This window comes from Artibeus jamaicensis, unplaced genomic scaffold, assembly GCF_021234435.1.
Source record: "Artibeus jamaicensis isolate MK-2021 breed Jamaican fruit bat unplaced genomic scaffold, CSHL_Jam_final contig_444, whole genome shotgun sequence".
NCBI lineage: Eukaryota > Metazoa > Chordata > Mammalia > Chiroptera > Phyllostomidae > Artibeus > Artibeus jamaicensis.
Genome location: NW_026521831.1, coordinates 6,610,558 through 6,746,910, shown reverse-complemented (window position 1 = coordinate 6,746,910; position 136,353 = coordinate 6,610,558). Strand labels below are relative to the sequence as shown.

General features: G+C 55.3%; 2 protein-coding genes and 1 non-coding gene across 6 annotated transcripts; 1 reads left to right on the top strand and 2 right to left on the bottom strand.

Annotated features, from left to right (window-relative positions):
* Positions 1-37,703: 37,703 nt before the first annotated feature.
* Positions 37,704-109,000, bottom strand: SYNE3 (spectrin repeat containing nuclear envelope family member 3). Of its 4 annotated transcripts, XM_053666015.1 has the most exons (19): positions 108,129-108,213; positions 89,967-90,097; positions 78,808-78,965; positions 73,255-73,427; positions 71,705-72,014; positions 66,453-66,614; positions 64,520-64,867; positions 62,053-62,189; positions 61,416-61,590; positions 56,896-57,078; positions 55,810-55,953; positions 54,863-54,997; positions 53,565-53,726; positions 53,254-53,426; positions 52,723-52,858; positions 51,157-51,318; positions 49,512-49,661; positions 48,483-48,521; positions 37,704-38,118 (listed from the first exon to the last, which is right to left on the bottom strand). In XM_053666015.1, exons 3-19 carry the CDS (start codon positions 78,949-78,951, stop codon positions 37,918-37,920), a joined length of 2,934 nt encoding a protein of 977 aa, XP_053521990.1. In that variant the 5' UTR covers positions 78,952-78,965; positions 89,967-90,097; positions 108,129-108,213; the 3' UTR covers positions 37,704-37,917. The 4 variants fall into 4 exon arrangements, with proteins under 4 accessions (XP_053521990.1, XP_053521993.1, XP_036986092.2 ...); XM_053666018.1 differs by lacking the exons at positions 89,967-90,097; positions 108,129-108,213 and adding an exon at positions 108,974-109,000; XM_037130197.2 differs by lacking the exon at positions 89,967-90,097 and having other exon boundaries at positions 108,129-108,211.
* Positions 109,001-122,299: 13,299 nt separating this feature from the next.
* On the bottom strand, positions 122,300-122,571 carry LOC119038015 (small Cajal body-specific RNA 13). Its single transcript, XR_005080342.2, has one exon. It is a non-coding gene; the product is annotated as a small Cajal body-specific RNA 13 (non-coding RNA).
* Positions 122,572-123,762: 1,191 nt separating this feature from the next.
* Positions 123,763-131,130, top strand: GLRX5 (glutaredoxin 5). The gene is made up of 2 exons (XM_053665954.1): positions 123,763-124,092; positions 130,541-131,130. The coding sequence occupies exons 1-2, from the start codon at positions 123,798-123,800 to the stop codon at positions 130,717-130,719; spliced, it is 474 nt and encodes a 157-aa protein (XP_053521929.1). The 5' UTR covers positions 123,763-123,797; the 3' UTR covers positions 130,720-131,130.
* The last annotated feature ends 5,223 nt before the right edge of the window (positions 131,131-136,353 follow it).

The window sequence follows — 136,353 nt, the reverse complement described above, 5'->3', positions numbered from 1 at the left end:
TGAAACTGGATTCCTGGTTTGTTGGGCTTTAAACCAACCCTAGAAGAGGCCCCCTTGAGTCCCCCATAGCTGTTGGCCAAGACAATTACTGTCTTCATTGTTTAAGCCACTGTTGATTAGGTATCTTTTCGCTTGCAGCCAAAAGCATCTTAATACCAGGCCATTCTATTGTTCCCTCTGGGGATGATGCATCGGACCCCATTAACAGCTGGTTTATCGCTGAGACAGCAGTATATGTGTTTCTTAAGGACACTGAAAGTGGGGACCCCTCTCAGGTCACCGAGCAGCTGATAGCCTTGTGCCTTTCATTAACAGCAATAATAGTTTCATGACTCAGTTCACGATTCTTATGTCAGTATTATTTTCCTCACTCTTCAGATGTGGGATCTGAGGCTCAGAGAGGTTAAGTAGCTTGCTGAAGGTCACACAGCTCATAAGCATTGCAGGCAGAGTTCAGATGTGTGATGTGCCATGGCTGGGACAATGGTGGCCTTTCTACGACATCCAGTCTCTCTGGAAGGAACAAGCTGCTCCTCCACCATCCCATCTCCTCGTCCCTGGTCCCTGCTGGAATTCTGATATGTTGCTCTGGGGGTCCCTCCCTGGCTGCCCATCTTCCTCAGAACCCTCTCCCCAAAGTCATTGCCAGGACAAAAAGGCAGTGAGTGGGCATCATACAGCAGCGGGGCCCTATAGCTCTGCTCAGAGTCCTGCGCCCTGTCGAGGTCCCGCATGCTTTGTTCTCAGGCCCGACATGAGGGCTTCCTCTGGCAGGGCATGCACAGCCGTGCCCTCCGGGCAGGAGCGGAGGGCAGAGGGCTGATGCCCACCTCCCTGCCGAGGCCCAACTGTGCCCAATACCAGTCAGAGCCCTGACCCACTGTATTTCTCTTGATGGTCACTAGCATTCAGTCCCTCTCCCCACGTATATTTCCAGGCCCCCCACTTCCTGTTTGGCCGAGAGCACCCCAGACTCTCTCTCCTTCGCTGGTCCCCAGGCCAGTCAGAGTTGTGGTAGTGGAAACCCTTGGAGTCCTCTGCCCCCACGCCCGTCCTGCAGGGGGGACCACTGTCAGAAACGCGCCTCACAGCCCTTTGGAGGAAGCCAGGCTGCCCTGCTTGGTAATGGCCACAACTGCAGCCAATTTTCGGTAATTGGTGGCATTTGCCAGGGAATTCCTGCCTGTCGCAGCAGCTCCTTCAGGCTGCCTTTGATCTCCGCCAGTCTCCCTGAGACACAAAATACCGTTGTCATCTTCAATTACTCCAAAGGGCAGCATGGCCTTGACCTTGCCACCAGACGTCCCAAGCCTGCCTGAGGCAGCATCAGCCATGGAGGGAGGCCGGGCAGAGGGTGCGGGGAGTCCCCAGGCCCATTCCTGGAAATCTGACTATGTACAAAAACGAGGCTCCAGCGCTGCAGGCCAGCGTGACTGTGTCAGCCAATGACACCAAGTGCAGGTGGCTGAGCACCTGGGCATGTGAATCTAACTCTCTGAGCATCTCCTCTGCCAGGGTGTAGAATCTCCCCCATTTCACAGAAGAGGAAACTGAGGCCCAGAGACACAGTCATCCAGCTGGAAAGGCGTGGCTGACGGGTAGTGGTGGGAGACATGTGGTGGGGGAGGAAGGTCCGGCCCAGGTTCGCTGGGCTCGAGGTCAGAGTCCTCCCGTGTTGCCCAGCTCCTAGGCTCTGGGGAGAGCTCAGGCTTGGAGCCGCCTGAGGACGACCCTGCCAGCGCTCCCAGGGTGGAACTGGGCACAGTGCACACTCAGCCCCGTGGGACTGAGCCCTGGGGACTAGTGCCTTGGTCTGCCTTTCCCTTCGCACTCACCCCCCCAACTGTAGTCTTCCAGACCTACTATTTGGGTACTCTGACCTTACTGAGCACATCCTGCCCATTTTGCCTAAAAAAAAAAAAGGAAAAAATCCATTATTCATCTATTTTACCCACCTTCACTGCTGTCTTCATCTCTTGCTGAGATTATTACAGCTGCTTCCTGACCAGCCTCCCCGTGTCTGTCCTCATTCCTGGCTGCAGTCCAGGTACAGCCAGCAGCTGGGTGGCCTCTGTCAATCCTTAATTCAGATGTCATTGTCTTTCTGCTGTAACAAATCTGTGGCTCTTCACTCCCCCTCAGGGAGATCCTCTGAGGTCACTGATGCTGCCCCTGGCATCTGTGAAAGGGGACAATCAGGGGAATGATCGAGGCCCATATCCTGGGACCATGAAGGCAGGGGCAGGGAGATAAGAAGGCTTCCAGGAGGAGGTGTCCTTTGTGCTAAGCCCTGAACCCTGACTCTGTCTCCGGTGGCATCGGAAGCTTGAGACTGCAAATGGCAATGCCTGCAGGGCTGCAGGCTGGCAGACATGTCCACCGAGGGTCGACCCCACTGCTGACCTGGCTTCTGGGTGGACACCTGTCCACGCCCAGACCTTTCCTGAGCTCCTCCTGTGGGCCCACTCTGGGCAGGTTCTCGAGACTCAGCCCAGGACCCGGCCTTCTCACTGGCGCCATTCTGAAGCATGCGTTCCGGTGGGGCAGACAATGAACAGCTATGCCAAAGGGAAGGCCCTCTGGGAGCGGCAGGGGATTATCATTATTTGGTATGCAATAAAAATGCCCATGCCAGCTTCTTCCTCACCCACTGGTGCAACTCAACATGCAAATAATTTTAATATTACATTGAAGTAAGGAAGGTGTGCATACAACCACGAGAGTCCAAATCAACAGGCATTTACTTCTCAAGCTCTAGGTTCCCTCCAGTTCCATGGAATACCCCATTTCTTCCTCCCACACCACGGATACTATCCTCTGCGCTTTCCAGACCCAGTGAGGCAGAACCACTTGCTCAGGGTCACAGCCAGTTAAGGGCAAAGCCAAGATTTGAACCAAGCCTGTCACCGAATAGCCTGCTCTCAGCCACCAGCCTGGGAGGCTGGCGGAGCTACAAACACAGCACAAGCGGATTTCCAATTTCAGGGCTGATTCAAGATCCCCTGCCCCTCAACTTCCAGGCTGGTGAGCACTGACCTGAACCGCTTGTTCCTAACTGTGTGTCCCCCCGCTGTCCACTGCTACCCTCCCTCTGGCTGAGGGGCACTGGGCACACACCCAGAAACCTTTGCACTGCAGTTGAGCAAGTTCTTTAATGAGAAGTTTTTGTATCTTTCTTTTCCTCTTGCCAGAGGCTTCTGTGTACATAACTCTGCAAACTGCTGTGCTAGAAGCCAAGGTGGTTTTTATTGTCCCTTTTCCTTCTTTGTCAGTTCCCTCTAAATAGGCCTATCACCACTTCCTCCTCTCCTTTTTTTACAATTATATAGCTTTACAACTATGTCTACACCTATATTTATAGTTGTATGCGGGGTGCTATTCGCTGCCTCTATTTAAGTATTTCAAGAGGAGGCTGGGCTCTGAAGCTCAAGTGAGAATTGTCTGTTTAGCCACCTAAGACCTCACAAATAATTCACAGCTTCCATGTGACGCTTCCACCAAATTGAATTCCAGCTCCAGGAACATAGAGTGAGAATGGAAGTGCTGACCCTAAGACTGTGGGGGCTCAGGGCCAGCCCTGGGGCTCCCAGAGAGCAGTCCCCTCTCTCCTGCTCTAGGCTGGAAACCACATCAGCAGGACTGATTAGGGGTTTAAATCTTGCTCCACCAGTTGCCTTGGGCAAGTTTCTTAGGGCTCTTTAACCACCCTGTTTCCTCGGTAAATAGTGACGACGATGATGATGATGTTGTTTACCTGGCAAGGTCTGCAGAGGACTGATGTCATAAAGCCCACAAAGGGCCAACCCAGAGCCGGCGAGCTGGCACTCACTCCCTTGTGCACCGTGGTGAGTTTCTGGAAAGCTCAGGCGTGTGGGTGGAGGTTGGCACACCCACGACTCCTCACAGACAGGCTGCTGCCTGGGGGGGCGTGTTCTCTGTCTGCAGTGAGGCCCCAGGAAGGGCTGGGGGCGGGTGGGGGGCAGACCGGGAAAGTGTGCTTTTATGGGCACACATTGCTTCACACCGATCACTGTCACGATGGAGCCATTTTCCTAAGAGCTGCTGTGACAGGATCTTGCAGCTTCTTTGCCTCGTTTCTTTCCTTCCAATAACTATTAATGACTATACTTTTATTTGTTTATCATTTTAGTGTTGATAGACATTTGGGTAGCTTCCGGGTTGGGGTTATTAATAATAATCCCACTAGTAATAGTTTCATGCTTGTCTCTCCCTCACATGTATGGAAGCGTTTCTGTTAGATACATACTGAGGACCATGGCTGTGCATGTCTATAGGATATGCATATGGTCAGCTCTAGTGGACATGGCCCAAAAATGTGAGTGTTGTCCATACATACAGATAACTATCATCGTCTCCCACTTTGTGGCTTGCCTTCTGAGTATCTCAAATGTGTCTTTCGGTGAACAGATATTCTGGATTTTAATGTAATTCAATTTATCCATCTTTTTCTTTATAGTTAGCATTTTTATATAAATTTGCATGGGATGGCGACTCCAATGAAAAGTAAGGAAAACAACCGTTGTCACTCAAAGTCCGGGTTCTAATGGCCTCATGACTTTGGGATCTGGAGAGTCCGGGTGCCCGACGCTCTGCTGCAAAGACCTGAAATGAACCACACTCCTAATCCCACTCACCGCTTTATATTTTCGGCTGAATGGGCTAGAAAAGTCTAGATACATTTTTTTATGCAGAGAAGATCCTGAAATTAATTTTATTTTATCTCTTTATTTTTGTGGGTGTGGGTTTTTTTTAATTTCATTTTTCTATTATAGTTGACATACAATATTATATTGGTTTCTGGCGTACCGCAGACACTTGTGTAATTTACAAAGTGAGTACCCCAGTTAGTCTGGTACCCACCTGACACCATACGTAGTTGTTACGGTATTATTGAGTAGATTCCCTGTGCTGTAATTTAGCCTTTGAAATCTCATCGAAATGCTCAGCTGAGGTGGTAACTTGGGGCAAGACTCATTGAGGAGGATTTCACGTCTTTTTCTAGCACATTGACTGATTTGTCAATTCCCTGTTGCGTCCATTCCCTCATTCATTCGACCATTTTTGCTGAATACAGGAACACTGGGGCTGTGTAAAAGTATAAGACCAAGTTCAAGGTTGTGTGTGTGCACACACAGGGCTCATGACAGCAGGTGAGGCCATACGGGAGTGGGTTAGTGCCAGAATGAAGGGGGGATGGATTAGATGCTGCGGGAGCATCCGAATCGAAGAGGGGTCAGCTTCACCTGGGGAGGCTGAACAGCCTGCTGGTGTGGCCACGGGTTGGCTAATGGGGTGCAAAGGGATCGGTGAAATCCTTCAGACTGGGATGGGAAGGTGTCCTAGGCAGGTGAAACAGCATGGACAAAGCCAGGAAAAGCATCTGGAGAGTTTCGACTGTAAACAGAAAGCAGACCTTCGAGACATGGACGGTAACGATGGTTCTTAGTGGCAATGGTACCAGCACTGGCTGGCATGTTTGTTCAGGAAGTTGAATACTGACGTTTACTGCATAGCTGCTGTGTGCTGGGCTCTTTTAGATGAAGGGACCATTCTGTCCTGTAGTATTTATGCAGCATTATTTTACTCTCTGTTTTACGCTCAAGAATAGGCTCCCATATTCTGGAGAGGATACCAGGTCACCAGATGGAACTTGCAAAGTAGGTGTCTGACAACCGATTTTATGAGCTCTGTCTGCTCATCCAGCAGAACACTAAGGAGAGGCCGGGGACTAGAGTTCATGGTCCCTGCGTGCTGAGCCCCTCCCCATACCCCTGTCCCCAACCCCTCCTCCAATCAGAGGGAGGGGGGTAGTGCTTCTCTCTCACCCGGCCCTAGTCGGGGGAGGCTCTGGGGGAACCTCGGGTGTGACCTGACTCAGTGCAACAGTCCTGGGGGGGTGGCCTGGGCATTTAGACCTTGCACTTGGAATGGAGGTACCAATAGGAATTCGGGGAATAGTAAAGGTCAGCAACATACCTCAGGGTGGGGCTGGGGAAAGAGATTGCAGGAAGACACCCAGGTTTTGGCTTTGGCTTCAGGAAGGAAGCAAGTGTCCTGCTTGCTTTAACCCCATTCAGAGTTAAATGGGGAGCCCAAGCCAAACACCCACATGTCAGAAAGCCCCAAAGAAACAGAGGGGGGACAAGGCATCTAGAAACATGAGCCAGAGGAGCTGGGGCAGGAGGTGGGGGAGACAGCGCACAGTGGGAGCACCTTGGCCCCAGCCGTGGCTCAGCACCCGGCTCCCACGGTACACGCTGCCGTCCAGGGCCTCCTTTGTCTAGCCGAGTCACCCTGGGAAACACATCTCCGCCTTTGGACGCCCTCCAGATGTTTACACAGGTTTGCGGTGGACACCAGAGGCCCACCCCCAAACTCGCGCCACTCCCAGGTGGGTGCTGTGGGCTCCTCTACAGCAGGAGGGGCCGCCCCTCCCCAGCGTCTCGCCTGCTTGGCCTGGACTCCAGGAAACGACCTGTCGAAACGACCTGTCTAAAAGATAGTCCCTGTTTGTTTAACATCTCACCGGCCCTACCTGGCTCCGGGACTGTTTACAAACGTCCATTACACAGCCAGAGAACCCCCACTAAACCTCCAGCACCCACAGTTGTGTACGTCGGCCTCTCCAACCGGAAAGAATGGAATCGATTTATTTATTTATTTTAAGATTTGTATTTATTTTGGGGGAGAGGAGAAGGGAGAGAAACATTGATGTGAGGGAATCACATTGATCGACTGTCTCTCATATGCGCCCCGACCGGGGACTGAACCCAAAGCCCAGGAATGTGCCCTGATGGGGTGCCAAACCCCTGACCTTTCGTTTCATAGGACGACGCCCGACCCACTGAGCCACATCGGTCAGGGCCACTGCCAGTTCTTTTAAGACCCTGGCCACCTTTTAAGTCTGACTACCTTTTAGAATCATTAATTTTAAAATGCTGTCTAAATTGTATCACACATGTCTCTATGGCCTAAATAGAATACAGACAATGATAAACTCGATTCCCAGTACAAAGATACTGCATAGAAATAACACCAACCAAATCTGAGTTCTCCATAGAAAGAACGTCATGGCGAGAGACTATGTCCCTCACCCAGAATCCAAGGCCCAATCGTCAATAATAATACACATAAATGATCAGATTTCATTACCCATTAATTAGTGTAATGAGCTGTTATAGCTCTAATATCTACCCAATACAGTGCCTGACACCTACTAGGTGCTTAATAAACCTTTGCTGAGTGAATGAGGGAACAAATCTATTCTAGGCGACATAAATCTATAAAATAAAATACAGTGATCAGAAAAAAGGTCTGTTTACTCGATCTGCCAGGAGAGGGGCTGGGCGCCAGGGAACCCCAAGATACAAGCAGTGCCGGGTCTGGAGCCGAGGGACGGGGCACTGCGTGACGGAGCAGGACTCACTCATTTCAGGGCTTTCATTCTTCCTGAGTCAGTTTCCACAGACAGTGCTCTTCGATCAAGTGGCCCATGTCATCTAAATGGTCAAATGTATCGGCGTGAAATTATTTGTTATCATGCATTTAATGTTTGTGGCCTCCGTAGCGACACTCCCTGTGGGTTTTCTCTCTCCCGCTTTTCTTCCTCAGTCTAATTAGGATTCATACATTCTGTTAATCTTTTCAAAGTAACACCTTTTGATCTTGTTCATTGGAGCTATTGTTTGCTATTTCGACAATCTCTACTCATCTTTATAACTAACTTTGTGTTAGTGAAAGTTTAATTTGCTCTTTTTTCCTTGCTTTTGAACATGAAAGTTTAGATCATTGATTTTAAAACTATTTTTTAAAGTAAGGGAAGCATCAAAATGTATACATTTTCTCAGAGGTGTCTTAGCTGCCTCCCAAAATATTACTATGTTGTATATTCATTATCATTCCGTTTAAAATGTTTTCTAATTCCCCTGGTGATGTTTTTAGTGACTCATGGGCAGACGTGCTGGAGGCAATATAAATTGTTAAATAAAAAGGGGGTCAGTTGTAGGGCCCTTCTCATCCATACTGTAGCCCGAGGCAGATGGGAAAACCGGGAATGCTGATCTTGTCATTATTGAAAACATTGATGTTTTGTTCCGGATGGATTTTTTGGCATTAATGTTGATTTTGAAAAACATTGCTTTAAACATTATTAATCTGGATTATGGAGTGTCTTGGTGCCCCCTTAGATGGTGCCCCCGAGCGCCTCGCCCCAGTCCTGGGCCTGGTTCTGTTGGTGATTGACAGAGTAATTGCCAAAGATCTCCAACCGCGGCTGTGGGTTGCCTTCCCCTCCCTCTAATTCCGTGAATGTTCACATCATTGTTTCGAAGCTCTTTCATTGATACCCCACACATTTAGGGTTATTAGGGTTTCTGTTTATGAACCGATCCTTTAAACATTCTGGAATGTTCCTCCTCCCCTCTGCTAATATCCCTCGTCTTGAACTCTACCTGCTATTAGCATGTTCTCCCTGTTAGAGATTTTCTGTCACTCGACGGCCTCTCGGGCCTGGTCTCGTCACAGAGAAAGCTCTCTGTGGTTGATAGCACAGCTGTGTATCTGGCTTTCACTGTGTTGTGTTTGCTCTTCTGTCCAGTCCGACCACTGCCACCTTGTGATTGGAGGGCTTCCTTTGTAATTACTGACATGGCCGGACACAAGCCTCCACTGTCTCCTTGTCTTCTTTCTCTCTCTTTTCCTCTCTGCTTCTTTATTCCTTCTTTGGGGCTTTCCTTCGGGGTAACAGAGTCATCTTTGAGCTCCATTTTCTCTTCTCCGTGGACATTGTAGCATTGCTATTATTTTTAGGGGTTACTTTTAGCTTGAAACCACCAAACTGTTTTCCAGGATGGTTGTACTACTTTACATTCCCACCGAGAGTGCTGGAGGATTCTAATCGTTCCATGTCCATGGCAACACTTGACATAATGAGTCTTTTTAAATGAATGAAGAGCGCTGGAAATGATAACAATGTGGGTACCTATAAAATATGTTTTTTCTTTGAAAAAATCCCTTTAGAAAATAATGAGATATTTAAAGTGGAAAGAGGAACACTGTACTGTGGGATTTATAACATATACAAAAGTAAAAGTCTTTGACAAGTTAGGAAGAAGGACAGCAAAGCAGAAATGGAAGCACAGTGCTGCCGGGTTCTAACCCAGCGTGTGAAGTGTGTGAGTTTCCGGATCGCTGCAGGGACAAGAGGGCCTGATGTGGTGACCGTGCCTCTTACAGCCTCGGCGAGGAGCAGCTGCTCGGCACAAGTGGCCTCCCCTGGCCTGCGAGCCCTTCCCCTCCTGTCTGGGGAGCCTTGGCTACTGCAGGCACTTCCAGATCGGCAAGTTGGAATGCTTCCCGCTCTTAGTACCTACTGACACAGCCTGCTTTTAATTTTTTTCCTGTTGTCTACGTTCTAACATGCTGTAGAGGCATCGGGGGTTCTAGTTAATATTGCAAACACTTACCCTGTGCATCCACTTCTTGTTGCACAGCTGGGAGTGGTGTCCAACAGCAGAGCTCCCAACAAAACCGCGGTGGTATCTTGTTGAAGCTGTTGGTGAAGTCCACCCGTTTACTTTCAGGAGACCATGTAAAACACCCAAGGTCTGATGTTCTTTGTGGGAAGACGGGTGTAGACTCACCTGCCTTAGGTGAAGTGCAGCCTCCAGCTGCCCAGGCACCCTCCAGCTGCCCTCTGCTAAACAGCTGACCCTGCCAACACCAGGGCATCCAACCCCTGAGGGACTCTTCCTCCCTTCTGGCTCCTTCACCACCCTGTCCCCAAAACTTAGCACCAAGTAGGGCTAGGGAGTTGCTGCTTCTGGAGTGCTTTTAGGAATTATCACAGATTTCGTTCAGAGCGTATGATGTTCTCAAACTGACAGGATCAGGGGATTAAAATCCTACACATTCTAGAATCCAGGCTTGCAAACTCTCTTGAGAAGAGAAAAGCCTGGCTGGGTGGCGGGGAGTTCAAGTGCACTAACATCCAGCAGGTGTTTCCAAAGGCCAGTACTCTGCCCATCTAGTCACTCGCCCGTGTTCATTCATCCATTCATTCATTCATGCACACTTGTGCCTTTGTGCTCATTTGTTAAACAAATATTTCCTGAGGCCCTATTATGTGCCCGACACGGAGCCAGGTCCTGGGGCCGCTAAGGTGAATGGGGTAACCCAGCTGTGTCTGCCCGGTGCCCGCTCCCCCTTCTTGTGATGCCACTGTGATTTGGTTCAGGGCGCAGCCCCACCCGATGGATGCACTGTCATTGGTGGCACTGTTGTCCAGGTGGACCTGTGTTTCTGTGGCCCGAGCCCACCCCCCGGCTTATTCCCAGCTGTTCCCGGTGCCTTGAGCTGTGTCTGACCCATACAACAGTGGCCGGTGAGTGTTCATTAGATGATTAAACAAACACACAAATGTTGTAAGTGAATGATTTTGGAAAGTAAGACTGTTGTTCCCGTTCAGTGAAAGATGAACATTTAGCTTCAGCTTAGAGTTCACTCCTCCTTGGCTTCCCAGACCATTTCAGTTCAGGGGTCTGTTGGGGAACGTGGGGCTTTGCCTGCGTGGGCCTGATGTCCGAAGACTGGTAGCCAAATGACGATGCCTTTACCCAGGGCAGAGAGACACTGGGGAAGGCTTTCTTTCGGGGAGCCCCTGTGGCCTCGGACCCGGGACAAACCCAGAGGTGCCGAGGCCCCTGCAGAGTCAGCCTGCGTGCCGTGCACACACCGCCCACCCTGGACATGACATTCCCGAGGGGCCACGCTGGCCTCACACAATACACAATGGTGAGCGCCAGGGGTGCCACAAGCCCTCAGTTGAGCCAGAGGTGGCCCCTGGAGGAGGGGAGAGGGAAACCCTCTGAGGACTCTTTGTTCAGGCGCACACACAGGCAGTTCTTAGCTGCCCACACAAGTATGTGAAGCCTCCCTAACCCTGGCCGTGGAAAAAGCCACTAGGTCCCCTCAGAACCACCACGGGAGCGGCCCTATGAAGGAGAGCTCTGGGGTTAGGAGACAGGCTCCCCAGGCTAATCCTCTGATGGGGGTGGGCCCGTGCCCATGTGATCTCTTTTCATACCTGCGTACAACTAGCTCAGCCTTGAGTTTCTGTTCTCGAGGTGGGAAATGGGGGCTCAGAATGGCCAGAGTGCTCGGCCGAGACCACAGGTGTGTGGCAACCCTGGGAAGCACCAGAAAGCCCCATGCCAATGAGAGCGCAAGGAGGACGCTGGTGCCAGAGATCACAGGAGGATACTTCTGTTTGTTTTGGCAACAAGGTTGCCTGTGTTTCTGATGGGAGGGCAGCCAGAGGAGGCCAGGAATGAACAGAAAATGGGCTGTGGATTTCCACAGTCGCAGGCTCACATCTCGGCTCGCTGTGGCCCTGGGCAGGTTGTCTCCGCTCCTGTGCTTTGTTGTAATAGCCCCTCCCTCACAAGCCGCCTGTGAGGATTAAATAAGATCATGCATGTTCAGCCCAAACACAGAACCAGCGCCCCACCCCCCTCTCGGTCATTGCTCTCGCCCACGTCACAGGGAACTCACACAGGGGCCCTCAGAACTGTGACATATGGGGGCCTCAACACAGCAGGGTCAGGCAACCTTCCCCCTCCCTGCTGGGCTCCAGTTTCCCCATCTGTCAAATGTTAGGAGACAGAAGAGCTGGACTCAGACAGGCTTCTCACCGCAGCGTGACTGACATTGGGGGTCAGGCAGTTTTCTGCGGTGGGGACTACCTCGTGTGCTGCGGGGTGTCGGCAGCATCCCTGGCCTGGCCTCATGAGGTGCCAGGAGCATCCCCAACCAGCTGTGACCAGCAGAAATGTGTCCGGACATTGCCACGTGTTCCCTGGAGCAGGTGACGCTCTGGCCTTGGCCTGTCGGAGCAGATGGAGAGAAGGCAGCATCCACCTGTTTGCGGGGCTCTGCTGGGGACCGCAGGTGGCTGGTCCTGCTCATCAGAACCTCGTCTTCAGACCAGAGGCTTTCAGTGAGTGTTCACACAAGAAACACACTCTGCAAGCCCTCGCAGAGGGCCCTCTGCACGCCAGACCCCACGGGCCCTGAGGTCCACCTTGAAGCACCTCTGCCTCCAGGAAGCCACTCGGATTCTCGCAGGCTAGGTGAAGGGAATGACTTGCCCAAGGTCATGCTGTGACTTAGAACCAAGTCTTTTTCCCACTGGGGCCCAGAGTCTGGACGACTCCTTTTGGGGGTGCTGTTGATGGCGTGTGAGCTGCACTAGGCAGTCAAGGAAGCCTCGGACCCCGGCGGGCAGGCAGAACTGCTGGAAAGACAGGATCTAGGCTGTGCGGTGCGGTGGAAGGAGCCGGGACCTGGGCTACATAGGACCCCACTCTGATGTTTATTGACTATGTGGCCTCTGAGCCTTGCCTTTCATGTCTGTGAAATGGGGGCATTTACACCTTACCCAGAGCACTCCTGTGATGTTAAAGCACCTGGCACCTAGTAGGTGCTCAGTAAAAGCAAATGTGATAATAATCGTGGCTGACATCCCTAAGGAGGCAGGAAGTAGGTGTCACACAGGGTTGCCAGGTGGGCCCGGCCTGGTGGCCTGCAAACATCAGTTTCCTGAGCCTGCATGGGGCTAAAAACTGGCCTGCTGAGACATGCCTAGGGCAGGGGCCACAGTAGGCGTGGCAGATGCTAGAGCTCTGCCAGTGTGCGGGCGGCAGTGCCCTCCCTGGACAGTCTGAGTAGGTGGGACAGAGGCAGCCACCTTGGCACCACCTGTGTCCCTGCAGGAATGGCCCAAGTCCTGCTGGCACCTCCCTGGCTAGCTTGACAGAGCCTTCCGGCTGAGGAGCCACTCACAAAAGCTGCCCTGAGCTGGCCCCTTTCCCAGGTGAATCCCTCGTGGTGGCCAGAGGAGCCACGTCCTGCCAAGGGCTGCCTTGCTTGGTTCACCCAGGTTCTTTCTTCCGTTTTTCTGACTTAACCCTGGAGCCCTCCTCTCCAGGAACAAGAGTAGAGACCACTCCGCAAAAATCAGCCGGGTCTTTATGGGAAACATGCCTACTCGCTTTCTGGCCCAGGGGAGTTGAAGGGGGCTCCATGCAGCCAATACGGTGATGGCAATGGCAAGGACCCCCATAGCCGCCAGCCTCCCGGCAGTGCTGGGGCGCTTGGGGGATGGGGGGCTGTGCACGTGGGTGGGTTTCCCAGCTGAGCAGCTCTTCCCTCTCGGAGAAGGGCAGTTCTTATCTCTCCCTGAGTCCCTTCCAGCCAGCATTAAATACGCTCGCCATAAAGCAGGCATGAGCCTGGGTGTCCGGCACACAGAGAAGCTTCTAGAAGGGCAAACATCCACCTGGGTAGAATGTCCCCTAGAAACAATGAAGCTTTCTCGTCCCCTGGGCATTTCCACAGAATACAAGGGCTCATGGGGGTGGGGTTAGGGTTTACACTGGTGTCTCTCTCTCCCTGCCCTCTTCCTCTCTCTACAGATCAATAAACATACTATTGAGTGTGGGTTTAAAAAATAAAAATGAAAAATGCACTAGATGTAGAACGTTTCCCAGGAACTAGAAACCGCACTCATTTAGTCAACCCAACATTCTGAAATGGGGTGGGGGGTCTGCCCCCAGGAGACACTCACTGTTGTCACAGTGGAGGGGTGCCGCCAGCATCTGGTGGACAGAGGCTGGGCAGACTGCCACGTGAGCCGCAGGGCACAGAACACCCTTCCAGCAACAAAGAATGGTCTGGCCTCATGTGTCAACAGTGTCGGAGTGAGAAACCCCGGTCTAAACCCCAACCATTCACTTCTGGGGTGATCTGGGGGAGAAGGGCTTGTATCTGCCCAGTCTGAGACAGAGAGGCCCTTTGCCTGCTGAGACCATTTGCAAAGGAAAACAAGTCTCTGTGTTAGAAGGTGCAAACCAGTTTTTTTCACTACCTTCCGCAGGAGGTCTATGTCTGTGGTGAGCCCCGAAGGACGGAGCTGCAGAAAGTACTCACACACCATTTGCATTTTCTCCTCTCTCTGCGAGGCCTGCAGGTGAATTTGCAAATTAAATGCATTCAGGTCACAGGTGCACCTTGTAGGCAAACAACCATTCTCTTACAAAGAGGCTGAGCACCTGGCGGGAGAACGTTTGAGGACTATCATACCAAATAATAAATATAATATATTATAATAATATAAATATCAATATAATTAACAAAATGCAATTAATATAAATATGTTTTGGCTCATTACCAAAGACCTCTTCCCTACTCTCAGACATCTGTATCACTCTAAGTTTGGACACTCATGCACACACAGGGTCACCAAATAAGATGCAGGGCATACACCATTACAGTTTCAGACCAACGATGAACAGTTTGGGTCTAAGTGTGTCCCTTGCAATATTCTGAGATATTTACGCCAAACGAGTTTTGTTTTCGTCTAAAATTTGAATGCAGCTGGACATCCTACACATTGACCGGCCGCGTTCACACCCGTCTTGCACGTGCCTCCATACACACAGATACCCGTGCACTCAAACGTGTGCTCATGCACACGAAGGACTGGCTTACCCCGCCGGTGGATTCAGATACCTGCACGTGCACACGCGTGTGCACACACACACGCCCTTTCCCCCTCTGTTGTTGCAGAGCACACCTGGGTCCCCGAGGGCCTCAGCGTTGCATTCACAGCCACAGGGTCTGTGGTCGTTTCCTGAGGCCGGCTCCTCACAAGCACCTCCAGGAACCTGCAGTGGCTGGCAGCCATGATTCTTTCCTGCAGGGCCCATGCCTTTCACAGCCCTGGCCTGGTTGGGGAGCAGAGGCCTGGGCCGGCGCTTCCCCTCCCACTCAGCCAGCCTCGGCCTCCCTTTCCCTGGGGCCTCCCTTACCCTAACGGCGTCTCTATTACTCTCTGGCCTGCTGGCCGGCTGGCTGGTGGCCTTTCTCTGGAGCAGGCCTCTTCCCTCCCCGCTCTCCAGCGGCTCATATCCTGGTTTATGGCCCCAGGGCAGAGCCGAGGGGCCTGCAGGCTGGATGTTCTGAGATTTTTATTGGCACCTCCATCAAGACGAGGGCCGTGGGGGTCCTTCAGGCCTTCCGGAGCTGGTTTATTGGAGCCGGCCTTCCAGACGGCCCAGGAGCAGCCATTTCCAGGGGAATCTGGTTTCTCCACTGGGCCCGCGCCGGCTCCTCTGTGTTTGGCTTGGCAGCGCCTCCCTGGCCTGTTTCGCTCCTCACCTCTCGCTGGGCGTTAGTGGCCTGTGGGAGGATGAGGTGGCAGGGAAGCCATGCCCCGCAGCTGAGGGGACACAAACAGAGCTTTGTGTCTGCAGGCAGCAGGTGGAGAGGAAAGAGCGCAGGCCCCTCCGGTGCTCAGGGGAAATGCTCTGGAGTTTGAAGACGTTAAAACACAAATAAAAAACCGCTCCAGATCGGCTGCACCTTGAGAACCCAGGCTCGCTGGTTTGCTCACAAGGAGAATGAGTGGCTGGGTCTCCATTACCACCAATTCCTTTGGTATTGGTATAGGAAAGAGGCAGGTGGGGTTAATACTCTGCAAGGGGATTTCAATGTAAAAATCTCAGTGAGGGTTGAGTTCATGCTCAACTCTGAGCCACAGGTGGCAGCGAGGAAGTGGCAGCCCCTGAGTGTCCCTCGGGCATGTGTGGCCCTCTCCCCACTGGGCCGGCCCCAAAATCAAATGAACATCCAGCCTGTTCCTAATAAAAGATTCAAGGTTAGTATTATGGACTGGACTGTGCTCCTCAAATTCATATCGTGAAGCCCCGGCCTCCCCCACTACTTCGGAATGTGACAGCATTTGGGGACAGGGTCTTTGAAGAGGTGATAGGGCAGGCCCTCATCCAGTGCCACTGGTGTCCTTGTAAGGAGAGGGGGTTCGGACAGCCACAGGCCCAGAAGGCAGACCCGGTGAGGAAACGAGGGAGGCGGCCTCCGGAGAAACCAGCCCTGCCGACACCCCAATTTTGAACTTCCAGCCTCCAGAGCTGCGAGGAAAATAAATTTCTGTTGTCTACGCCCCCTGGTCCATGGTACTTTGTATTAGCCCCCACAGACTAATATTGTTAACAAGAAGGACATTTCCAGGTAGAACTTAAATTTTATTTTGTATGATTGGCAGATTTGAGGGGCAGCCTGATGATAGAGGGTGAGGGTGGATTCTGGTCCATCCGGTGCTCAGGTTGTTATTTTCCCACAGTTTCACCATTCATCCTAGCTGCCCTTTGCTTTAGTCTTTCATCCACTCATAGTCTGGGTTCCCCGAGAAGTGGGTCCGAGACTTGGGTCTAAGTGGCTTCATGGGAGGTGGTTCAGGGGGCAGGGAGTGGACGGGGAAGGGAGAAAGGACTGCGTCATTGTTGTGGCTTATGGCAGCTCAGTCCTGTTGAGGACCTCCTGAGAGACGGTTTGGAGCACCCCTCAGACTCGTTCCAACACAGAGCAGGAAGCCGGAGTGTTTTTCCAGACACCCCACTCCTCGTTGTTGAAGGTCACCCCTGTGTGTTTACCCCAGGGTTACTCTAGCCGCTGGAGCAGGTGGCTGGGCCAGAGACACCGGAGAGAGCCCATGGGGGCAGGAAATGACTTCCTAGGGTGGCCCGAGGACCGGGGTGGGGCGCCCAGGCCTCTGCTCAGCCACTCAACTGGCTCCGCCTCCCACTGTTATCACCAACCCCGGGGGCTTCGGTCCAGGCCGGTCAGAACCAAGTCCCGGCCCCACTGGGTTCCTTTCTCCTCACTGTGGACCTGCTGCTGCTCCTCCCCCCACCAACCTTCCCCTTGACCTTGGTTCCACACTGAACTTTCAGATCCATGGACAAACAGTTTCTCCAGCCCTCACCCTGTGCTCTCCCCCGTGGATTGCATTCCTCTCTCATGCGAGGGCCTTTCCACCCCTGGATGCCCTGTGTTACACCTGGCATCACGCTGGAGGCTGTGAGGTTGTCCCAGGACCAGCCGGCTCAAGGGGGTAAAGCTTTATCCTCCGTATTTGCAGAGCACTTAGTAGGGAATGAACACTGAGTGCCTGCTCTGTGCCCAGGGATATGCCAGGGGATACGAAGGTGGGTAACTCGGGGTCTCTGCCCTTGAGGAGCTCCAGCTTTGCCCCCGCTGCTCCGCAAACCACCCCTGTCTTCAGAAAGCCTACCGCTGCACTGTCGCACATGCGGAGGAAGAGCCTGTGGTTAAATGTCCCTGCTTGGCTTCTTTCAGGCAGAGCTCCGTGGGGCACCCCACGTGAGTGCCCCTCAGAAGGTCCCATGGAATCGGGCCCCAGCCTGCGGCAGGAAACCCCATCGGGCTCCCTCCTGCTGCCCAGCAGCACCTCCCAGATACGCCGCCTTCGCTGCAGCCCGTGCCGCAGGCTCCGCTTCCGCAGAATCCGGTGCCAGCCCCATGCCCATGCCCTGTGCTGGCTGTGACCAGCATGTGGCCCGACCTGGAGTGCACCTGCTGCGCCAGCTTTGGTGGGGGAGGGGGAGTACCGGGGACCCCAGCTGTGGTCACGGGGCTCAGCTGCGTTCTTTAATCTGGCTATTTCAGTGATAAACCTGATTTTGAGAAAAATCTCCTTCTCTCTGGACCCTGGGCCTGCTTCTCAGCGGCTTCCAAACACAAAAAGAGAGGAGGCGTGAGGACTCGGCCTTCTCCAAAACCCCAATATTTGCACTAATGCACCCACAACAGTCTTTGTACTTTATTATTTGTAATCCACCATGTTAATGCGTCCCTTCCATGGGGTTTGATGAATTTTCACCTGAGTTACGTGAGAATATTTCCAGTCCAACACACACACCAACCCCAGTCAGGCAGTTCCTGGCTCGGCGCGTTCCTATGGGTGACTGTCTGTTCTGGAGCCCAGACCTGCTGGGCCTGACTTGTCAGGGTGACGTAGGGACTCCGGTGCCTCGAGACTCTCTAGTGGCTGACAATGATCATGGTCACAGCTTAACCGCCCCCCCCCCTCAGGCAGATGCTGGGTGAGCACCCGGTCTGGGCAGGCCCTGCACTAAGGCCCAGGGACAGACAAGATAGACAGTGCCTCCTTGGGGGAATTCCAGCCCTCTTCTCCTGCTCAAAACACTGGAACTTTCCGCACATCCGTAAAATATTGCCAAGCCTCTGAAGTCAAAATATTTGCCGTTGGGAACAATGGCTCAGTGTGTTTAACCTTGTTGAAAGTAGAACCCTAGCAAAAAGACATTTGCCTTTCTCCCCTTTAACATGTGCATACACAAAAACAAACAAATCAGACCTAAGTATCGTATGTGCGTCTCAGTTTCTGGTTTTAATTTTCTCTGTGGGGGCCCAAATCAGATTTGAGTTTCTAAGGCAGCTTATCGGTGGTGGAGGTGGAGTGGGGATTTGATTTTGCACGGAGGGCTCCCGTTTGAAGGCCTTCTCTTCAGTGGGCATTGTCTTCTGCTTTTGAGCAGACGTTTCTGTGATCTGCAGCCTGGCCCATCGGCCCGGCTCTGTCAAAGGGCCCCTTGATTGTTCAAGGGGATACTAAAGCTTCACAAGAGAAACATCGATTATCTGAGAACTTGCTGGAAGGACTGACGGCCCCTTGGGGAAGATGAGAGGGTCATTGAAGTTCAATATCTTGGTTTCCCTACAATTAGAAAAGCAGAAGGCTCCAAAATAGGATCAATTTATCAAATGGTGTCCTCCGGGTGGTTTGCATCCCAAGCCCATTGGAACCGCTCTCTGTCAGGCAGTGACTGTTCTCCTGAGCCAAGGCCATCCCTGTGTTAAAATGCAGCCTGAGGAGATGAACGTTTTTTGATGGGCGGGGGGGGCTTCAGTGGGTTGCCGCCGCCCAAAAGGCAGTCACAGGTGAGGGCGAGGGGGTGGCTCCCAGGGCTTGTGCAAGGCAAAGGCAGGACTCAGGTCAGGTCTGTCTGAGTCCATGGCTCCCAACCAGAAAGGCCTGGGCAGGGGAGACCAGTGGCGTCATCTTCGGCCTCAGCTGTCTATGAAAGTGCCGGGGGGAAATGGTAGTCTCACTGCAGACCATCCATTTGTCTCTGGTTGGAGGAGTCTAAAGGTTTTCCTATGATTAAAATAACCTAAAGGCTGGGGGGACATGGAGCATGAACTGCTTTGTAGCAAAAGCTGAAGAGAGGCCTGCTGCTTGTGAAGTGCCCGGAGTAGGACTCAGTTTCCCTCCTGAAAACCCGGGTCTCTCTTCACAGCCTTTGTGCCCAGAACCGGGATTTTGGGGACCCCACCCTCTGCTCTCACAGCTTCCTTGGCCTCACCTTGAACCCCAACCCCCATTTCCCCTCCACCTGGATTTCGGGCTCTTGGCAACTCAGAGTCTGAGGCAAAGAATGGAGCTGACCACGTGGTGTCCTGCCCAAGCCCCTCCAGTGCTCAGGCCTAAGTGTGGGGCAAGCCCACCCTGGCCCCTCCCTTCCCCCTCTCCTGGTGCCCTGGGGCTGATCTCTCCAGGGAGGTCTTCCTATTGCCCCCTGCATGTCCCCCAACCCTCCTGGGTGGGGCAGGGCTTTCTCACCGTGGATGGCAGAATAATTCAACCTGGGTAAAGCAAAAATGGGGATTTATTGGCTTGTGTAACCAGAAGTCCATGAATGGGCTGGCTCGGGACTAAGATAATGCGATCAGGCCTCTGTCTCCCCCTCTCTCTCTCTCTCTCTCTCTCTCTCTCTGCTTCCCTCTGTAAACCAAGCTTTTCCTACTATAGGTACAGAGAGCTTCGAGTGTTATGTCATCCCAGCTGAGACCCCCTGAAGATAAGAAAGGCCTTCCTCCCACCCTCAGCCTCTCGGTGGAAAATCCCAGCTAGGGACTGGTCACTGGGTCACCTGCATTTCCTGTATGGTTACCTTAGGATGGCCAGAGGGATGAGGCTCTGATTGCCCGGGCCTGGGTCACCTGTGCACCCATTCGGCCAAGGCACTAAATGGACAGCTGTACTGGATTCAGAAGGATGCCGGGCAGAGCGGTTCAAAGAAGGAAGTAGCCATTGTAAGAAGACGGGGAGGGGTGCTGGGCAAACGCAAGCAGCGCTGACCTCCTCACTGCCTGGTCTGGGGGGGGGGGTAGGTCGGCGGGAGTCCTCAGTTTCTGAGATACTTATATGGCTGCCTCATGATTCTGTTCGCTCTGCATTTTCTCTGTCTGGTTCTCTTTCCATCTCATTGTCCGGTGTCCCATCTCATTGAGCGTTCTAGTGCCTCGCCCGCCTCCAAGACAGGCCAGGTATAGACACACACAGGGACACAAAAGGAGCCTTTGCTGAGCGACCTCTCGCATGGGGTCCACATCGCCACCCGCCAGGTTGGGCTGGGATTACAGGTGCCTCCCCACCTCTGTTTTGTTTTTTCTGAGGTTGGTTGGGGTTCACATTCCATTAATATCCTTTCGGCACCTACTGGGTGCCAGGCACCCTCGTCTCTCTTGCCTCCCCTGTCCCCTGCATTACTGCTGAGGAACCAAAACCCGAGACAGGTGCACACTCATTGTCCTTGTTTCCTAGGCTACTGTCACAAATCACCCCATACTCAGTGGCTGAGAACAAATGGCAATATATTCTCGTGACATTTAGAAGGCCAGAAGTCCAAAGTCGAGGCCTTGGCAGGGCCGGTTTCCCCTGAGGGTGTGAGGGAGGACCATCATTCTGCGCCTCCCTCCAGGCTGCAGGTCGGTGCCAGACGTCTCTGGCACCCCTCGGCTCGCAGCTGGGTGGCCCCCACCTGCGCCTCCAGCGTCACATGGCCATCTTCTCCTGTGTCCTTCCGTCATCTTCTTACAAGAACCCCAAGCATACTGGGGTGAAGTGGGTCCAGAAGGATGGGTCAGATCCGGTTGTTCAGAAATGGCAGAAAAAGGCGTTTGGGGCAAGGCACTGATCAGAAGGGAGATTGCAAGTCGGAGAAGTATTTGGGGGAACAAAGGGGTACTACTGTTGGCTAGCTGAGAGCCCAGACATTCCCAAAGGAAGAGGCTTGTGTTAACTGGGGACCCACACGAAATACCCATATTTACCCTCCAGATCCGCCTGTTCTCGCGGAAATCCAGTTCTGAAGCTGCTCACCACCCAGGGGCCGTGGAAGCCCTCACCCACGGGCCCAGGCGAGGGCAGCCCACTGCCCTCCCCAGTGTCCGCAGCCAGCCCCGCCCGGGCCCAGGAGCCAAGAGAGCAGGGACTCGGTGCTCTGTGCCTCCAGAGGCCCTGCTGGGATCCGCCCTAATCCACTGCGCAGAAAGGCTTCCAGGGTGTTTGCTGGTTGCCATGGGTTTGCTTTCTGCGTCAGTCGCTCTGTCAGACCCGACAATTGGGTAACATTTTTATTTTTAGGCATGGGTCACCAGATCTTTTCATCCTCCTGCCGGGTTCGCCCCCGCGCCAGGGCTCCGGGGAACGGGGCCTCTGCTCGCCCAGGAAATGAATGGCGGCAGCAGGAAGCGGGGCGGGTGGTGTTCTGAGCAGGACACCGTGTCCTGGAGCGAGAAGCCTTGTTCTAGCGGGGGTCGGTTTGTGTCTTGGCAGAGCGTGGGGACGGCAGTGGGGGTTGGCCAAGACCGGGCACGGCCACGCCCATGTGAGGGGGTGAGTGGGCGGGGCAGACCCACGGCAGGTGGTGGCAGGATGTGAGCATGACAGTGAGGGTGGCGGTGAGGGTGACAGGGAGCAGGTGGCCACTGGGGCAAGAAGTCAGGGTCCGTGGAGAAGTACAGGATGCCCAAAGGGGGGTGGCAGATGTTAAGTGGAGGTAGGAATGAGCACTCATAGGTCTAACCAGAGAGGGGGTTCAGAAACAGGACCCTCCTATTAGGGGTGAGACACAAGTCAGGCAGGAATGAAGCTGGACCCCAGGCTTAGAGCAGAGCCCCCCTGCCCCCCAATACTGTTTGCATTTGGAGCTGGACAGCCCTCTATCGTGGGGGCTGCCCTGGGCCTCGGTGGGTGTTCAGCTTTGCTCCCCCCACGAGATGCCAATAATGCTCCCTCCCCAGTGGTGACAACTAAAAACCATCTCTAGACATTACCCAATGTCCCCAGGTGAGGAGGGCGAAACTGTCCTCGTCTGAGGCTGAGAGGAAGCTGGAGGCTGAATAGGTGTGGGATTTGGGTGGCAGGCTCAGGTGCCGCAGATAAACAAAGGGCCAATTACTGGTACAGACAGACAGTGGCTCCTCGGCTTGCCCCACACTGCGCAGGGCCTCCGGAGGCAAACCACAGACGTCAGTTCTGGCCAACATTTCCAAAAGGAAGGTATGGGAAGGGTACAGTAAAGGAAGGGGGACACTCCTCAAAAATATCAGGTGGCTGGAAGATCTGCCTTAGACATGGGCAGGGCCGAGGCAGCCTCAGTTGCCCGGTCTGTGTGATGGGAATAGCAACAGCGCCTGCTGCCTAGAGGTGTTGCAGCGTTCGACGAGGTGAGTTGCTACTCAGACCTGACATGTGGGAAGCACAGCGCAAGAGTGAGCTGTTACAACTATGACTGTCATTGTGTTATTTTTGTGACGTCCCTATTTGTGACCTGGCTGCTGTCATTCTTTCCCTTTCCACCTCTGTCACCTCTCCCCTGCCCCCGAGCTCCAGCCATCGTAAGGCCACTTCTGGGCTCTCCAGGGCCAGGCCATTGCACGTTCCCACCCAGCCGAAGAGACTCCCGTGGAATTTGTTTTGGGTTCTGTCTGCTGTCTCTCGGGTGTTTAGATGGAGGATTCGCCTAGTGCCGGAGTAGCAGGTCCCCCAGAATATTTCTCAGAGGAGGTTGGGAAGCGTTAAACATGAGAGGGCTTTCCTGAGAAGGGAGTCACTGCCACCGAAGATTTGACGGACACCAGGACCCCACCCTCAGAAGGGGGCAGGCGGAAGGGAGCCCAGGTCAGGTGGGTGTGGCCCTAATGCAAGCCGGTTGTCGCCTTGAGCTTAGAAGAGGGAAATGCAGGGGAAGGGGTAAGCTGTGGAGAGACCAGTTGGAAGTGTCCCCTGAAACCTGCCATCTGGGGAGTGACAGGAGGCAACAGCGTCAGTGCCACATCTCACCCCAGGCCATGGGGCCTGACTCGAAGGGCCTTTCGGAGCAAAGAGGTGAGATTTTTAATGTCGGAGCCGTGAGTGGCGTGGGAAGGCTGTGGATAGGTGGCTGGCACTTCTTCCTCATCACCTGCAGACACGGCGGTGGGGACAAACTGAAAGGCTTCTTCAGGACAGGTGTGCCAAGGCAGCCTCAGAGTGACAGCCACCGCCACTGGGAGGCGCGGGCCCTGTACCTGGCTGTTGTGTCTATTTTAAGCTTGCTTAGTACTGAACCTGGACTCAAAATAGTCATGTGAAGAGTAGTCAGGGTGCCCGTTAAATATTTAAGGTCTTATTTAACAACAATTTCCGTTCTCTTAGAGACTGACTCTGTCAATCTCCGGACAGTTCTCACCTCTGCCTGGGACAGGCCAGCATTGGGGGGCCCAGAACACTTGGCGCTTGTCACCAGGGTGGCCCCCAGAATGTAGGGCAGGATTTGAGCCTGCCCTTGACCACAGCTCCTTTCATGCTCACGTGAGACTGTGTGTTAGGCTTCCACTGGCTGCTGTGACAAACTACCACCTGATTGCTGAGTTAAAATAACATGGATTTGTTATCTTACAGCTTTGGAGGTCTGAAGTCCAAAAATGGGGCTAACGTCAAGATGTTAGTACAGCTGTGTTCCCTCTGAGGGATTTGGGGGAAAAGCCACTCTCGGTCTTTTCTAGCTTCTAGAGGCCATGTGCATCCCTTGGCTTGTGGCCCCCTTCCAGCAATAGGTCAAAGGGATGGATGGATGGGATGGACTGATGGTGGGTGGATGGATGGATGGATGGATGGATGATGGATAGATGGATGGACAGATGATGAATGGGTGGCTGGATGACAGATGATGGGTGGGTGGATGATGGATGGATGATGGGTTGATGGATAGAAGGATGGGGAGGTGGGTGGACAGACTGATGGGTGGATGGACACCCAGGAGTCCTCTGTCTCCTCTAGGCTTTCATCCCCACGACTGAGACCATTGCGAAGCGTCTCTCCTTCCCACCCCCACTCCCTAGAGCTGCCGTTTTCTCTCCCTCCGTCAGCATCGGGATGTTTCTCCGGCTTCGTGGGGAGAGCCTGTCCTTTTTACAAACCTCCCACAGAACCAGTCTCCTCCACTTGTGAGAAAATAAGTATGTTGTTTAATCACCACTGATGCCAGTTAATAACCTTAAACAAAGAGATTAGTTCTGCTTTTACTTGATGGTACAATGGAGAGCGTGAAATATTTCACAGCCTGGTAATGTGGAGCAGATGGGAAAGACCCCGCCTTTCGGGGCCTCTGCTTCTCTCCCACCTTCCACCAGCAGCCAAAGCCAGGCGGCCTTTTAGGACAATGAGCGGGCTGGAAGGCAGCCAAGGGACTGCTTGTCCAGAGGCCTCAGGTGGCCGCCCAGCCCTGATAACACTGCTGGGTTTCTCACTGGAACGGGCCATGTTACAATCCCAGGGGACCCTGGGTGTGCCACGGTGGCGCCCTCGCCAGCTTCACTCAGGTATGTTTGGGGGGGGGGGCGGTTCTTCCACTACTGCTGGTCATACCACGGAACTTCCACTGCAAAGCCCAGAAGCTGGAGAAAATCGCCAAGGAGTACATCGGATTTGTCCGCGTGCTGTGCAACCGTGGGCACATCTGTAACCTCTCTGAGCCAGCTGGAAAGGTCGCTGTGAAGCCTGAGTGAGGTCGGGGCTCACAGGCGCAGAGCAGGTCCTGAAACTGACCTCAGGCCAAGTGACCTGGGGCAGAATGATGGGCCCACTGAGATGGACCAGCATGCATGTGGCCTGAGAGGCTGCATCCCACACAGAATTTTGGAAATTTCGAACTGAAAGGCATTCTGGGGATTATTTAGATCAAAGGATGCAAAGCAAAGGCCTGTGGGCCACCCCCAGCCCACCCCCACACGGTTCACACAGGTATTTTTTAAGCATTCAAATTAGTTGACAATTGAAAAAAAAAAAACCTGACATTAAAATGTGAAGTGTTGCATGATCTTGAAACCACCAGACTCAGTAACCCCAAAGTTAGCACACCCACATGGCAGCGACTAAACAGGGCCCCCAAACCTTCCTTCACTGTGTCTCTCCTTCGGGACACAGCCCACACAACAGGGCCTTTCCTGGCTGGGCTCCGGGAGCGTGTGGGTTTATGGGCCTGCGTTGTGAGCAATCCCCTCACTCTTATAGATAAAGAAACTACAGCTGAAGAAAGGAATCCAAATGTGCCCCTCCCCCTCCCCCCATGCTAGACAGCACCAAGAAATCTTGGAGCTCTGTGCTGAATCACAGCCTCAGAATCCTTCTTAACACAGTGCTTCAGACAGGTGTTCAGTGAACCCAGCAGGTAGCTCTGGGCTACCTGGTTTTGTTCAAGATTCCCCAACTCGGTTCTGTTCACCTGGAGACTTTGTTCCTTCTTCTGCCCCTAACAGTCTTGGGGACGGCGCACAATGACACCTTTGATGTCTATTGTATGAAGCAAATGAGGGAACACGGGTGGAAATGCCCAGCTAACCGTCAATGCGACATTATTGTTGCATGAAGTCTGGTATGCATGACCCATAAAATAAAGGGCTCCCCTCACCTCCAGCACAAATTCGAGGTTCGATCCATGTTAACATGTGGCTGTGGGAGGTATTTCTGCAACCCTGACTACACATGCCGTCTGTGGCCCCCAGGCCTCTGGTCACGGACGAACATGCCTGTCAGGGAGCACGTGGTTGTAAGAAGATGTCTCTTTAACCAACTGCAATCTATTTCCTCCCAGCCCCTGCGCTGCCGACCCCCTCCTTGACCCCAAAGTCATGGCCTGCTGCGTGCTCAGGCCGGTTCAGCTGCTCTGGGCCCTCCCCACGACCTGGCACACCCCATCAGGGCGCTTGCTACCCCACTCGGCTGTTTGCACAGGGAGAACCTAGTCCACTCTCCTCCTTGGCCAGAGCCATGCTCAGACGATGCACAACATCCGGAACAGAGAAAGGGCCCCGATTTAATTTTCTGGTTTCAGAAGAGCCGACTCAGCCAGTCTGTGAGTCAGGGAGGGGTTCCCAGGGGTGCGTCCGGAGCTCTGACGGGGCTCCCAGTCTGACGGCCCAGCAAAATGGTCACAGAGGCTGGACAGCGAGGGCCATGTGCGTGTGTCTAGGCAGGTCTGCACACAAGATGTGGCTGTGTGCGTGTGGGTGGTGTGTGCATGGTAATCATGGTGTGTGTGCACTCGGTGTGTGTGGTGTGTGTCTGCAGTATACCCCAGTGTGCGCATGTGTCCGTGGTGTATGATGTGTGTGGTTTGTGTGACACATGTGTGCAAGTATCTGATGTGTAGTGTGTGCGCATGTGTAATGACATGGCTCCTTGTCCGTGGCCTCAGCACTAAGGACTACTCAGGACTTGACCCCGAGCTTCCAGGCCGAGCCTGCACATCCTTCTCTGCGTGGTCTCCTCATGCCCGTGGGTGACTGTGTGACGAGGATGGAAGCTGTTGGTGGAGCGTCAGAGCCTCTCATATCTGAGCCCCCACTAGACAGAGAGGGGATGCGAGGAGCAGAGAGGGGACCTGGGCTCCCAAGAGCAAGCGGTGGCCATGCTGGGGCTGGACTCAGCTTCTTCCAATGCCCAGCCCAGGGCACTTCCTCCCGGGTCCCCTTCAGGCCAGCCTGCCAGGGAGCTGGTCTCACAGAGGGACCTGGCTGGGACCTGGGACCAGGCTGGTACATGAGGAGTGGCCAGGCCGGAAACCGGGCAAGTCCACCCCTGAGCAGGGTTGACAAACATTTCTGTAAAGGGCCTAATAGGAAATATTTTAGGTTTTTATAGGCTAAGAGGCAAAATTGAAAATATGATGTTGGTACTTCAATAACCATTTAAAATGTAACCATTTTAAAATTTAGAAATCATTTCTATCTTCTTGGGCTGTCCACAAAGGGGGGCAGGCAGCCCCTGCCCTACAGGACGTGAGCAAGAGAGCAGACGATCGACTCTGTGGGACCAGAATCCGGAGCAGAGACAGGCGGGCAGAGCCTCGGGTGAGCAGCCACGAGAGGGAACAAAGAAGGAGCGGTGAGGACACTGCGTGAGCCCATGCAATTCACTGGTCAGGCACCGGCCTTCTGGGCGGGTGGGTGGGCATGGGGCGGGGGCAGGTCAGAGCCCTGGGTGCACAAAGCTCCATCTGAGAGTGTTGCCAGAGGAGGGTCTGCGTCCCGGGACCACTGAGATGATCAACAGAGAGAGTCCACAGCAAAGGCAGCGTTCAGGGAAGTGGTCGGGAGCCGTGTAGGCTGAGAGGACCTCGCCGGCTGCGTGTCCAGTCTTTCCGTGGGGCGGAACCTCGCACTGCCTGACCCCAACGCGCTGGTCCTGTGGATGGAGAGGGTCCAACCTGCGGTCTTTGCCCCGCTGTCCGTGGTCATCCGGGGAACTGCACACAGGTGACTCATGCCCCACGGCCCCTCCTCCTCCGCCCAACCCCTGGGCCTCACCGGGGCCATGGGAGGTCCCCATGACCAGCTGTCACAGGAGAAAGGGCTTTGAGCTTCGATGGCATGTGACCTAGGATGACATGATACAGTGGCACAGACAGCCCTCCTGAAGGCTGGGCATGAAAGACAGTGGGGAACAGATGTCCTCTGGGGCTGACTCTGAGCCCGGAAGGAGGTGTGACTGTGGGTGCGGGGCGGGAGCCAGCCTGGCAGCCAAGCTCATGAAGGCAGGAGCGCTGGGTGTGTGTTGCGCTCTCCATCCTATTTACACCTGGCGCACGGCGGGCGCTCCACAATATTCTTTACTTGAATATTCTTTACTTAATTCTTGACTCGACGTAAGGCCGATTGGGGCTTGAGGAGAACAAGACTGTGGACTGACAACAAGGCGGTCTGAGGACGGGAGTGGCAGCCAGCCGTGGGCACAGTGGCAGGGATGGGCGTGGTTAGCCTTATGACTTACCTTGCAGACAATGGGACAGTGAGAAGAAAGCCGACCTAGTGGAGACATGGACACACTGACCAGAGTGACGCTGGGCGGAGTGGGTGCAGTGTGTGCGGGACGGGACTGTGGGAGCGGGGAGTTCCCTGTTTCTGCCGCTGTTTTCGCTGGGAAGTTCAGACACAGAGTCAGGAACACGTGTGGACATTAAGTGCCCAGACACGTGCCCGTGGAGGGCACTGTGGGTTTGCTCACTTGTCACCCATTAAACTCCGTGCAAGATGCCTTGTGGTCCTGCAGAGAGAAGCGCACTGAAGTGATGCCTCCGCACACCCTTGCTGCTGAGTCCTGGACAAGCTCGGTGTCGCCCACTCAGTTCTCCTGCACGACCCTTGGAGTGGGAGGGAGGCAGCCTGAGGTGGCATCTGTCCAGCTGCTGTGGGTGGACGATGGCGGCGGCAGTGGTTTCCTGGTTCGACAGCTCCTTCCAGGGGCTACTGCCTCTTTCTCCGCCGTGGAAAAGGGGGTGTGTCCTGGGGGTCAGAGTTCTCCCTGAATTCTCACACCAGAATCCACCCTTCAGCCCTTCCAGCAATTCCACAAGCCGCCTCATAAGCAATCCTGTTCTCCTTAAACTAGTGGTAGAGTGGGTTTTGTTGTCTGCAACTGAACCTTTACTGATTCTGGAATTTTCCCTCCACAAGTATCTGAAGGGCACTTGTAAACCCATAGGGGACACCCCCGACCTCCAGCAGCAGTTTCAGGTGGAACTGCGGGGTCAAACTCAGTGTCCTGGGCACTCCGAGCTCGGACGGCTGGAACGAGACGTTGTTTCTGAACCCGTCTGCCCGAGGAGCGAGCCGGGGTGGGGGGTGAGTATCTAGCTCCCGATTATTGTCTCCTATGTGTCAAGCGCCATGCGAACCCTGTACATGTGCTGTCCCCTCCCCCCACCCCCCAGCCCTCCGAGGAAAGTGTCACCCAGAAGCATCAGAGACTTCCCCCAAGGTCAAAAACCTCAGACAGGCCAGGTTGCTGGGAGCCCAGCCCAGATGAGGTTGACGCCAAGCCAGTTCCTAGAACAGATATATCTCCATCTTTAAGGAAGCAGGTCAAGGGCAAAAGAGAATCCTTACCTTTTTTCCAAAGCCACAAAGCAAAAACCTTATTTAAAAATTTTTTAAAAAAGTTTTGGAGCATGTTAGAACAGTGCAGAACAACTCTAATTCGAACATCTGCTTGACCACGGGATCCTGGTCCAAACCAAGATGTGGATACAGGGCAAAATCAGGAATGAAACTACAGACACCGTCTGGGCTTCACTGGGTTTCTGGCTCACGTGCTTTTACTCTTCCAGGACGTGAGCCAGGGTACCACATCACATTCAGCTTTTTTGGTTTGATTTCACTTTCCTTTTTGTCATTCCTTCACCTCCTTCCAAGGCAAAAGGGGCCTCGATTATTTGCACATGCCCCAGGACGGGAAACGCACACTTGCCACATGAGAGAGGACAATTGGGAACAATTTCCCTCAGTGTCTGTCGGTAGAGGAGCCTCCGGTTGGAAACTGGCAGCCGAAAGCCACGGTGAAGGTCAAGGGGGAGCTGGGAGCAGGGAGCTGGGAGCAGCGACCAGGGAGCCTGCGGTGTGCTTTGCAAGGCAGAGCCTCAGCAAAGGAGGCCCAAGGATGTCAGGTGGCCCCCCTGGAAGCATAATCGAGGGGAGCAGGGGGAGGAAGGTCACCGTGGGGGGCAGTGGGAGCCGGGAGTGGACAGCCGGTGACAGAAGAGGCTGACAAGGCCAAGTAGCTGAATAACGTTCGCACCAAGGGGTGTCCACCAGAAATGATGAATCTCTCCAATTAAGCACGTCATGGCTGGGCCTGGAAGCCACAGATGAAAACAGAAGTAAGATAATTACTTCCATAACGCTCCTGGCTGTGAAAAAAAGGATCACATCAGCATAAACATGAGTTAATCCCCCAGCCAAAAGTGGGCAGGAGGGCTCTGGGAAGGTCTCAACACTGGGTGTGTTCAATGTCACTTTCACGATGGGCTGGGTTCCCCAAAAGGTGTGAAATCCCAGCGAGGGAGGCTGAGTCTAGCTTTCCCACTGAAACCACGTTTCCGTGCTGACGTCCCCGACCCGAGGTGTGATGCTCTGTGGTGGGACAAGCACACACACTGTGCTTCGTTACTATGAAGGATGCATGGCACGTTTACACGCTGCACGGAGTCAGGCTTTTAAAATCAGCTACAGAGGGCAAGGCCGTGACCAATTCCACGCACACCTACAGGGCAGAGAGTCCCAGAGGGCAAAGGTCTGTCTTCCATCACAGGAGATGCTTTATTCTTCAGACAGAACCTCAAAGGCCAGGGGCCTCTGTGTCCCGGGCGGCCAGAGTCACAGTGGTTACTTGGGGCATTCGGCGCCACTGGAAGACTTCCAACTGCGCGGCCCCAGACGCCTGGTGGACACGCTCCTTCCAGTTGCAAATTCTGTGAAGTGAGTAAGCGTTGTTCTTGCTGTCCTTCTGTCCTTCTGTGGGAGCTGGCGTGCCGATGACTCCATCATCTCACTGGCCATGAAACGAGGCCCCCAGTGAAAACCGAGCCCCCACCTGACAGCGCAGACTTGCCGCCCTCCACTCTTTGTCTGCAGGCTGCTCCTTGAAGTCAAGAATGCAGGGCGATTTGAACGGTGTGGAACTCCAGGGCACGTGCCGTGGAGTTGCATCAGATGGAAAAGGTTCAGGGTCCTCCTCGCTTACATGAAGGTGAAGTCCAGCAGGGGCGTCCTGCAGGCGGCCCAGGATGGCTACGAATGCAGCCCAACACAAAATCATAAGTTTACTTAAAACATTGTGAGATTTTTTTTTTGTTTCTGTTAGTGTTTATGTATTTAATCTGTGGCCTAAGACAACTCTTCTTCTTCCAGCTGTGGCCCAGAGATGCCAGAAGTTTGGCCCCCTGGCACCTGGTCTCCGCCTTTTTCCTGCTACTTAAGGATGAAGGATGACAGACGCATTGCTTCGCACCTGAGGGGTCCTTCCCCCTCCCGAAAGGCAAGAAGGGTTTCTTAAGATGACACGTTAGGAAACAGATTACATGCATTATTACAATGAAATAATGGCAGTCCTTTTCCATTTGTGGGGAAAATTATTATGCAAGATGCAAAGCCTTTCTAGCTGATGTCCTGCTCACAGAGCAGGTTCAGAACAGAAGTGTGTTCTTCGCGCCCTTGTCAGCAGACTCTGGCCGTGAACTGTCCTCTGCTTGGTCAGCCAGGGCCATGGTTAGGAGCCTGCTTTCACGAGTGGCGGGTCCTGGTTCACTTGGCCATTTCTCAGACCTCCCCTTGCACAGGGGACAGTATCCCCCATGTCCCCTGGATCCAAGCGTCCACGTGCTGTGGGCTGGGAAACCTGATCACCAGCCACAGTCAAGGACTGTTGCTGAAGGAACCACCCTAGTGGGGCTTTGATCCGGGGGTGGAGGCAGGAGGCCGGAAGGGCCTCCTGTTTGTTGTCTGCCTGGTGCCAGGGTCTGCTCGGGGCCGCCTCGCCAAGCTACTCGGGGAGCATGCATAGTTTTCAAACCGCAGGCCCTGCCCCTCCACCCCTGAGTCTGTGACCCAGGACACCTGGGAACTGCTGGCAGCGTCACTGAAGATGCGTCCCCGTGACGCCGATGTTTACCTCCAGTTGAGGGAAGCTGTCGCCCGGAGCCCCGCCCTGGCGTACACGGGGCACTCCTCCTGCCGAGGCGCTCGGAATTCACATCAGGCAGCCTTTGTCACAGGGCATCTCTGTCCTCGCAGTCTCCTCAGACAGACCCCTTCCTTTACTTCTTCAGAAAAAGTATTTCCAGACCACACAATCTTTCATAGACCAAAATAGAGATTTTTATTTCCAAAGGTAAAGCAGATCCATTTTTAAAAAATACAAAGCAACAACAAAAACATTGAGCTGTGTCTGAGAACACTGCTACTTCCGACCGGAACAGCAAGGAGGGGACAAAAGGTTCAATGTGACTTTAAAATGCAGCACAGAGGGGAGCTCAGAGGGTCCTCACGTCCCTCCCAAGCAGGGAGGGCAGAGGAGGCTCCGGCGGGTCTTGGACGTGACAGGGACCGAGATAGCACACATGTTCTGGGACAGTCATTTGGTTCTGACACCGCTTGCCTTCCCAGAAAGCTTAATTTATTGCAAATGCTTGTTGTACAATCACAAATACAAGAATGGGAGTGGATATGGTCCCTGTGTGTACTGTTTACAGAATAGAACATGATAAACAATGAAGTCAATTTGCGTTTGACGCCAAAACTCACCCAGCGTCTACAGACACGCACACGCACATGCACACGCCCATGCTCTGCCACTCTGCTCAGCCCCGGGAACGGCTGGTCTCGGCCTTGAAAAGCGGGGAGTCACCCGTTCCCCCAGAGCTGGGACTGGAAACTTGCCATTTTTCCTGCTTCTGGCACCTCGGGGACTCCCCCAATTCGATGACCATCACTGGCCTCTAAAACACACAGGCGCACAGACAGACACAGCGAGACAGGGACACGTTCGGGACCCTCTGAGCCGAGTCCCCCCCCACACAAGCAGGTTATATATACACAGAAGGAGAAAAAAAGATGCCACTGTTTCCAGACCAGCCCAAGGGCATTTCCAGAAGGCAGAGCCTGCAGGGATCCGTGGACCTGCCCCCTGTGTAGACAATGGCAGGGGTGGGGGGACCTGGAAAGCACCGGAATCAGGGTCCAGCGTGGTCACCCTAATGTTCCCAGAGACCAGAGCTGGTGGTGCCTGTCATCTGGAAGCCCAGGGCTGGACACAAGGGCTGCCGGCCTGTGTGTTAGGTGGGGATGTGTGTGTAGTACACACGTGTAGCACACACACACACCACATTCACACACATGCATACCACATCCACACACACACCAGTCACACACATGCACGCACACCCCTTCCTCTGTCCACTTCTCCCTTAACAACGAGACATCTAGAACATGCACAGCCACCGCCTCTACAGGAAGCCTCTTTTTTCCCCTCCACTGGAAGGTATTGGAACTGCTCTCCAGGCAAAGCCAACTGTCCTCGCCTGCCCTGTGAGTCGGAGCCCATCTCTGAGCACCAGCCTCCATCCCCTGGCCTTTACCCAGGTGTTGCCAGCCCCCGATGCCCGTGGGAGTGGGCGCTTGGAAAATGCCCCATAGGCCCTGCCCTGGACCAACACCCTCAACCAGCTCACCAGCCACCAAAGCAGCAGCTGCCCATGGCCCACGAAGGAAAGAAAGGCAGTGGGGGCAGAAGCCCCGTGGAGAGGCCTGGAGCCCATCATTCCTGGGAGCAAGCCCCAAACTGACCTCTCACCAACTAGCTGGTCGCTTTTAGGCAAGCTGCTAACCCTCTCTGTGCTCTGGTTTCAGCATCTAAAAACAAGAGTATTATTCCCTAGCACAGGCATTCGGAAGGTACCAGGCCCATCTTGCAGGCCCTCAATTTATGTCCCTTCTGTCCCTGTGTCATCAGAACAGAAACAGGGCTGCAGGCCTGTGTCCAGGTTGCTGAGCTCAGAAAGGAAGTCTAGGACACTTTGGGGACACTGAGGTCCTGTTGTGTGATTACTATCTCCAGTCTGGATAAGGTGGTTGGGTACCATCCTGTGAGTGGCTGTGATGTTACCACGGCAACCAAAAGGCAGGCACTGAGGATGCTGTTCCTGGGTGCTCTGCTGTAAGATTTGTTTTCAGGCCAGAGCTTTTGTTTTGTTAAATTTCCTTTTAAGAACAAATTCCCCCTTCTCACTTTGACAGACAGAAGGCACTTCTCCTGTCATTGGGACTGAGGGAGAAATGATGGCCCGTTTAAGTCCTTGGAAACTGGGCCTCCACTGGAGTCCCCGCGGGCTCTGCCAACCAGGTGGCAGGACCAATTAGCGATGTCTGCCAGGGACGCAGTAAAGGAGGTAGACACCCACGTATTTAATGCTGGGCCAGTGTGCTCCGCCTCACCATCCCTCCTCTGTTGCTGACCCAGACTGGTGACAATCAGATTGGGGTGAGGGGAGCCCCACTGGATTAGCTGAGTCCCTGTAAGAGGGAATTAGGGCATGATCACACCGGGGTGGGGACACAAGAAGCCAGCCACTGTGCAGCCACCAGTGAGAGGCCAAACTTCAGAGGAAGCCACTGGTGCCTCGGGATTCACAGGGCAGGCAGGGACCTCAGGTGCAGCCTCCCTGGGCGGGGGTGGGGAGGGGGGAGAGGTCCTCTTACCTCCTGTGCTCTGGGGAGTACAGTAGGCGGGAACAGGGAAGGGCAAGAACTTATGCTAACACACGGCCAAATCCACTGCAGGAATGTCCACTACCAACCCAGGAACTCTTTGGTGGGGAAGCAGGTTTTCAGTCTGGTATTTCCAGCCACAAGTTTTTAGCATGAACTGTGACTGTAAATGACTAATTTTGCCAGTAATAGAAATAACTGTGAACTTGCAGTGTTTCAGGGCTTGCCCCCAGGGTGTGGCAGCAATATACCAGGGGCCCTTGGACGGTGCCCGCTGCCCAAGGCCAAGCACCCCCATCCTCTCCTCTCAGCTGGGAACTCCCACCAGCTGCCTGAGGCAAACAGGCTGTGAGGGAGGGAAGTGGTCCCCTCACCCAGGACCCATTTTCACTGCGCCCAGGGGGAGCTGAGTGCCACAAACATGCTCTCTCACTGTGGGCGTTCCCACGCAGTTCCACAAACTGCAGCTGAAGTCCCTGCCCTGGGCCAGGCCCCTGCGCTCCGGTCACAGGTGCTGTGCCCTGGGACCTCACAGGAGACAGGGGGCTCAGCTCCCAGCCCAGCGTGGGAAGGGGCTGGTGTGACGGTGTACCTGGCAGTGACTCTCCCTGGGGCCCAGGGCCAACCCTGAAGAGAAGCCTCGCGCCCCATCCCCACGGAGCAGAAGGGCAGAGACACTTGCTCTGCTTGCCCGTGAAGCCCGTGCCCAGGGTCTGCAGAGGCCGTACCCAGGAGAGCCTGGCAGAACCAGGTGGAACCCTCCTCCCGGCGTGGGCTTTGGGGGCAGACAGACCTGGGTCCCGCTTCTGCAGGAACAGTGTCTTTCTGCTTTTAAGCCTCAGCTTTGTCATCTCAAGAAAGCAGTGAAGTAACAGCAGGCCCCACGCATTGTTGTGGGAATTCAGCTGCAAGGCACCTTTGTTCTATGTCATTGCCAATGCTCCCTCTGCGCCCTGCATCCCGTCCGGGCATCCAGGGGCTCTCCTGTCCTGTCTGCCACCTACACCCCCCATCAGGGGGGCTGAGAAAAGCCCCAGCCAAGCAGGGCGACCAGCGGCTTCAGCTTCCACCAGGCTCACTGGTGTCGCCCCTCCACCCGCTGTCTCCTCTCTTTCTGCCCCCTCCCCTCCTCCTCTTCTTCTCCCTTCTCTCCCTCCCTCTCTCCTTCTCCCTTCTCTCCCTCCCTTCTCTCCCTCCCTCTCTCCTTCTTTCTTCTCTCCCTCTCTCTCCTTCTCCCTTCTCTCCCTCCCTCTCTCCTCCCCCACCCTCTCTCACATATGTGCACACACACACACACACACACACACACACACAGAGCTGGGCTGCGGTGCTGTTCCCCTCTCCTTCCTCCCCTCGTGCTCTGGGGACAGAGGGAAACCAAACACGCGGAACCACCAGCACGTCTCTCGCTGGGACCTTTAAAACTCTCCGCGGCTCTTGGTTAGGAAGCTAGAAAGTCATAAAAATCCTAACCGTTTGCAAGCACTTTAAGCAGAGATTACACTGGAAAAGTGCTGGTAAATGGGCTGTTAGGTCATATTACAACTGCATGTATACAAAGTAAGGAAAATAGCAGTTCTCTTTTAAAAAACACACACAATTCTGCAAACAAGTAGACTCTATGGCATCATTATCAAAGTTTAAAACACACACTCCCACTGCCGGCCCGCACACCGCAGCATGTCCCTCCCCGAGGGGGACCAGAGCAGCCGTGGCCACATTCCTGTTAAAGAGTTTGGTTTTCTGAAGTGGCTGGAGTGGGGGTGAGGGGGCCTGCCCCGTGCTAGAGTGAGCGGGGCTGCCTGCCACCACCTCGCTGTGTGCCCACGGGCCAGTGCCTTCCCCTCTGGGCCTCTCAGCTTCTGGCCTGTGAAGTGGGGGAGCAGAGACACCCGAAGGTCTGCCCCAGCTCCGACCTTCAGGGGCGGAACCCACACAAGCCAGAGTGCCCGGGCTTGCTGCCCGGGCCTAGGTCTTGGGTCACGCGCCTGGACAATCCAGGGAGGCGTCACCTGTGGGCAAGTGTCTGGGGAAAAGAATGCTTCCCTCAGCAGCTCCACTTCCCTGCGCTGTGAACGTCCAGCCCCTCTCGGTTCTGGGGAGGCCTGGCGGGACCTGTGCTACAAGGGGCGGGGTGTGTATGCAAGGGCAGCTGGGAAGAGGGGGTCTGGGGGGAGGGCACCCCTGGGTCCTCAGTTTCCCCTCTGCTTGCAGGGCCTTCCTGGGTCTGTGAGACATTATGGTTCCAAAGGCCTGAGGAGCCCCCCTGGGTGTATTTGTAGCTGAACAGACAAATGGATTTGTAAAGAGGGGCACTGGGCACTGTTTATAAAGGAAAACTTAGTGTTGATTTAGGGAAAACATGATCCTGTTATAAAGCACTTAGGACCCACTCCAGACTTCCCTGGGCTGGAGGGGACATTTCCGGCCTTGGGGCCAAGCACAGAGTCATCCCGGCTCCTCCCCAGGTGGCGCATGGAGCCTTCCCCACCAGCCCTGGGCTCTCTGGCCAGAGAGAGCCTGGGTTGGGGCGCCCGGAGCCGGGCTCCCCGGTGGGGGCATGTGTGGGGCATTCTCGGTCCAAAGGCTGTGCTCTGTCCAAAGGCCCTGCTGGGAGGGGGAGGGACAGCGCTTCGGATGGGCTGAGCTCCAAGGCCGGGTCCCATCTCTGGCTCAGACCCCCATCCCTCGTCTCTGGTGTGCAATGGGCTCCTCTTCTGTCCCTTCAGCTTGAGCTGGAGACGATGACAAGCCCAGACCAAGGGTGACTGAGGTAACACATCTTCCCTGTCGCTGTCAGGGGGTGTTTGTTGCACATGGAGTTCGCCCACCGCTCTTGGGGAGGTCTTATCAGGGCGTCTCTCTCCATGATTTCCTCCTTGAACAGAACTTGCCGGGCACGAGCTGACCGTCCTCCAAAGACGCTGTGCGTGACCACGGCCCGCGTCCCTGGTCCGCGCGCTGGGAGCTCAGGGGCTCCCAGTCCTGTGCTGTCTCCACTTCTCTCTGTGTCTGCTCTCTGTTGTCCTCTCCCCGGCCCTGCTGACACTCTCTCCCTTGTGGCTTCTCATGGCCGTCACCGGGCCTGCCTTCGATCATCGCCGTCTCTGCTCTACTCTGCTGTCATTTTAAAAACTGGAAAAGCATGTCTGTCCTCACTGTGCCTAAAACACAGGGCCCTGAGGGCTGGGGTGTCGGTCAGCTGTGACAGCTCCGAGCCCCCTTCCCTAACACCTGGATTGGGGCTGGGCTTCTGGGTGAGAGGCTGCCGTCCACCAGACACGTCGGGGCTCCCAGGGCTGACCGCGGACCAGGGCAGCCGCGCCACGCCTTCCTCCCCACCGCGCACGGATGCCACCTTTGAAATGACCCATCCTGAGCATTTACGTAAGAGCATATAAAAAGTCTATACATGATTCCTGGTCACACACAGTATGCGTTTAGTATAAATAGACAAAGACAACACTGTATAAAAAGTAGTTTTGTGCTGGGACCATGACTACAGTATTTATCCCGGGCAGCTCGGCCGCCTGGCTGGCCCCTGTTTCCAGAGTCTCCCGGCGTCCTCAGGAGGCGCCCAGGGCTGATGGAGGAGACAGGAGAAGATAGTCACCTGCGGCCCCCGCGGGGCTAGGTGGGGGGCGGGCCGTTGTAGCGGAGCATGAGCATGAAGGAGCGGGCGAAGTTGTTGGACAGCGCGCAGTGGCGGTTGTCTTCGCCCACCGGGAGCAGCAGCAGCAGCAGCAGCAGCATCAGCAGCAGGAGCTGCAGGGGCAGCGCCACGCAGCACGCCTTCCGGAACAGGGCGCAGGGTCCACGCCCCCGCTGGGCCTGCAGAACCAAAGCAGCAGGGGTGAGCGGGTTGGGGGCTCCAGGTGGGTGGGGCGGGGCAGGGCGGGGCCAGGAGGACACCAGGGGCAGCGGCGGTTCTGGGCCCCCTGTCTGACCTCACGGGTCTCCGTCTTCCCAGCTGGGAAGTGGGCCCGATGAGAGTTTGGCACGAAAGCAAAGATCTCTCTGGTTTTCTCAAACCAGTCAAGGCATGAAAGGAAGAACAAATGTAACAAGTTACAGACTCTGCCAGTTATTACAAAATCTCTGCCTGGGTGGGGGTCGTGAGAAGGTCACTCATCTTCTCTGAACTTCGAACTTTTCATCTATAAAAAGGGGTAATAATGATACCTGCCCAAAAGAGTTGTGAGAAATAAATGAGACAGGGCCTGCACGTAGCAGGTGCTCAAAACTGCTGTCCGTATTGTTATTATGCATCCTTAATATCATCCTCTTAATCACAGTCACCACCACCACCATCATCACCACCACCACGTTCACCATCACCATCAACATCGTCACGTTCTTCAGCACCGCTCTCTTCTCCATCTGCTCCACCACCATCCTCAGCATCGACACCCTCAGCACCACACAGAGCTCAGCCTCACACGTCCACATGCCTAACGAACATCTTTGCTGCCATGTCCACACAAGTGGCCCAAGGACGCTTCTGAATTCTGCAGGGATGGCCTGGGTGCACCTTCACAGGGAGAACAGAGCCGAGAGCTGGCCACTTGGGAAAGCGAAGGCCCCGAAGTCACCATTCAGCATGGCGCGGGGCAGGGCCCGGCTCTCCAGGGTCAGCTGACCGGTTCCAGGGCAGTTTCTGCCGCACAGCAGCTGTGCGACCTTGGGCAAGCTAGTAACTTCTCTGGGCATCTGTTCTCTTCTCTGCAAAGTTCAGAGAAAAGATCTACCTCCCCTTTGCCGGGTTGTGGTGAGGATTCAAGGCAAAGTACATTTACACACCAATTAAAAAGTAAATAAGCTCTCGTTTGTGGTACTGTTATTGTAAAATATATCTGCTGACTCCCTGCAGAACCAAAGGTGCCCTCTCCAAGACACCAAAAGTTCCAATCGGATGATAACAGTGATGGTGGTGGTGGTGGTGGTGATGATGGTGACGATGGCCATTAGGATGATGGTGATGAGGAAGGCAGTGATGATGGTGGTATTGGTGGTGATGGTGATGATGAGGGAACACTGCTAAATGCAGATGTCCCTGGCAAGTCCTAACCTGGGGACTCCCGGTCCTCTCCCTCTCATACCTGAGTCGCCTGACCTGCCGTCCTGCCCCACTACCCTCTCCAAGCTGCTAGCACGTGCCCCCAGCCTCAAAGGCCCTCACTGACCCAAGTCTGTAGACACTTTGTAAGAGCGGACCGACTGCTGACAGCCTGCAGGACAGGGGAGCCTGGCCAGCTGCACTGGTTTCAGCAGTGACTTCGGGGTGGGGTGCAAAGCCACGTGAGCGCTCTGTGCAGAGGGGGAGGCCTCCCCACAGCCAGTGGGCTGGGACAGAGCCGGCTGGTGCCTGAGCTGATGGTGCCCGCCTGCTCAGCTCACGCAGGCCCGGCTGCTGCAAGGAGCCTGACTTGACTCGACCTTTGCCCTGGTCCAAACCCCCAGCACATCTGGGAGCAGGAAGGAGGGCGAGACGATGGGCTGCGGCCCTCCTTAGCCTGGGTTCACTCCACAACTACAGACCTGTGATGGATGGTCTCCTGATGCAGAATCCGTTTACAGGGGTCCCGCTTCTGTTCGCTCCTCCACTCTCTGAGCTAACTCTCAGCTTCCTGAAGCGAGGAGCCGGGTCTTGGCCGGGCCCCTCGGGGGATATCATTTTTGAAGGCCTAAAGTGTGTTTGCATTAAGCAATGTTGGGGCGTCTTTTCCACGGGACTCCTGCTGCCTGCCAGCGGCTGTTTACTTAAAGAGTTCACATCCTCGCTTTAAGGGACCTGAATTCTAAAGCGTTCTTGAAAACAGAAGACACGATTTAATGTGATTATCGAATGCTCGGAAAGTGCACATGCAGTCACACGGTGGGTACACACTGCCGCCAAAGTGGCCAACAGAGAAATCGACGGTCTCAGCGCCTCCCGGGTCTGGGAGTCTCTCTGTCCCTCAGTTTCCTGCAGAAACTGCTGCCTCTCCTCTGCCTCCACCCAGTCGGACCGACCCAGAGACAGAAGGGGCCTCCTCTGGGTGTGAGAAGCCCCCCGTACAGGAGGGTGCGGAAGCAGAGGGTTCATGGCACTTGGTGGTGGAGACGGCGGATTGTGTAAGTACCATGACTTGTGAGAGTTTTGAGGATTTCAGGAATCTGGGACCTGACCCTCTGCCACTAATGAACGGTGAAAAGGGGAAAGGGGGAAAGGGGATGTCGGAAGGAAAAGGTTTGGAATTCTGGGTTCTAAGCCTGGCTCTGTGTGACCTAGGGCAGGCCAGTTAACCTCTCTGAGCCACAGTTCCTTCATCTGTGGGGAAATGGGGGAATGATACCTTCCTACCAAAGTTAGTTGGGTAAAGGAAGCAGCGCATGCTATGCTTAACGTGTGTAGGCGGTGTTCAGTAAATGCTCATTCCCTTCCTCCTCTACCTGGTGGGCAGATGGGTGCGTCCTGGGAACCCCGCAAGCTTCCCCCCGACCAGATGCCAGGATCAGATGCCATCAACCGCCCAGCCCCATCAGAGAGAAAAGCACCCCTCTCCATAAATGCCATCGCTGGGCCCCTGAAGGCCCTCACCACTTCTGCCACAGGGCCTTTGCACAGGCTGCCCTTCTGTCTGGAATACTCACTTCCCTCCTTCCACCAATGGACCTGGTTAGCTCCTGGTGATTAACCTCAGCTTGTGAGTGGCTTCCTTGGGCTCCTCGACCAACAGGAGCCCCAGCTGCACCTTCTCGTGGGGCCCAGACCTCTCCTCTGGAACCCGACTCAGGTCTGCGTCCCCGGGCACCCTGGAGGCGGTGTTTACGTTCATTGCATCCACTGCTGTGCCCCCAGCAGTGCTCGATAGACATGCGATGAATGACCAGAAGGCCCCTTCCCTTCCTGCCCATCTGGCTGCTGGCTCGTCCCCCGTGCCCGTGGTGTGACTACGCAGACTGCCCACTGGCCGCGAGCTGTTCCCACAGCCCGGTGGTTCCCCAGAACACCCGGGCTCCCTCGTTAATGAGCGTGCCGAATGTGCCCCGCCAGGCCCTGCCATGGTGCTACCCCGCACTCACGGCTCCCTGGGCCCCGGCACCCCTCAGGGAGGTGGGCCTCCCTGGGCCGGGTTCATGGAGGAAGACACTGAGCCTGTGGGAACAGTCCAAGGTCAACAGATAAGCTCAAATGGCCAGCATTGCTCCACAGCCCAGGCTCTGTCCAGCAGCGCCATGGCGTCTCTAAGAAAGAACTAAACCACCACGATGGTCACCCTCGGCCTCTGTCGTCAGCCAGCTGGAACTGCCATCCCACCCTGACCTGGGGTCTGAGTGCGGGACTTTCAGGGGCTTTTCACAGAGCTGGTCTCATTCTCCACCGCGAAGATGCTTCCAGCACCAAGAGCTAAGGTGACGGACAGGGGCCAGCTCTCCTCCGGCAATTCAGGGTGGGCCAGCTCCAATGCCCCTCATCAGACTCACTCGGCAATGAGTTCAGGTCTGGAGGTCCCCTGTCGGGCCACCATGCCACGTGCAGGCTGCCCTTCTCCCCGCGGGTTCCCCCCAGACACTCTCCCGAACGTCTGGGGCCCACCTCGTTCCCCAGCTGCTCCAAGGAGTCTCTGGGCGTCCACAGCTCCCCAGCCAGACCCTGCCCACCGTGCTCTGGACACCTTCTCCCTCAGTTCTCGGGTGGCAGCGGCTGGGCTGTGGCCGGGTCGTTCCCTCTCCTCACGGGGCTGGTTCTGCCTGTGACGGTCGGGTCATGGCACTGTATTGCTCCAGACGCCCAGGCTGGTTCAGAGGGCGTCAGGGGATGAGCCGGCCCGAGCTGGCCTTCGGGGGTGGTTTAGTTGACTGGTGGGAAGTGTCTCCTGGTGGTATGATTGGAGCAAGGGGTGATTTTGTCTGGGGGTGTCCCACCTTTTGGCGTCTCTGGGCCACACTGGAAGAAGAGTTGTCTTGGGCCACATATTAAATATGCAAATAGTAATGAAAACGGATGAGCAGATAAAAGGTTTTAAGTAAGTTTACAGTTTTGTATTGGGCCACATTCATGGCCATCCTGGGCCGCAGGCGGCCTGTGGGCCATGGATTGGACACCCCTGATTCTGTCACTATTCAAGCAGGAATGAAGCCCACTCAGGAGCAGATGTACGGACATCAGGTTGTCCTCCTTCCCCTCCTCCCGTCTTTCCTTCCTTCTTCTTACCTCATCTGAGATCCGCCCAGGCCCAGCTCTGAACCTGGGACTAGAATGAAGGTCAGTGAGGGTCCAGGACAACCTGGAGGCATCCAGCGGGGAAAGCAGGTGATCACCATGCTTCCACTGATACAGGGATTGGGGTTCAGGTGGGTGTCGGGGATGCAGTGAAGCCACCTTTAGACCCGTGGAGTCTGAGGTGGTCCCTGGGACCCCAAGCAGACGTCTAGCAGGAAGCCGGACCTTTGGGACTGAAGTCAGGACAGACCCAGACCGGAGGTGGACCAGAGAGAAGGAGAGACTTAGAATCAGAGAGCAGAGCCACAGCGGTGGGAGGACTTGCAGAGACAGAGTGAACTGTGAGAGGGAAAGAGGCCCCAGGGACCCGGGGAAAGAACCGTGGGAGAAAGAGGCACTGCGTTTGCAGCGTGTCTGAGTGGTGCCCCACGGAGCACTTACTAATTACAAAGGAGGAACGGCAGTTTCGCAGGGGGGACTCCAGCAGACGCCGCCTTCCTCCTGTGGTCAGAGGCAGCATCGCCCGCGCTGGGGGCGCGTTTGCACTGGGGTCTCCCAGGGGATGCGCGAGGGGGGACGCAGCCTCACCTCTGGGACATTCCTGCGGGAGATGCTGCTCATCACGAGGCAACGCCAAGGAAACCCAACTTGAGGGACATTCTACAGAGTGTCCGGCTTGTACTCAAGAAGGTCAAGGGCAAGTGCAACTGAGGAGTAAAAAGCTCCAGCACAGAGGAAACGAAGAGAAGCAATGAGTAAATACAATGTGTGAAATGCATTCCTAACGTAGGGAAACAATCTATAAGAGGACAGTGCGTGGTTCCTCCATCGCATGGAATACTATTCGGAGGTAGGAAGCAATGGGATAGCAAGCCACAAAGAGACGAGGAGGGGATTTTGTTGCTAAGTGAAACAAGTAACAGGACGGTGGTTGCCAGGGGCTCTGGGGGAGGGAGAAGGGATGATAAAAAGGGCACAGGGGTGGGGGTTAGTGTCATACTCAGTATGATACTGCTGTGGCAGGTGCATGTCATTACATATTTGTCCACCCCACAGAATGTGCTCCACCAGGAGCGAGCTCTAAACCAGGCACTGGAGCTAAGTAATGATGCAACCAGATCGGTTCGCCAGTTGTGAGCCATGCGCCATGCCAACGCAAGACGGCAGCGCGGGGGAGATGTGCTTGAGAGGCGAGGGGCGTGTGGGGGCCCTCTGCAGGGGCTGCATTGGTATAGCGCTGTAACCACTCAAAAAACAAAGAGCATTCAGGTTTTTAAAGGCTACTGAGGCAGCTTAAAAATTTTGTGCATGGACCGAGAATTAAGTAACGGTGTTTCTTGAACACTGACTCTTATCAATGCTGATTCTGAAAACTGAAAAAGTAAGAGACAAAAAGACAGAGGGAGAGGCACCTGTGGCTGGTCATGTCTGGGAAGGGCAGCCAGAGGAACCAGAGGGAACATGGCAGGCGTGTCCGACCCACTCCCTGCAGCCGCATGCGGCCCAGGACGGCTGTGACCGCAGCCCAACACGAAACCGTAAATTTACTTAAAACACTATGAGATTTTTTTATTACATGTCGTAATGTATTTAAAGTGTGGCCCAGAGACGCCAAAATGTTGGACACCCCCGCTAGAGGAACGTGGTCCTTGGCCCCAGGCTGTCCAGAGGCCAAGTAGGCGAGGACGGATGCGGTTCCTGTGCCTACTGAAGAGGCAGCTGCTGGTTACCTTGCGGGGATGAGTTTCAGAGGCCTTTCAGGGTGGAAGGCAGGTGGGCTGAGCAATGGGAGGAGGAGGAGGTAGAAAGAGCAAATGCCATGAACTCTGGACTCCAGGGGTCAAAGACAAGTTTCAAAAACTCCACGGTTAGCATGGACTCTTTTGTTGAGCAGCAAGGGCCAGCTCCCTCTGGGCTCAACGGGTGGGCAGACAGGGCCCCAGGGATGACGTAGCTCAAGGTTTGGGGTCCGTCCCTGGCTCTGTCCTTTGGAAGGTCAGACAGCAGGGCCCTAGTGAAGCCCAGGCCTTTGACTAAAGAAAAACCAAATCTGACCAGTTGCCAAGGTTGGACAGTGAATTGCAGGGGGGTCAAGTCAAGCTGCGTCCCCTCCACCTCCAGCCCGACCTGGCCGTTGGCCACCGTGGAGAAGGGGCTGAGAAGCCACGCTCCTCCCAGCAGAAACCCGAGGTGGCTGTGAGTGTCGGGGCCCGGCATGTGGTCTAGCGCACAGTAGGGATTACTGGAAAAAGTCACAGTCAGTGGGAGAGAAAGTTATTATCTAACATGGAAAACCCACCGATGCCTTGAGACTCGGTGTTACGGTATTATACCTGCTCTAAGGTGCGGGCTGTAAGCCGTACCATTATTTTACATCCCACCAATTAAGAAAAAACTAGCAACTAAGAGGGAGCATGGAAGGAGACCCCACATCAAGTTGGGGCACCACAGAGCTGTACCTTCAGTATTGGGGGCGACAAGGACTGGCCCCACCTCACAGAAAAGGGAAGCGAGGAAATTCGAGGCCAGCCATGGTACTGGGTGAGGGGCAGGAAACAGAACTGCCCCTGAGAACCGGAACCACAGGCTGGGGCTCCCAGAGAGGGGCTGTCTGAGTTGACCCAGCCAGTGTGGTCCAGGGGAAAACAAAACAAAACACACCCCACAAGCAGAGATGCTGATGTAAAGAAATCTCAGGTGCACGGTGTCCGGGGGGATGGGGAGAAGCCGGTCCACAGCCTTGCTGGAAGAACTCGATTGCAATAAGATGCCCCAATTCGATAGATGTGGAAATATGAAAACTTAGGAGCCTTAAAACCTGTTGTATAAACTAGGGTCCAGTAAATAAAATGCCACCCTTGGGCCGCCCAGCACTTGAACCTGCACCCAGATGCCACAGCACCCAACGCTCTCCACGCCTGGGGTTGGGCACACGGGCCCTATGCCAGCTTCTCGGGGCCGGCGGAGACACCGGCTCACCTGTGCCCTGGCTAACGGTCCGTCCCAGGCAGGCGGGCTCTGCTCCCCGGGCCAGGGCGGGAGTTCAGTTGACTCAGGGCCCAACTGCAACGTGCAAAGCAATTTCATTTCGTGTGTCTGAGCGCTGCAGGCAAACAGCTCGTGGCACTGAGCCGGCAATGTGTAGGCAGCTGCAAATTTAATAAATCTTAATTATTCTGTTTATACAAACAAGCGGGCTGAAGCCCTTGACAGAGCTGGAGCCTTCAGTGACTCGGTGCACGCAGAGAGAAGAAAAGCGTGCAAAGCCAACGGCTCATAAATAATCAGCTTTGGGGTAGATCTCCCCCTTCCCTTTCAAACAAAAATAATATATGAAATGTTTTTAAGTTGGCAAGATGACAACCTCAGAAGACGGCACCTATTTTCTACCTGTTGGGCCTGCATGTGAGTGTGCATATGTGCACATATGTGCGTGCATGCACATGGGTGCACACCCCTACACACACATGCACGCACCCCCACCAGGAAAATGAGCACCAGAACCATGCCAAAGGGAGGGTCCCCCAGCAGAGTGTCCCTGACCCCTTTGTTCTCAGACACGGGAACAGGGGTAGTGAGTACAGAAGTTTTCAGGGTCCATATTTCTGTGGCCATGAAGGGCCTACTATGTGCCGGTTGTTACAAGAAATTTGCCCACCAGGAGCTCAGCGGGCCCTCTTTCTATTCACCAGAAGCTGTGACTTGCCAACTATCGTACGCGCTGAGGACGGGTCCTGGGTTCAACACAGAGCACACGGCAGCGGTTCCCAAATGCCAGCTGCCTGAGCCCCGCCTGGGAACTGGCTAGACATGCAGGTTCTTGGGCCACCCCACACCGACTGAATCCAAAACTCCGGGGGAAGGACACAAAGTCTGCTGAGACAAGCTGTCCTGTAAGTGAGCCCACGATGGCTTCTGTGGATTGGCCTTCGGGTGCTTACTTCTTCATAGTGGGCTGAGCCCTTTAGCTCCAAACCCAGCGAGCACCAGACTCAAATATTCACATACCTGATTGCTTGAAACATAGCCCAAATAAGCAGATGTTTTGGCCATTTAGAGCCTGCCTGCCTCGAGTCACCTGTGAAATGGTGCTCAACATCTATTGGCCACAGGTAAGAAAAGACCTGCACACCGCGGCTGCCGCCCTTGGAAGCTTCCTGACCCGGAGCCTCGGCCCTGTGCTCTGCAAGACCAGCTGGACATGGGAGTCCTCTCTCCACCCCCCACCCCACCCAGCCGGCATGTACAGGCTACCAGGGCAGGGCTTTGCTTTTGTCTTCACTGAGGGATCTCAAGTGCCAAAAACAGCGCTTGAGACAAGGTCAGCACACATCAAATCTTTGTGAAATGAATGAATGAATGAATGAATGAATGAATGAGGAGACAGCAGATAAACATGGGGCTGTGAACACTCCATGCTAACCTGGCTATAGACTGATGGGAGCTTGAGCTCACGCTGGAGGATTATGGTTAGCCAGCCAAGGGTCCCTTACTCAGAAATACACCGAGTGAGCACTTGCTATGTGCTAAGTACCAGGGGACCCGGACGTGGCTCCCCTTGGACTGCAGCCTGGGAGCTGCATGGGTGAGGGCTCCCAGCCAGGGAGGGGCTTCAAGTGTGAGAGCTAGAGGCAGCCTGAGGGCCCCCATGTCCCACCAGGCAGGACGGCGTGGGCCGAGCCAGTCCTTCCTGATGCCTCTCCCTGTTTCACGAGGAGTCTCTTTGTTGTTCTAAATTGGGGGTCGGTGGGGGGGCATGGTCTTGGAATCTCTAAAGAAGTTCTACAGGCCACAGTTTTCATAATCTTTAAAACTAGATAATGAAGTAAATAAGGTCCACGTTAATAATTCCATTTCACAGATGGGAAAAGTGAGCCCAAGAGGCAAAGCAACTTGTTCCAGACCACAAAGCTGACTGGCAGGGGGCCCAGAGCACATCCTTGGTCTCATGACCACCCTGCCCCATCCAGGGGACACCCTCTCTCCCGAACATTCAAGGCGCGACCACAATCTGGGGACCGAGAAGGAAACCCGGTGTGCAAAGCGTCTGAAAACAGACTCTGAGGTCAGAGAGACCTCGAGGAGCCCCGCCACTCGGGAGCAGTGCAGGCTGGAGGCATGTCTCTCACGGGCAACGCTCGGCAGGAAAACAAGTGTGTTCCCTTGGAAAAGGGGGCTCTGGGGGCATGAGTTCACACCGGGCTTTTCCAGAAGCAGGGAGACCCACCAGGCCTCAGGGGTGCCTTCTCCAAAGCATGCGTGAGGGGCTTTGGGGCCAGAGGGCCTAGACCGCTCCGGAGCCTTTACTGACCAGGTTGTCTCTTCCTGGTTTCCTCACGCTTAAAACAAAGGTGATAATGCCGTGCGTGTCTCTGGGACAGTTAAATGAAACACCCTGGCTGCGACCGGCACCATCCGTGCCCGTGGCAGATGGCCAGCCTGCAGCATCGAGAGTAATGATGCTTATTACCCATCAGGGGTTGTCACTGTTGTTGCTTTGGCCCGTAGGCCCCCCAGGAGTGGCTCAGAGCACGTCTTGGGGGGCATACACAGTAACGCCTGATAGCACAGGAAAGGCACCCTGCCCCTTTCTTGCCTGTCCCCACTGGGCCCCAATATCTGTCTGCCACTCAGGTGGCCTCACTGTCTAGTTTGGAGTGGTCCAGGTCTCCTGAGACAGCGCTGGTTCACACTGTTTGTCATGGCATGGCCGTTAAGAGGGCTCTTGTTCACGCCTCACCTGGTCCGGTTTCGGATGAAAAGTCTAGGACTCCTGTCTCCTGTGCCCGTCAGAGCTCAGTGCTCTCTGTGCTCCCCTGGGCCTTCCTGGGGCCCGACCCAGAGCAGCCCGGGCTGACCCTGCCTACGTATTCCTCAGACTTCACGGAACCTTCCAGAAAGCCCAGGAGTCCCACCCCACGTCACAGGCCCACCAGCCCTCCAGACGCCCTGCCCTTCAGCCGTGTGGAGCAGATGGCAGACTCCATACCTTCTGGAATCCCGTCGGCGGCCCCGGAGAACTCTGTGTCTGTTATTTTAGGGAAGGAGAGGAAAAGGGGAAAAAAAACAGTTAAGTGAGTGAAACTTAAATCCCAACAGAGCCTGTAATGGAATATTCATTTTGTCAGGGGAGCGTTTCTTTAAAACTTCTGGTCATCTGGACAGGCTGAACCAGCAGGTGATTCGATTTAATGAGCTTTTTAACGCACTTCAGGCCCAGGTGGGACTCTGTCTGGGAAAGCCAGGGCCAAGGCCGGCGGGCACGGCCGCCAGGCTGGGGCTGGGCTGACACCTAGTGGCCGATTCGGACATTGCGGGGCCAGCACAGGAGCTGTGGAGCTCGGGTGCCCCCTGCTCAGGCTGACCCCCCAGCCTCAGATTCGTCATCACTTCTCAGAGAATAAGAACAGTACCTCCTTTACAGGGTTCCTACGAGGGCATAGCACTTAATAAAGGCTCTTATTAGCTGTCACTGTTTCCTGTGAGGGGACACCGGGCCCAAAGGGGGAAAATGCTTGCTCCAAGTCACATGGGGTAGAGGAGGGGACGAGATCCCAGGCTCCTTCTCTGCCTCCAGCAGCAGGGCGCACGCTAGTGCCAGCTCTGCTGTGCCCGGTTCTGGGGCCTTGGGCGGGTTGCCTTCCCAGAGCCCTGCTGGGGGCAGGGACACAACTGTTCAGGCAGAGGCTGCCGTGAGGACAGGCCAGGGTGGCACCCACAGAGGTTGCGGCTTAGGGGCAGCAAAGTGCTCCTTGGACATCAACTGTGACAGTTGCTGCTGCTGTCACCGGAGCCCCAGCCTTGCAGGGTGGCAGGATGGAGGAGGGACATCTTGCCAGCCAGCAGCTAGGACCCAGCAGTCTCTCGCTTCTCTCTCTGAGCGGCCCCCTCCGTCTGGCCTGCGGAGGCACAGGGCGGTGGATGCGAGCCCACCCAGGTTTCCCAGGTGAGCTGGGCCCAGCCGTAGGCCCAGCCATAGTTCCACCCCTGGCCTGGGCCGGAGAGTCCTTAGCCCTACCAGCAGCTGGCTGCTGTCCTTGAGCTTGGACTTGTATAGCATCCACCGGTAGCGCAGATCCTCCAGCTCCTCTGAGGTCCCCCTCGCCGGCCCAAAGCGAAGCAGGTTCTCGAAGAGATGCTGGCCTTCTGGTACCCGAGCCTCCAGTTCCTGTGGGGCAGAGGCAATGTCCTGTGCACCGTCCAGAGGGCCCGGGCAGCCCTCCCTGACAGTAGGGAGGAGCTAACTGAGTTTCACTGCAGAGGAGCTGAAGGCCACTACTGAGAATCCCATCCCTGCAAACTCAAGTCAAGGCCAGGCCCTTGCTCTCTGCAGTGTGACGGAAGGGACCCCACAGGACAGGGCCAGCTGCCCTGCTGACCTCCATGGCCACATCCAACTCTGACAATCTACAACTGGGCCCTGCAAAGGACTTGACGTAAGAGGTGCCATTACAAAAGCTACCACTGTTGAACATCTTCCTGTTGGCATGGTTAAGCCTGGCAGGGTGATGCTGGGACTGGGACTTTTCTACTGAAATATAGCTCTGTGTCCGCCAGGGGAGCACCTTTTATCCTCAGGGTCCCTGAGACATGGTGTGACCTGGGGCTTGGAGCAGCCCCCTATGTCCGGGGACCTGGGTTCACATTCTGGCTTTGGGTCCTGCTCTGCCCCATGCGACTAGCTGTGTGACAAGGGCATGCTGCTTAGCTTCCCAGAATGTGAGCTCTACAAGGGCGAGAGGGTTCACCCGGGGAACCGTAAGCCGTCTCTGAGAGGGCTGGCATTGGCTGGCGGCAGCGGGAGGTGGGAGGAGGGCAGGAGGGGCATCCTGGTCGTGGTCAGGCAGGAGACTGGACCATGCCTCTCACTGAGGGCAAAATATTAAAAACAATAAAAGGCATTACAGATGCAGAACTATGTCGTAGGAAAAAAAGAAAAGAAAGAAAAAGAAGCCTGAGGTTTGACTATAGAAAAAAAAATAGCAGGCAGTAAAGAGTTCACAAGAGAGCGAGGCACACTGGGCAGAAAGCAGGGCGGGGGCGAAGCCCACAGAAGCAGCCCAGGGGGCAGGCCCGCTCTGCCAACAGGACATCGGCCGGCCTGGAAGAACTGTGGCGAGCACAGCTGCTTTTGGCAGCCCCTCAGGGCCCTGGACTCAAAGGTCAAAGTCGGGGCTCTGCGGAGGCAGAGACTGAAACCCTTCCCTCCTCAGCTGAGACTCCCCAGTCTCCAGAATTAAGGTCAAAACTGGTGAGTAGTAGTGAGAGGGGGCAGGCACCAAACCTATTCAGGAGGGTGGAATCAGGCAGTGACCGCCTCCAGGTGGGAGTGGAAGAGAAAGATTGGGGGCACTGCCCCGCTGAGCTCGCCCCCACGGCCAGGCCTCAGAAGGGTGAGTTAGATAAAGAGGTGCTGTTTGAAGCCAGATTGCTGGGACAGCCTGCCGCACGGCCACGCCCAAGGAGTGGCGCTGTTTCCCAGCCAGGAGCATGGAGCGGGCTGAATACAGGGACACGTGGAGCTCGGTTCATCTGGGACACCTAAGCCAGCCCAGGTTTAAAGTCATTGTTCACACACAAGCCAGGGCCGCTCTGAAGCTAGGTCTATGCTCCTTTTCCTGGGCCGGGTCTCTGGGAACAAGCGCACGGGTGGGGTCACAGACCTGCAGCTTCGTCTCTCTGGTCCTCGCGTCCTTGGCCGTGGCCGATCTCATTGCGATGGTTCTAACCAGCTTGGCGTTTTCCCCCTGCAGCCACTGCTCGAAGTTCCTCAGGAGCCCGGGGAAACCTGCAGGGCCGCCTTCTGCATCCTGGGGGGGTTCTGCCTGTGGGGGATGCATGGGGTGCCCGAAGTGTCAGGGGGAGAACAGCCTACATACGGGCCACATGTCCTGGGGATCCCATCTGAGGCAGATAGTGGAGGTGAGAGAGGCCTGGGGGGCAAGGAATGTCTCTACTCAACGTGGCCACAGTGTCTACGTCTCAGGGACATTCCTCACGGTCCCCTCCCCGGCCTCCCAGGGCAGCCCCTTCCTGCCTGACCAGGATGGTTGTAATCTCAGTCACCCACCTGCCACTTTGTCCCCCTGCAGCTCTGTCTAGTTCGCATGTCCTTCAGCTGAGCCCTCACTTATACACTGTGGTGGCCCCCACGCTCCTGGATGAGGTCTGAGAGCCTCAGGCTCCGGCTCTGCCTGACTCTGCAGGTCGCCCTCCGAGGCCGAGCCCCAGCCTGAGCCCCCACACACACACCGCGGCCCCGGCACTGTGCTCTCTCCTGGGGGTCTTTGCACATGCTGTCTCCTCTGTGTGGACACAGCACCCTCCACTCCTCTCCCCGACCCCCACTCCCACTGCCTTTCTCCCCAGAACTGGGTCACGGTCAGTCTGCAGCAGGCTCCCACGGCGTGCGGCCCCTCTGCCATCCAGGACCACGCTTTCTGGAAACCCTCATTTCGTTGCCTGTGGGTCCCGCTCCTTTGTCCCTGAAGATGTGCTCCAGGGCCCAGCAGCGGATGGGGCCTTGTGGAAACAGACTCATGGGCCCCACCGCAGACCTGCTGCATCAGAGTCTGGGTTTTAATAGGATCCGGGGTGTGCGTCCGGACATGGGAGACTCTGCGATGGGCCCGGGGTCCTTGGCTGGTGGGAAGTGCCTCTGTCCTGTTCGAGGCTGTGTCCAGCCCCGAGCCCCACGCTCAGAACGCAGCCACCCCCCGTTCGTGCCTTCGGAGGGAGAATGAGTGGAGGGACGGGCTGCCTTCGAAGAACAAGAAGTGAATTTCTTTTCCATGTGCTCGCCTTGTAAAGGCAGCCAGGGGACAGTAGGGACAATACAATGTACTTAGGTTAGCTGTCTTTACAAAATACAACCTGTGGCACAAAAAAATACCCATCTTCTCTGATTTCAGTTTGCAATCTGGGCCAGCAGGAAGCTTCTAACCCCCACTCTCCCCCCCGCAGGGCCGTGCTTCTGAGGGGTGAGGGCCTGTCTGTCCAAGGGATGCCTGGGACCTTCCCCAGGGGCCTGGGTCCGGGTGTCTGAGTCTCTCTGTCCTGTGGCACAAGGAATGTTTGAGACCCAGCAGGGCAGTCTCAGCTGAGAGAGGACACTGCCGAGTCCTGGGTGGAGCCTGTGGCCACAGGTGGGGGTAGGGAGACTCTCACCCACCCTCGATCACTGGACTCAGGACCTGGCCCCTCCTGGCAGCCCCGCCAGGCAGACTCACCTGCCGGTGACGCCTGGAAATGGACATGGGGTCCGTGGGGGTGATGAGAAACCCGGTCTTTGGGATGTTGTTGGTGAAAACCATTTTCGTCCCTGAGTCCACTTCTGTCCTCTGCAGCTGACGGTTCCTGATGAGGCTGAGAAGACAGATTCAGCCCAGTTGACGTGGGGACAGACGTGATGGGGACTCACAGAGAAGTAACGGATTAGGGCACGAGGCAGTGGGAGGCCACTTCCTGTCCCAGGTCTGTGCCGGTCCTTCAGGTGGGTCAGAACGTCCCCAAGGCACATGCGTTTCTGGTTTCCTTCTTGAGACCCACATCACGGCCCACGGGGTGCAGGTGCCCAGGATGCAGGTGCGGCCCAAGCTCAAGCGGGCTGGACGCTCCTCCCAGGCCGGCCATCTGTCTCCCTGCACCCACTGCCCGCTGCAAAGCCACAGAGCTCCGCCCCTCTGTCCCAGGCACACCGAGCTCTCCCCAACAGGAAGGGCCATGTCCTGAGCAGGCTCAGGGCCAGGAGGCCACCTCACCTCAGCAGGCTTTCCTGCTGCAGCCGCAGGGCCCGCCACGACTCGGCCAGCTCCTCCAGCTCCTCCTGGACTGCAGCCGCTCCTTCCGAAGAAGACTTTTCCATCACGAGCTGGCCGTGTGCTTCGATCAGGGGCAGCTGGGCCTCCTTCTCGGGGAACTCTGCCAGCAGCCTCTGAAGGGCACACAAAAACGCTCACACACCCAGTGAGGTCCTGGCGGGGGTGTGGTGGGGGGTGGCCCCTGCCCCCCAGGGTGGGAGCTTCGGCCTGCTTTTGGGGACGCAGCACCTCTGCAGGGGAAGCCACCTCACCTCAACTTCGGCCTCGCGGGACTGGGCATCCCATGGGCCTGTGTCCCCCAAGTACGACTCCAGCTTCCGAGTGACCATGGCGACCCACTGCCGCAGCTCCAGCAGCTTGTGGCCGAAGGCGCAGTGCTCCTGCACGCCTCGCTGACACCGGTCCACAAGGCCCTGTGGCACAGCCCATGGCCGGGGCGCCCTGAGTGCTGGTGGCGCTGAGACTGGGTCCCCCCACCCTGCAGGGCCCCCAGACCTGCCCAGGCCCTGGGCTGTGCCAGCCCCCAGGGCTCCCATTCAGGGCCCCCTGCCCAGCAAGAACAAGAGACGCTGGTCCTCCCTTCTCCAAGGTGCAAGGAATTTACCCCGGAAAGACAGATTCTGGTGTACAGTGCCTCTCAGCCTGTCTTACTTTTCTGCACCTGGAGAAAAGGCACCTGGAGCTGCTCCACACCCTCTGCCTCTGGTGTGGCCCCCTGGGGGCACTTATGTTTTCGAAGACATTTTAAATAACTATTCAGTGCTTCATTTTATTTCTCTTTTCTACTATAGAAAGGGCATCACATTACATTTTTAAATGGTACGGGCACTTACACGGAGAGGCGGCTGTTCGGAGTATCTGTTGTTAAGCAAAGTGGGCGGGGCCGTTGGGGTGGGGAGCCCTGCCTTAGACGGAGTTTTTGTGAAGGGAGGCAGCCCGAGAGCTGGCCGTGAGCTCCGGATGCCCTGGTTACAGACACAAACCCAGGACCCCATCTGGACGGATGTCGGGGTGCTGGCTGGAGCCTGCCTGTCAGCTTGTCCTCTGGGGAATTTTGCAGGGCCCCCCATTTCCGTTCCCCCTGCTCAAAAGGGAACCAGTCCTCCGGGAACCCCAGAAAGATCCAGGTGGCCAGCAGAGGGCACTGCAGACAAGGCTCTCGGCCTTGCACTTTTGAGCCCCAGCTTGGGCGGCAGCGTGATGGGCCCGCTGCCTGCGGGGCTCCTGTTAGGATCCCGAGCACTCTGTGCTGTTCTTCCTGTGGCTGCCCGCCCGGGAGACTGTATATTTACTTGCTGGCTGCCCACTCGTCCACCTACCCACCAGAGCGGAAACCTGGGAGGGCTATCCCATCACGCGGCCCCATCCTTGGGGCCCGGAATGCTGTCTGGCATACAGGAGGCACTTGATAACTGCCCACCAAGTACGTGAGGAAGGGAAGTGGGGAGAGAGAAAGAGAAAGGAGAGCTGGCAGGAATGAAGGAAGAAAAGAGGAAGGATCCATCTAAGAGGGTCAGACCCCAGGGCCCAGGTGGGTCACAGCTCTCACCTCCAGAGACCTCTGCAGGGCTTGGCAGTCGGCGGAAAGCTGGTCCACTTTGTGCTGGTGGCTGGGGTTCCCCTGGATGAAAGGCCTGGCGGCCTCCACCTGCACCCCCAGGTCCAGCCCCTCTTCCTGCAGCCCCTACAGCAGAGGAAGCAATGAGTAGGGCTGCCCTTCCTGCCTCTCGTCATGGGTGCTGACTGGGGCCGGGGACGCTGAGTGGGGGACATGGGAGGCGGTTCTGGGACAGCGGGTCCCCGACCAGTGGCTGCACCATGACACCACCTGATAGGACCACTCTTGGGAATGGGGAGAGTTCTCAGACGAGATGAAAATACGCTGAGACGCCATGAGGTCAAACTGGGGGACACGCAGCCGGACTCTCACTGTCTCACGCTGTCTCACGCTAGGAGGAGCCCCATCCCGGCTGTGGTCCGAAAGCCCGGATGTGCCGTCTGTGGTGTCTTCCAAAGCACACGTGTGGGGTGAGTGCAGGGAGGAGCTGAGCTTGGGCTGTGAGAGGCAGCTGCTAAAAGCCGGCCAGCTCCTCGTCCAGCAGACACCCATTGGTGTGCTGCGGTGTCCCGCCCACGAGTGCACTAGAACTTAGAACACTGATTCTTAAGGCCCCAGTGGGCTTATCTAACTGAAGGCCTCTGGACTCCTTAGGACACTATTAGCAACTTTAAAAACAAGAGTGATGTTAGACTGAACCACGGACAGCTTATCAGTTTTCTAAGCTTGAGAGTCAGCATCTTGGAGGTGCCGAGGGCCCCGCTGAGCCAGGAACCTTCGGGTCAGTCAGCAGAGATGAAAAATCAGATCTCAGCGCAGGTCCAGGTGTCTGGCTGGGGCTGGCGGCCACTCTGCCAGTTACTGCTAAGGAGGGGCGCTGCTTCCAGGTGCAGCTGGGCTCCTGAGCAGAGGGGACTCGGGCCCCACAGGCCCCTTACCTGCAACCTTGAAAGCTGGGCCTGTTTTGCAGGAAGGTTCCTCTGAAGCCCGTTCTCAGCTTGGACCCTGACTTGCAGGCCCGAGAGCTTCTCCTGCAGGGGCTCAAAAGCTGCTCTGAAGTCCGTGTGCTGTGCCAATAAACTCTGGAGAGACACAGAACGGGCAGCAGCCCAACTGAGAGCCTCCTCACAACCCAGCTGTTTTCTCCAGCATTCTCCCCGCTCGCTCATGCTCACTCAGGTACCACCGCCTCCAGGAAGCCTTCCCAGAGCTCTTGAGGGGGTTGAACACCCCTCCTCAGAGTCACCAAAGTGTCTTCACATTCAGCTAGAACAGGGGTTGGCAGACTACATCTGTACCACACACCCCTTCTGTTAAAAACGTTTTATTGCAACACCCCCACGCCCACTAACGTGCAGCCGCTCTCATGCTGCTGTGGCGGAGGGGAGAGGCTGCAGCGGAGCGCATCTGCCTGCAAACCCTGGAATGCTTGCTGCTGGGATCAGCAAGGTCAAGGCTGTGAGCTCTCAGCAGGTGCCTGTCCCCTCAACAGTGCCCCACAGACCACAACTATCATCACCATCATCTTCACCATTGCCATCACCGTCATCATCATCATCGGACACACAGCAAACATTTGTAACATGAAGAATGAACTGTCCACAACATGCCACATTTTATCTTCCATTTCGCGTGGTCACATTTAGAAATATGTTGCTGATAATCATAGTTTCCAGTTAACTGCTGGCTCAAAGCTTAAATTTTTTTTCTCTGCGTTTTCTTATTTGACACTCCCTAGCTGTCTGTGAAAGACAGTTCAGTGACTAGAGAGTAGAGAGGGGACTCGCGGGCAGGGTCAGGGGCAGATGGATGGCCAGGAGCCCAGTTAGAAGGATTAGGCAATAACCCTGCCCAGTTTAGAGACGAGCAACCGGAGACTGTGGGGCCAAAGGGACGTGCCCAGGGCCACACGGAGGCACGTGGTGGAGCTGAGATCAGAAGGGAGGCTGCCCAGCCCGGAAAGGGTAACCCGTCCTCTGGCCCGGCCCCAGCACCAGTGCCGGGCAGGCAGCGGCGGGGCTCACCTGCAGTTTGCTCTTCCTCTGCAGAAGGCTGTTGTGCAGCAGGTCTCTGTCCCTCACAGAACTGGCCACCTGCTCCAGGAGGGCCGCTGACCTGTCCTGGCCACAGACGCTGCCCAGCAGGTCCTTCTTCAGCTGCAGCACGGTCAGCTGCTGCTTCAGGCGGGAGCTCTCCATCAGGGCTGCCTGTGCAGGGAGGCAGGTCACCATTAGCACAGAGCAGGACAGAGCTGAGAGCCCAGGCCAGGAGCACACACCTGTTCTTTCGTGACCGCCCAGTGGCTGCACCTTTGTGCTGGGCCCCAAGGCAGCAGCAAACCTGAGGAAAAGGCTGACAGGAACGCACTGCGGAGGCCCTGAATTTCAGGGTCACCTTGATTCCTCTCTTGCCCCCGATATCCATCTTATTGTCAAAGCCTGAGCAGGAATTCTACCGCCTACATGTCTTGGAAATCATCTCCTGTCCATCCCCACGGCCGCTGACTGTGGGCACCCTCAGCCCCACTCGCCTGGGCCACGGCAGCTCACAGCCCCCTGCTGGCCTCCGCCACCCCCCACCGACTGTGCCCACTGCAGCCGAACCCAACCAAACCAGACCAGTCTGGCCCTCTACTCAGCAATCTGCTTCACCAGTAGCAATGGGCTACCTCCCACGTGGTGCTTGGGACATTCTGAGGGGGCTAAGGGCCTGTGGGAGCATGATCGGGGGTAATTCAGGAAGGCTCCCCAGAAGAGGTGGCACCCGAATGGAGTCATGAGACATAGGAGCTTGCCGGGTGGAAAGGGGACTCAGGGGCCTCCTTGTAACGGGCAGTTGCTTCCATGCAGCCTGAACTCTGCACAACCCAGGCCCTGCCTCCTCCAGGAAGCCGGCCCTGACCACACACCCAACCTACACTCACTTTCGCCCCAAAGCCTCAGGCCCCTGCTGACTAACCAGTAGTTTGGGTAAGGCCCAGGGCCCTGGAGGCCAGGGGCTTCGTTGTCAGCTGGCCAGAGTCCGTCCATCTTTACCCGACGAACACACTGAGATGCTGAGCTAGGCACGGGGCTGGGACCCGAGGAACAAAGACCCCAACCCAGGTAGGCAACTGCAGTCGAGGCAGAAAGGGAGTGTTTTCCTAGGCAAAGTTCAGCCGAGCGCTGTGGGCATTCAAGGCGGAAGTGGGTTTCCTGGTCGGGGAAATCCAAGAAGGCTCCTCAGAGGAAGCAGTACTGACAAGGGCTGAGGGGGTCCCTGGAGGAAGGGCAGCAAAAACATGGCTGGCATGACTGGACTGGTGTGTCCTGTGAATGAGGGTGTGTGCTTTGTGATTGGCCACACAGAGGCCAAGCCTCTTTAGGTGGGGGGGTCACCTGCACCCCCTTATCATTAAACCCAGACAGGATATCGTGGGGTTAAGAATTCAGGCTGGGCAGTTGTCACTGTGATGAGTTGGACTGTGTGCTAGCTGAGAGGCCATGGGCAGTTCTGAGTCTCAGTTTCCTCACTGGTAACACAGGGGTGGCCACAGCCCCGCTCATGGGGTGTCGTGAAGCTTAAATGAGCTGATGCCCTTTAACCTGTAACAGAGCAAGCCCCGCGGTGGGCGCACCACGAACAGCAGCTCTTCCCAGCTGGTGCTGTTCACCTGCTGTCCCAGGTCCAACTGTGTCCTCCCCCGAGAAGGAATGGCCAGGTCTTAACCCTCCCCCACTAGCTCAGCATGTGACCTTCTTTGGAGACAGGGTCCCTACAGAGGTAGCCAAGGTCAAGTGAGGTCACTGGGGGGTCCCCGATCCAGGCTGATGGGTGCCCGAGTGGAAAGGGGAAGTTTGGATCCAGACACACGTGCACAGCAGGAAGAGGAAGTGACAGCACATGGGAGAAGACGTTCATGTGTGGACAGAGACAGAGATGGGGCTACACGCCTGAGGACACCAGCGGCCGCCGCAAACACCAGTGACCTGGAGGAGGTGAGGTAGCACACGCCCCTAGAGCCCTTGGAGACAGTGAGGCCCTCTGCCTCGACCTTGGACTTCCACCCTGGAACTGCGAGAGGATACATTTCTGGTGCTTTAACCACCCAGCTTTTGTATGTTGTCACAGTTGCCCTAGGAAACTGATACACGGGCCATGACCAACTTTGGGGGCTCGGAGTTTCAGTTCTGGGGGGATTCTGCAGGTCCAAAGGCCGCTCTGAGGCTAGATGTAGGAGCTGAGTCAAGAAAAGACGTGACATCCAGGCCGCCTGGCTAGGCTGGGGACAGTGCTACAAGACTGGCCCTCTGCCAGCAAACCGAAGTCCTGGCCTGACTTGTTCCAGCCCACCGCTCCGAGAAACCCCTGCTCTGGGGGTCCTGGCCAGCCTCCAGGACAGTGCTCTCGCTCCCACCTCAAGGAGGTCCCGGTGTGCCTTCTGCCCCGGCGGGAAGGACAGGACAGAAATGCACTTGTCGTGGAGTCAGACAGGCCTGGGTCAGAGGTGCAGTGACTGGGTGACCTTGAGCAGGGGGCTTCCCCTGCGTGAGACCTGGTCTTCTCGACGGTCAAACACTCCTAACAAAACTGTTCTCTTAACTCGCAAAGCTGCTTCCAGGAGGCAGCGTGCTAACAGGGACAAGAACGTTGGATGGAAGTCTACGGCCCACCATTCTGGCCCTGGCTCTGCCGCTCTTGAGTGGCCTGACCTTGAACAAGTACCCTAACTTCTTCCTGGCCTGGGTCCTTCAGCAAAAATGAGGAGAAAGATGGTAGAAATGGGGACAAAAATCTGTGTTCATAGATATTCAACATATATTAATTATGACAACAAAAATCAGAAGCAACCTAAATATCTGTGACACACTCAATAAATTATGGCAGGCCCACAAGTGGAATCGTAGGCAGCCATTGAAGATGATGACTTTTTGGAACAACTTTAAATGATGCTGAGAGAAAGCTTGCATGTGTAGGCGATGTGTGTAGAGTCAACACATCAGTGGGTAAAACTATATAATATGACCTCAAATACACAGAAACTGTAATTAATTAAGTAAAGCTTTAGTCTATTGATGACCAGACCTCATGGAAATGGCTAGATAGATTTTCACCAGATGCAAAGGGTGTATTTGGGATTGCCTAGCCTAAAATCGAGGTTTGTGGCACATACGAAATTCTCTTTGGGGATCCCTGAGGAGTACCTCAAAAAAAAAGGACCATCACCCTTCGGAGCACGAGGGGCAGGGGGCCCTCGGGACCCCCAGAAGGAAAGGCCATGGTCTGCAGCATGGGCAACAGGGAGAGCGAAAACGCTTGCTCCAACCTGAGTGCCCGGTGGAAAACCACGAGGGAGACCCTGGTCTGCAGCCGAGGAGGGCGCTCCAGGCCGAGGCACCGGCCTCCACCAGGTCGGACAGAAACAGCAATGGAGACAGTGCTCGGCGGGTCACCAGTGCCCAGCGGCTCGTGGGAATACCCGTGAGGGCTCTGCTTCCATCACAAGTCTTTACATTCTCCAAGGAGTCGTGACTCATGTCAGCAGAGCGGAAATGCACACAAAGTGGGGCTGACACTGCCGGTGCTCTCGTGTCTGCTTCCACTCTGCGTGTCCAGGAACCTGGCCCTGCAAGCACGCTGTGGACCTCAGAGTTCCATGGCAGCCCAAGGCAGTGTTTATAGGCGAATCGGAGCTACCATGGTGACGGGTGTTTGTGGCTGACATGGTCCACCGCTCTCCCAACCGCCCTTCCTCCTGCTTCCTCACGGAACCACTAGGATTTTGTTTGGGTGGCAAGTTTCAGGTTTCCAGGTTCTAGGATTATGACTATAATGGACGCCCATCATGGTAATCCCATCATCCTCAGCCAGTGATTGGGCCAGAGGTAGTCATGTGACTTCAGTTGGCCAATGAGGTGTAAGGGGAGTCTGCTGGCAATTCTGGGAAGGAGGATTTGCCTCCTGCGGGAAGTGGCGGAAGGAGAGTCCTTTAGCTCCCACAGTGTTCCTTCCTGTGCAGATGTGCTGTTCATGTACAGATGCGTACTGGCAGTGGCGGGCACCATCAAGAGGTGTGAGAGGAGGCATGGCTTAGAGCTAGAGAAGTTTGGGTCCTGAATGATGCCACTGAGCTATCAAGCCCGCCCTGGGACCACCTGAAGATCACTGAGTTTTAAGCTACCATTGGTCAGGTCTCCTGTCACTTGTCGCATGCATCCTACCACGTAAAGGTCATGGCCTGATGTGCTCTCTCATTGCTTAAGTTCCCACCAGAGGGCTGCCTGCAGAGGCATCTGGGAGAGGACATGGCAGGCTCAGTGTAGAGTTTTGGGGTCACATTGGGCGCCGGGCTTTGCCTTCTGAGGTTGATCTCTGTCTCCGATAATGAGTGTCAGTGTTTCCTGGGCACGCAGGACTCCTGTGCCGGGCGCCTTTGCCGTGAGCTTTACCAGATAAGCAGAGGACCCAGGAGCATGCCTTTCCCTAGGAGAACGCCCAAGGTGCCACGCTCCATGGTGGCCTCCCCCGGCCTCCCAGGTCAGCCCTCCGGCAGGGCCGCGCTTACCTCAATCTGGGGCAGGAAGGTGTGAATGGAGGGCAGGTCTGGCAGGCTGGCGGTGACGTCCAGGAGCCTCTGCGCCAGGTCCCTCCACAGCTGCAGGCCCTGCAGAGGCCGCTGGACACGCTGCCACAGCTCCACCCCCGTGGCGTTGCGCAGCCTGGTGCTCTTCGCCTTCATGCTGCACGGCCGTGCCAGTGAACCAGAGAGAGCGGGGTCAGTCCAGGAGTGCGGCCACACCCGGACCCCCAGGAACTGGCATGTGCTGCTCCCAGGGTGGCCCTTTTGCTATTGCACAGGCTGTGAGCCATGTGCCCTCTGGACAGAAGTGCACCAGAGAGAAGCCAGTCCCCAAACAGACTTGCAGCCCAGCTTCACCACCAGGGAAGGTCAAGCTCTAAAGAGCAACTACGGAGCCCGGAGACAGGTACCAGTCGCCCCTGGGCACCTTGCAGGAACAAGCCAAATACTCATTGAGTGAGACCAAACTGAGTAAGACCTGTGACAGCCAGCCATTGAGAGGTGCAAGAATTACTGAGGTTACCAGGTTGCGAGAGAAAGCAAGCCCACTGCCCAGAGACAGCATCTGATGGGGAAAGGAGGTTCTGAGTCCTGCCCGTCAGCCCCCCACCCCTCCCTGTACCTCTGAAACTCCTGGAGGGCAGCCACGACACTGTCCGGGATCAGCTGCAGGTCATGGGGGAAGACCATGAGCTCCTTCAGCTGGGCCTGCAGCCGGTCCACCCGGGGCTCCTCTGCGGCCAGCGCCGCCCGCGTTGCCTGCAACACAAATGAGCCCCGAGGGTGGTGGTGAGGTCCCGGGACAGGACCGGGCGTGTGTCCAGGGCAATGAGCATGGCGGGCAGGAGCGGGTCAGCCAGGGAGAAAACAGGCAGGAACTTGGCCCTGCCCTTCACCTCCCCATCCATGACTCTCTCCTGCCAGGTGGGTTTTTCTCTTCACCCGCCCCGCAGCGTTGTCACGAACACCAGCTCCTAATAGTAGGATCAGCAACACCATGCTGAGTGTGCTGGGTGTCTCATTCATTTAAGCCTCCCAAGGGTTGTCAAGGGTGGGTGGGTGTGTCCCCATTTCATAGGCAAGGAAGTGCGGTCCAAGTGTTTTCCGACATCACAGGGCCAGTAAAAGGTGGGCACTAGAGCCAGGCCCCCTGGCTCCTTAGCTGCCCCCTCAGTACCAAAAGGCACAACGGCCTAAAGGGTTGTTGGCAGGCCTCGAGGACATTTCCACAGAGCACTGCAAGAACGGTGCCCTAGGACCTCGTTCTGCCCCCTCCGTCCTGGCCAAGTTGTGGAACTCTCAGGGGCTTGTCTCCCTGTCTCTAAAAGGGGGGCAGTGGCCATGCCCCGCACAGGGTCCTGCAGCCCTCCATGTGGCTCCGTGTGGCTCTGTGTGGCACCGTGTGGCTCCGAGGGTGAGCCTGCCCCGAGCGGATGCTCTCATTTGCAGGCTGCCCCTTCAGCCGAGGCCCTGACACACTTGCTTCCCTCGAGCTTCTCGAAAGGGCAAGCAGTCCACACTCCTTTCTGGTGCCAGGTGGACTCAGTGCACTTGGCCATCCCTGCTCCGCTGGGCCAGGGTGGTCCCGGCCCAGCACAGGTCACGCGGCCGTGCAGCCACACGCCTGGCCTGGTTCCCAGGCACCCAGATGGCTGGGCTGGGCTGAGCAGGTCAGGTGTGGCTGCTCCCGGCCACAGGGCACGTCACAGGAAGCGCATACAGTAACTACCCGAGTGCTGCTTAAGAATGAAAGTCTAGTAATCAATTCTGAAATTCCCTTTTGCTGACATCCAGTGAGTCAGGACTCGATCAGAGTTGACATGACACCAGAATCGGGTGTGGCAGGGAGCCCCTGGCGGGCTGTGGTCAGCCCCCCACTTTGGGGACAGCTTCCCAAAACACACGTGGCTGAGTGACTCGGGGTAGTGGCAGGGCACCCAGGCCACCCTGCCCCTCTCCCGAGCTTGTACCCTTTGACCTCCCCTCTCTGGACCTCAGGGTAAAAGCAGTGCTTTGAGTGTTGACTGTTGGCAGGTGCTAGTCTAAGCGCTTTTTTCCCACGTATTCATAAAGAATTGGTGGTGGGGGGGTCCCTACCATTAAGTCCCCTTTTGACATTTAATTGAGGATAAGAGCCATCTCCCAAAGTCGTCCTGTTGGCGGAGTGAGGACCCAGGGCCTAGGTCAGCAGTCCCACCCCAAAGCCCCCACCCCTAACTGCCGCCCAGGTCTCCACCTCGGGCCCTTAACCTCTGCCCACACCTCCACCTCCTGCCGAGGCAGACAGTGCCGAAGGGAGACACGTCCCTGGACACAGCCAATCACAGTGGGATCTGGCCCCCCAGATGGGCCTGAGCAGGCCCCAAGGAGCACGTGTGCCTTGCTCCGACACACGCAGAAACAGATGTGCTCATGGGCAGACATCAGAAGGGAGGGGAAGAGAGAAGCGCAAGGCACAGCGGAGGTGGGTCTGGGTGGTTTTTCTTTCAGACACTTTCCCTGACGGAACTGACACTGAGGGGACTCGCTGAGTTAATAAATAGTCATGGGAGTGGGGAGGGTGTTTATTTTTTTAATCCCTCCATCCACAAGTCGAATCTCCTGTGAGTGGGCATATGGGATGGGGGGGGAGGGTGTCCTGATTGGACACTGCATGTCATTGGAACCCGCCCCACTCCCCAGAATGGGCGAGTCTGTTGGCCTCCACAGACTCCCCACTGTGTTTATCCATCGTCACCTCTACACTAAGAACTTTGCCCTTGGCTTGAACACCCTCTGCTTCTTGCTCAGGGAGTCATCCGCCCCCTCCCCACTGCTGGGCATGGAAGTGGCAACCTGGAGACAATCTGCTTCTGGTCTTATTGACCCAGTGATTCATCACGCGATCCTAGGAATATTGGGAGTGGGGAAATCTCTCCAGGCCTCAGTTTCCTCATCTGGAAAGTGGGTGCAAACACCCAACTTTGGGAAAACCAGAGTGCGTATGCTGAAGGCTCACTGCAATTCCCACCACGCAGAAGCTCCCAGGGGTGACAGCCCAAGGCACACATGCTGCCTGCTCGGCCCTGGCTGGGCCCAGCGCCACTTACCGAGTAGCGCCTCCACCGGGCCACCAGCTCGTCCTCAGTCCCCGCCTTGGCCGAGGGCTCCAGGCCATCCTCAGCCAGCCTCTGGAGGCCCTTCCTGAACTCCCCCAGTTCGGCCTCCAGCAGCTTCCTCCGCTGCTCAAAGGCCCCCTCGGAGCTGAGCAGGCCGTGCAGCTGCTCCTCCTCCTCCTCCTGGAGGGCTCGGAGCTTCTCCAGGACTTCCCGCATCTTCTCCAGTTCCTTGGTGAGCTTCTCTGCACCCAGGGGAGAGGTATTTTGGATGACCCCCACAGCCTGCTCCTCCAGCCTCTTCAAAGACTCCTCACCCCTGGGAAGCTCTTTGGCGATGCCCTAAAGGGGAGAGTGGGTGGAAAAAACCCGGAGGGGAAGGTCAGGCCGAACATGGACTCTCAGACTCCTGGCTTAGGGCCAGCGGCCCCTTTCCAAGGGGTGGACTGTCCGCCTTCATAGCCCTGACTCACAGCAGGAGGATGTAATTCCCTGCCCACATCTCTTACCAGTCATGTCCTTATGTCAAGGAGAAAGTCTCTGTCGGGTGCTTCTCTAAATGTCGTTGACACTCCCTGACACTTGTTAATCTGCCCTTTTAGCAAAGACCGAGGCAGCCACAGGCCCAGAGTCTCCAGCTGCGGCAGTGCAGAGCCATGTGGAACTGAGTGACCCCACTGGATTTCATGACATTAATTTGTATGGCTACCCACTAATTACAAATGAGTACTGATTATCCATTCATGACAATGATATCAGGCTTCTGATTTAAATAAATGGTCATCAGCTTTGATTTTGTTTAAAACTGTTACGTAAACACCTTTAAATCTATTTTATCTGAAAATGCCTTGAAAATATTTTTTAACTCTTTTATTGAAGTGTAGTTTACCTGGGATAGAGCACACAGACCTTAGGTGTGACCGTTCAAAGAGTTTTGAGAAATACGCACACTCATGTAGCCCCACTGTTATTGAAACATATGGCATTTCTAACACTCTGGAAGATTCTAGAATTTACTTGAAGTCATAGAATGTGCTACTTTTTGAAACTGGCTTCTTTCACCCAGCATAATATTGTCTTAGCCTCCTCCATGCTGCGGTGGACATCGGTATTTCACTCCTTCCTACTGTGAACAATGTCCCCGCATCTACACACAGTAACACATTTGTCCCGACAGGCAACGTTCCACTGGATTGTTTACCCGGCGCTCTGCCGACAAGAACCTGGATCGTTTTCTGTGTGGGGCCATGATGAGCAAGGTTGCTGTGGATGTTCTTATAGAAGTCATTGTTCATGGCTGTTTCTTGTAAAGCGTGTCCATTTAAATACAAATATTAAAGAAAGGGTACAGGTGCTGTATGATGTTGCAAAAATTATAGAGTGGTTCTTGGATTATTGAAGATAATCTGCCCAGTTACTTTATAGAGGAAGTCAGAAGTGGATTCAAGGTCGAGGCACATTGGGAAGGTGAGAGGGGACCCAGCCCCCGCCCCCCGCAGGCCTGCCGCCACGACCAGGCTTTCTTACCCTCAGCCCTACTGACATTTGGGGCTGGGTCATTCCTTGTGGTGAGAGCCGTGCTGAGCGGCCACCATAGGATTCTTAGCAGCATCTCTGGTCCCTGCCCACTAGATGCCAGTATAGCTCCCCCACCCCCAACTGTGATGACCAGAAATGTCCCCAGACACTGCCAGATGTCCCTGTTTGAGACCCACCAGTCTAGACCACGCTTTCTGGTGCCCTGCTGGCCCAGAGGTCTCCGAGGACAGCCGAGGCCCCAAACATTCTTCACTAGATCCCACACTTTTCCTCCCACGGGATCTGTATCTCCTCTGCCCCCAGCACCCGCTGTTAAATAAACTCTAACACGGAACCCGCCCCAGGCGCGGCTCCCGCGGCGGCCCCTGGGTGAGACGCGGCAGGTTACCTGCAGCTCCGAGAGACGGAGCCTGTGGGTCAGCTTGCAGTTGCGCCCCACGCAGCCCTGCACCTTCTCCACCACTGCCTGCAGCCACAGCTGGAACTCGTCCACGCTGGCCTGGTAACGCTCGTGCTCCTGGGTCACCTGCTCCAGCAGGCCCACTCTGTCCTGCGGGAGGGAGGGGAGTCAGCGGCGGTGGGGGGCGGCAGCCTGGCTGCCCTGGCCTTCGAGGCCTGAGTATGTGCATGTGTGTGTGCAGATGCATGTGCATGCATGTGTGCCCGTGCATGTGTGCCCGTGCATGTGTGCAGGGTGCTGGGGCACAGCCGACCCGCAGCCCAGCCCCTTTGCTGGAAATAGAGACCCCAGACACGCTTCACTAGCCCATTAGCAATAAAAGCCAAGAGACTCTCAGCTTCAGAGACCAAAGCACGTCAGCGCTGGGCCCGTCACCTGTACGGCTGGGTTTCTGTCATGCCATGTCCTGGGCATGGCACTCGAGACAGGGGCCTGGTCACCGCAACTCCTGCCACCTAATGCTATCGTCAGAGTGCTCACCACAGGGCCATGGCTGCCCCAGAAACTCCGTGGGCACCACCACCTCCCTGGGCTCTCCCCTCAGCGGCCCCTCATGGGCAATGTTCTTGGTCCAGTCTAACAGACAGGGACACGGAGGTCACCGGCTGCCTGGGAAAGCACCAAGACTCAAACGCAGCAGTAAGGCTGGGTGGCGGGGGACGGCCCCTTTGCAGCGGTGTCTATGGGGCATGCAAATAAGTGGCAAGCTGCCTGTTTCCTTGCGCGGGAGGCTGAGCCACCCGCGTGGGCTGGAGTCGCCTCGATTTTCAGACAGCCCCACGGAAGTTCTGACCACACAGGACCAAGACAGGAGTCTGAAGGTGACTGGCTCTGAGAAAAGTGTTCCTGACACAAGACCTAATGTGTGCCTAGGGACTCCATTGTTCAAAACATACCACTGATCACAGCACCCTCTCTTTAAACCCCCGCAGGGCTCCTCACTGCCCCCAGGCTCGGGTCCAAGTACCACAGTCTGGAGGTCAAGGGCAAATGCCATGACCTGGGCATGGGGAACCAGCGGTCCAGACCCTGGGCTCGGGGCCCATGACTCGAACCATGGCCTGCCTCGGGCATGCAATTAGCCCTCTGTGCCGGAGCCTCTCCACCTGTAAGTAGCAGTGAACGACAGTGCCTGTCCCTCTGGGCTGTGCTGGGACTGAATGGGTCGGAGCTCACATAACCCAAGAACAGCAGCAGGCGGCCCACTGAGCCATCGTTTACGGTCACCTGCTGTCCTCTGTGCTCTGGCAGCTTACCCTCCAGCACCCTCCTTTTCCGACAAAGCGCCGCTGCCCCAGACTGAGTAAGAGGCCTTCCCTCTGGGGGAGGCTCCTGCTGGGGGAACCGAGGGCTTCCCACAGGCAGGCTGTACGGCGTTGGTTCGTCTCCCAGGTCTACTCAGGCCGGCTCTGCGGATGCCTCCTGAACAGCTGGAAGGACACTCATTGGGCGTCTGCCAGCGGGGAGGGGAGATTGGAGTGGGCGGGGGGATGTTTCAAGGAGAGTCAAGGAAAGGGAAAAAGGGGGTTTCCATTTAACAAGCACTGGCTGCAGGCCTAGAACTTGACAAGCGTGATCTTACTTAATCTTCGCCACAATCACAAAACCCTCCCACTATGCAAATGCCCAAATTGATGCTGTGGGGTCACAGAACCCTCGCAGGGCCTCAGACACAGGATTTAAACGGCTTGTGTTGGACTGCAAGTCGGGGCTCCAGACCGGAGGTTGGCCACCTGCAGCCGGTCCAGCTTCCCCAACCTGCGGTTTCTGTCACAGCTGCTCCACCTCCGAGGCGCTGCTCCTGCCCCGGGGGGCAGACAGGCGCAGGCAAACAGCCCAGGGCTGGGCGCTTTCTAACGCAACCGAAATGGGGACACTCCAACTGGAATTCCACATCTTCGCATGTCATGGAATACTCTGGTTGGTAATTCCCGTGCAGTCATCCAAAGACATAAACACCACGTTCAGCTCACAGGCCATGCAAAATCGAGAGGCGGGCTGGGTGTGGTCCGTGGGCTCCAGTGTGGGACCTCAGCTGGCAGCCACAGAGCCCGGGGGACTCGCTCCGAGCACGTACGAAACAAAGTCCGCAGTCCCCGGCTGGGAACTGTGGGCAGACGCACAGGTTCCGACACTGCCCTGCTCCCTGTGTGCGCCTGCCCCTCCCTTTGACACGCTCCTTGCCAAATCTGGAAATACTAAGTAATTCATTTAAACCTTCACTACAACCACGGCAAGTAGGAGAAAATAATCCCGCTTTCGAGATGGGGAAAGCGAGGCGCCCGGCCAAGCCCTTCCTTGAGGAGTTGGGAAGCCTCCCACTTGTGGGCGTGAGGCCTCCACAGACGCCCACGCAGACAAAAACACTGCTGTTTCAGGGACGGTCACCGGCTCCTGCGCCTTGCCCTTCCCACAGGATTGCCTGTGTCCACCAGAGCTTCTCCACCCACGGGTGAGGCTCATTCATGAACCAGAGGGTCGGGAACAACGAGCAGAGTAAACCCTGGCCCGGCTGCCTGATGGGTGTCAGTGTCGTGGTGAAGCAGCCCCGGTGATGAACGTGCCGGCCGGCGGCTGCATGAGCGTGTCAGTGTGTGAGCGTGTAAGCGATGAGGTGCTGGCACCCTGGGCCAAGGCAGAGTAAATAAAGGCTTTGGTGGGAGGGAGCAGGCCCAGGCAGGACCGAGGCCGAGCGGGGCAGCCATCCAGCCGAGCTCCGTGCCAGGCAGAGAGATCGCAGAGCACAGGTCAGCCACCACTGCGGCCACGGCAGCAGATGACAGGGGTGATGGATGGGAGAGGGCTCAGCCTTCTCCCGTTAGACCAAACAATGAAACCATCTGTGGCTGGGAGAGTTGTCGGGGATGTCAAAACCCAGCCTGCTGACACAAGCGCCGCGGACCTACCCTCTGTGCAGGCTGCACGGCCACCCCGATTCTCGGCCCGATGCCGACACTCGCGCCTCCTTGAGGGCGGGAAGCAGGGGGATGGAGGGCGCTACTATGCCCCTGGCTCTTCAGAAGATAGAATCGCTGGATTAAAAACGCTCCAACAAGACAAACAAGCAAGACCGTACTGGCTACCAGCCTGCTGCATCTCTTCTCCACTTCCAGGTGCTTGGAGTTGACAGGGAGCACACGCCCTGGCTGGGCCAGGCATTTTAATGAATAACCTTTTAAGAAAGTGGTCACAAAGGCCACCAGCCCAGAGGTGGCCCCCACAGCGCTTCCGTGGTCCTGGCCACATTAACACCAGAGGCTTTGCTAATTAGCATACTGGGAGTCAGAAATGGATTTTCAGAGGCAAAATCAATGGCCCGTTCCCCAGGGTGAGCTCTGCTGAAGTGGGCTCATTGGTGAAAGATGAGACTTAGTACAAACAGCGTCTGCCACAGACTGAGCAGTGTCCCCCTGCCAGAGTCCCGTGTCGGAGCCCTGACCCCTGATGGGGTGGCATTTGGAGAAGGGCCTGAGGGAAGAAGAGACACCAGGGAGCGTGCTGCCCCTTGCACTGTCCACCACAGGAGGACACCATGAGACAGCAGCATCTGCACTCCAGGAAGGGCCCCCACCGGAAACCAAAGGCGCCGGCACCCTGGTATTGGACTTCAGCCTCGGGCTGTGAGGAGTGAATCCTGGGTGCTGGAGCCACCGGCCTGCGATTTTATGGCAGGCACCCAGGCAAACGAAGGCAACACCCCAGGGGCCCTCCCCACTCAGAGAACAGGCTGGGGCCTCCGGGGGTCAGTCCTTCCACAGCCCCAGTCCTGTTGCTGCGGGGATTTCAGCTGCCTGCCTTGGGGGGGCGCCTTCTCATCTGCTTTGAGAGAGCCTTTTATGCCAGGTGACCCGCCATCATGTGTTCAGAGCAGGGGGCCAGGAGGCACCTGGGCCACCGAGTCTCCGGGACTGCTGGACAGCAGGGTTAACCACCCACTGAGGTGGAGCCAGGCTGTTTTACTGCAGCTCAGGGAGGGGGCACAACAGCCAGGTGCAGCTGGGATATTGATCCCATTTCACCGATGAGGACCCCGGGGTTGGGGGCTAACTCTCTTTCCGAGGGCAGTAAAAACTCCTGACCCTCTCGGCAGTTTCTCAGTTGTCTGAGGGTCGTGGCCCCCTCTGGAATCTCACAGCAACATGCCCATTCTCACAGGACAGTCTGAGTCTCCCATCAGAGGGCCCTGGCCCCTGCCCACTGGCCACCTCTGAGGGAGCCTGTGAAACACTCAAACTTAGAATGATTCCAGACACACCCCGCATCCGGGATGGGCGCACGATGTGAGGGAAGAAAGACCCTCACATGGCAAAGAAGAAGGGTGGACATATAAAGGAACCAAATAGGATTTCTAAAATAGTAGTGATAGTGATTGAACTTAATAACTCAATGGGCTGTTTAAAAATCAAAACAAGAATAAGGAGAGGGAACAGGGACAAAGGATGGGCATGGGTATGAGGACAGGGAGAGAGAGGCTCCGGGGCGGGAGGGGGAAGGAGAGGAGGGAGCAGAGCCAGCCAAGAGCAAACCTCGGTCCATCGGTCAGCAGGTCAGCCCCGTGCGTGTCGGGTACCCACCGTGTACAGAGCCCTGGAGTGCACACTGGTGTGTAAATGGCAGACATGGGTTGAGGGGTGGGAGGGTAGTTAGATGGCGAGTGGGCAGAGGAACAGATGGGTGACGGGGAGACAGCGAGTGAGTGCGTAGGTGGGTGAAGGGGTAAATGGTGGTAGTTGTCGGCGGAGAGGTGGATGAGTGAGTGGGTGGGTGAAAAGTGGGCAAGTTGACGAGTGGGTGCATGAGGAGCTGGATGGCCGAGTGGGTGAGTAGGCCGTTGTCCAGACAAATAGGAGATTAGATGGGTTGGCGGGGACGTAGATGGGAGAGTGGAGAGTAAGCAGGTGCACAGGAGGGTGGGCAGCTGGGCAGGTGGCTGGGTAGGTGGGTAGGTGAGGTGGTAGAAGAGTGGGCAGTGAGTGGGACACTCGGTAGTTCAGTGGGGACATAAATGGCGGAGTGGCCAGGAGGGTGGGTAGATGGGTGCATGTTGGCGGTGGGTGTTGGGTGGGCAGAGAGTAGATGGCGAGTGGATGGACGGACAGATGGTCAGTAAATGCGTGGCTGGGTGGCTGGGTGGGGCGGGACAATGGCTGCACGGGGGAACGCCCACCACCGCCACGCACCTGGGCTTTGGCCTTCACAGCGTCGTACTTGGCCTTCATCCTCGCCTGCGCGTCCTCGTCCACGCTGGGGTCCCCGATCCTGTGGAACAGCGAGGCCGCCTCCTCCAGCAGCCGGTTCAGGAGCACGGCCTGGCTGTCCACGTTGTGCAGCAGCACCTGGGCGTGGCTCAGCTGCCACTGCTTCTCCTTGAGGCCCAGCTGCTGCTCCACGGGCGGTTCCAGCACCACCGTCATCTTCTGGAACCAGCGGTGGAACTCGTCCTGGGCCAGAAGGTATTCACTCCAGTGCAGCCATACCCACTCGATGCGGCTGCGGGCACAGACCATGGCGCCCTGAGACCACGGCACCCTGAGCGAGCCGCCAGCCTGTCCCCTGGCACTATGGGTCTGTGGCAGGGGAACACGATGACACCCTCTCTGGGCCTTAGAGTCACCTGGGCAGCTCGCTGACCCTGCGGATTCTGGGCCCTACCTGGGTCCTGCTGGATAAGACCCTGTGGAGGGGGGTAGGGGCTAAGGATCAGGGGGACTCTGACCCCAGACCTGCTCTAGAACCACCAGCCTTGCAGATGTAGCTTATGGAGCCTTAGCTACCGGCACCCCAAATCCTCGCCCTGTACTCCCACCGTGGGTGTGCAGGGGCCCCCAGTTATTCCGCTCCAGTGGTGGAGCTGAGCACAGGCACCCGGACTTACCACGGTGTGCCCGCTAACCGACACCACCAGTGCCGCCACGTGTGTCCGATAATTGCAGAGGACACCACGGTTTGTGGGCTTGTCCCACCCCGTGGGGACGGCAGGCTGAGGGCCTGTGTGTGCGTTCCGGGGGCGCCATGGCCTCTCTGCACAACACTGCCTCCTCGCTCGCCTCAGTTTCCCCATCTGCGACATGGACGTGACCCCATCTGTCCAGCCACATCAAGCCACTTTAGAATTCCACGTGAAAAGGCTTGAAAGCAAAGCACTGTGCGAAGCCCCCCAGCCCAATCAGCACTCTGGGGGGGGGGGCGCTGGCGGTTCCTGTTTGCTGAGGGCCTGCTGTGCGCCCTGCTCTTCACACTGGCTATCTCCCCCTCCCATCCTCCTAACAGCCTTCGGGGAACATTTGATTATACCCATTGTCTGGATGAGGCGCCCAAGGCTCAGAGAGGTCAAGTAACTTTCCCACGGCCATACAGCAAGTAGGCGTCCAATCCCTAGCCCCGGGTGCAGACAGGGAATCTGGGCTGCAGTGTTAGCAAGAAACAGGCCTTCCTCCCCCAGGACCTCTCTCCCATCCCACTGACGGATGTGCACAGGGCAAGTCTACAAAGAATTAACTGTTGGCAAAACAAGATGGGCTCCCACTGTCTATTATCATCATTAAGCTTAATTATAATTAGAGAGAGGCAGGCCGAGCTGCAGGAAATCCTAAGAGAACATCCTGTTCCCAGAAACCCGGGCACTGGACAAGTGTGCCCGGGGCGGAGGCCCCAGGCCAGCAGGGCGGTGGGCCAGCAGGGGCAGGGGCAGCTGCAGACAAAGGCCTGGCAAGGTCCCCAGCAGCCCTACCTGTGACAGTGAGTCATGTAGGTGACCGTCTCCTCCCACTGGGCCTTGATGTCCCTTAGCTGGGCCAGGATCTCCGGCTTCTGGTCCTCGGGGCAGCAGGCCAACAGTGCCTGGGCCGCCTGCACCACCAGGTCCACCTTCAGGCGCCCCTCTGGCTCTAGGTGGCATATTTTCTGTAGCGGGCACAAAAGCCGGTTTCCAGGGATCAAAGTGCGAAGGGGCCGAGCAATAGACAGTGCAGGATGGAAAGAGGCAGGACTTCGAGTCCAGAGGGACTGGGGTTTGAATGGTGGCCCCTGCGCCCTGATCCTGTGACAAAGACATCCTGCCGACGGCTCTGAGGGTGGGAGGGAGGAGCGACAGATTAGTGGTGTTTCCCTAACAAACATCTTGCACAATGAACCTCATCCCGGCTGTGGAGTCTCGGAGGGCCGAGACTAACACACAGGTGCAAGCTATTGTCATCATTGACGGGGCTGTTCCAGTTCTTGGGCAAACAGAAGCTTGGTCTCTGTGGTAAAAATGCAACTGGATTCCCGTTCCCGAGCCGTACTTACCAGCCGTCACGGTGTTCAATGCCCCTGGTCTATGAACTGGGGGTGTGTGGGGGGGATAAGGGTCCCACCCTGAGGGTGCCAGGGAGCAACTCCCTCCCCTTCCTGTGTGTGAGGGTCGGCAGTCACCTTTACAGATGGATGTCCCCAGTGGGCTGGCTGGCTCTGACCCTTCTCTGTGGGTGGGGTGGGGGAGGGCCCCCTGCCATGTCAAATGCTGCCCCACGGAGAGCTGTGTGACCCCAGCAGGTCATTCAGCCACTCTGGGCCTCCCTTTCTCACCCTGAGATAGTGAAACCAATTGCTACTCTGTCTACCTTGTAGTGGTGTAGTATTAATTTTATAAATACTATTCATTAAAACACTGATATGTTAATGCAGCTTATAAACGAGCAATCAGGTAGACCACCCCCCCAGCCTGTGCAAACGGGCAGTGGCCCAAATCCCTTTAGTCACTCTGTGTGAGGATGGTGAACGGTGAGGATGGTGATGATGACAGGTGGATCGGAGGGATGTCCCCTACTACACACCTTACCAAAGAGAGAAGCTGAAGGAGCCCCTCTCTAAGGTGGTCTCTGAGCTGTGAATGGGTGGGGGAGCCAGAACGGGGAGTGTGAAGATCGGGGAGATTCCCCAAGACAGAAGGGGCTTTGCTCGGGTTTGGGGTGGGCCAGGCAGTGGGATGGGGCAGGGCCCCCGGGGGCACAGCTGCAGCAGCACCCCTCAGAGACCCGAGTCCCACTCAGCAGCCAGCGGCAATGTGGACGACAAAGGTCCCATTGTGACTAGTACAGACCAAAAGTCCAAGGGCCACCGTGGAATGTTCTGGACTGAGAAATGTTACCTACCCCCTGCCCAGACCATTTCACACCACTCAGGAGCAGGGGTCCCACCACGTGGCTGAGGATGAACTTCTTGCCCTCCAGGGACATTGAGTTAGATTAGAAATGGGAACGAGTGAGGGCCCGATGTCGCTGACGCCAGGATGCGGGCGCACTGCACGCCCACCGCCTGAGCCGCCGGCAGGATGGGCGCCACGGGCATTCCGGTTTTACGAGTGGCCTGGTATGAGCTCGGGCGGAATCCAGCTCCATAAAGCAGGGGAGCCAACAGCTTCCAGGAAGTTCGCTCTCTCTTTGCCACACACAGAAGGAGCCAGCCAGGCCTTGAACGTCCCTGTGAGGGCAATGGCCCTCCCCGAAGGCCCAGCGGCCTAATCCTATGACCCCCTCCAGGCCTCTGGACTTTGCTCTCCTGATTCCTGGTCAGAGAGAGGCGGGCTGACTGAGAGGCACGGGAGACCGTGACCAACTGCCCCCTGCCCTCTGCAGGGAACTGAGGGCTGTCTCCCTGCCAAAGACACAAGGGCTGGCCAGCCCCCAAGGCAGGCAGACCACCTGCCCCGAAACACCACACCAGCGGCTGTGGCTGGGCTGGCAGAGTCAACGCCGAGCAGCGGACCCCGCCCTCCCTCGCCACTCCGGGGACTCGCCGCTGCAAAGCTCCTTTGTAGCCCGTCACACTGGCAGGGACGCCATCCAGGGCTGCCTGGCAAGGGACACCAGCTGGCTGGGAGGGCATCTGAGCGGCAGCGACAACACAGTGCCTCTGTGGAGCCAGTGAAGGCCACAGTCACGTGGTGGGCGATGGTGGGAGAAGCAGGAGACTAGGAAAGCTGGAGGGAAGGGGTTAGTCGCTGCTTCCCTCGAGGTCGCCAAGACCAGCAGGGCGCAGTACTGGGCCCTGTGCTGGACACTGGACTCCAGGAGGAGCAGGCACAGCCAGGCGCTTGCAGGCTGTGGCGGGAGGTACAGACGGGAGCACAGATGACCGTGGAAGAGCCATGAGACCACAGAGGGTGACTGGAGCTCCAAGGAGGGTTGTGGGGAGATCCCAGGAGGCTTCCTGAGTAGGCAGCTCGGACACGGAGCCTAGTGAAGCACAGACATTTGAGACGGGGGCTGAGCAAACAGGAAGCACTGCGTGTTTAGGGACAGCGCAACTGGCTTGTGGAAGCCAGGCCCCAGGAAATGCTGGCACACCCCTGGCCACAGAGGGGACCAGGATCCAATTAGGAAGCAGCCTAGCTGTGGCCGCTCCCCAAGTTCGAGGCCAAGGAGACTGAGAATCAGAGGACAAAGATCTGGGGGACTGGGACTTAGGAGAGCAGCTCCCGAGGCTCGAAGCTTGGGGCAGGGACAGTCGGCACGCCTGTGTCCTGCATCAGAGCCACCAGAAACAACTCCCTTCTTGGGCAGGCTGCCAGCGTGCCTTGTGCGGTGCCAGGCTCACCAGTAGGTCCCTCCCCTCCATCCTCCCTCCCTTTAGAGAGGCGGGGACTCTCCCCTTCCCTCGGAGGGAGCAAGCTGAGGCTCCAGAGTTCAGAAACTCTGTCAAGGTGCCAAGGTGCCAAGGTGCCAAGGTGCCGTGGCCACAGTGGGGATTTGAGCCAGGCCTGTGGCCCCAGATGGGGGGGGGTCTCAACCTCTGTGAGTGTGGTCTCCGTCACAAGTGGCTTCCACCTCCAAAGGGTCCTGGAGCCTCAGCATAGGAGGAGCGAGGGGGTTCCTCCCCCATTTTACTGATGGAAAATCAGGTTGTGGGAGGGCGGACTCGCTCCTAACCACACAGCATTGGAGCTGGATGGAAATCTGCACCCTGGTCACTCAGGACATGTGTCACTGAGCCGATGGAGGGATGACAAGGGAGGCCCCGAACCCCAGGGCGATGTCCCTGGACTGAGGAGGCGAAGGAGGCCCCGGCAGAGAGGAACACAATGTTTTCTTATCACAGAATTGTTTTTGAAATGGCAAAGCACGCAGAAAATAGGCGTGCTGAGCCCCGTGGGGGGCACAGTGGCACAGCGCCCCTCGGAGGCTCCAGGTCAAGTTCCTGGGGCTCATGGGAGAGAAGTGCTCCCTCCAGCTTCCAGGGCCCACTCACCCTCGCCGAGTCCGTGCCTCTTCCCAAGGACCATCCCTGCCTTCGCCCAAGCCAGACCCGCCTGCACAGGGCGCCAGCTCCAAAGGGATATGCACACACACAGGACGGCAGTGTTTCCGGACAGAGCGCCGGCAGCTGGGCTGGGAGGGGGCCAGGAGAGACTCGGGGACAAGGGAGCGTCTCATTTCACAGGCACAGCCGGACCCAAATGAAAGGGCGTCCGAGTAGAGGCGACAGCACAGAGGCTCAGCGATAGAAAATCTAGGTTTTCTGCCAAAAGGAGGATGTACATACTAGGAAGGTGGATTTTAGGAGTGGGGGTGGGGAGTGAGGCTGCAGACAGGGTGGTGCCAACAGTGAATGACTTCGGCTGCCAGGTGTGGTTTGGTACTTCCTTGGTGAGCCATGGGGAGCCACGGAAGGTTTTAGAGGAGGAGGATAGCATCATGAGATCTGCTCTACGATGTTCCTCACACCCGCTGGTGTGGCCTCCTGGACTATGTGTGCACCTGTCTCCTGTTACACCGTGAACCCGAGAGCAGGGCGCACCTCAGCCGCCTCCAGCCCAGGTCCCCGCATGGGGACGGCCGGTGACATTCTGAACTCAGCCCTGGGATCAAGTCTTCCCCAGATCAATTCCTTAAATTTTGGCCCATCACTGTGTCTAGGAGTCCATTTTGCTATTGAAAAGTGGGGACAATAAAGCCACACTCACAGGCTTTTGTGAAATGAAACATGAAAGCCAATAGTGGTATTCAGTGAGTGCCAGCTCCCCTGTCCCTGGGTAGGCCAAACGCTTGACAAATGCCTACTGGTGACAGCAACAGAGAGTCCAATCGGGAAGGTTGTCACTCTCTGACCCCCGCCCACCCCTCTGGCCCAGTCCCCTGCTTCTGTCTGACAGTCAGTGTGGCCATAACAGCAGCCTTGGCAGGGCTCCTGGCATGTGCCCCAAGCTGTTCCTACCCCCGGTGCCTTCCTTATCCTGCTCCCTCTGCAGGGACCCGCCCCTTCCCCCAGCCCCCACATCCCCTAACCTAACTCCTCCCCATTTACGCCTCTGCAGCAAAGCCCAGGGGACCTGACCTTCCCCGCACTCCCGCCTGCCCGGGATTCTTCGCTCACTTCATCATCCAGTTGGGAAGCCTCTGACTGGGTCACTCAAGAGGAGTCACCCCCTCCTTTCTGCTATGACAGTCCGTTGGCCAGGGCTCTAACCAGCATGTCCAGCACACCAGGCATTGTTCAGACAGACCCCCACCTGAGTGTGTGGTCAGCACCACGGCTAGCCTGGTCGGGGGATTAGCTTGTGTAAGAGAAGGTAAGCCCCTCTTCTTTTAAAAGCAACCATTTCTAGGTGATAAATTATAATCGTGGAATATCCCAATAGATGTAGTCTGAGAGACATGCAAGCCCACTGTTTTGCTCACAGGTGAAAAACTGAGGCTCAGAGACAGACAGGGTCTTGGCCGAGGTCACACAGCCCTAGCATCAGCTCAGAGACTATCACCCAGCTCTCCATTAGTCCAGCGCTCTTTCCCATGTTGACGCTGGGCCGGGTACCAGGCACCTGCACTTCTGGTCAGCGTAGCTCCACATGTATCGAACTTGCTTTGTGCCAGGTGTGGGGTAAACCTGGGCCCTGGCCCTGGAGAAGCCAAAGGGGTCACTCCTTGGTGGGCACAGGCCCCTCCCCATTCCCATGAGGGCCAACCCAGACCTGGCTGCAGGGAGACAGGGAAGGGGGCAGGAAGCCAGGCCTGGGCCAGATGGGCTAGGGAGCCACCTGGCTGCACGGGGTCCCTGCCAGGACAGGGGGGCTGGAGTGTTAGTGTGAAAGTGTGGTCCAAGGACTGGAAGCAATGGTGCCACCTGGAGCATGTCATAAATGCCACATCTCAGGCCCACCCTGACCTCTGGAATCAGAATCTGCACTTAAATCAACATCCTCAGGAGACTCAAACTCATCAGAGTTTGAGAAATACTGGTCCAGGCCGGGAACCTGAGACCTGAGAGGGAGGAGCCCAGCCAAGGCCACGGCCACGGCGCTGCGTACCTCAGTCTCCAGCAGCCTGGCCTCCAGGGCGGCGCGGGGCCCCTGGGTGTCGTCATTGGCCTGCAGCCGATCCTGCACGGCCTTCATCCACTCCTGGGCGTCCTCCACGCTCCGGTCGAAGCTGTCCTGGGGCTGCTGAGTCATGGCACCTGCAGGGGCTGAAGGCAGGACCATGTGAGACCAGGCAGAAGGGGGACAGTGCAGGGGCCCTGGGGCAGGCTGATGGGGCAGCCGGCAAGGGGGCGGGAGGCTGACACTGTGGACCGGTCCACCCCCTGACGCCTGTGTTTGGTTGGGGTGACACATTCAGGGGTGACTGTTTGTCAAAGGGCCAGATGACTGGAAACAGCAGGAAAGGAAACCAGGTTGGGGCTCCCTGTGAGGGGCTCCTGAGCCCCAACAGCGAGCCCAGAGGGCTAGGTTGGCGAAGACCCTCTCTGGCCTCTCTGCTTTCCTGCTCCGCGCTCACTCCACCCTGGGAACCAGGGGCACCTTCCTGTCTCTTTGGGTTGAAGCCCCTCCCAAAGAGGATCCCGAAACACATATGGCCTCCCATTGGCTGAGGGATAATGAATCTGATCTGAACGAATCAAAAGCCTCACCCTAAGAAACAGTTTTTTTTATCAGCCAAACTGACACCAGCCCCTGAAATTAACGTCTCGGGCTGGGGGTCGGCAGGTTAGCCGGGTGTTGTGGCTCTACTTGTCCACTGATGACTAAGCGCTTCAGATGAGACCCCCTTGCTCCGCCTGCCTCAGGACACCTGCCTGCTGGTGTAGGTCTCCCCACTAAAGCAGCCCTCGGCCACCGGCCCAGTGCGCCCTCAACCTCACCTTCCAGCTGTACAGGTGACGTCTCCTGTCACGGTCTCCAACCCCTCTGAGCCCGGGCAAAACTCTCCCATGGGCCAATCCTGGCTGGTTGGTGGGAGCTCTAAGCTACTTTGGATTCAAGTTATTTATATCTGCATCTTACATGAAGGATTGTGTCTAGCTTATCCTCCCCTCTCCCATAATGCCTTGCACAGAGTTAGCCCTCTGCAAATGCTGAAATAGCTTAGAATTGGTATAAAGTTTAACGCGCCAAAAAAACAACCACAAAACTGGAAACAATCCAAATGCCCAATACTGGGCATTACTTAAGTAAATAAGTTATTGACACTTCAGAATATTCTGCATCCAACGAAAGTATGCTTAAAAGGAATTTGTGATGGAGAATTCTAGAGTATAATGACAATACCGAACGATGAGACAAAACTGTGTATTTAGCTGTCACAACTCTGCAACAAATAAAAGCAAACAGAAGCAACAACTATGCTCGTAGGGAAAGGTCGAGAGGTCTTGCCATTAAAGTGCCCATGTGACCGAGCTGGAGGGAGGGGCGTGGGCAGAGTGACCGACGCCACATCCCACGTGACTTTAGGCCTCTGTTTCGCTGGCATGGTATCCCGGGAGGCCACTTGGTTAAGGACAATTGTCTGTGGTTGGTGGAACTGCAGTGGGGAGTTTTTCTATTTTTTGCTTATTTTTCCTCTTTGGTCCTTAGTGAATTCTCCAGAAAGGGCAATCATATCCTTTTTTTAAAAACAAACAAAGCAGCCCCTCACATTGGCTGAACTGTTTGCTGACGCCTTCTTCTCAGTCATCTGTTGGTTGTCCGACAAGAGCTGGGTGGGAGCCTGGGCAGCCTCCCCGGGCCCTGCCTGGACGGACACCCACTGTGAGGGGGGCAGGTGACTCAGGGTGGCCTTCGCCTGCGCCCTGAGCCCACCCGCCCTTCAGAGCTCAGTCCCCTGGGGTGCTGTTTTCCTTCCAGAGCTGTTTCGACTTTATTTCCTAACAATCTAATATGCACCCCACAGCCACTCCCAGGCTTTGAATGCTTCGTTTGAAAAGCACATTAGAATGTGCAGGCGTTTAAATTGGTTCATTGCGGCTTTAATCTCTTGGCTAGTGTGTGGCTTGATGGGCTTTCCAAACACTCTGCTTTTGTTTTTATAAAGCAAGAAGGGGGAGAGGCAGGACAGGGCTCCTGGGTTTCAGAAGGGACCCAACAGTGGGGAAGTTCTGATTACGGAAAGGCAAGGCGGCGAGGGTTGGGACCACCCTCCCAGCTGGAAATACCCAGAGCCTGTGAGGAGTGGAGGTGTGAGGACCCCAAGGTACACAATCAGAACACAGGGGTCCAGTGGGGGTGGCGGGCCTGGGGGGCTTTCAGACCCACAGATCAGCCCGCACTGACGGGCCAAACTAACCGTGGGCTTGGTTTACAGGCAGAGTTCAGGAGACTGGACTTCTCACCCTGTTCTGCTAAACCATTTCCTTCCAACTCAGCAAAACACGGGACAAGTGCACGCCCCTGGCTGATGCTGCTGCAGTGCACACAGGCACTGCCCCCAAATCCGTTCGCCCCCGGGAGGCCAAGTGCACGTGGAACACCAGTGAGAGCTGCAGAGGGCGGGGCTACAAGTCAGGGAGCTTTTCCGATGGAGTGGGGTGGGCTCTTAACTTTTTATGTGGACGCCTCAAAATAAAGGCTTGAAATGCTGAGAATCAAATGCAAAGGAAACCAATCATATGAAAACACGGTCATCAAAATACTGAAAACCGAATTCATGCGACCCCCACCCACACGCGCCCTTATTAACATATTCAATCACAAGCTCTAACAACAGGCCTACTCATTTTGAAACAGTGAAGGGCACACGTGACATTTCAGAAACTCTGCAACTGCAAGGCCACACAGAAATACACGTGCCGCAGCCACAGCACTCACGCCCGAGTGTGTTCTGTCTCGGTTTTGTCTCATGCATCATGGACGGAGTTGCTAACAGTTACAGGTTGGAGGCGGTGTGGATGCAGTTAGTTTCCCACCCAAGTTCATGGGCCCCTAACTCCTACCACGGCTCCTTCCCATGGACCCAGATAAGAATCTTGCTCCAAGCCTCCTAACAGCCAATAAAAAGGCCGCTTCATTATGCAAATTTAGAAGGTGAAATTAAAATGAGCAGCTCATGAAACCCCCACCCACAATCAATGTAAGGCCCAGGGAGTTCCCCCCGAGGTCCCTTCCTGGAACTCACCAGGGATCTCTGTGGGAGCCTGAGGGTCAGGGGAGCAAGGGAAGGCCCCAGGGAGAGCGATCACCCCCGTGGCCAGGAGAGCCTGGGGGTGCCGGACCCTCCCTCAAAGAGAGGAGAGCCGGTGCCTTCTCTGTTGGAAGAAGGAGCGGATCCTCCAGGAACGCAAGTCAGCTCCTGGCCCTCTCCCCGGCTCCTCAGGGTGGCAGCCGGACGGGACTCTCTAAAACACAAACCCAGTGGGCCACAGCCCTGTTTCAGTGACCTGTGGCAGCGTGGTCTGCCCATGGGCCCCGGCACCCAGCACGACCCTCTGTCCAGCCCTGCAGTCCCCTCTAGTCTAAGGCAGATGGAGGCACCCTCCATGGGAGATGGCCCAGGGGTGCCTTTCACATCAGCAGAAGGCTGCACTGTTTTTCTTAACAGTCAGATAGTAAATATTTTTAGATTTTCCAGGCCACATACAGTCTCTGTTGCGTATTTTTCTTTGATTTTACAACCCTTGAAAAATGTAAGAACCATTCTATATTCCCAGGCTGCTCACCAAATGTGGCCCGTGAGCTAGAACTTGCCGCCCTTGCTGTAGATGCTCAAGGCATGTCCAGCAGCTGCAGGAAGCCACAGTGGCCAGCAGGAAAAATTAGTTGGCTTTGTGACCCTCAGGCATGTGTCCTAGGGAAGGGCTGGTGTTGAGGCCAGAAGGACCTAGAGTTGGTCCTGGTGGTCCTGGCCCCACCACTGTGGCAAAAAAATAAATAAATAAAAAGTTGTGCTCAGTGTTAAAAAAAGAAAAAGCTACTTCCACTTCCAAGTCCTGAAGCAGCCCTGGTTGTGGCTGCGGGCGTGTCGCTGGGCTGTCCCCAAGGAGTCTGCCAGGCGGGGCCGGAGGCCGCAGCCCTTCCTGGCTCGGGCTGGCACTGGTCTCACGGCAGAGACGGAAAGGAAACAGCCTTGGTCTCGGCACCTGCGTGGCCATCACCGAGGACAACCAGGAGAGAAGTGACTTTACTTTGCCTTGATGCCAGACAAGTTGTGGGTCAGGGCAGACGGAGGTGCAGTCAAGACAGGACACAAGCTCTGGGGAAACCTGACGCGTCCACAGAAGGTGGGCAGGGCCCGTGGGCGCAGCCGGGGTCATAGCCTCCCCAGGGATGGACGGTGAGGGTGGACTCTGGGGGAGGCTGAGAAGCTTCCAGAATCTGAGCTCTGGGCCTGAGTCATTGCCTCAAAGGGGAGAGTTTAATTCGAGACACAGGGAAGGCTCAGGGTGAGCGAAGCAGTGGAACTGTCATTAAAAACATGTGTGGTGGACGAGAAGGTGCTGGGGAACGTGACACGGACCTAAACCAAAGAGCCAGGCAGGGGAGAGAAGGGTGCTGACGTCTCTGCACCGAGGCACAGCCCACACGGCGCTGGTGCTCGGCGACAAGCTGGCCCGTCAGCCCTGGGCATCTCGGTGTAAGAGGCAGGTCACGGTCTTTCGGAAGGCAGCACAGGGGACACAGTGCGCCTGGGCAGGGTAGGTGGCGGCGGGCGTGGGGGGCTTCCTCTCCAAATGCTGTGGGTGCTCATCGGGGGCGCATGCTCCAGGACAGGGGCCTGGCAGTCAGGCCGCCATCACCTGCCCCGACCACAGACAAGAACACTGAGACTGGAGTGAGCGGCAGAGGACACAGAGCCATCGTGGCAGCACTGAGGTCTGAACCTGGTTCTGTCGGGTTCCAAAGCCTGTGTTTGTCCCACTGACCGCATGGGCTCCAAACCCAAGTTCAACTCTATCACCTGCCAGGGCACCTGAAGACCTAGGAGGACAAGGTCAGAGTCCCACCGGGCTGAAGGGATCCGCTCTGAGCCCAGCTGTGAACCAGAGGGACTGAAGCTGCCTGGAGGAAAATAATAGGCCCAGAGATAGTCCACTTCCCCCATGAGGCTGAAGGGACCATGGGAGGAGGTGATAGCAGATCTGGGTGGGAGCCACTGGGCAGCAGGACCTGGGGACCCAGAGGAAACACAGCCCCTGCCTGGGTGGAGAGGCTGCCAGCTGCCAGAGAACTCCCTGGGCCAGCATAGGGCGCCTGGGCTCCGAGGCCCATGGGGCCGACCCTCCCGTGACCCAGAGTGGAGCAAAGGACAGGAGGAATGGATGTGAGGGCCCCGGAGCCAGGGCTGCACAGCTCGTCCATCTGGAAACTGCGAAGGAAGCAGCTCCTTCTGCCCTGATTCTGGGCCCCCTGAGCAACTGGCTGAGCTGCAATTTGGTCTCTGGGGAACCAGCTTTACAGGAAAAACAGCAGCGAATTGGCACCAACAAAAATCTCCTGACACTGACCACCGGCAGGATCAGCCACGACTGCCAACCGGACTCAGAACCCTGTGTCCTGGACATCAGCCTGCGTGGACGTCTCCTTCCCAGGCCTGTGAAGCGGGTGCTGTGAGTGGAGCTCCCCACTGGCTCTGCACTGCCACCAGTAAGGGGCAGACACTCCATACGGGCCAGGTGGGAACAGCTCCCACCTCAATCCGTCCAACACATTCTCGGGAACGTGCGAAAACCAGAACACTGCGTGCCGTTCAGCGATCCACACACTCCAAAAGTCCTTCTGGGACCCAACCAAGTCCCACTAGGGAACGCCCCTAAAACATGACACCGAAAACCCTTCCAAGCAAAGAGAAGGGCAAAGTCAGGTTCACAGAGTGGCTGTTATGTGGCTGGTATTATCAGTGTCACTTCATAAAGATGGAAGCAAGGCTCAGCGAAGCCAACAGCCAGCCAAGGATGGGTGGCGGGGCCAGGAGTAAACATAGTAACTGCAGCAGCCAATGTGCATCTGGCATCCTATGCGTCTGGCCCGTGACACAGGCGGAACTCGTTCCTCCTGCAGAGACCAGGGGGACGCTCATTCTCATCCCTGCTTTACAGCCGAGAGAGCTGAGGACCAGCGATACAAGAATGCTGCCCAGGGCCAGGGGGATGCTGAGCAGCAGGAGAAGGACCGAACTCAGGGTGGCCTGAGTCTAGAGGCTTTGCTCTTAAACACCATAGTACCACCGGGCTTCTGTGCTCCTGCCTGTACCCTCAGAACCCACTGACTAGCCCACGGGGTATGGGGAGCCTGGGGCAGTCAGCCCTCCGTGGGTCATCTTGCATCCACGAGCATCTAAGTTCCAGAAAGCCATCTCCAGAACATTAATGGGGATAATAACTGAGGCCCCAGCTGCCAGGCAGCCTCCGTCACACGGTGCCTGGCCACTCCGGCCCTGTGTCAACCCTGTTGCCCATTGACATTTTGTTCTGGGACCCAGAAGCCTTTAGGATTCAGACCGAGGAAACCCCAGCTCCCAGGGCAGGGTCTAGAGCAGCGTCAACCTGGTCAGCCAGCTCTGCCACCTGGCCAGCGGCCCAGACCACAGCCTGGCCCAGAAGCCAGGCCCGGGTCGTCCTCCCCATCCCGTGACTCACTCGCTTCCCCGTGACTCATCCCCGCCCCGCCACACACAGTTTCCACCGTACCGCTCCCACTGCTCTCGCATCCGCAGACGGAACGTTGGGAACTGAGCCGGCAGCTGGTTTTAATCCCAGCCCTCATTCCAAGTGGATTCTGGGACCACTTGCTTTTGTTTACTAATAGCAGACAATGCCTGGGCGAGGCCTCTGCTCAGAGCATCGCTCAGAGCCCAGGTTGGGCCTGGGCGAGCCTCTGTTATGCGGAGTTTACAGGAGGGGACTCTGAGAGCACAGTGCATGAAAAGGGAAGGCAGGCACTCCTGGTAGCCACATCCAAATGAGTCGCTGGACCGGGAGCTCACGCCACCACATTAAATTTTACAGTCACCCCCCCCCCCCCAGGTGGCTGAATCCAGACTCGGGAACGGCCATCTTCAGCCCGGTCTCCAGGTCAGCACGAGCCACGCCAGAGCACCACGGTCTGCGGGGCGCACAACCCACCCTCTGCCCACGGGCTCGCAAGTGGCCCTCAGAAACCCTGCTCAGTATCAGGGTTGTAAGGGGCACCTTGCAGTCCGGCTGCAAAGGGGGCGGGCCGGGCACTGCTTTCCCGACAGGGGCTCTGAGAGTGGCCAGCAGGCAGCTCTCATCGCTGAGAGGTGGCGTTTGGCAGGGAAATGCTCACTGGCCCAGCCGCTCCCCATGTACCTTGACTACAAAACGGCATTTCCAATCACTGAAATCAGCTACACCCAAGCTCTCCATCAAGAGCCAGAGTCTAGAAGACATGATTTCTACCCTGGAAATGCCGTCCTGGGCAGTGCACGGTCAAATGTAAGTGTCTGGGAGGGGAGAAAAGGCACCGGACAACCAGGAGAGAAGGGGGTGACACTGGGGGCCGGTCAGGAAGGGCCAGGCTGGCCAGAAAGGAGAGGCAACCAAAGGGCAGCCTCCACCTCGGGTTCCCGGCACCCTGTTGTGAGGGGTCCTGGCCACAGGGTCCCAGTGGCTGCTGGCAGTGTGGGTGGGAGCGGTCAGCATCTGGGAGGCAGGGATGGGCTGTCAGTGGCAAGTGAGAGAGCACTGGACAGGGGACAGAGAACCGTTCTGGGCCTGGGGGACCCTGAGTGCCTGGACCAGGCGGGTTGATTGAGGCACCGCCGTCCTGATTCAGAAGCACAGGCACAAGGTCAGTGTTGGTTGTTTGCACTGTGGGCCACGGCCCACCCCATGTAACTGCAGTGACAGCACCGCCTGCGTCCCCAAGTGCTGGTGCTGAGCGCTCCACCTGGCCCAAGACGAAGCCCATCTCAGGTGCACTTCCGCCCCCAAGGCCCCTCCCTGAGATGATCTGGTCCGATGTGGTTATGATCTCCAGGATGTCAGCCCCCGTCCCTGCACCTGCCCTCACCTCCCTTCTGAAGGGACCCACAGCAGGGTCCATGACAGCGTGGCAGTGACGCAAGTGCCCACGCCGCCCTCTCCAGGCCTCTCACTGGCCCGGGCAGTCAGAGCCACATGCCAGGTGTCGGCGCCTCTCCTGGGCAGCGGTCCCGGAACCCACAGACCCGCCTGGCCCCACCTCCGCAGCCTCTCCCACCAGAACCAGCACCTCCTCCCTGGACCACCTGGGTCGCAGCTGGAGGGAGTAGGTCGGACCGCGTACACCTCCCCACGCTTCCCCTGTGGCCCCAGAACCCAAAGAACATGTGAACAGACCTTTTGAAAAGACAACTGTGGCTGCACAAGAATCTATTCTCAGAACCCTCTCTCCCCAGGGAGGGCCTCAGAAATAGGGCTTCCACTGTTTTGTTGGGTTTTATCAGACGAAAACTTCAAAACTTCTCCTAGAACTTGCATTCTCCAGAGAAATCTTCCTCAGAGCCCACCCAGTTGGGCAAACCCTGCCCTGGAAGATGAGGCCAGCACTCCTGGACCCTCGAGGACAGAGCCCCCTAATCCTGCAGCCCCAACTCGCCAGGTGCTCCTGGTCCCCACGCACCAGGGGCACCGGGCTGCCGATGTGTCCGGAAGCCTGGGTGCGGGTGCTGCAGCCCCAGCTTCGTTCTGCCTGCCAAGTCCTCCCCCACCCCACCCCTCCACATCTCCTCCCAGAAGACGCTTCCCTGTTCCCCTTTCCAGATTTGGCGGCTGGCCACTCAGAGGGGGAACCTCCGCAGCTCCCACCACCAAGGGAAACGACCGCTGTCACTGGAGACTAATCTGCATTTTCAGGAGATTTTTACATAAGTGAGGCGAGACAGTGCGGACCTTTTCTGGTCCGGCCTCCACTCAGCGTGGTCACTCTGAGACTCGGCCGCGCCTCGGCCTGTGTCATCACCGGCAGATGGACAGTGTGGCGCTATTACAAATAAAGCTGCTCAGGCAGTGGTGTGGACATATGCTTTCATTTCTCCTGCAGGAATCCTGGGAGTGGCGTGGCTGGATCAGCTGTAGGAGTGTGTTTACATTTTTAAGGAACTGCCAGACTGCTTTCCAAAGTGGTCACGCCACCTTACATTCCTACCCGCAGTGGGTGAGTTCCAGTCCCCCACGTTCTCCTGGGGTCAGTCTTTTCCATCTCAGCCCTTGGAGGCAGCGGGCAATGACGTCTCCCCGTGCCTCTCCTTTGCAGCAGTCTGACGGACTCTTGCACGTGCACCTCAGGCCCCCCCCTTCCTGGGCTCCCAGGCTCTGGGCTAAGCACTGCCCACGCTCCTCCCATTTTTAAGGCTATTAGTGTGCTCAGCTCCTGCCAGTAGGCTGGAGGCTAAGGGAATGAGGACCTGACTGACAGGAAGACACACAGGCCACAGGAACCTGCTCCAATTCCAAGGATGCTGCCAGAGGACTCCTTGAACAGGAGGCTCTCTGAGGACAAACCCAGGCACCCTTTACCAATAGCCAGGAGCCTGTAATAACAGATACGTGAATGAAGTGTGTGTGTGTGTGTGTGTGTGTGTGTGTGTGTGTGTGTGCGTGTGTTGGAGGTGTGGCCCTCTGAGCTAAAGAGCGCTTGCTGTTAGCAAGGGAAACGCACTGCCAAGGACCCTGCTCTGTCAGATGCGCAGGGCTGTAATGATCACCTTCGGTTCTCGCAACTTAAAGGCAATTGCACCAAGTTACCATGTTGCAACATGAAAGAGCCGTGGGCTACAATACCCTACAGTGGGGGGCATAGCATGCCAGACTAAATGCTACATTGTTTCAACCTACAATTCTAACTTTATATTGCTTTGGAAACAAATGTCCCACACGGTAGGTGCTGTTATTAACCCTGTTTTATAGCTAAGGAAGCAAAGCACAGAGATGTGAAATAACTTCCCAAAGCATGCGGAACGGGAATTGCAACTCAGGCAGCCCGCCCCAGAGGCTTCTCTCAGAGTAGAGCACCGCACCTGCAGACAGGCAGGCGGCCAGCATGTCAGGGCCAGCAGAGGAGCGAGTCAGGTGATTGCTGGAGAGATCTCACAGTGGCTGCACGCCCCCCACCCCAGCTCCGCCTGAGAGTCTTCAGGTACTGCCCTGAGCGAGTGCTGACATTCTGGCCTGTGGTCACATGGGGCTCTATCTGCGCAGCTGTGTTTTGCCCTCTGCCCACTCACACCTGGAGCCCGCGGTGCACAGTGCCAACAAGCCCGCCCCTGTGAGTGCTGCTGGTGTGTTTGTCTTCCCATTAGACTGTCCCCCGCAGGGCGGAGGCCGTGTCCGTTCGGCTGTGTACACCGCAGCCCGGGGCACAGCTGGGGTGGAGGAGGCCGATGACGCTGCTCACTACGTGAGTGCAACACCAGCATCCTTCGAGAGGCAGGGTTGCCTCTCACTGACCCGGCCAGGCCAGGGGGCTACCGGGACTGCCCCCGGCTTGGAGACTGGCTGCAGGGCGAGGCCTCATGGGGTGCTGGGACACCCCAAGGAGCCGGTGAAAGTTTCTGCCAACACCTCGCTGAGCTGAGTCTCAGCATGTCACAGCTGAACCACTTCCTAGGAATGCTTTTATCTCTCTGAGCCATTTTATAGGTGGGGAGAAGGGGGCCCAGAGAAGGAAAGGGACCCTCCCAAGATCTTGCAGTGGCTCAGTGCCAGCCCTGAGACCAGATCTCATCTTGATATAAAGACATCCAGTGCCTCCAAGGGGGAGCAGGCCATTTCTTCAAAGGGACCCGCAGATGAAGGAACAATCAGCTCGCTGACGTACAGAGGATGCAGCTCCACAAGGCTGCCGAGACAGGGTAACGGGAAAAGAGGGATCTTTTCAGCAAACGGTGCTGGGACAACAGGCAAAAGAATGAGGGCGGACCCCTGCCTCCAGCCGACTACGAAAATTAACTCAGCACAGATCAGAAGGAAAAGCTAAGCGCAAAACCCATAAACCCCCTAAAAGAAAACACAGGCGTCAACCTTCCCGACCTTGGGTTGGGCGATGATTTCTTAGATGTGCCGCCAAAGGCACAAGCAACCGAAGAAAAAATAGAGACAGTGGACGTCATCAAAGTCAACACTTCTGTGTTTTAAGGACACAGGAAAGTGAGAATGGGAGATGACCCGTAGAATGGGAGAACATTTTTGCAAATCATATAACTAATAAAGACTCTGATCTAGAAAGACAACCCGATGGTAAAATGAGCAAATAACCTGAACAGACATTTCTTCAGCGCACGCACAGATGGCCAGCAGGCACAGGAAAAGGCGCTCAGTGTCGCCAGCCTTCGGGGAAGTGCAGATGGAGAGGAAAAGGGGGCGCCACCTTTCACCCACTAGGGCGGCTGTAACAAACGAGCAGGTGGTAACAAACGACTGCCGGAGACGTGGGGAGACAGCAACCCTTGCACCCTGCTGGTGACAGCTCACGGTCTGTGTGACTCTGGATGACGTTGCTATGGACACGCCCAAAGCTCCTGGCGCCCGGAGAATGGAGAGGTGATGTTGATGGAGGGTCCGGGGAGGGGCTCCCAGAGAGGGGATACCCTGACTGAGAGGTGAAGGCTGAGTTGGGTCTGGAGAAGACGAGAGGTGGGTAAGGGCATGACAAGTGGATGGACCTGGACCAGCACGTGCAACGGCTGGGAGGTGGGCTGCAAGGCCAAGTTCAGGGAATTGTCAAAGGAATCCAGAAGGAAGCAGTGGTGGAGAGGCAGGCTGGGGGGCCTGAGCAGCATGGAATTCAAAGGGGTGCCCAGACTTCATGGGCAATAGGGAGCCAGTGAGGGTCTGGGGGTGAGGGAGTGGCATGCTCTGGTCGCCCATAAGCATCTGGGCAGCATCTGATCAACCTGGAAACAACAGAAGGCTCCTTGCAACATGATACCTGAGGTCACATGCAAGGAAAAGCCTTGCAAAGCGCCATTTGTCCCTGTCATCCTTCTTAGTGAAAACCTACTCTTCCAAAAAAAAAAAAAAAAAAGGGCCAGGAGGTCAAATCAAAGGATCTTTTCTCAACAACTGATTGGATGTGCAAACATCTGATGAGCTGTGCAGCTGCAGCCTCCATCCTCCAGGGTGTCTGACCTTGAACTTGTCCTCCAGGGCCCTCTCCCAGCAAACACCAGCCAGCACCACGGCCAACACTGTTTGGTGGGTAACAAGTGTCCTGCCTGCTTCCTCCCTGTCCCCACCGCAGGCGCATCTGACCCTGGATGGGTGTCAAGGTCACTGTGGGTCTTGACCTGTGGATCCCAAAGGAGACTTCTGTGGGGAAAATGTCACCAAAAGCTTTTATATGTGAGGCCACCCGCTATGGGCTAGGCACTGGGCAGATGCTGTGCATCCCCAACCTGCCAACCACCAAGGCAGATGTGACTGCACCACCTTCCAGGTGGGGACGCTGAGGCTCAGAGTGGCCGACTCTCCTGCCTGGGGCACACAGCTGCTAAGGCGCAGAGTCTGGCTGCAGCCCTGGGCCACACTGCAAAATGGCCAGCCAAATGAGGAAGTAAGTCAGGAAGGCAAAAGCGGGGGAAGGTTCCTTTTTGAGTCAGAACAGGATTTCCCATCACACATCTAACTGACTGCAGACGCAGGCGGGTGTGGAGTGGATCCCCACGGCTGCCACTGACAAGGAGCCCGGCCCGGGCCAGCCCCTCCGCAGTGAGTGTGCCTGAGATGGGGACAAGCCCGAGAGGCACATATGGCTCAGGGTCACCGCTGATGGGCCTGGTGACACCTCCCTCGTAGGTCTCTTTGGGTTAGGGCTCAGGATGAATCAGGCCCGACAGGGAAACCCACTGCAGCTGCAGGGGGCCCTGGGCCTGGGGTTCCAGGAACTGACGGCTGAGAAAAACCCAGCGCACTGTGCCTTCCCCACTGCGCCCTCTCCTTCCACCGGAAGAAGAGTACGTCCTCCATAGACCTCAGGGGACAGGCAGAGTCAGGTCGGGCTCACCTCATCTGCTCACCTAGAACCACACCAGGCCCTCTTTCCATCCATTTCAGAGCTTGGGAGATGCTTGGTCCCTTTACTGACAAATCTTGTTTCTCTGCCTGCTCTGCACCAGACCGGTGTAGTCGGGGCTGGAGATCGGAGCGATGGATGACATGGGCCAGATCCTGTGCCCTTGGATGACTACACCCCAGTCCCCTTTCCTCTTCTGGAAGACGAGGCCAACGTGCAGAGCCTTCTCAACAAGAGCGGTCTCCCTCCGACCCCCAGTCTCTCCTACTGGGCATTTCTCAACCTCTGACCTTCCAGAATCCACCAGGTCGCAAACGTCCCGTGGGCAGCGCTCACACAATCTAGCTTTGGAAATGTCTATGGGGACCAGGGATTTAAACCTGCTTCCTCTGCCAAGGTGCACGAAACCCTGGGCGGGCGCGAGGTCTCCACAGGCCCCTGAAACCTGTGTGTTGGGTCTCCTGGGAAGCCTGCAGCTCTGGTCAGCTCCTCACAGGCCCTTGACTCGGGGAGGACTAAACCCAAGCTTGCTGCAGGGGCCCCACGGTGTGACTCATTAACATTTCTCATTGTAAATGACCCAAATATTCCGAGGGGCGATGTCACAAACCTTCCTTGGCCATTTCCGTTCCACTGGGCAGTGTGTTGCATTTTTATTGTTGTTTTCTCAGTCCAGCTAGAATGCTGGCAAATGTGCCATTATCTCTAACAGCCCGAATGGTACTTTCTGACCAGGAGACTGTGTGTTCTCTGCAGTATCAGCAGCTGGCCTTCTTTTCGGGGCCACTTTCCACAAAGAAACAAAGTTTGTGGTCACGTGGCCCTGGCCGCCTGGCTCATGCCCCAGAAGACTAGAGAATTAAGCAGATCTGGTGATGGGGGCGGCTGGGGGTGGCTGGGTGAGCCCAGGAGGCAGGGTGGGGCTCACTCCCCATGAGTCACTGCCTGGACTGCCCCCCTCACCCAGAGTCACAAAGGCCTGCCTCTTCTGGGACGTGCCCTAGAGCTGCTGGCACTCCGGAGCCAGCCTGCTGAGCAGGCGCAGAGCTGACTCTGCCGCTGAAGGTCCATGCGGCAGCCCGTGGAGTTAACTCCTCTGACTTCACCTTTTCATCTGGGAAATGGGGTCACACTCACATGAACTTCTTACTGCTGACCTTCAGAGCCTTCTCAACAAGAGCGGTCTCCCTCCGACCCCCAGTCTCTCCTACTGGGCATTTCTCAACCTCTGACCTTCCAGAACCCACCAGGTCGCAAACGTCCCGCGGGCAGCGCACTGAGTTATGTTGGTACAGTGTTTGGGACGCCTTACTCAGGTATTTTGAATAAATACCAAACTTGCAAATAGGACAGTTCCGAGAGAAAAACAAAGATGTGACCTAACAGTCCAGCAAAAAAGGCAACAGTTAAGAAACACTTGTGACATTCATTCCGTGGAACATTCTGGGCCACTTACAATGAGAAATGTGAGAACACTGTGGACGAATCCCATGGCTAAGAGGGAAAAATATAAAAAGCATGTTGCCACCTTCTGTGCGCACCAGGTGGGGGGGCGGGCGGGCTTTCTCTGCAGAGGATCAGGGAGCGAGCGTCTCAGGTTTTGTAAGCCATACGGCCTCTGTCACAACCACCCACGTCTGCAGTTGTGCTGTGAAAACAGAGACAATATGCCGATGACCAGCATGGCCGTGTGCCGAAGACTTTGTTTCTAAACACATGCAGCATGTGGCCGGTGGGCTGTAGTTTGCCAGCCCTTCCTGTGCAAATTATACACAAACTGTCAAAAAAACCAACCACGAAGATCAAAAAGAATTTGGAAGAAGAGTTCTCTCAGAGCGGTGGAATCATAGAGACATTTTTAATTTTCAATTTCCTTAAGGGGGTTGTAACAGTTTTTTAAAAATTAAAGCATTTTAACGTTACATCCATCCTAATAACACATTTAAAAATTTCACAGATCTATTAGACTTTCAAAATAAGCTCAAGCAGCCCTGACTGGTGTGGCTCAGTGGATCGAATGCCAGACTCTGAAGCAAAGGGTCGTTCCCTCCAGTTTGAGTCCCAGTCGGGGCACGTGCCTGGGTTGCAGGCCAGGTCCCCAGTAGGGGGCATGTGAGGGGCATCCACCCACTAATGTTTCTCTCCCTCACTTCTCCCTTCCCCTCTCTCTAAAACAAGTAAATAAAATCTTTTAAAAAAACACAACATACGTTAAAGTATAATTCGTGTTAATAAAACCCAGCATCCGTACTCTGCTGTACAGAAAAAGCAGAGACTGCAGTATGGCCACTCTGGGACTGCATCTGGTTTCTCCAACTACTGCCTGTGCAACCTTGCATAAGTTTATTAACCTCTCTGTTCTCCATTTTCCTCGTTTGTAAAGTGAGGATAGCAATGGTACCAACAAGCACACGAAGGCCTGGCTGGCCCCGAGCCTGGGGCACAGTGGGCCCTCAGTGCAAAGAAGCCGCCTTTCAGACCCACGGGACCTTGTGGGCCGGACCCCGCCAGCGCTGGCTCATGTCGTTGCCGGGAACAAGGCAGACTAGAAAAGCCAGCATGCTTTACTTTCCAGCCCAGAAAAATGCCCTTGGACAGCTTTCAGATTTGGTTTCTAAAATGACACAGAACAATTTAAACCTCGCTTTTCAATTAATGAAATGCGCTCCAGCTGTGGGAAGAACAGCCCAAGGAAGACAGGGTTCACCCCACGTGGGAGTTCTCAAAGGCAGCGAGTCCTCATGGCTGGACTCCCCGAACTCCTGGGGAGACCCACGCCCTGCCCGAGGCCCAGGCACCAGGGTTCTCCGACTCCTTCCCCAGGAAACCTGCCAGTCTTGCAAGAGGGAGAAGAACCAAAATCCTCTCTTTTTGGTGGAAAGGGGCATTTAAGGGGTCAGGGTTAAGAGTCTTTCTGACAAACCCTCCAGTGATCCACAGCCCCCACCCAAGCAGGTCCTCCATGCTTAGCAGGACAGTTGAAGTCCTTCTTCATCTATCTCTTCAACATCTCCTCCCACCCTTTCCCACCTTCTCTCCCTGCAGCGGGAGCTCCCAGGGTCGCCCCCTTCCCTTGTGCTCTTCTTTCCCTGGCTACATTTACCATCAACCTGACATCACTGCCTCCAGGAAGCCCTTCAGGATTTTTCAGGGGGTAGCCCTGGGAACTAACATACCAGGTGTCAGGCACTGTGTTGGGTGTTTACACACATCAACTAATTGAGGTCTGTAGCCACCATTAAGTAGGAAGGATTGTCTTCTTTTTATAGAGTTAAAAAAAAATCAAAATTCTAAGAGGTTAAATGAACTCCCGAGGTCACACTACAAGTAGTCCTGCTCGGTCCCCCAACAGTCCCTTAGCTGACCCCCATTTTGCTGGAGTGCAGGTGCTGTCCCGAGCTATTTGTCTAAAAGAGTCCATCCTCTGTACCACTAACCCCTGCTTTATACTCATGTATCTGGAAGCCTTACAGCACCCCTGAGACCTTCCCTCCAGAGACTTTCACTTCCCTGGAGTCCAAGGTCACTTGTTAACAGGCTGTGCTGATTAGAATTAGCACTTGCCCGATGCTGCCAGGGCTTACAGATGCCAGGTTTACGAAGTGGCAGCCTGCACCACGCAGTGGGGAGGAGCTGTCCCCTGGGGCTCCAAGGAGGGGCCCTGGCACTTCAGCCCTGGAGCGGAGACTGCACCCTCCCTCCTGGAGGGGCTGAGCCTGGGGCTGAGCTGCTCCCTCCGTCCTCCTGGACAGCGCTCCGCTGTTGCGTGTGGCGCTTGGAAGTTGACCGAGCACTGCCACCCTCAGACTCCCCCTCGACCTTCCCCCCATCCTCCCACCGGAGCCAGTAGGGTGCTTCATCCCTCTCCCACTGGGGGACCCGGGGCTCCCCGGTCTCGGTAATGGCTCCCTAGTAGAGCCCATGTCCCTTACAGAGTGGTAACCCACTGGGGGGCAGTGCTCGGTCAACAGCACGGGGGCCTGTTCTCTGTGCCCCCAGCCTGGGGGGACGTCCCACACCAGGCACAGAACACACTTGGCTGTCTGAAGTGTGTTTTCTCCTCCTCGAGCGCAATGCCGGCTTCGACGGGCTTCCCTGAAGGCACATGCTGGGCTGTGCAAGGCAGAGGCCCGTCCCTGAGGACACCACGCTCTAGCAGGGTGTGACCCCCAGGAAAGGCACATTCTGCCAGTGCCCACGGGAGGGGTGCCTGAGCTAGCTCCCCTCTGGGGGGGCAGTCCCCACCCTTGGCTTGCCAGACACAGAGGCCCTGCCTCCCCCTTTGCATCCCTTTCAGAGGACAGGAGACCTTGTGATATGGTCTTGCTTCTTTTTCACTTTCTTGTTGCACTTAGATGATTCTAGATCCTTCTAGAATGTAAGTTCCCTGAGAGTAATCAATGACTTTGCCAGCGATGCCCCCATCCCGCTGTCCGGTGCAGAGCAGGTCCTTGGCAAGGAGTTGGTCATGAATGAATGAGTGAGTCTCTGCTGTGTGTGCTCATCCACCCCATCAAGGACCTTCATGAGGACTCCAGGTGCCAAGTGCAGCAGTGAAAACCCTGAGCCGGTGACCTTCCTTCGGGAGGTGTAGGGGTGAGGGAGAGATGAACAGAGGGAGAGATCAGGGAGTAGAGTGCGGTTCAGCTCAGAGGGACACCACAGGGTTGAGAGCCCTCTGCTTGTGTTGAGGGACAGTCAAGGGAAGAGTCACATGGGAGGTGGCCAAGGCAGGGAAGAACATGCAAGAGAAGGAGCAGCATGTGCAAAGTGGCGCAGCAACAGCGAGCCTCCGAGTCACTGGCTCCAGCGATGAAGGTGGAAGCCCGCACTGTCGCCCAGCCCCCCAACAGCAATTATGAGATGCTCTGTGTTCCGGGATGGCAGGGTCTGGCCCAAGGACAGCTGGTTTCTGCCTCGGGTGCTCAGAGACTCCCGGGGCAGCACAGCAGGGGACCCTTTGGGCCCAGGGGCTCCGGGAGGGAGGAGGCAGGGCAGTCAGGACGGTGGGAGCATCGAGGCTTCACGGACAGCTGACCCGAATTCCGGGGTCCGCCCAGGACCCCAGCTGCCCAGTGCCACAGTCAGTGATGTGACTGGCTGATCTCCAACTTGTCCTGGTCTGCCCAGACTTTCCTGGTTTCCTCCCTCCTGTTTCTTCCTCTCTTTGCCTCTAGACCATGAATATTCGAGGAAGGAATGAATCAATTAACTCCAGGTTCGAGTTTAACCAGCAGACACAGACTGAGATGGTATTCAGAACTGCACCTTTAAGAACTGAAATGCCAACAACTGTGACTTGCTCGACCCTGCAAGGCCCACCCTCCACCACAGAGAAGGCTCCTACAACAAGGGGCCCCGCACGCCACCTGGGAAAATTCAGGAAAGGCAAGTTCCATTTCCGCGTCCGTGGGAAGGCTTCATTGGCCCGGGCCACGCCCATCATTTACACAGTGCCCTTGGCTGCTTGCTGGGCGCAATGAAGATGGGAAAACTGCAGTGCAGCTTGTACGACCCATAAAGCCAAGAATGTTTACTCTCTGGCCCTTTACAGGAAAACGTGCGACTTCTGTTCTACAAGTTCCAGGGACCAAAGGCCATGGTCAGCTCAAGGGACATACTCACCCCGACCCCACCTATCAGCAATCCAGAAGATTCCATCCTATTCACTTAGCAAATACCATATTTTGCCATGTATAATGTGTACTTTTCCCCCCAAATGTTTGATGGAAAAATAAGGATGCACATTACACATGGGTAGTACTAATTCTGTGTCTCTATAAATGTTTTTAATTCCTTTATTTATGCTTATGTGTTAAAAGTACAACTCTAGGAAGCAATAATGATATCTGTGTGCAAAATAACACTCTGAATTATGATAATCAGTTTCATTTCCAAATACAAGTAAATAAACAAATTGAACTAAAAAATTTAAATGAAAGATTTTTTCCCCTGAAAGTTTGGGTCAGAAATGTGGGTGCACATTATACACAGCAAAATACGGTAGTACACGATCCCTCCCGGAGATGTGGAACGGGCTGAGCCCGCAGGTGTCCAGTGCTGGCAGCCGTGTCTCCCTCAGGACTGCCCTCCAGAGTTTTCCCTACAGACACGGAGGTGGCCTTTGCCACTGAGCTGAGGTCTTCCCTGAGCTGACAGGACTTCCTCCAGAGCCACCTACTGCGGGACAGCGTCTGGACCCTGCACTGAGTTCCACCCCCCACACCCCCGGCGGGGCCGTGGTGTGAATCCCAGCTGGAAAGATGTGTCCAGTTAAAAGACACCAGGAGCCTCCCACTGACACTTAGAAAGCTGGCACGTGGGCCAGCTCTCTGGTGACAGCAGGACCGTGACGGCAGACACGAGCTGAAAATGGCAGCGGGGGCCAGGCAGGGTCTGATCTCCTCAAATTCTGTTCGTTTCCCTTCTGGAGAGTGTAAGATCCGTGGGCGGAGGACGGGGCCCTTCTGGATCTGAGATGCCGACACTCTGCGCCCGCTCTGCGGGGCGCTGCCCTGGGCGGCAGGCTTCTCTCTTCCCCCCATGGTTTGCCCACGTGCCAGCGCGGGCCCTGGGGATGCTGAGATCCTGGTAACTTCACATTCCCTGGCATTATGTGGCAATGTTTCCAGGAAAATGGCCCTGAACGCGGGGCAGGGAGCCTTCTCTGATCTGATCGGGGGTTGGAGGCAGGCGAGAGCATTGCAACAGAGAGAGCCAGCTGGACTGTCCACGGGCAGCGGTGGGGGTGGGGGTCACTGAGTAAAGCAAAACTGGAAATCTTGGGTAGGCACAGTCACCTGGAATCTGCCAGCCCTGGCTCTCCCTGGGGTCCCAGGGCTGGTACAAAAAGGCCCGGTTATTTTTCCATTACATTGGGCAGCGCAGGGTGAGCGCCCTTGGGCCCGTCCGGACGCCAGGCCTGGAGGGGCTCTGAAAGGTCCCCGCATTCCCTGTGCTCACACACCTGGCCCCTCGAGCATCGACGCACCCACGCTGTTGCCCCATCACATAACGAGAACATCACATAATCAGAAGGATTAAGAGAAAAAGTCAAAAGGACTTTGGAGAAACTGCAGAGGGAGCTGCTGTCCCTCCGGACCTTGAGCTTGTGCCGCCGCACTCGTCCTGCCAGTTACCAGTAGCCCGGGTCCGAACCCAGAGGCGTGACCCACTGGAACGATGGCCGGCACCTCTCAGAGAAGGACCCCACCCCTCAGCTCTGGGAGCAAGACCAATGGTCCAGCGCAGTGGCAGGGACTCTCCACAGTCCTCCATAAAAGAAGGAGCTGGCATTAGCCACTAGGGATGACTGGGGCCTTGGGAGGGAAATGAGTGACCGAGGTGTGTGGTCCACACCTTGTACCCCCAGCAGGAGTCCCCCAAAGGGGACAGGCCTGGCTGGGGTGACTCCGGCCCCTCCGGCCCTGGGCTGCCAGAGCACTGGCCTCTGCCAAGCACACCTGTGCCAAGGCTGACTCACTCACAGCTGTGCCGGGTCCAACCACTGAGAGTGCAGGGGCAGAGGCAGGCAGAAGTGCCGAGAGCTCCAAGTGACCCACATTGTCACCAACGTCACCTCCGCACAGCCAGGGCGCCTCGGGAAAGTGGAAAGTGCTCAGAGAAGCTGGGGATGCAGGAGCCAGAACTTCTGGGAGCAAACACTCTCTTGGAGCTGGAAACTAACTCCTTGGAGGTCTGTGATCACATCTGCTCCTCAGAGTGACTCTGCAGGGACGGTGTGACCAGCCCCACTGAACAGGTGAGGTGGCCAGGACCCTGGAGGCTATGTGACTTGCCAACAGCACGGTGCAGGTGGCAGAACCAGGGTCCCCGCCCACACCTGTGTGATCCCCCCACCTGAGGCTGCCGGCCCCACAGCAGGAGCAGTGAGGAACTCAGCCAGACTGGACGGTCTCAGTTCCCTTTGCACAGGAAGACAGGTGGCCCTGTGCTCCGTGAGCTAACCTAAAAATACCAGCCCCTCGGCTCCAGGCGGGCTTGCAGTGTGCAGGCCCACAGCTGGGTGTGGGGTGCAGCACAGGCTCCCCTCACCCCTCACCTTACAGAGAAGAGGGTTGAGGCTCAGAGGAACTGTGGCCCATTGGGCTGGGCATCATCCTACAAACCAAAGGGTCATGGGTTTGATTCCCAATCAGGGCACATGCCTGGGTTGCGGGTCAGGTCCCCAGCAGGGGGCATGTGAGAGGCACCAAAAAAAATAGATTTTTTTCTTGCATATGAGTATTTCTTTCCCTCTTTTTCTTCCTCCCTCCCCATCTCTCTAAAAATAAATAAATAAAAGCTCTAAATAACAAACAAACAAAAAGCTGTGCCCCCTGACAAAACTAAGGAGACTTTCCTGGGGCCCCTGCAGCCCCCGGAAGTTCCCTCTTTCCCAGTCATCAGCACCCAGGATGGGATAGTCCGGTTAAAGCACCCTCCCGCCCTGCCTGACTCCTCCCACTGCCAGGCAGGGTCCGCCTCTGGGTCCTCCTTCCTGTCCATCTCAGTCACTGTCAGCACCACGAAGGAATGTGGTCACCCAAGGCCAGTGGCTTCTGGGGCAGAGGAGCCCAGGTCCCAACACAAGCATGTGCCTCTCTGGCTCCCAGACCAAGGTCAGCGCCAGCTAGGATCTGTGTGACTAACCCCAGTGCTTCCTGCAGGGGACACAAGGAGGAACTCACAGGGCCGCCCCCTCGCCTCCTCTAACAAGCACGTTGACAAGAAGATCCGGCCCCAGGGACATCTAGAACGCCACCTCCGCCCCCGGGCTTTCAGATGGTTTCACCCAGAAGGAAGTGGGGGCAAGAGATACCACAAGATGGAATTTCTTAAAAATCTGTTTTCTACAATTATTTCTGAGCAAAGTTGCGTTTGAAATCAGCAAACAGATAAACAGGCAAATGAAACGGACCAGGTGCAGTTGTTGCCTGGTCCTAAAGGAAGGAATTTCCCCTGGCAACCCCACGTGGCTCCTGCCCAACCTGCCACGGCCGGCTCACAGTCACCAAGTCCTCCCAGTTAGTGAGCTCGTGCGCCAGCCACAGGCGGACAGAGCTCCTCCGGCCCAAGCGAGAAAAGGGCGTGGACAGAATGGGATGTTCCAGGGTGGGCCTGGCCCTACAAAACCAGTGGAATTCCTGGACCCATGTGACACTGGCCACACAGAAGGATTTCCTTTGAGGAATGGCCTTGGGGGGTTGCTAGGGAAGAACCAGATGCCTGGCCAGGAGGCTGAGTTCTAGTCTGACTCACCACGCCTCGCCCTGCGCACACTGGCACGGGAAGGTCAGTGCAGGCTGGCATCGCCTGCATGAGCTCGGGGGTCCCGGGCTCTGAGCTCACTTCCCAACTCTCTGCTGAGTAGCTAAGGGCAGGTTATTCAAGCCCGGTGGGAGTATGGGAGTGCACCTCACTGCTGGGAGAATCAAGGCAAAAAAACAGCAGGGAGCTCTTAGACCGATGCCAGCACTGTGACAAACCGGGCCAGGGGTCGCAGCTGGCACCCCATCCGTTTATACGGTCATTCCCTTGTTCATTCATTCATTCTTTTGTCCCATAAGGATACAGTGAGTAGCCTCTATGGCCAGGCTATAGAGACAGACCTTTTTTTCCTGCCCCCTTGGAGCTTATGTTCTAGCCGAGGAAATAGAAGATAAACTCACTGCAGATAAATAAGATAACTTCAGGCAGTGATGAGTGCTAGACAGACAGTAGGACAGGAGGTAGTGGCAGGGGCGGGATGGGGGCTGCTGTGTGGGCAGGAAGGCCCATGGAGGCCCTGACTGGGAGCTAAGATCTGGGTGAAGAGAAGGAGGAGCTTTGGGAGGGCCTGGCAGGGGTTGGGGGGGACTCTTTTGGCAGAGGGGAGAGCGAGGAGGAAGACCCGACCCGAGTGGGAAAAGCAAGCAGAGGTGCTCAGGAAAGAGAGCCCATGTCAGACAGGAGTCCCCGAGAGGCCAGGAGACGTGTCCCCAGTTCCAGAGCCAACCCTGGAGAGCCCCGGAAAATGAACCATTCTCCAGGAAGCCACCACGGGAGATGACGTGGGTCACCCAGCCTCTGGAGCCCGCATCTGTCCTCTGTGTCCTGGGTGCCACTAGGATCAGCTCTGTCCACTCGCTTCAGGGGTGCAGTGAGCACAGAAACCCTTAAGTTTGTAAAATCCTAGAGTATAAAGCCTTTTCATTAAACAGTAGCCATGATGATGACAGTGACCGCCTCCCTCCGGCTGGGATGTGAGAACGCATCGTCCTGTATCTCCGCCTTCAAGGTCATGGTCTGGTGGGGAATCAGACAGGAACACTAACTACTAAATATCCTGTGTGCAGTGCGGTGGCCGAGGGAGGCTTCTAGGAGGAGGTGCCGTGAAGCCGGGTGTTGGCACAATGAGCAGTGAGGACAATGGCAGAGGTAACAGCTGGCGCTCAGGTGTGGAGGTGGGAAACAAAGATCAGGATGAGTTTGGGGCCCGGGGCTGGGGAAGACAGGTGGCCCAGGTGGTGAAGAGCATGACATGCCATGGAGGCAGGCAGGGGGCTTGGGACTTGATCCTCAGAACGAGGGGGAGTCAGACGGGGAGTGGAGCGAGTCACCCGTGCTGAGTGGCCTGGCTCTTGCTGGGGCGCTGGGCAGATGGCACCTGTTTCCAGGCTGTGGTTCCCAGACTAGAGAAGATCCAGACTTTGAGGCCCCTTAGAGATTGGATTTCAACCTCCGATTTTAAAGGGCAGGAAATAGGGACTGGCCCAGGTGAAGGTCAAAGGTGGCTGTAACATTGTGAGCTCCTCCCGCCGCCACAGAGGGGCCGAGCTCTTTGAAACAACAGGGAAAGAGGCTACCCCGGTGAGTCAGCCTGCTCTATTATTTCAGCAAATGTCACTTGGGAGCGGCTCGGCCCTTTCCAGATCTCAAACAAAATGCTTGGCTTAATTAGCGCGTGACCAGCGATGGCGGGTGCCCCCCTTCCATCCAGGCCCTGGTGCCACCCAAGTGGGTCTGACCCCGAAGAGCAGCCTCCCCATGTCCACTGTGTCCACCCCTATACCCTGAATGCCGAGGACACAGACTTTTAGGGAGGTGGCTCTAAGGGAAAAGATACTGGCCCAAGGACCAGAAGTACAGTCTCAAATCACAGATGGGCCCAGAGGCACCAGAGAGACTGAGGCCAGTCGCCTCTGCCTGTGGAGACCCAGTCCCCCCGCAGGCCTGGCTACGGGCTCAGGCGGGACGGCCCTGCAGGCCCCGGCTGGTTCTGACATTCCTCCTCTCCCCCGCAGCTGTCGCTTCCAAGTCCTTCTTGAACCCAGCACACACAGCTGCAGGGCGGCTCTGTCTCCTAGTCTTTGAAAGCTCCCTGCTAGCGCAAAGTTCTCGCCCACTGGGCCCTCGTGTAAGAAGTATCACCCCTGTGGGTGTCACCCACCCCATCGGGCAGATTGGAGTCGGGTCACAGCACCGTGACTGGCCCCCAGACACAGAGCAGGGCTGGGACCTGGCCCCCGGGCTCTGCTGCCCTGATGAATATGCACACAGGGGACAAAGGCTGTCACTGTGTGTGCCTCACATCAGCAAAGCCACCCACTGAGGCATCAGTCCTGGGACCACAGCCCCCTGAGCCCTGTGACAGGCACCTGGGCAGAGGGAGGGCCGGAAGAACACTTCTGATTTGGGCAAAGAGAAGGTGGCCAGGAACCTAATCGAACCCAGAAAGCACCAGAGACCAAAAAGGGATGGACTGCCCTATTCCTGACACACTGCTGCCCGTGTCACAGAGCGAACTCGGTCAGGAGGGGAGTGTCGCACTTGGAGCCATCAGCCTGAAGGGTCTTCTACAATCTGACAGTTGGGAGGACGCCACCCTAGTACCCTCAAGGTCAGCGTGTCCCCGTGGCCCGCCAGGCTGGGTTGCAGCTTCTGGGGAGTGAAGCGGTGTTCCCAGCAGAGCTCACTTAAAACGGTTTCTCAGCTGTCATTCCCGCCCCCTCCCCCAGGGGAAAGTCCTGCTGCAGGCTTGCCCGCTGTGTGACTGGGGCAAGGCGTTTAACCTCTCTGAACCTGTCTCCCCAACTGAAAGATGGGCATAACCACCCCCACGGCACTGCGTCCCTTCGGTGACTTTTAAATGTATGGCGCCCACCCAGCAAAGAGCAGGGGGAGTGCCAGTACCAGTGTCTGTCCCCAGGGGCCCGGCGCAGGGAAGGAGATTCCAGGCCCTGCCTTCAGAGTTCCTTCCACGATGGATGTTCCTGCTCACGTACATTCTGGAAGCATGCAGTCATCACAGGTGGTAGCCCTCTCCTGACCTTTTAAAGTTAAGATGATTGCATCAGTCTAACCTCAGGTGTCTCACCTGTCTCCCTGCCCCTCCTGAGGAGGAAGCCACAGCCCTCGTCACAGGAGGGGCGCGGTGTGTCCTGATGAGACTCAGCAGGTGTGGCGGCCCAGGAGGAAGTGTCTTCCCCACTGAGGGGCCTCACGCTGTCCTTGGCCGGGCCACTTCCCTCTCCATAAACCATCCATCCATCCAGGAGGCCCGAGGGTCCTCCCAGCTCAAACGTGCCAGAACGTTCTGACTCAGAAGCATGAATCATTGGGCTCCGACTCAGGTGAAATCCTGTCTAGAGTCTGAGCTCTCAGGTGTTAATATCTTCCGGTTGTCTGACATTGGGACGGGGAGATCGTGGCACTTCTCCCGAATGAAAAATCTGTCAGACAACAGGATTTGCTTCTCTGAGTTTTTAAATCCAGCCAGATTAATGTCTGGATCTGTGGGTAGAATCTGATGTTCTGAGAGAGCTCTGTGAATATGTTCCATATCATCTTTTAATTTTATTTGTAAGATTTGGTATACATGTATAATGGAACATATGCAATGTTTATATGTATGATATGTAGTGAAATATAACAATGTTTATAAACTGTATGTAATGACATGCAATTTTCCTAAACATTATATATAATGAAATATAAACAATGCTTACAAACATTGTATATGGTGGAATATATGATGTTTACGAACATTGTAGTGTGTATATATATATTTCCTACTTGTAAATGATGAAGCATAGGATATTTTAGAAGAAGAACCATGAGCCCACCACTCAAAGAAACAGCACAGTGGAGCCTCCCACGTGGACCAGGCTTCCCGCTGGTCCCGACCCCGCCCACCCACCAAAGACACCGCCCAATCTTGCATTGCCATTCACCTGCCCTTTTTTGAAACCTGCTTAAATTTGTGAAATGGGCTCTGTGTGCAGAGGTGTGCAACGCAGGTGTACTTACAAATAACCGCAAGGTGAGTTCCTTAGTAACCAACCCCCACGACGCTGCCAACCCCAGCCCCCTCCCCCTGCCACGGTGATTTGGACTTTTAAGGCAGCCCCTTCCCTGTTTTGCCATCATTTCACTCCACACGTATGTCTCGCCGCGTGACTCAGTGCTAACGTGCTGAGTGTCATCCTTCCCTTAGTGGCTCCCCGCCATGCCTTTCCGAGCATTTCGGAGATGCTGGGACCCCTCCCCAGTCTGCAGCCTGGGCATCCAGGCAAGAGGTGCAGGCCACCCCAGGTCATCACAGTTGTTTCAAGTCCACTGGGAGGATCAGGAACAGTAACAACCGCGGTGAGGACACCTGTCTGCGGCATGTCCCTGTCATGCCCCTGCCATGCTGAGCTCTGTCCCCAATTGTCTCATTTCTCCTCTCAGTAACATACAGGGCGTGTTGGGGGCTCTTATCTCTGCTTTAGAGATGAAAAAACCATGGCTTCAGCTGCCAGGACTGCCACCACCTGCTCCTGAGCTGCTCATCCCCGAGAGCATCGTCCCGGGTCCGAATGCAAAGGTCCACCGGGGGCTGTGTCAGGTGGTGGGGCAGGGGGTCAGCAGACACTTCCCTGACTCCCGTCTGTTCCACCCAGGATCCCCTCTTGGTGACTCTTGGCTACTTTCTGATGTTATGGGCAGGGGTGGGGGTGGGAAATGCTTAGAATCCATATTTTCCAGCAAATGTCAATATGGTGACGATGACGGGGACCCTGCCTGGTCAGTGCCGTCCCCCCGATGACTGCTGTGTAACACTGTCCCTGCATCGGCTGGAGCAGCCTGTGCCGTGTAAGGAAGGGCCCCAGAACACCGGTCCCGCCTCCACCACTCCTGCCTCTGCACCGCCCTCCTCCTCTGTAAGGGGGCCCTCGATGGCAGCCCCGCCTGCTGTCAGAGTCACGGAGGCAAGAGACAAGAAATGCCGCTAAAGAGCCCGCAGCCACGAGCAGCCCTCCCCAGGGCCCCTCGGATCTCTCTGCCTGGGCCAGGGATCCGCTTCCTGTGCTGAAAGAAGGGCTCTGAGTGTGGCGACTCGGGGCCAGTCCCCATCTCCATTGCATGCCTCCACAGGCCTGCAAACGTCAAGGCCAAGCAGGAAAGGGCCGAGCTGAAGGGAAAGGAACTCAGGTGTCCCAGCCAGGCTGCACTGCCCCAGACTGTGACAGTGGCTTGCAGGTGCCGCCTGACACCACACACAAGCTGTGGTGGGCTGTGCTGAGTCCCCAGCCCTGCAGTGCAGAGGCCGCAGTTATCCCCTCTCGTGGGGAAGGGAATCAAAGCTCTGAAAGGTGAAGCGGTGTCCCCAGGGTCATGCAGCTAGGAAAGGGCTCTGATGGGACTGAACCCGCTGTTCTGCCTTAGCCACCCCATCCGACAGCTGGTGACGAGGGAGGCCCTGTGCCCTCTCTGGGACTCTGGAGGTTGTGCTGGCCTGCCCACAGTCGCCTCCCCAGAGGGGAGGTGGCCCTGCAGCCGGGCCAGGCCCTCCCAGAAGCCTCCGTCCCAGGGTTTCAGCCTAACAAGGTGCCCAGGCCCAGTAAGTCCACAGCTTTGGGACCACATGCAAAGCACCTGGGCTTGGGAGCTGTTCCCATGGAGACAGAAGGTGTTGGCACTCACCCTGAAGGTGCCCACTGGGCCTGGGGCCAACCAGCCTGCACCTGAGGCAGAAACCTGAACTCAGTCTCACCACTCCCCTTCCCTTGGGGTCACCAGGACTCCCCTCAGGACCCCTAGCAAGGCAGGAGTTCCTGAAGTAAGCCTCCCGGGCCCACTCCCTGCCCCAGCTGCCCTCCGAGGGGCCCCTCTGGTGGAAAAGAATGCTCCATCCGGGGCTGCAGGCTTGGCTCAGCTGTGGCTGCCGGCCCGCCCCAGGCGGCCCTGCCTGAGGAATGTGCAGACCCACACGTGTGGGAGAGCCCCGCTGGGGCTCGGTTACAGGAAACGGAGCAAAACAGCCCGTTGGCACCGGTGCCCCTCCGCCTTCCAGCTCCCGAACCCTGCGGCCTTTGGCTCGCTGGCCCAGCGGTGCGGGAGGCGGGGCCTGGCCCTCCAGAAGTCGGGGTCAGCGCTTGGCTGAGCGGCTCTAAGCAAATCACTCCCTCTCCCCGGGCCGTTCCCTCTCCTCCCAGTGGTTGAGGAAGGTGTCCCACCAAGTTTAGCAGGACAGGGATTTGCGTGGCATGCCCCCCTTTCTGGGAGGACAGGCACTTTCCCCCACTGTCTCCTTCTGGTGGGACTGGCATGTCCCCTGGCCTTGTGGGCGCCCCCTCCTACTGGCAGCCCTAATTGGTGCCTGAAGAAGTTAACCCTTCAGAGTCGAAAGAGACCAGGAACCTGGGAGAGTCCCAAGGCAGCCCTGGGCCGGAGCATAACACTCACTGTCGCCCCACCCTCGGAGCTTCAGAGCAGAGACCCGCTGGGCTGGGGCAGCACCCACTGCGCCCGGGCCGACCGCTGGGCCGCATCCCGCAGATTCACTGTGTGAAGTCAAGATGGGAAGGTCCCGCGTGGAGTCGGCATCCACGTGGGGGCTCCTTCAGGCCGCACGGGGAGATCTTTGCCTCACTACCTCCTCCTTTAGAGCTGCGGCTTGGGGCTCAGAGCTGCGCAGCCAGGAGGGGTCCGAAGGAAACGGCGCCTGCGGGATTCGACTCTCCCTCCCGACGTGCGGCGCGCGCTCGCCAGGAGCGGGGATTTCTGCCCGCGTTTACGGCCCGCGGGAGCCCGCGGTGACAGGTCCGATTCCCCCGCGGAGGCAGCGCTAAGACTGGAGGCGGCGCCGAGCCCGCCGCGGACGCGCTGCCCAGGGGTTCGGGGCTTTTTCTCCGGGGCCAAACCTCCAGGGCTGGGGGGCGGAAGGACTCCGGGACTTCGCAGGCGGCATGAAAGGCTGGGTTCAAACTAAAAATACCCGCCCGCCGGCAGCTGTCACGCCAGGGCCTCCGCCCCCGCGCCGGGCACGCTTCCCCTGGTCCCCTCGACTTTCGGGGACCCTAATCCCTGGCAGACGCGTCAGGGCTGGGCCAGGGGCTGAGGCCCCGACCCCACCGGCCACCCGCCCGCGCACCACTTACCCGGCCCGGGGCGAGCTGGAGCGGGGCGCCGCGGGCAGTTCGCGCGGAGCCGCCGGCAGTTCGCGCGGAGCCGCCCTCCGCCCCCTGCGTCCTGGGCGGCTCCGGAGCGGGGCGGGGCGGGGCTGGGGCCGGGCTGGGGCGGGCCGGTACTCCGGCCCCCGCCCCGCCCAGTCGGCTGGAGGACCGGACGCGGGAGCGGCCCTGGGGCACCCACGGGGCCCGGGCAGCGAAGACGCGCCAGGCTCCGGGCGCTCGGCGGAGGCGTGGGACGCGGGCCCAGCCCAGAGGGCGCTCATCGGAGTCCCCGGGCGGAGGGCGCGCGGGGGGCTGCCCCCCATCCTACACCCCGTCCCGCGCCCAGGGCTGCGGTCTCCAGTCACGCAGCCGCCCGCAGCCCCCGCCCCCGGCCTGCCTCCTCCCGGGTCCAGTCCTTGGGGACGGTGCGAAGCTCTCCCGGGAAATTTGAATCCGGGAGGGAGTTCCTCTGCGCGTGCGGACTTGGGGAGAAGGCTGGGGGACTGGCGGGGTCGCCCCCTCAGAGCCCGGGTGGGGGCAAAGGCAGGGGGCACCCTTCCCGGGGGCGCCAATACAAGAAGGAAGTGACACCCCTCGGTCAGCCTGACAGTGAGGGAGCGCCATCCTGCCCCTCTGACCCCACAGTCCCCGGGGCCACCACACGCGGATCTCAGTGCCCCAGGCTCGGGTGGGAGCCCCCCGGACGCCGAGGAACGGAGGCGACTGGGAATGAGCCACGAAGAATGTGAACCCCACGCCTAATCCGAACCTCCCAGAAACCTAAGCCCCAATAAAGTGCCTCCCTCCCTTCCCAGCGCCCCCTCCCTCACCGGTCCGCTAGCTTGGTCCGCGACTCCGACTACACCAACCCCTTCAACTCGCTCCAGAAGGACTCTAACCCTTACCTTACCTAACCCTCCCTGCGCTTCCAAGCCCTTTGAACCATCCTCTGCCCCAGCCCTGGTCTTTGTCCCAGTAATTACACGTGTGCACAATTGGTGCCGCCTCCTTCGGATGGGGATAACAGCCGCCAAGGAGCAGTACAGCTTTGTACAACTAAGTACCAGGCGGACTTGTCTTCGCGATTCAGGTGTGGCTACGCACATTTGGAAGATGTGGAGGAGGCTGGGCTTGAGGAGTGAAGTCACTGGCCCATATCTAATGCTTCCCAGAGGGTGTTTTCCTCTTTCATTTCTTACCGAGGCTGGCAGGCCCTCTGCCAAGGTGTGTTGAATAAATAAGAGTAGAAATCAGTGTCCTAAAGGAAAGAGTAAAGTGTAAAACAGATGGGGTGTGTGTGTGTGTCCTTTGCACATTGGAGGAAGGTGGATAGAGCCTGGAGTTATCACTGGGTAGACCTAGCATGAGTTAAAATGCCAGTGTCAGCCAGACCTCCGAATTAATTACCCGTTTATTAAGTTATAATTATTCTGAGGCTCATAGGCAATATAAACAAAGGGCCTTTCCCTTTCTTGCCCTTGACCAGTTTCAGGTTTGTGCAGCTGGGAGGACAGAGTGCAAGCTCTGCTGTCAGACTGCTGGAGTTTGCAACTCGGAGCTCATTACTCACCCTTGGTTTTCTCTTCTGTTAAATGGGTGCAATAATAGGAACCAGTCAAGACTGGTTTTGTGAGCTGTTCTGGGTACAGCATGATTACTGCAGTTTCTGGCATACAGCTGGCTATTCAGACTTTCATCAAACATTTCCTGAGCACCTACTATGTGCTAGTCCCTGGGAATATGGAGAAGAATGTGACACGGGCTGTCATCCCCAAGGAGGCCATAGTGCCATGCATGAGTCTGTGTCCGAGGGATTGAACCTGAACAGGGCAGTGTTGGTGCAGAGAGAGGAACTGTCCCTCTCGCTGTTCCCACGGCCGGGAGCACTGGTTTCAAAGCTGAGAGACCCCAAGTCCAGGCCCAGCCCCGCTGCTGAACTGCATGGACCTTAGCAAAGCCATGTGACCTCTTAGAACCTGGGTTTCCTTATCTGTTAAAGAGAAATAGCAGTAATAGTTCATAGATGAGAATACACGGGACAAAATTATTTTATAAACCACAGGATAGTGTGCAGATATTACTGGCTTTATTGCTATTATCATTATCTCTGGTTTTACAAAGCTTGATGCTTTTCAGAACATTTGCCCATTGTTTTCTTAAGCTTGACCTGAGAACTGGACTTGTTCCTTGTCTGCTACATGGCCACCTTTTGTCACTGCAAAACAGTTCATACAGAAGGAAAAAGTGGAAGGAGTGACACAGGGGAACGGGCTTGGGGTCGGGGAGGGAGAGGGAGGCACGGTTCACAGCCAGAAGACCATAGAGACTTCAGTTGGGCATCAGCATTCCTAGCTGCCAGAAAAAGGAGTGGAGAGGAAAATTTCTGTGGAAGAAAATTCTGGCAAAGGAGGTGGGGAGCCCCTCTGTCATCTGTGGAATCGAGCACAGGAAACCCCACCCCAAGGCCTCCCTTTCAGAAGTGGCCCAGAGAGGGAACCACAAGAAGGCCCTAAAATTATGCCATTCGGAAATTCTGACTCATCTGGCAGTGGGAGCTGTTTGTGCAACGTGCAAAAGGTCTCCCAAAAAGCAGAAATTTTACTCTGCTTCCCCTACATCCTTTCCCTGCAGCCAGCATCTCCACCACTCACAGGGAAGCAGGGGCCAATTTAATAAGCTAGGGAAATTATTCTGGTCTGTTTCACATTTGTAGTTGGTTAGCTGGCTTCAACAGCGCTTCAGTAGGAATCTTATTTTGTAAATCTGATTTCAGTTGTTTGTGTGCCTACCTCCACAGAGAGATCAGAATGAAAGCTGCATTGCCTCTACTGGAATCCAACCTCCTGTTGTACGAGGGCAACACGGAGGGACCCTGCCCAGGGTCCCAGGGTGGTAATTGGTGCTCTGGAAAATCATGTTCCCATTTCTCTGTCCTAAACTGGCTTCCCCCTTAGTGATGAAATAAATTAGTGCCGTTGGCTAACCGGAAATGAAAATCTCACCCTAGCGTGGCCGTTTCTGGGCCGCCCCATCAGAAAAGCCCTGATCCGAGCTGGAGAGCTGGCTCTTGCCTTGGTCGGCTCTTGGCTTTCCTTCCTCCCTCTTTCCCTCTCTTCCTCTCCCTCCCTCCCACCTCTCTCTTTTTCTTTCATTCTTTCTTGCCAGCTCTCCAAGCGTTAGTCTGTCGTTTCCCACTCAGGTCCTACAGTGGGCTTCAAGGATGAGCCCACACACCTGCATGATTTGTGAACTTTCCTGGACTGGTGGCCCTCCTCCACCCACCCAGTGACCGAGCAGGGGCGCATCTGCTGGACGGCAATGAGTCATCTCAAGAACTAAGCTTGGGAACAAGTAATTCAGGGTTTTCCTCTAGACACGCTGATAATGCTGAAGTGTATCAGAAGCACAGGACTAGGTCCTGGGTGTTGGGGTCCTAGCTCTTGTCAGTGCTGTCCATTAGCTGTGAGCCTCTGAGTTCCTGAAACTGTGAAGCGAGCCAATCAGAGAAGATCACCTCTGCCGTCTGGCGCAGCTCAGTGGGCTGGGCATCGGCCCCCAAAGTGAAAGGTCGCCATTTGTTGCCGGGTCAGGGCACAGGCCTGGGTTTTGGGTTCGACCCCCACCAGATGCCTCTGTCCCATCCTCTCTTTCTAAAAATAAATAAATTGTTTAAAAGAGAGACGAAAAGATCACCTTTAAGTTATTGTAATTCTCCCAACTGAGAAAACAATGTGAATCTTAATGTATTAGACCAGCAATTTTCAGCCTTATTTGTCTCATGGCGCACATAAACTAATTACTAAAATTCTGTGGCACACCAAAAATATATCATATTTTTTGCCAGTCTGACAAAAAATAAATACAATTTGTATTCATTCACACTGGATGGCTATTGTGTTAGCTGTCGTCACTTTTTTATTTGACAATCTCGGGAAAAGCGATCAGTGCCCCTAAATAAATAAGTCAGGTGCTGTGTGCTTTAAAAATTCCTGCAGCGCACTGGTTGAAAATCGCCGTAGCAGACAATACCGTCATTTAATACAGCTCAACAGTGCTGTTATTTCACTCGGAGGAATAAGTACAACAGACTGGGAAATGTTTGGGTACAATCGACACACTGTCTCTAAGAAGTAAACCCTCCGAAAGAGGCCGCCATCTTTCCCCACGAGTCGGCGGCCACGCCCCCTCTTCCCACTTCTGCGGAGAACACCTTCAGCGGTTTTGTTTGAACATTTGACTTTGAGTTCACTGTGGATTCTGCAGTGGTAACAAATGACACAGAGAGACCCCTATACCTTTTACCCAGTTTCCTCCAGTGGCAACATGTCGCAGGACCGCGGGTACAATGTCACGAAGAGGACACCGACCCCGACCCCAGCAGGGTACAGAGCACGTCCACCGCCGCGGACCGCTTGGGCTGCCCCTCCTCTGGCCCTCGTCCCTGCCTCCAGCCCTGGCAACCATTAACCTATCCTCATGTCCATACTCTTGCTATTTCAAGATGCTTTCATCGTTGGAATCATAAAGTATGTGTCAACTTTGGGTGACATACTTCACCCAGCGTAATTCTCTAGAAATGTCACCAGGTTGTTCTGTGTGTTAGGAGCTCACGCCTCCTGCTGCTGAGGCGTGTCCACAGCACGGCTGGACTGCAGCTTCACCACGCACTTGTTGGAGGACCTCTGGGTTGTTTCCGGCTTGGGCTGGAAGCTGCTCTAAACACTCGGTTCAGGTTTTGTGTCGAGGTGAGTTTTCACACGTTAGGCGTTAACTGCTAGTCAGAGTACCCGTATGTGATACCACACCGCCAGGCTTTTACCCCCTTACTTGTGGTGATGAACATACCCCAGTCATTGCCCCAGATTGGGCCACGAGTTTTTCAAGTCCAAAGAAAGTGAACTGCAAATGCTGGACTGCACAGTATAGAAGTGACTCTTAGAGGAACCCAGAAATGGGAGGGAGGGTACAGGCTAAAGTGTCTGGGGAAAGGTGTTCTGGATAAGGCGAGATGTGTGCTACATGTTGAACAATGGAGAATAATGATGCTACTAAACATTTACTAAAGGGCTACTTGTGTCAAGTACTGTCCTAAGCCTTTACTTGTGTTTAATCCCCATCACCGCCTTCAGGTTAGTTGTAATTATTATCTGCTTTAACAAGTGAGGGAACAGAGAGGGTAAAGGCTTGCCCATTGCCACGTGACTATCATGTGACTGACCTCAGGTACAAACCCAGGCACCCCTGGCCTCAGCCCACACTCTTAATCACTGTGGGTCCTGCCTGGCTGGCAGCAAGAGTGGAGGACCATTCCCCGGTCATGATGAAACTGCAGTCTGTTCCTTTGGTTATAGCTTTACAGAGCTACACTGAAGCCAAAGCCTTAAGCTCTGGGTTCATTAATATAATGAGTTCCTAACGGTCAAGGTTATGATGGAAAAGAAAAGTACTTTGCAAAGAACAGCACCAGCCTTAGTGGCAAGTGGGACCTCTGTGGGGACGGAGCAGCAGCCAAGAAGGCCGGGGTGGGGGGTGGTGTGAGCAGCAGGGCTGAGCCCGCCCCCCACCCCGGCCCCCAGCCATGCCCAGGCCCTGCGCCTGCTGCAGGAAGAGCGTCGGAGCTGCGCAGACAAAACGTCAGGGCTGGCTGAGCCCCTGCAGATAAGGAGTGTGGTTTCGTGTTCTCCGAATTGCCGCATACATACCGTACCAGGGAAGTGGCCTCCACGCTCAGCGACTTCCTTAGTTACTGAACAGCACGTGGGCCCTGAGAGCGCTTCTCAGTCGGCCTCCGGACCGCCCCGGCCCTTCCAGCTTCATCGTTTCGGTCTACACAGTAGCCTGTTAGGAACCTGGCTTATTTATCTTTGTTTGAAACCGGAATGCAGCCTTGATAACGGCTGGGCGGCCAACCCTGCTGTAGGTTGGCAGAGCGAGAAGCTCACTGGATGGGAATCTCCCCGTGGTCTCTCTCTCCCCAGGCACATGTTCACCCACTGGCTGCGCTGGGTGGGCCCTGCTTCCTCCCCATGTCTCCAGGTCTGGAATATGGGCCCACTTCCTGCCCTGTCTTCTCTGGAGGAGCTGTGGTGGGGATTCAAGAGGAAGGTTTGTGCCAGACAAACTTGTAGTTCGGTGCAGGTGTGTGCTGGGGGGAAAACTTTGCAGTAGAGCCCATTTCAGGGGGAGGCTGCAGGAAAGACTTCCCTGTGAAGAGAGAAACCCTGTCTTGTTTGGCTCCCTGAAGACATGTTTTTGGAATCTGCAGGAGTGTTCTTGCCTCCTCTGGGCGGACTTGGCTGCCCTGCACATGTGATAATATTAGCAACGCTGTGTGATCGGCAGCACGCCCAGGAAGTGGGGGGAGGCCCTGAGCCCCGCCTGGCAGACTGGCAGAGGCCTGGCCTTGGCACCTGAGTTGGGGCAGCGGAACTCATGCTGGGCATCTGGGCCAACCTCACCATCACCATGTGAGCAGGGGGGCTCTGCTCTTTCGGGAAGCCCACACTTGGGGCACAGCTGACCCCTTTGTGGGAGTGGCAGAAGCTTGTGTCAAATGTGTCCCTGCATCTGTGTGTGGACTGTTGCTCTGGGTGACGGTTCTTAATGACTGAAGATGTGCCTGGTGGAGAGGAGGCCGGTTGGCCGCAGAAGCCTCCTTCCACAAAACCTTTGACTCTTGCCGCAGACCACGGGCTCCAGACACGCAGACCAAACCCTTGCCAAAGTGCCTGCAGCAGGTCCCCGAGAGAGCTGAGGCACCTGGCCTGAGATTTCACAGAGCATAAATCCTAAGTGTCCTTTTAGATGTTGCAGAGTTGGTGTGCAGGGGAAAAACGGCAGGTGCCAAAAGCCAGGTTCAGCAGACAAATGCAGCCCCTGGAACAAGGCAGGAGATAAGGCAGAACACTCATCCCGGTGACCTTGGGTGCCCAAAAGGTCCTTGCTGGCCCCGTGCCAGTGGGATCAGGTCACCGCCTCAGCAATCCGGGCTGTTTTGTCATCCAAACTGAAATGTTTATTTGTGTCACCGGTGAATTGGGTGAAAGGACTGGGCCCTATGCGTTTGGCGTACAAACTCTAAGACGGCCTGAAACAAACGTGTGCACACACGTGCTTGCACACGTCAGCCAGAAGACACCTTACAATTCACTGGGCCACTCCTTCCCGGCCCAGAGACCCTGCAAGGCCCAAAGCCCTGTTCACCGGCCTTGCCTAACCCAGGAGACTCTCGGGTGGCGTGCCTTCCTGCTGCCGTGGTGACTCCTGACGTCCGCCAGGGATCAGGGCCTCTCTGGGGAGCTCTTGCTCATGTTCCGCATCCTGTCCCTCTCGATCTTTGGGCCTGTCCTTCCCTGTGGCACACATTCCCCAGGCCTCTCCCGTTTTCCTCTTTCTTGCTATTCCTGCCCCAGCCTCTTTTATCACTAGGTCCAGACCTGCAAGATGCAATGATCCGAGTCCTCTCCTCCCTCTGAATGTTCAGCTGTAATTTGATGACTTATGCCACCTCACCTTCCTCGAAACTCAGAGAGTCCAAGAGCAATTCCTGCCTCACCCCTTCTACCCTCCTTCCTGTCTGCCCTGCCTCCGCAGGTAGGAGCCACCAGCCTCGAAGCCAGGCACCTGGGGACAAACCCAGTCCCTCCCTCCTCTTCCTGGCCCTCCGCACATCCAGCCAGTTGCCAAATGCTGTCGGTCTGACCTCTGAAGCCTGGACACCTGCACCATGCCAGCCAGAGACCAGCAAGGTCAGATCTGAGTCTCCCGACTGGCCTCCGGCCTCCCTGTCGGTCTCACGGCCTCCAAGTCACCTGCAACTGTCCCATGGGGCTCATCCCTCAAATACCCATGGCTTACACCCTCCCATGACCCCCTCTCATCCCACAGACGAAGCCTCCAGGCTCTCCGCCCTGCCTACGGGTCTGCAACATAGGCCTTTGCCCTGGCTGTTTCCTCTTCTTCCGAAGCACTTCCCTTTTAGGTAGCAGCTCTTGACCCTTTCCCAACATCCAGGTAAAGCTTCCCCTGCCCCCTGGGGTGCTGCCCTCTGGTACTCAAAGCCCCACTGCCACTGTCCTCCCGTCCTAGTGACATTCTTGCATCTGTCCCTGTCATGACCGCAAGGCCCTTGGGAGGGGGTGTCTCACCCACTCAGCACGGGGCAGGTGGGTACTCCACGGGTGGCGCGTCTCCCCTCCTGCAGCCCAGGCCCGTGCATGTCACCCACGCTAGGGTTTCTGAGATCCTGTCCTGCTCTGTCACCATGCTACATGTTCTCCATCCAAGAATTACGCATTGAGCACCTACTAAGTAACAGGTATAGTGCTAAGGGCCAGGGGCAGAAAAGAATTCAGTTGAACTACAAACTGCCAGTCTGGGGAGGGGGAAACATAAAACAATGAAACTGTGATGCAGACAAGCCCCTGAAGGGTTCTGATCCCCAACAGCTGTGAGACGGGGCTGGTTATATTCTTTAATGCCTCTGATTGTGCAACCTGGGTGAAACAGCACATCTGCGTCCCCAGGACTGCCTTGTGGATGGCTGTCACCAGGCCGAAAGCTAGCCGAGAGCTCTCAAGCCCAATGTTTGGTTCACATGGCTTAGAAAAACCCAACTGTATTCTGATGTCATTCAGTCCCTTACCACCTAATTGTTTCTAAGGTGCGTACCACAGACTAGTAGGAAGTCCATGAAGAGGCAGAATAGGACTGTTTATCCGGCGTAATTAGGGAAGAATGTATTCCTCAGGTTTGTTTTTCTTAACCTTCCGAAGCCACACGTGTGTATACATTTTGTTGGCAGTCTAATATGTACTCCATTTCCTTGGCTTCTGGTCCAAGCGAGTGAAATACAATTTCCTTTTCTTGGCGACTTGACGTGATTATATGAGGCTCTGATGCTCGAGGAGGAGTGTGCGGGCTGGTGGTCCCTGCTTACATCAAATATTCCCAGAATGCTGCTTTAAAAAAAACCCCAGACTGCCCGCCTCCTAATTTTTAGAATCTCCTGTTAACCATTAGTCATTGCTTCATCCTGCTTTTAGCGTCGACCTTTGGAAATTTACTGCTTCTACTCTGCTGTGGCTGTAACATTTGAAAAGTGAGCGTTAGCCATTCCCTCAAGTAAGAACAGGCCTTGGATGGGAACTGAGAGAGCCTCGCTGGAGTCGGGCAAACATTAGTTCCCCGACACTGTGACACTGTGCATCGTGACAGGGACAGCTTTAAGGGCTCTGGCTGTCCAGCTTCCTAAGTAAAATAGACTAGCGCCCCCTACAGGCCTTGCAGGGTAAGGCAGAGGCTTCTCAGGAGACACTCCAAGTTTCTCAAGATGGAATGAGTTTGAAATATGACGTGTTGATTTTTAACATAAGCAAAAATCCTTCAAGTCAGAGGCTATCGCTGGCTCTGTCCCCAGCCACCCAGCAGTAGGTGCGAACGGAGCCGCAGTGCGTGGTGTGAAGATGAACCGGCGGAAGATCTTGCCACCCGGACTGACGTACACACTTGGCGCTGCACTGCTGCTGAGCACCTGCTGGGCCTGCCGGTGGGGCCCCTTCTCCTCAAGGCTTTTAGCACAAAAGTCTCTTGGTCGCCCGTTTTAGCAAGTGAGGTCTATGCAAAGTGATTCTCTTACCTTTTTCTTTTTTTTTAAACAATATAATTAGTTTGTAACAGCCTTTCATTAAACTTCTTTGAAACTCTGGCTCACTGAAATTGGATAACAGCTAACTACATCTCAGTAGGCTATGCTTCCAAAAAGTTGGAATTAACAAATGAAATTTTTCAGGCCATAAAAGCAGAAAAACATTTAAAATCCTCCAACATTTTCCTGCAAAAGGTAACAAATAGCATACGTTTCATCTCATTCCCAACCTCTGGTCCCTCCCTGGAACTGGGGTGAACTCCTCTTCCTTTGCTAGGTGCATTGCTGGAGCAGGCTGCAGCAATGGATTCCCATGATAGCTGGATTTAATTTTGACACATTAAATTACTAAGGCTCAAAGGTGGAAGCACCAAGTGGAATTCTGACTCATCATAAAGAGTATTTAAGGCCTTGGCACTACCTCACAGCCAATCATTCAAAGAAAATAATAAAACTGCCCGGGCACTCATCTGGCCGCAAACATGGTGATTATCAGAGGAAGCCATAAACTTCTGCGAGCAGATAAATTTTCCTAACAGGTTTGACCCAGAACAGCACTGGCTCCTTGCTTTTATGTTCTGTGGTCTAGGCGCTGTCTCAGAAGCTGCTGGAATGTAGGAACAGTCTGAGTTATGGAAACTATGTGCTGCAAGAAAAGAGAAACACGTAACACAGAAGATTAAACTGGCAGTTTGGGCAAAGTCAACTGCTCTTTTCTCCCCTTTAATCAAGTCTGAACATGTTTTGCGACTGCTCCTTAATTCTTAATACTACCTCATAGGAGACAGGGCTCGGGCTATTTTCCTCAGAATGAAATCAAGTTCCCCACAGAACCAAGTCCGGCTGAGGCCCAGAGTTGGGGCCTCAATGCCAAAGAGCGTGGGGACGAAAGAAAATGTAACTTTCGGGAAGGAAGAGCTATGGTTTACATTTTTTTTTCTTTGGGTTTTTAGATTGAAATCGTCATTTCAGTTCCACGAAGCATAAAAATTGCACCTGTCTCTAACACACTCACAGGCAGAGCCGGTGGAGATAGTTCAGGGATCCTTTTCTGTGGGACTTGCTGGGGATGTTATGACTCAGCAGTAAAATTCCAGAAAGTGCTTGTGAAGGCAAGCACCCTTCTAGAGGAACCCGAGGTGCTCGCGTCTGTCAAAAAGAGGTTATACACAAGTACTGGGAAGAGATCCTAATTTGGGGACCAAAATGTCCAAGACCCTCATCCTGGGGTTAGAGGGAGGCCCGAAGGCGTGAGCATGACATCCGTCTGAGGAACAGACAGTACTGTTTCGGGGTACACCTTTAGGAGCGGAGGAGAGCGCTGAGCGGTTCCTTGACGCTCTGCAGCCCACAGATAACGACATCTTGAAAGAACGGTAACTGTTTGCAGACAACACACATTTTTCACAGATCCGGGAAGACAGAAGGGGTGGGACATTCTACAGAGAATGAAAAAGAACTCCCTAGACTTAGGATTGCTGAGGACTGGACCCAGGGCTCACATCCCACAGCTGCCATTCAAATCCCGCAGCAGAGCCAGGCTCTGCTGCTGCCTCCCAGCTTCTCAGGAACGGTCTTTCGGAGAACCCCTTTACACCTGCATCTCCCACGGCTGGTTCCCCACTGAGCTAACCCGGTTACCAGCACACCATTCCTCTTCCCTTGACTCAGAGCAGAGCACAGGCCCTGATGGGCCCTCCTTGCAGTCCTAGGCTGAGGCCTCTCCCCTGCTCAGAAGAGTATTTATACCAGCAGCTGTCTTTGTCAGACAGAGTCAAACTGCAAAGGCATTTCTATCTGGGCATCAGGGATTAGCAAAGATTCTCCCGGAGGGCGGGGCAGTGCCCCGGTTCCTCAGGCATCACATTATTCTTGGGGCGGTTGGGGCATCCAGTTAATGCCAGGCTTGTACAGAGGCCCAGAAATTACTGGACAGTAGCCGAGTGCACCAAAGAAAGGTTTCAGGTTCCAGCTGCAACTCCAAGTCACAAACGCTACTTTAGCTCAGGACTGTTTGCTGGCTCAACCCCTTGGGCAACCCAGGCAGCCACTTTTGTTTTAAAATGACACAGAGTGCTCCGACCAGCTCAGGCCTAGCTGTTTTGTGTCCTGTGCAGAGACACACCCTCTTTGTCAGAATGTAGCAACTTCAACACTTAAGGTGAGGCACAGAAACACAGACATGCTGGGTACGTGGTCTTAAGCTCAATAATCACTTAGGGCTGATTTGGGGAAGACATGATCTCAAATCTGTAAGGTTTTTAACTGTGGTTCAACGTGAATTTGCTTTCGGAGAAGTCGGATAGAAAAATTTTTACCAAATATAGTAAAGCCTTATCTACAAATAAGTGCAGAGAGAAAAACATTTTTAGGATGCCTGAGCCGGCAGGTTTACATGCCTTGATTCTTTAGTTTGGGGTCTAACTATATCTTGTGACCAAAATACCAGGATTCTCCTAAGTTTCTGTGTACTTCCCACCCCTGCTCCCCCATTACTGTCCACATGGGAGAGATTACAAATTGACGATTATTGACTTCTGTGTTCAAAACACCCAAATATATTTGAGCATGTGTGCAGATCTCTGACAACTGTGTGCCTGAAGAGTGTGTGTGTGAGATGTTTTCATTTCAGAATTCCTAAAGAGAAACCTCAAAAACAAATGTCACATCATATCAAGAGTCTGATGCTTTGGAAGAAATATTTCAAAAGCTATTTCTCTGCTTCTTTAAATGCCTGAGGTTTGGCACCAGCGCTCCAAGAGTGGTTTTCACTCGAAGACGGAAATGAATGTTCCCCATAGACATTTTGTACTTTTGCTTCCTTTATTAAAAACTTAAGTTGAGATGTATTGTCCCAATCCCTTTGGTTTAGACACATGGTTTGTTTTCCTGCCCTTCATCACACTGCCAAGGCCACGCTTTCCCACGGCCTCCGTTTCCTCTACGTCCCCGCCGTCCCCCGCCACGCGCAGCCACTCTACTCCCTGTCTGAGACACACAGGCTCTGTATCCGCCCTGCTCAAGGGTCACTCTGAATCTCTGACGATAGCTGTATTCTCAACTCAGTGAAACAACTGAGAAGGTCAGCTACCCTTCCGAGGCCAACGTCACTCACTACCTAGATAAGGGCTGTCATTACTGCTCTGTGCCTCGGGGTCCTCAGAACACCAGCGTGCAAATTCTCCTCCCTCCTCCAATCAACGCAAAGGCCAAAGTAGACAGCTGAGTAGGCAATGAGCAACTTACAATTTCAGCAACAACTTACTGTAACATGAGCAAAACGTGGTTTTGGAACCCGCGTGTTTTCTGCTGCTGCCCACAGGCTGGACCTCTGACACGGCAGTCCCGCCTCAGCACCACGGCATCTCCTTCAAACCAGGAGGCCCGTCCAGAGAGGGACACTGTGAAAGAGGGACACTTATTGAAGATACCAGGCACTGTGAAAGAGGGACATTTATTGAAGATACAAGAAACATTGTACACAGGACAACGACACGTCAACCCCCTTCAAAGTAGGTACTTTGGGACCTCACGCAGTTCTCCCAGAACCTCTTCCACTGTTCAAAACACTCTGCAAAACCCTTTGTTGGAATTGCCATCAGCTGCCCTGTTGTATTTTCCTGAATCTCACTGATGGTCTGAAATCTCTTCATTTTTGAAGGTGTTTTAGTTTTGGGAAAAGCCAGAAGTCTCAGGGTACCAAATCTGGGGTGTAGGGGCTGAGTTACCTGGGTTGTGGGTCTTTGTTGATTGCAGCCCCTACACGTTCAACATTCTCAGGTGTTCTGCTTGTTGCAGGCCTTCTAGAATGTGGATCACTTTCAGTAGATTCTTGACCATCTTTGAAACATTTGTGCCACACTTTTATTTGCTCATCCCCAAAAGCCTTCTGAATCATCTGAACAGTTTCTGCAGAAGAATGTTCAGGCTTAACACAAAATCTGATGCAGAGTCGTTGTTCTACTCGCTCAGTCATTCTGAATGTGACAGAACACAGTGCCCATGCTCACTCAACAGCCTCTACTGCCCCCACTGACTAGTACAGTGAGGTTGTTATTGTTCATTCATGCACATTCTAGGCCACTTTCGTTGGCTGCCAGGTTACAGCGATGTCATGCAAACTGTTCTTCTTATATTAACAATGGCTGGGCTTTTTCCCGGCAGACCTCATTTTTCTGGTCCTGATGCCTGTTCCTATGATTTACCTGGAATCAACAAATCTGGGTGGAAAAAAGAAGATTCTTTAAAAAAACTGATCAATGTTGGGTCCCACATTAGAAAACCACTGAACATCAGTGGGAAGTATGTCACTGAGGAGCACTTCTGGGTAATGTCTGGAGTTTACTTCCAGTTTACTAAGTTCAAGTTGCATGCTGAAGGATTATTTCCAAGATTCATTTGCTGACAGAATATGCACCAATTTTCTGATTTTAAATTTGGGCATCTCCAAAGCATAAACAGGTCATCCCTGGAACCAATTTTTAAAATACCTAAGGTTTAAAAAAGAATAATCTGTAGCAGTACATAGTGTCCAACAGAAAGCACTCCATCTGTTAGACAATATCTTGGCTGCAAAGCTTCTCTTACTGTTGTGGATAGATAATGACATGGGAAAGTCATTATCGCCGTGGCAACAGTACCTAGAACTATCCGAGGAAAATTGCACATGGGACGGCTGGCTCTCGAGCAGTCATGCCTCAGCTTCCTCCGGCGTATGCTCTTTCTGCGAGTCTGGTGTGCTCCAGGGTACCACCAACCCGGAGCGGCTCCAGACTACAGACCACGCGAGGACTTCACCGAGTCCCATTCTCCCGGAATCATTCATTCCACCAACATGAGAACCTGCCTCGCTCCAAGCACGGGGAATCAAATCGAGTGCCTGGGAGCGAAATCAATAAACACCTAATATATGTTATGGTGTAAAAAGTAAAAGAGATGAGAAAAACCAATGGCCCTTCCTTTCTGTACTCTGTACCCCCCCCCCTTACTTTGTACCTGCTTCTCATTTCTCACGCTGGCTGCAAGATTTGGGCACCATGTCTCTCCGCACGCACCGTGCCGAACACGCAGCACCTGCTCAGAAAACGTGTGTCGAACGAACCAATTCCCCACTTGGGTCCCCATTCAACAAACCTTTCCCGGGCCAGGTCCAAGGCCTTAAGTAGGGTGGAAAGTCAAACCCAGACAGGCTCACACAGACGAGAACGCTTTACAAACTTTTAAAAGCTGTTTTAGAGACACAATCGCGCGCCAGAGGCGGGGACCCAGAAGCCTGGCACTGAATTCCGTTCTCACGTGCGCAGCAGGGCGCCAGGATGGGGATGGCACAGGTGGCCCAGGGCCAGATGACGTAGCCCGTGCTGGCCTGTACGACAGTGTCTGGTTCGGCTTCCGCCACGAATGGCCGCTTTGGCCGCGGCCTTAAGGGAGGCACCGGAGTCGCTCACCTAAGCTGGGGAAGACCCACCCAGGCCTTCAGAGGCTCAATTACCACCCCTAACGCAGAACAAGGGCCCCAACAGCCACGTTGCTATGGCACCTCAACCACCGCCTGTAGCGGAACCGGAACCTTCCTCTGGAAGTGACCCCATCCCGGCGTTCCGCGGAGCGGCGAAACCCCGCCCAATGCCTTTCCCGGTCTGCTGGACTATCTTGGCGGACACGCCCACCCTACCGAAGGATGTCCCCTTTTCCCGCGCTTCTCCTCACAGCGCCGCGGAGGGTGACGCTGATGGACATCCACTCCCTCCAATCAACTAACAAAGCAGTTGACAAGGGCCAATCGTGAAGCTGTAGGATGAGGCGCTGGCGTTAGGGCCACCTTTAACCTGTAGGGGAGGGGCGAGTAACATGATTGGTAAACTCGAGCAGTTGCCGGCCGAGCCTTCTCCAATCATGAAGAGCAGTTTGGAGCCAGTCCAATGAGGGCCTTGGGGGTGGGGGCGGGGAAAGGTTTATGGGGGCGAGCCGAGGTCCCCGAAGGTAGAGGGTTCCGGCGAGCTTGCGGGATGAGCGGGTCCCTGGGCCGGGCGGCGGCGGCGGCTCTGCTTCGCTGGGGGCGTGGCGTGGGCAGCGGCGGCCTGCGGGGTCCGGGAGTGCGGGCGGCGGGCTCGGGGGGCGGCGGGGCCTCGGCGGAGCAGCTGGACGCGCTGGTGAAGAAGGACAAGGTGGTGGTCTTCCTCAAGGGCACACCGGAGCAGCCCCAGTGTGGCTTCAGCAACGCGGTGGTGCAGATCCTTCGGCTGCACGGAGTCCGGGACTACGCAGCCTACAACGTTCTGGACGACCCCCAGCTCCGGCAAGGTCAGGGCCCGCCGAGTGCAGGGTGTGGATGACAGGCCAGGCCTCTTCTCGGGACCGAGGGTCTGTCTGGGGTTTGTGTGGGGTCAGGGCAGGGGGTACTACTGTGTTAGAGAATCTCGGGTGAGGACATGATTACATGGACAGGGCCCGAGGACCTGGGGCTCCGGTACTGTTGTCAATTTGGGCAGTGGGGTAAGTCCTAGCGGCTCCTCGATCCTCACACAGAGCTGAAACAGGCGTTTCTGGGCCAGTTCTCTCGGGCTGCGTCCGAAAAGAGTGGTTAGCAGCCTCCTGCCCGCCCTGCAGGGCTGGGCAAGTGGGGTGAAGGGGAATGTAGCAAGAACGTCGCAGGTGGGCGCTTTGGGGCGTACCTTGAGGGCGTTGGCCTGTCTTTCGGGTGAGTAAGCAGGTAGGGCTGTGGACGGTGGGGGTCGAGGTTCCCTTGGTCTGAGTCTGGTGGGGTCAGAGACTGGCCTCTTGAGCTTCATCCTCTGTTGTTGGTCTGAGTTGGGATCTGGTGGTGTGGGAGAAAAGGGCTTGAAATCAAGGCCAGGGCAGACTTTGTGGAGCCAGGGTTTGGAGAGGCTTGTCGGGAGAGAGACAGGGAGTGACTCCTGGTCCCTAGCTAACTCAAGCTTGTAGCATATGAAGCCAGGGGCCAGGCAGGACCCGTGGCTTTTCACTGGCCCAGGCAGTGGAGAGAGGCCCCAACTGCGAGTTAACATCTTTCCTGGGGAGCACAGGGCTGCCGACCTTCGGTGCTGGTCTCCAAGGATCTGTGCCCTGGCTGAGGTTGGTCCGTGTTGGCGGAGAAATGGGGAGGTTGTGCCTGTTCCGCCTGGAGGGCGACCTAGGTACCCCGCGTTCCTGTGAGAGACTCGATATGCCCAAGTCCTGGCACCTCCCTGAGCCAAGTGTTGTTGAGTGGCAGTGTTCGCAAAGGAGTCTTGAAGCATCATCTTCTGTTATTTTACACGTAGAAGCCCATGTTTTGTTGTCCTGTGTTTGTGAATGGTATCCTGCATCTGAAATGATCAGTCATACTCACTCTCACGTTGATGAGACAGGCTGATGTCATGGAAAGGCTTTGCGTTGGTATCCTTCTGGGGCCAGCTTTCAGATCTAACAGTTGTTAAAACACAACTGATACCGGGCACGTCTGTATATACATTTTGGCTTCTTGAGAGTAGGGGACATGTGTCATGCCCCTGCCTGGGTGCTGTGTATTGTTTATCCAGAGCAAGCTGTCAATGAGTGTTTTAATAAGTAAGTACATGCTTTTATTTATCATTGTAAACTTTTTTCCTTGCTCTTAAAAACATTATGAACACTCTAAAGTTTTTGCTGATTCAGGTCACCATTGTATTTCTTGCTTGGGAACAGTGCTTTTTGAATGAATAATCATTATCCTATTGTTGAGGGTGTATTAAGCATTTGAAAACTTGTTCAGCCTGTTCAGTATTGGGGAACTTAAGGCAATAGTAAAAAATCTATGACAGTGGCAAACCTTATAAGTTGGATAACAAGTTGTGTGTGTGTGTGTGTGTGTGTGTAGTGGATGTGTTGTGTGCTGACGATGAGAGTCTACAATAGTTTCCATCAGTCTGGAGGGATGCGAGTGAGTACAATGACAGTTCTTCCTGTACCGTCAGCTGAGTCGAAGGTGAACGGAGCTGAAGACCCCGCTGCGTCACTCCCGAGTGTGTGCTTCCTGTGTGAAGGGCCAGAGAGTAAACACTTCCAGTCTTTATGGACTGTGCAGTGTCTTTTGCCACTGTTCGCCTCGGCTGAAGCTGGAGAGCAGTCAGGGATAATGCATAAATGAGTACGAGTGACTAGGTTTCAACCAAACTTCATTTACAAAAACAAGAAGTGGACCAGATTTGGCCCAAAGGCTGTAGCATGTCACCCCTTGGTCTAGACAGACACCCACATGTGAGTTAGGAGACGTATGAGCATCTTTTTTGTAGCATTGCTTGGAATGATGAAAAATTGGCAAGAGGAGATCTGGTTCTGTTAGTAGCAGACTAGATAAACTAAATTGTGGTTAAAATGAATCGATGTATTTATGTGACTACATTTCAGAAAGATACACTGTTTAGTCAGAGAGTTGCAAAAAGGTAGGTGTGGCACAATGCCATTTGTGTATATAAATGTTAAAGAAGACAAACTGTCCGATATATTGCAGCTGTGTGTGTGCAAGTGTAGGTCATGGGCAGGAGGGACAGAGGCTAACAGGCCAGAGGCTGCCTCTGGTGGTCCGGGTCCTGGCCTTCGGGCATCTAGAAACCTGGGTGTAAACCCTGGCTCCAGCCTGTGCTAGTGTTGTCATTTAATCTCTTTAAGCCTTAGTTTTTTTATCTGTCAAGTAGGGATGATCATACTTACCTTGGGAGATTTTTGTAAAGATTAAATGAGATTATGTATGTAAAATAAAACAGTTAAAGAGGATAAACTCTGTAACCCTTAGGTCAACAAATGGTTGTTTTTATACCCAGTGGCACCTCTAATCGGTATTTTCCGTCATTCTTTCCCTAAGCTTTCTCTGTCGCCTGTGTTTCTCGGAGAAGCATTCCCGGAAGGGTGGGGCAGAGGACATCAACAAGGAGGAGGCAGAATGTCCACATTGTCTTGGCCCTGTGGGACCATAATTCATTTCACCAGTTAGATCTCAGTTCACCTTCGTAATAAATCTGTGGGGCATGGAGTTACCCCCATTTTATAGATGAGAAAATGGAGGCTAAGAGATTGGCAGATTTAGTCGAGGCTACAGGTACAAGCCAGCAAGCCACAGTCTGCTGACCGTTGGGCAGGTGCCTTGCGGTGCCTTCTTCACTCTGCCACCAGCTCTGCTTTCGCTCTGTTGGGGGTCTGCCATTCTCCACGCTTTCGGCCTGGATTATGGCCCGTTGTCTGAGCAACATTCTCTACGGCAGGGAAGAGGCAGAAATACGGGACTCTGGGAGGTGGTGGAGTTGCCGCAGGTCACAGGGCCTAGGAAGTGTCAGAGTTGGAATTAATCTGCATCCGACTCTGAAGCTGCCGTAGTGAAAATCTACCTGGAAAAAAAGGGCCAGGATTGTGATGCCCTAAAAGGTATTGCCCTAACCAGGGCCGGAGCGTGGTACTCTGAGATGCGATGGGTTTTGAAAAGTACCTTTTGAAAGTTCTGGGAGGGAATTTCCCAGAACATTTCCTCCACTCTGGTCCGATACTTGGGATATTAAATTTCTGGTGGAGCGGCAGGTGTGTGTAAGACAGCCTCTGAACTTCCGATTCCCGGTGCCACCCTGTTCACTGACTTCACAGTCAGCGTTTTCCGTCCCAAACCGAATCGCTGCCTATCATCTAAAAAATACAGTGTCTTTACAGTCCATTCTCGGGTGTGATTTTCAAAGTCTCAAGAGTTGCTCTCTGACTCTGAGGAATTCCAAGTATGTTTGTAAGAATTATCACTGTATATTACAGTCTTTGAAAATTGAAATGTGAGAGAAATTAGCTACATTTAAACAATTGATTGTGAATCATGTGGACTCATTTTAATTTCAGCTTATGAACAGTGGTCTTTTATTGTTGGAAGTGTCTCACGTCACTGTAGAGCAGTGATTTTCAACTAGTGCGCTGCCAGGATTTCTGAAAGGAGTACTACCTGACCGTGCCATTGGCAACTGACCTCTTTCCCCTTAGACTGTCAAGTAAAAAAAAATTAGAGCAGCCGACACAACAATGGTCGTGCAGTCTGAATGAGTCAAAATTATATTTTTTCATATCAGAGAAAAATAGCATATATATTTTAGTGTGCCACAGAATTTTAGTAATTAGTTTGTGTGTGCCATGAGATGAAAAAGGTTGAAAATCGCTGGTATATAGGAATCAATTGGATATTTCCTTAAATATTTAAACCCGTATCAGACTTTTTGAAAATGGAATATAGAGTGTTTTTAAAGAAAGATGCCAAAGCTTTGCCTTGGCATTGGCTGCCCGTAACACTTGTTAATCTAAAATTAAAGAAGCAGGTAAGTTGAGTTTTGATAAGCTGTCAGCTGGGAGGCACCTTGGCTCCTGCCCCAAGGGGTTTGGGAGGAGTTAGCCCCCTTGCACATGGCTCTGTGTTGGACACTCGGGGTGGCTGGAAAGCCCCCCGGTTTTGGTGGTTTAGGGGGAAGTCTTCCTCTTCCCCTTCCCCTAGAGTCAGACATACGGTCTCCGGTGTCAAGTTCAAGGAATGAAACAAGCCCAATGCTTCGGTCAAGTGTGGTACCATAAAAAATGATTGCTGAAAGCAGATCATTCCGTTACTTAGCAAAGATTTGATTTAAAAGAATTGTATCTTATTTCAGATTAAACGTGTGGTTTTGGGTGGCCCTCAGATGGGAAATTTATTTTCACTTTTGGTGTGTTTCAGAGATTGTAGGCACTCGCCAGAAGAATCAGTAGGTATTTATTGTCACGGAAAGCTCAACACAGCATACCGTGAGTTGAAAAACCAGGTACAACAGCACATGTGTAAGTGGTTCATGTACATGAACTTAAAAGATGTTTAAGAAGGTTTAGAAGAAGTAAGAGAAGTTCACATTTCTACACCCACCCTCGGTCATCCTAAAAGTAAAGATTTGCAAGGGGCATCGTTGTAGAACGAGTTCTGGTGGACGGCATTGAAGACAGAGGCAGAACACCACACACACACCTTGTGCGCTAAGTCATCACGCAGCACTGAAGGTCAGGATGTTGGAGAACCTGAGCCCCTCGGGGGTCTTCTGGTATATTCAGGTGCTTGGGCCCAAGAAGACGTTCTGGTGCTTCACGGAGTGAGCCTTCCTTCGTAACCCCACAGCCGAGTTGGTTGGCACCCAGAGTGACTCGGAAGTATGCTTCGAAGTTGCTAAGGGGGTAGATCCTCAGTTCTCATCATAAGAAAGACCATTTTGTAACTACAGACTTGTGGTAACCGTTTTGCAATAAATGCAAATACCACGTGGTACACCTGAAAGTAATGTGACATTGTGTGTGTGTGTGTGTCGGTTACACCTCAGTAAGAAACCGTGCAGCAGGAAAGAAGTGTGCTTTCCGGAGTGTGTCACGGTGTCGTAACTGTGTAGCCCTGCCATCATCCTTGAGTCTGGAGGAGAAAGATAAGCCCCCAGCTCGCCTGGGGGCCTTTTCTGGTGCTGCCCTTTAGTGCCAAGTTGCTATTGAAAAAAAAAAGACTTTTAAATGAGAAAAACATGTATCTTGCATGCTTATTTTTTGTGTTTTTAGTTTGTTTATGTAGAAACCACCACTTGACCGGTTTTTTAATTTGTGTAATACTGTAGTTTGTTGTCAGAGTCTGTTGAGTTTTCTATGTTGCGCTCGTTTTCACTGTTTTAAAATAACTGCCTATCTGTATATGTGTAACATGATCACATGCACTCCATAGGGATTGATTATTGTAAGTCATGAATTTGACCATCCTCTGTTTTAACGGAGCCATCACAGACATTCACTGGCTGGATGTGTTTAAGAAGGACATTTCATCTCAACATAGGATAGAGTGGTGAGGACGAACATTAGGAAAGAGGGTTTTTTAATGTCTTAGGATTGAAACTACGCTTGCTTCTTACCATCTTGTCTTAACCACTGTCCTTGAGGCCGAGAACCGTCTGTGGCTCCTGATCGCGGGGGTGCTGGGCGGGCTCGCCAGTGCCCTGTCCTGGCGCTGGGCCCCCCCTTCGTGACCTCAGTCCCCGTGAGCTCCGAGCTGAGCCAGGTCACCTGCCCTGTGGCGGGCCCCTCCCAGGGGCGGAACAAGAGGAGGGCTACAGTCTGTAGCCAAGGAGGGGGAGGGGTTTTTCTCTGGACCAAAGAATCATTCAGATGAAACCAGCGACTAATGTCTGAGCGAAAGTACGGTGGCACCCACTGACCCAGGCAGGCATTGAGTAGGGACAGCCTACCTTGGCAGAGTCGCCCTGGCAGCTCCTGTGAAGTGATCCACCTGGAAACGACCTTGTGGCACTTCTTTCAGGGTCCGTTTCACTGAAAACCTGCCTGGCAGATGCGCCGGGAACGCGGCTCTGGGTATCTCGTGTGGCTGCTGTTAACCCCTTGCCGAATGTGTGCTGGGTGTTCCACGAGGGAGCCGCACTCGCCTGGTTCCCCTCGAACCCTGCGGGACAAGGGTGGAAACAGGCGAGAGGTGAAGTCACGACCTTTCTGAGGGTTACCAAACGGCCCGCTGTGTAAACCCTGACCTCCGACCCCAAACTGAGGGTTACCCAGTTTGCAGTCAGAGGTCAGGGTTTACACAGCGGGCCGTTTGGCTCTGAAGCTGGTGCGCTGTGTACCTTGCTCCCCCAGCCTGGGAGGCCAGGAGAGAGCCCCGGGTCCCTGCTGGGGGTGGGCGGACAGCATGTCACCTCGGAGTCCAGCTGTGACCGTATGAGTGACCCTTTCTCTCTCCCCGCAGGGGTCAAAGACTACTCCAACTGGCCCACCATCCCGCAGGTGTACCTCAACGGCGAGTTCGTGGGCGGCTGCGACATCCTGCTGCAGATGCACCAGAACGGGGACCTGGTGGAAGAACTGAAAAAGCTGGGTATCCGCTCCGCCCTTCTAGACGAAACGGAAGACCAGAACTCAAAGTGAGGGCGGCGCCCTCGCTGCCCGGAGAAGCCTTCCCGAGTCTGCTCTCCCTGCTCAGGCGGCTGCTCGCGCTCCAGCGTGTGAGCAGCCGGTGGTTTTAGTGTGTCTGGGGTCTGGGCTAAGAAGAGTCTGTTGTGAATTTAATTATAACCACTGCACTGTAATAATTCAAGGTCATATTATCATCTTGTAAACAGAATTTGTTCTCATTCGCTCTTTGCCTGATTCAGGAGTAAAGCTAGGAGCTTTTGAATCGTGATTATTATTCAGGAGTCCTCTGCCAATGTGTCAATCTGCAAAGATCATATCTCCCCCCAGATTTTTTGTAACTTGTTCTGTTAAGAAAAATGATGGACAAGGAAGAGAACGTGATAACTGGGGTGTTGTTTTTTAAAATAAACTGCCAGGGATACAGCATGTTGAGTCATTAATTCTGAATAGCAGCGAGTCTGTTTTAGGCTGCCATGGAAGACCGTAGACGGCGGCTCACAGGGATGCTTGGGGGGGTTGGAGGGAAGCCGGTCCTAGCAGGGGAGCCTTTGGATCCCCGGAGCCATTCTCGGGGCCTCTTCAGTGTCAGTCCCCCCGAGCGCCTCTGGGAGGGACTGAGTCTGGGGACTCAGTCCCCAGACTGACTGAGGCAGGAGTTGGCCTGCGGGCCAGGGTTAGGGCTGTTCAGACCTCACTGCTCCTGCCGTCGTCCTCCCACCCCCACGGCACTGGGGACTGTCCTGTCAGATCAGAGGACTGCCCTCGGGTGACCACAGAGCTCATTGCTTCGGGGAAAGGCAGGTCCTTCTGCCAAGCAGGTGATTGCTCATGAGAGGGTTCACTGTGCCCGCCCCCCCGAGCCCCTTGTGTCCCCCGCGAGCTGCTGGGTCTCACAGGTGAATCGGCACTGGAGGAGGGCAGCGTGCCCAAGATCCCACTGTGCCGTGGCCACTCGGTGCCCTGTCCTTCACAAAGACAACCACTGACATCACTCCATGCTGTCCCTGCTGAATCCCTGCCACAGGGCCCTCAGTGGCCCTCGGTGGCCCTCGGAACTGCCCCTCGCCTTCGTGTCTGGTGTGTAGTGAGGTCCTCTTCCATAAGTTTCCCTCTTTCGGCTTTTACCCCGCACATCCGTTTTCAGGGTCATCTGAAAATGAAAAGGGTGAGAAGCCTACCAGCAGGGGGCAGCAGTGGAAGGAGCCTCCCCTTCACGGGTGCGTCTGTCCCCAGGCCGTGAGCCCCTTGCCAGGCCCTGGACTATGGGAGAAGACCTCCTTCAGGCTGGTTGGGAGCTGAGCCCTTGGCGGGGGTCAGGCAGGGACAGGGCTGGAAACGTGTCAGGATCCTTGGAATCGGAAGGAGAATTTCCGCGATGGCGCAATGCCATTATCTGCAAGTTGCAATCCTGAGGACCCAGCAGCACAGATCCCATCACTCTGGCTTTTTAAATTTTGTGCTTTTTCACAGTTTTTCTCAGGAATGTTGCCACGTGCAGGTGGGTGCCCCTTCAGCGTGTGTCTGCGGGACTCCGCTGGCCAACCTTGGGGTCGTTGCACCGAGCAGGTGTTGACCACACTGACCAGTCTCTTCTCCTGCCTCCCCCAAACCTGAACAGGGTGGGCCTGGAGCCATTCATCAGCCGCCGTCCTCACGAAGTGAAACGGGGAACCTCTGAGCTTGGTCCGTGGGAGTGTGCAGGGAAGGTGTGGGGGGCTCGAAACCCCCCATGCTTCACAGAGGCCTGGCCACTGACTGTGTCCTGGGACAGACTCCCCGAGCCCTTGGTGTGTCCTGCTTGACAGTGGCCTGCGTGCCTGAGGTCCCGGTCACAATCCAGCAGTTGGACCTCAGAGTAGCTAAGTGATCAGCACCCACACAACTGGACACCAAAAAAAACCCCGCACACCGCGGCTCGGGTGAGTGCCGCTGGCTGGCAACACTGGGCATACACTGTCCCCTGCTGGTGGGAGAGCGAAGGGCTGTCCGTGGCTCTGTGGGTGGAGTGTACCTGGCAGCTCCTAACGGATCTCTCACGGACTCCGCCCTGGGCACCTCTCACCTTTGCTTTCTAAAAAAACATGTGAGTTCCTCTGAGGTGGCTTGATCCTTCCCATGTCAAGGGTCCCCAGATTGGAGCCCCCATACTTTCCTCTGAGAGGGACAATTTCTTGTTCACTTCCTGTAAACTTGCCAGTTACCAGGCCAGCCCCGTGACCCAGGGACCCACAACCCTCCCATGACGCCCTCTGGCTTATTTGGGTCAGGACTGGAACGCATAAGCAGACTTTTCTAAGGACTCAGAAATGGCCACGGGAACACACACAAACAGCCAACATGACGCAGCCTGTGCATCTGGGCTTGCTAATTAGTGGCCAAGCCTTCTTACCCCTGACCCCTGGCAGCCCCTGGCGGCCCACACACTTTTCAGAAAAGCTGTTCTAAGCCCCCTCTTCCACCTACCTGGAGCCAGTCTGAGCTGAGATTTCCTGTCTGGGTTCCAGCCTCCTGCCAGCACTAATATCCCTGGGACAGACCTCTGACCCCTGTGCCTGGAGCCTGGGTGTGGGGGTGGTGATGGTATCACTCATCTGTTACCCACACACAGTACAGGACATGGGGGTGGGTGGGCGGGAGCACTGTTGCAGTGTTGTTGAGCGAAGTGCTCCTCTTGGATTTTCCTCTATTTGTTTAATCAGTTGTTCGCATTTGAAACTTCTCTCGCATTTACATGTCCCGAGGTTAGCACGGTTGCTCAGTAGAAACCCCGCCTTAAGGCAGGGCCTTGGGCCGAAGCCTTGAACCCCAGGAGCAGGCGCAACCCCAACTCCAGTGGAATTGCTCTGAGTTGCCACGGACAAGGGGAGCCTTGTTTCTCAGTGACGGCTTTCTGGAAAGCTTTGTTAGTATACATTTTTAAAAAAGTTTTGTTAACTTTTAAACAGTTTTGTACATATGGAACACTCAAATATATTAACTACACACCATCACTATCTTAAATATATTTTAAAGTTAATTTAAAATTTTACCAGTGAGGACATTGAAGCACAGAGAGGTTGAGTGAGTTGCCCAGGACACACAGCTAAAAAAAAAAAAAAGTGAAAGAATTTGAATATAAGCCCAGGCAAGTGGTTCCAAGGTCCACCATGGTCCTAACTGCTACCCTATTAATTTAGTTACACATGCTATAAAACATCTCTAAGAGTACCTAACATGAGCTTATATATGTATGTATATGTGTGTGTGTTTATAGGTCTGTATGTAGGTGTGTATTTGTGTGTGTGTAAGACACAAAGACAGCATCTTTTGCCTTTTACTTTTGGCAAAAGGTACCCTTCCAAAAGGGCAGAAACCATGTTTGTCTTAATAGGTGCTCAACACATATTTACTGCATAGTTAGCAGCCATTCTGGGTTTGTTTTCAGTGCTAAGTGGACAAAACCCTTGCACATTCTCGGATGTTGCTGCAGCAGTAAAGCTTTAAGTGTCTGCAATGCCCTCTTCTAATCGCTTTTGTTTTGCAGTGTCAGAGCACGCCGCACCACAGGTACCCAGCAGATGGCGCTGCGTCCCCGGGACTGAGCTTCTCCACTTTGCGAGGACCTCCAATGGCCCCCTTCTGGTTTCCTAACTTGGACTCAGCCTCACTGAAACATTCTGATCTTCCCTGATGCATCCACTATTTGAAAAAGAAAATTAGGCAGATTTATAAATGTCCCCAGGTGGAGCCTGCTTCCCCCACATTCCACATTTCCTCCCACTGAAGGAGGTGTGGCCTGCGACTCTGTGTGGCAGGAGAGTGGATTCTGTCACCAGGCAGCACGAGCACTTAAGGAACACCTACAATAGTGCTGCGAGTCCGCTTCTTCACCACCCACCCCCCTCCCCCCGGGAACGCCTGTTTTAGAGCTGGAACCGCCCGGTTCTGTCTTCTCCGCCTCAGAGCCGGCTGGCAGGCAGGGTGGAGGGGCAGGAGACCTAGCCAGAAACCTGCCTCCCACTTATCTCGGAGGAGCCAGCTCCCTGAGCCTCAGTGGTCTCACCTGTCAAATGGGGATAACCACAGCGCCCCCTGTCAAAGAATAAGTTTGTGCAGGTAACAGTCAGATGCTGCCTTGTTCTTCCACAAGGGAAACCCACAAACGCAAAGATAGGGTTTGTCTCTGACCAAGGGGACGGATCAGGGAGAAGCTGGGTGTCTGGAGGAGGTCACCTTTGTTCTCCTTTCTTAGGTGAGAGGCACAGGGGCTGGCAGGGTGTTCCGCCCTTGGTTGTTTGTGGGCCTCCAAAAAACACGGGGTTATGTCTGCCACGTTCAGGACAGGCTGTGCCTGCTCCCGTCAGCCCTGGGCCCTGGTGGGCTCCCACCTCCCGTGTTCCAGGCCGGCTCCATTTCCCGTGTCTGAGTGCCCTCGTCCTTCCTCTGGGGTGGCCGTGAGGCTCGAAGAACAGGCGTGACAATGTGCTGGCACACGGGATGTGTCACACGTGTGTGACACGCTGCGACGATTAGTCTTGCTCAAACCTACCTCCCACCAGTCGCTCAGACCAGACACCCTTTTCTTCCTTCCTGTCGTCCTCCCAATCCAAGCAGGCCCTGCTGGCACCCGCCCAGATATCTCTCAGATTGGTTCTCTTCTCTCCACCCCCATTTCTGGGAACCCAATGCCGAGCTCACCTGTCCGTCCATTCTCCACCCTTAGAAAGCCACATGCCCATAACTCACCTGGATGAAGCTCTCCAATGGTCCCCAGAACTCCCAGAATGTTCCTTGTAGTGACTTCTGGGGCCTCAGGTTATTTTCCTCCATAAAGGGGGAGAAGGGTAGCCCCTGCGAGGGTGTTTGTGAGTTTTAAATAAAGTAGTTGCTGCTTTGATTTGAGTGTTTGTGTAGATTCCCACCTGACTCCCAGCACCAGCGAGGGAGTGTTTGTTCAAGGGGCAGGAATTGCTTCCACCTGCGCCTCTCACCTGTGTCCCTGGGTCAGCAAATAGGGAGAAAAGGTCCTGACACCTTTGCTCAGCAACTCACCTGTTGGGTATGGGTCTTCGTGTCTTCATTCATTCTTTATGTGTGGTGAGAATGTTTAAGATTTATTCTCTGAGCAGTTTTCAAACACACAACACAGGATTATTAGCTACAGTAATAGGACTCTTCCCGCGTCGGGGACACTAAGAGAAGTACAGCTGCCTTGACCTCAAGAGCTAAGGGGGAGACACTGTCCCTTGCAGAGAGGGAACAGGGACTGCTTTCCCAGCAATGGAACTGGAGGGACCTTCAGGCCTAACTGCTGTGACCCGTGTTGTCCTGAGGCTGTGACAGCTTCAGAACTGGGGGTGGAGCACATAAAAGAAGACCTGTTTGCTCAGCTCTGACCTGGATCCTCTATGGGATTTCCCCAGAGCGTCTTAACATGTATCTCTGGTCCCAGGAAGGGCACTGGATTGCAGGCCAGCAAATTGAAGTCAGTTCTGGCTGTGTATTCCCTACATCCATTCTCTAGGAACGGGTCCATCCATTCTCTAGGAACGGGAACTGGGTATGAGCCAGTCTGGGGGCTCAGTCCCCCACACCCAGCAGTGTGCCCTATGTGCAACAGGCTGGATGGTGTTGGTTGAAAGATTACAATCTCAGGACAAAGCTGGC

What these genes read in the sequence shown, in the direction of transcription:
- GLRX5 (XM_053665954.1), top strand. Translation starts at nt 123,798, where the DNA reads ATGAGCGGGTCCCTGGGCCGGGCGGCGGCGGCGGCTCTGCTTCGCTGG. An exon ending in CGACCCCCAGCTCCGGCAAG is followed by an intron (nt 124,093 to 130,540) that starts GTCAGGGCCCGC and finishes CTCTCCCCGCAG; the next exon opens with GGGTCAAAGACTACTCCAAC.
- SYNE3 (XM_053666018.1), bottom strand. Translation starts at nt 78,951, where the DNA reads ATGACTCAGCAGCCCCAGGACAGCTTCGACCGGAGCGTGGAGGACGCC. An exon ending in TCCGTCTCTCGGAGCTGCAG is followed by an intron (nt 64,868 to 66,452) that starts GTAACCTGCCGC and finishes TCTCCCCTTTAG; the next exon opens with GGCATCGCCAAAGAGCTTCC. An exon ending in TTTCCAGGCGTCACCGGCAG is followed by an intron (nt 51,319 to 52,722) that starts GTGAGTCTGCCT and finishes CATCCCCCACAG; the next exon opens with GCAGAACCCCCCCAGGATGC.